Source organism: Amphiura filiformis, chromosome 6, assembly GCF_039555335.1.
Source record: "Amphiura filiformis chromosome 6, Afil_fr2py, whole genome shotgun sequence".
Taxonomy (NCBI): domain Eukaryota; kingdom Metazoa; phylum Echinodermata; class Ophiuroidea; order Amphilepidida; family Amphiuridae; genus Amphiura; species Amphiura filiformis.
Window position 1 is genome coordinate 72,189,744 of NC_092633.1, and position 103,921 is coordinate 72,293,664.

Sequence of the window (103,921 nt, forward strand, 5' to 3'; positions counted from 1 at the left end):
AATTCGGTGTACTTGTCAGGTTAACAGCAATTGTGATATAATGTCATATTAAGACATCAAGTCCCCATAACTCATTGAGGTATATATCACTTTACATTGTTATTTCGGCTTAAATTGGACTGAAAACTTTCCTGACAGTTTTTAATTCAGCCTTTTGAGTATAACAAAATAACAAGAACAAGAATAACAAAATTGAAATTAAAAAAAAATTATACATTATGGCTTAAGAATGTCAGTGTGCATGTTGATCAGTGTAATGCTGGACTGATCCTTGTTGTCTCAAATATTCAAACAATAATTAGAGCGGTATCATCTTCATATGCGTTGATTTGGAATCATCAGTACCTGGAAGCGGTCAAACAAAACAAAAAACACTTATATTATGATACAAGCATTTTCTACATGAAGTGGATACATGTCATAAAATATCATTAATTGTTGCTACTACTAGTATGATACAAACATTATAATTCAAATTTGCAAGTCTAAACTACAAAATGAATGTTTGGAAATCTAGTCTAAGAACAACTGACTACCGTGCCTAGTCTATAAATATACCTCAGTGGTCATCTTGGGTATAGTTTCATTGATTCTTGTTAACTGTAGGGCAATAAAGAGGAAAATAATAAAAACGATTATGTTAAAAATTATATTTAAACTACTAAGAATCTACTTCATTTTTTTTTTTAAATAGCCACTACATTTGTAATAATAATATGCTAACTTTGTTTTCCCACTTGACGTGTTTGAGGAGAATTCTGTCAGGAGCATGCATGGATCCTCTTGTCTTGTTAATGACTGCCAATCCAAGTCACCATCTCCCCTGACAAGTCGGTCAGCATTGCCAATAAGACTCAAGATGACATTATTTGACGTAATAGGACAAAGGATCTCAGAAACCTGGAATTGTCATATCCCCTTGTGGGACTTCATCTGCAATCAGCCAGGAATATCGGTTACGTACAAGTGCCATGGATGTGATTATTTAAATCTACGGCTCCCTTATTTGCCAAATTTCTAAGGTCAGTCCAGTACTTTACTCATAATATTTCTATTACTGGAAACTCATAATGTACGCAACATTCACATTTGACCTAAATAGCACCCCTTCTCTTATTGGCTTCAAAAATACTTTTGGCCAAATCTGGAACACTTACTTCTTCTCAACCTTCTTCAATGTTGGTTTAATGCTGGAAAGAAAATAAAAATATATAATACATGTAGTATAAATTAAACTTAACCACTCTTGACTGAGAAACACTACATGAAATGTTTTATTATATTTTTAATTGGTTTAATTTACCCTATTTACTATTAGGTGTTTGCTTACTTCTATGTTGACAGTTGACAACTGAATATAAAGCATCAAGAGAAATCAACATTAAAAACTCCCCAACAATTTGACGACTGAATATAAGGTAAGTTGGAAGTTTTCCTCTCCGCAGCTACAAATAGTGGGACAAAAGTGACCAACATTTGCAAAGTACATCATCCTTTAGGCCTATTTCAGATTAAACTTAACTTTGTTTGTGCCACTGCTACCAAATTTCCTAATTCTTCAGAGTTACGAGCTGTGTGTCAGCGCATATGAGCCTGAACGCAGAATGTGATAAACATCACACTAAACTGGCTGATCACCTATCATGATAACAAAGCAGTTGACCCATAGGACAGCTATCGCATAGAGGGGGCAGAGACTTCACCTCCTCAACGCAATCAATGATCACCAGCGCATGCCCAAAACTCTTGAAGAATTACAAAATTAAGTTTTGGCATTACAATTTAATTCTTTGCAATAATGTGAGCAGAGTGACATTACATATTTGGCAATTTTTGCACCATGTTGTCTGTAAACCACTGATAAGACTCTGTGAAGTACTTACAATCTTCCTTTGGCTTCACTTGCTTTGTACTGAAGTTCCTCAATCTGAAAGAAACAACACAATATGTTGAATTATTTTATGTGAAGTTCCAATGAAATAGGTGGGAGATTGCAGATTCCGTCATGTATGGGTGATGCTCATGGATGGACCAACATCGGAGTGATGGTACTTGATCCTTCCTTCTAGTTGATTGGTCACCAACAGAAGTGGATCGTATACGTGACTGAGAAAATGGAATGTGATTGTGATTCGGGGGCACGCCGCATCAAAGAATCCATGTGGATAAGAAAGAGAGCTCCTAACACCATGAATAGAGATGAGGGGGCCCATTTTCTCAGTCACGTATACGATCCACTTCTGTGTAAACGGGGTCATAGATGCAATACATACCTCCATGTCTTGTCTGCGTACCACCACCTCCAGATCAAAACTCTCAGCCTCAGCCTCCATCAGGTGATTGTGTAATTGATGACATAACTCTTCCAATGATTGGTGATCTAAGGAATCCATCTCAAGATCAGCAACATTATTGCTGACATATTTGGTCTTCTCTGTTGCTCTTTCTTCTGCTTCTTTCTTGACTTCCTCACTGGCCTTTTTTAGCATCATAGCCTATTTGGAGAAAATAATTGTGGTTTAATTTGCGTGTATCATTTGCAGGGAACAGCTTGGTGTGCTGCTTCATTGTTCCACTTAAAATAATGCTATCTCCTGTGATAGAAACACATCTTGGTCTCAAAACAACACTTATTTGCTAATTAATGCACATCACCATCTCCCGTGTAGACTGCTAACACGGTCAAAGTTATACAGGGGGGAATCAGAAAGTATGCCAACAATTTTTGGAATTTTTAGCCCAAATAGTGGGATTTTCACTGATTTCTTGTTCTGAGGGAGCAACCGGGGCTAGTGGGGCCAGTGGCATGTCCGGGGGGCTTTGGGTGCTGAAGCCCCCCGCACTTTGTTAAAAATCATGTTAAATAAGCCGGTTTTGGATGATTTTAGCCATTTAAGCCCCCCGCTTAACTCTGAAAGCCCCTCTGAGCCCCCAGCAGGAACAGATCCTGGACACGCCGAGGGGGGGGGGGTGAGATTTCAAGTTCCCAAATGCCCCCATGGCACACTAACTGCCCATCATATTCATTCTGTAGTCACAACTTGAATGGCATGCTACTAACCTTAATATTCATCCTCTTGCCAACTGATAGCTTGCTACCAAGGAGTCCAGGTTTCTTGCTATTGCCATTGGTCATATGTCCATTGGTTAGGCTGCTTTTTTCTGCTTCTTTGGCTTTCTGTTACAAATAACAAAATGAGGTATAGCACCAATCAATTATGGTTTACAAGGAAATTATCATTTGTGTCCCATTTGAAGATTTTTTTTCTTGTCTTCAAGTTCAATCATTTCAATTGTCTGAAATCTTTTCGAATAGGGTGTCCAAATGCAAACCACCCAAACCGGTGTGATATTCTACTCTACTATTTTTGTTACCGTGTTTGTTACCATGACCATCATCATCACCACCATCATCATCATTACTATTTTCATCACTACCATCACCATCAATGAAAGTGATTATCATCATTACCATCACCACCATTGTTGCCATCATCATCACCACCACTGTCACCATCATCATCATCATCTTTACCTCCAACATGACTGTCATCATAAGATTATTGAATTTATTGTCATCATCACACTTATTAGCCATCAGGCTTCCCGTTAGTGTGCGTCATTGCGCCCAGACGCGTATTTTACAAATTTGGACGCAAGTTCACATGGCTAATCAAGTATTTTGCATCCATGTCACATGCATGTGGACGCAGACAAAACTTCGAAATTTTATCATTAATTGATGATAAAAATATGAAATTTTAATTCTTTTATATTTTTAAGATAATAAAAGCCCCAAAATTTTGACCATCTGCTAAGAATTGAAGTAAATTCTGCAATATTTGTAAATGCAACGTCAGGAAATCGTGCTCTTTTTGCATGCTTTCCGAACGATCGCTGTTTGATGGCCTTAGTCCCGATCAGGGCCGGATTTACCATAGGGCCAGATGGGCCCGGGCCCCCAAAATTGCCCTGTGCAGTGTGCATCTTCCATATTAGTTAAAAAACACTGTTTTGGGCCAAAATAACCTACAAAAATCGCAAAAATGTTCGCGCTTCGGCGCACTGACATGTTATGTAGTCAAATTTAGCTTCAATTCGGGCTAAAATTGGCATTTTTTGCGCGCAAATGTCCTAGTAAAATTTAAAAACTTAGCCACATACCTTCCTCACAGTGCGTTTGGGGCCTCCAAATTTTGGCCTGGCCCAGGGCCCCCGAAAAGGTAAATCCGGCCCTGGTCCCGATTGATTTGTTTACAAGCAACTTGCTGGACTGAACACGTGCCGCTAACGTGCGGTTAATGTTTATTTAATTATTTATCACAACCTGACAATATTCAATTTTTAATATTTTAAGTTTATTTTCTCATAAATAATCTAGGTTTCCTTATACATAGTATTATTGTTACGATGAATAAAAGCAATTTTTAAAGACAAAATCCAAATGATAACCCTTTTTCGTATTATTTGTGGCAGCGCGTGTTTTAGCTTTGTAGCATCAACAACACGTTAATTTAAAAAAAGAAATGCGGAAGTAAAGTACGAACGAAAATTTGCTCAAGATTGACAGACTTTGCTCATGTGATTGCACCTGTTTTTGACCACGTTCGGACCAAAACTGACACAGAAATGAGAAAAATTATCATAGCGAATTGAGATGGAATATCACGGCAAAAATGCACTTTTATTTTTTTTTAACAATCAACATTTGATGAGGTGTACTAGACCCGGGGTACGTGTGTATCGTCATAATCGTGAATTTCAGATGGACGCACAAAAATCTGTCTGGACGCAAGTTTTTGCAACCTCGTCAGCAAACTTGCGTCATTACGGACGCACATTTTTAAAACCTTAACGGGAACCCTGTTAGCCATTCTTATTATCATCATATTTCATCATCATCTTCATCATCATCATCATCATCACCATCAATGTTATTGTCAATGATCATTTTCTGAACACAAGCATTGGATGAACCACTCAACTAAAAAGTAGCCCAGCTTTAATATAAATTTTATTCAGGTATTTCTCATTTCGAGTATATGTGAAGGATTTTGACTTCATGTATTCCCATTCCAAAGGCAGTCAACTATGAGAGTCAAATTTTAATTGAATGCATACTCTGATTACCAACCAGAAAGTATTACATTGAAGTTATTGGACACATATGTATTCAAAATGTTCTCTTAAATAAGTCAATTCCACGCTAGATATTTCATTAGCTGCATGTTTTCAGATAACGATCTTGACCTGATCCAGGAGTAGTATTTTTATGTAATCCATCCATAATCATTTGGATAGGTTTCCCTATGTCAGTAAACACCCTCAGGGCAAAGTGTGGTCTTCATTACATCCAATTAACGCACCAAGTGTAATCCGATAGAGGGCACTCTACTCATGTACACATTGTTGCTATAGCAACCAGACCACTCTCTTTATAAATACCACAAAGTAAGCATGGTCAATCTACAGATAGTTGCTACAGCGAAAGAAACTGGTTCCTGGCAAACATGTCACAAATAACCAAGGAGCATTTGATTGCAAATCTTTGACTAATATTTAGATATTTTGAATCTAAAAAGACATTTATTGAACTTATTATTTGCCAAGACATTGTATCCTTGTCTTTACTATTTGCTAACTTTTAATAGATGCTTTTATTTATAGGTGGGGCAATATTAGCATATACCTTATTAGTAATGGGTAATGTTCATCAAACAGATGTATAATAGGAAGATAAAATAATATAAACGAAATTGATGTAAACATTCTTATGATTCAGTTCAGATTTTGTATAGAAAACAAAAGACAAATAATCACTTTAATAGAACAAATTATTTTCAGCTCAACATAATTGTTGCTCTAATGTCTATCGTATGTAGGGCCTAGACATGCTGGTAGACATTGATGTACACCATGCATGTTTTCTAATTTTAAGCTTTTTACAGCTCCACTGGGACAATTCCATTAATATTTTCTCAAATATAAACAATTACAACATTGGACAAATATTATATTTTCACAGACAAAAATCAAATGGTTTGTACTAAGATTGCAGCACTTAAGCCTAGAAATAGCCAAGTATTTATCCACCTTGGTGATTTTGATACAGACATTTGTCTTGCTTTCCATCCCCATTTCCCCCCTCCCCAATATATTCAGAGGTGGCATACCAGACCCTGACGACTTAGTACCAAGTCTAAATAGAAACTATTACTTTATAAACTTACTGCTTCCAGAGCTTTTTGTTTACGGTCCCTCTCATCTTCCAGTTCTTTTTTCCTTCGGTCATCCTGTAACAAATAAAGCAAATAACCAAAAGAGCAATAATAAGTCACAGATGGATCATCCAACACAATTGAGATAAATGAGAAATAGCAGCAATAGCCGCAGATAGATCAATCGACGCAATAGAGGTTAAGCTGCATATCCTATCAACGACTGCTATACCTTATTTAGGACTTTCAAAAGAAGTACATGCATGTGCAACCATGACTGTTTCAAAATATCCCACCAAAGAATGGAAGGAACTCTGAGGTCGTGCATTGAATTGGTTTGAATGAGGAATACTACGGGAATCGGCGCCTTTTGTTAGAAGTCACACATGAGTAAAGTGGATAACCTCTATAGATAAATGGCAGTAAAAAGTTTTGATTTGATTTGCCCATGGAGGAAAGGAATATGTTCAAGAAGTGATATAATTACATGGTGGATTGCAAAAGACTTGACTTTAATAAAACTTTTGGCACAGGCTGTGTACGTGGTATATGGTATTTAATGTCTTTGGTGTTAAAAACACTAAATTCAGTTACATTTTAAAAATATTTGTAAACCACCGTCCAAAAGTGCAGTAGGGTGAATGCTCTTCCCTGTACTAACGATGCAACAGAAAATGGCTAACTCTGCTACAAGTTGCCAAATCTTCATCACATGACCAGTCTCTTTTTACATTTGTGTTCTAGGATGTTTTCATCATGGTCATCACTTACTTGTTCTTGTCGTTGTCTTTCTCTCTCAGCTCGTTTTAGTTTCTCTTCTTCAGCAGCTTCATCTCTGCGGTGCTTGTCTTCTTCTTGTTTCCTTTCTTGTAGTCTTCTTTCCTCCTCTTCTAGCCTAAGTCTCTCTTCTTCCTCTTCTTGTTGTCTTTCTTCTTCTTCTTGCAATCTTCTTTCTTCTTCCTCCTCTTCTTCTTGTAATCGTCTTTCTTCTTCTTCTTCCTCTTGTCGCAACCTTTCTTCCTCTTCTTCTTCTCGTAATCGTTCTTCCTCTTCTTCTAGTAGTCTTTCTTCTTCTAGTTGCCTCCTTTCTTCCTCCTGTAATGTTATAGTAGATAACAAATTAGAATTAAATATATAGTTTCAGTGTGAATATTTTAAGTAGAATAGTTAAAAACTGTTAAATTAATCCCAAGCACCTCACCTTCACCTGAGCATTAACCATGCTTAAAATTGTTTCATTCCACTATCACTCACATACAGTAGGCATGTAAACATAGAAGAGAAGGTATCATGAACTGTTCAACATACTCCATATAATCATTTTGTAACTGGGTCCTACTTGCTTGGTACTTGTTGTGAACAAGGAAAGTAGTAGGCTATGCATGTTTATAGCCCACTACAGATATATGAATTCTATTATTGGCTTCCTTGACTCAATTCCTATACACTGCAGTTTTTTAGTTAAAGGGCTAAAACTGGAAATATACAACTCCTGCCATCACACTTGCCTTAGTGTTTAAAAAAAAACCTGCACAGGACCCTCAGGACAATGGTGTTTAGATATTAAAACTCTTTTACCATTGACTTGTAAACACGTTTAACATATAAAAACCAATGCCAAATTCTAAGACTTCATGTGTTTAATACCTAAACACAAAACATCAAATCCCTAACCATATTTAGCATTTAAAACATGTTTAAAATTCCATTACGAAAAAGTTAGTGAAAAAAGTCAACTCTAAACACTGTTGTTTTGCAGTGTGAGTCTCATGGTGCCAACTTCTTAATTAGTGGTCTTTAGGGGTAGGCAAAAGAATAAATTGGATTTGGGGTCTTGGACTAAGAAGAAATAAGTCTTTTGAATACAGGTGTACTAAAAACATCCATATTTTGAGTTAGCCCATAATGAAGATCATAGTATCCTAGGATTTGTTCAGACTACTCAATAACTTTACAAAAAGTTTATAACAGTTTTGTGAAATTACCATCTAGGTAATTCTGATGAGCTGATATAGGCCATCAGCACAAAATGTGTGTTGGACCTCCTTCATCTGGTTTCAGTCATTCTGGAGGATTTTTGCCAAGATTATTTTACATATATACTGCAGATTCTCTCTTGGTTACTGCTCATAATATGCTATGCTTACCTGTCTTAGCCTCTCTTCCTCTTCTTGCTTTAATCTCTCCTCTTCTTCGCGTCTAAGTCTTTCTTCCTCTTCTTGCCTTTGTCTTTCCTCCTCTTCTTGTCTTTGTCTTTCTTCTTCTTCTCTTCTTAGTCTTTCTTCTTCTTCCTTCCTCTTGGCCTCTTCCTAGAAAAGTCACAATAAAATTTTAATCATTATCTATATTTTCTACATGAAATTATATTGATATTTCCAAGTCGAATCAAAGCACTAAAATTACACCCTTTCTACACCATTAAAATGATCTTTATACAGGAACTGTTGACATGTCCAATCATGTTGAAAATAGTCTTCTCTCCTTTTTCACCAGATGAAATAAAGCAGACAAGAAGGAGGATTCAGTGCAATATTTTTATAGGACCCTTACTTGGGATTTACATATTGTATATGCTGTATCCTTTTTGTTGACTCTGTGTCACCGCTTTCCAACCCAACCCTTGATTATGCTTATGAGCATACTAATTCCCAGAGGGGGCACTCATGTACATGTAACAGGCATGTACCTACCGGAAGTGGGGGCATAGCGGCATAAACTGTTGTTTAAAAAAAGGGGGTCATTGGGTATAACAAAAAAAAAGTGAGTTATTGAGTAAAAATTTGGAAAAAGGGTCATGGGGTAGTAATTGGAGCAAAATGCTACTTTTTGTTCAAATTGGCTAAAATAAGATAATTTTAAAGTTTTGGCATTATTTTAATTTTTTTTTATGGCATTTTGATTCAAAATTCAAGAAATGGTGATAAATGCAAGACAGGTAATTGACAGGTAATTGGGTAAACAAACCTAAAAAGGGAGGGGAGGGTCATCAGGTAGGGGGCCTAATGACAGTCACATACCCATTACCTCTGAGGTTGAGTGCCCCCTCCCCAGACTACTTACCTCTGCTTTACGTTTTGCTTCCACTTCTTCATTATTGTTCTCCTCTTTCAACCTTCTATTACGTCTTGAGATGTATGTGGAACTTGTGTCTGTTGTTGTCTCCTGAATTTGAATAAATATTAACAGTTTTCAAATTCTGTGCCTTACAATCTTATGCCTATGAAACATAAGAGTTTATGTATTAACAAATTGCAGATGTTACCATAATTACTATAATTAGTTTATTTAATTAAAATAAATGAAATAAAAGCTGGTCCCTTGTAACATAATGTTAATCAAATATTTTTTGGAACTTTTGTGAGCATTCACCATGGTCATCTCTGTGTTACCATGGTTATTCCCTTTGCTGTACTCTTCTATACATTGGTGCCCTTTTCAGGATGAGGTCACTCAATGGCCTAGCAATGACCCATGCTAAAACAGTTGGCTAACATGTCAGAATGAACCACTAATTGGGACTAAGTGAGAACAGAATGGTAACACTAAGGTTTCATGTCAGACCCAATTATACAACCAAAATACAGGCCATCAAAATACTACAAATACCACCTCCATGTAAATGCTCATTTCAATGTCTAATTTGCACCATTAGAATTATAAATTTGGTGGTTAATCCTTATTCTTGTTAATCTTGTAATTGTATATAAACTGTTTACTACTTTGGGACTAGCATCCCAATATCTTCCATTACTTATTTCTGACATGCATGTTTAGATTAGAGTTTATGATTACTAAAATAGTTACAATAAAAGTTAAAACAAAGATATTTCTTCTTTGATCATTGCAAAAGAAAAGGACCAATTATTAGGAATTTCCCAGCAGCAGGAATGATTTACACAGTTGCTTTGAGTGCAATTAATTCTCAGTAAATAACAGTTAAGTTCCATATCTGTTCCTTTCCAAGTGAAGTACAGTGCTGCACTTGATTGGGGAACATGCATTAGAAAAATAGATGACCCATAATTTGTGGGAATCCTAGTTTTAGGTTCTTATTTTTTTATTTCGGGTTATGATAATGGTTTGGGATGGTTTGGGATGGTTTTAAAGTCAAGATCAGGGCTATTAATTTTTTTAAACCTAAAACAAAGGATTGCCCAATTTAAACCAGTTCCAATCAATTTGTTTTTTATCTGCCCATCATGGCATCTTGACAGAAAAGTGTCGGGGAAATACAACTGAAGTTCAATACAAATCTCAATAAACAACACATTTTGTGTCAAATTTCTTTTGTAAACTTACCTCATTCTTTTCAGCTTCTGCCTTCTCCCTTTCTCGTCTTTCCCGCCTTTCTCGTCTTATTCTTTCTAAAGATGTTTCTTCTGCTGCTGGACCATTTGTTATACTTGACTCTTTAGGTGTTTCTGCAGAACTAAAAATACATGTCACAAGAAAACTTAATAGTCAGTACAATTTTTTACCTAATAATACTTTTCATTAATTACAGAATTAATACAATCTGCCTCTCTATACTCACAAACCACAAACACATGCTGGTAAGCTTTAAAAAATCCTTGAAAGCACCTGAATTCAAATTTCAGAATAACTATTCACCCTTTGCACCGATCCACCATCTTGCTTCCAAAACGAGGTTCTCCCTGCAAACGCATGCGCAAAAGTGCATTTTTATTTCTCAAGCTTTTGTGGCAACGCGCCAGAAGGCGTTTGCTTTTATGTTCCATTGTTCCTCTTTGTGGAGAAGAACCATGAACTTGGTTTTTTGAGTCATATGGCACAAAAAGTATTTTATATGTTACAATATATTATTGGAACAAGAATTTACAGGCGTAATATTTAAATGGTAATATTTTACTGAGTAAGGAGTCTATATAAAACACATTTATGCATTTGTACATGGAACATAATTTCACATAAAGTGCCAACCTACTGTAAGTATGGGTCTTGTCAATTGTGACACCATGTTTTCAAAATCAAAATAATATGCCAATTTTGGTCCTATCTTTCTTCCTGCCACTTAAAATGCATGGCAAATGACCTACTAATTGGCACTCAAGCCTATTGGATAACATTCCTTTATATCACGGATTTCACAAAAAATTGACTGATCTGTGGTAGATCACAAGGAAATCTCTTGTTTTGAACTGGTCTACTTGCTGGGGAGAGGGGCCCTCACTGAAAATGGGCGATGGAGGTGGAAGGCCCCTTTTTTTAATCCCCTTTTCTAACTCCCTCTCATTATCCTATTTTGACAGCCACCTATTAACCCATTAAAATGATGAACATATTTGAGGTCATCTCTCACTAAACAAACATGTTACTAAATTTTCATTTCCTCCACAAAATATCATATTTTCGAACAATTTTAGACCAATTTTTGATGATGATTGCATGGTAAATTTTGCACAATTTTACATTTCACCACCATTGTTATAACCATAAAATGTTCAAATTGCATTGAATAATCTGCTTTTCAAATGATGATGATACACTTCTCCATACTTCCCAAGTTGAGTACATCCAAAATGTCCATACTGGCACTGTTTGACTTATCTTGAATCACATTTATCAAAACTATCATATGTCAATGGCATTTGTCATTTCAAACAAAATTAAATAACCACACTGATCATAACAAATGCATTACAATGTTAACACCTATGCTCTAAAAGTGCTCACAAGATTTGTAGAATGTTATCAAGGTTACCCATCCAGAGTTAGACACAATAAAATAATAGCCAAAAGGTATTTGAATTTGATCTTTGGCCTACAAGATGAGGCCTTAATCAATGCGACATTGTGTTGTTGAATATGCTCATTCTTTTGTCTTAAACAAATGTGTGTGGTAGGCCTATGTGAACTTCAGAAGCCATTTTACGTTGAATAAAAACTTTGGATTTATGTTATCATCATGGGGGATATTCTAGTGCATAATGTTGAAAAAGAAATTGACAATTGGATACTGATTTTAAATTTGGAAAATTATTTCTTATGGCCAAATTCTTTGCATCCCTCAAAAATTATTTCTTAATGTAATGATGTAAATTCAGGCACATAACTTTGGGTGGCAGCCTGCCACCTCTGAAAAAAATATTTATGGTGAAATTGGTACAGAAAGAAAGACTGAAATCATCCTTTAAAGCCATAATGTGTGATTTGCATAAAGAATGGACTCCTGTTCAAATGTTACTTTTCACTGTTATTAAAGCATTTTGAATAAAGGTTTTAAGAACATTTTTGTGTTTGTGGGGTAGTAGGTAGTGTACAAATGATTTCTACCAACATTGCCAACTGGATAGCATTTAATATGTCTACATCCAAATGTCACCCTGCACCAATGTCTTGAAGACCATTCAGGTATTTAGCTTCCACAATTCATACCATATGTGTTAAAGGTGTAAGATACTTTTGTGACATTTGTTTTCTTCTTTGACGATGCAAAATGATTAGTTGATAACGATGATGATGACAATGATAATAATGATTATGAAAATGATGATGGTGATGAAGATGACGATGATGATGATGATTTTGAGTAAGAGGAAAATGGATTATAATATGACAATTTCAATCACAAGGAGGACAATTTCAATTACAAGGAGGAGGAGGAGGAAGGAAAGGACAAAATGTCACATTCACATGATTGCTAAGGAATGACAAAAATACTATATATCAACTAATTAATCCATTTTTTAAATTGATAAGCTTTCACTTCATCAATATTGTGAATTTGCACTTCCAAATAGAACTGCGGATTATGTTTACTTGTGTAACATTATCAATACCTCCTTTGCCCCATCAACAAAAAGGTCGCCTTTTACCTCCTTTGCCCCATGACAAAAAGGTTCCATTTTACCTCCTTTGCCCCAAAAAAGTCCATATAAATTAGATGAAAAATTAACAAAGGGAACACTTTTTCATGTTAAACAGTTCCAGATAGATGAATAAAGTCAAATTTTTTAAGGGGTTAAACTTGTTCACTTTTTGCATGTAATTGATTACTTTTGGGAAAAAGGTTCCACATTTAGGGAATCCGCACCCTGCCTAAAACAAATCCTGGCTACGTGTCTGCTCCTTTGATCATCTTTATACTTGAATAATAAAACTACTAATACTAATAGGGAAATACATAACAAACACACACATTTGTCGTTGACGTCTTCGTTCCTCACGCCGTTTCCTCATCTCTTCAATTTGTTGGTCGATGTCTTCAGTGTTGTTTTGGTTGGCCAATCTGTAGCATGCATATAAAACACACAGAAAACAAAACAACATGCACACACAAATTATACTTCAGACACACTTCAGTCCATGCAGGAATAAAGGGTTTTGGGTGGTAAAATTAATATGGGGTCTGGAGAAAATACCCCATAGCAAGGGTACGGAGAAAAAGCACCCTTGTATGGGTGGTCCACCTGTATTTGTTGGGTTTTTAATCTATGGATCATGCTGGAAATTATTCTTCATTGTAGGAGAATATGAGCACTATTTAATACTAAAAGACCAGTTCATTTCTTTTTTCACCCCACTCATGTGGTACCTGCCAGGGGGTGTCTGCACCCCTGATAAAGTAATGTATGGCACAAATCAAGCATTAATGGAACGAAAACACGCTTTTGATAATTTCCTATCTAGTTTTTATACATATATTTTTAAGGGCCATTTCCTTCCAAACAAATTTCACAAAAGGCCACATAAAATTAATATCTTAAAATAGTTTTTCTGGAGTTGTTGGTCCATAATGTTTTTTTTTCTTTTTCAATTTACAAGTGTAACTTTTGATTTTAAAGCTCCAGAAATTCAAGATGATAAAATATTAATTAAGCAGCATGAATCACTTGAAAGATGCTTTTGTAATAAAAAGTACCTCATTATTTCCAAGAATGCATCCTAGAAATCGCATAATCATACAGCTGCTAGCTGCCAATTTAGCATTGAAAAAACAGAAAAACTACTCCCTCCCTCATCACTTTTACAACACCTTCCGAACAAGAACCAACAAATTTATTTTATGTGGCCTTAAATTTGTTTTTCATCTGACTAAAGTTTTCTCTCATCATCCCTACACAAAAACCACAATCAAATGTCATCATAGTAATTAACATATATGGGCATTTTTACTGCTATGATTGGGTCTTTAACTGTTGAGTCAGAGTTTACTGATGTAGACACCAAACTATCATTACAAACATAACACTTCATCTTTTATCTATTTAGGTCTTATTAACATACCATTGCAGTTTGGCAGCAGTTGGTATGTTTGTGTGGTTTGAAGACAGCATGCATGGTGATGATGCTCTTTAGATGAACCCATTTTTAAACATTATTATGTTTTGATGGATCCAAGTTGTGATAATATTGGATCCAAAACATAATAATGATAAAATTGGATGCTTTACGCCCAATATTTATTGGTCTCGCTATGAGTTGTAAAATATTGAACTCGACTACGTCTCGTCCAATATTTTAAAACTCATAGCTCGACCAATAAATATGGGCTCAACCGATCCAATTTTATATCAAAATTGGGAAAATTTGATCATATTATATGGGTCTATGTTCCCGGGGTCTATGTTACTTTACTGGCATTGAAGTGGGTCTGATGTGCCAAAACAGAAAGTATCCAATGCTATAGAAACCAAATAAAAAGACTTGCTGCAACATTCATATTTCTTAAGTCTAGGAGGATGGTATAGGATATATCTGCATCCTTGGTCTGCATCTCCTTACACTTGCTTTATTAAACTTTGACCAGGGAAACTCTGAGTCACCAATTAAAGATCCATTTTCTTGTATACCATCAATTAATCCTCACATAACTATTAATAAAGCTCAACGTTTCCTTCTCTACAGCGATTTAGCCGCAGTTGTTGTATTAATTTCAAGCCCATCTCTGTATGGGGTACATGACCAATGGCTCTTAAATGACCTGTTAATGACATTGATACAACAACACTCAAATTCACGGTTCAGGTGCTATGATACTGCTATTGATGAAGTAATGCAAATGGTACCATAGCTCCAGACAATCAGTGAATATTCCTAAACCAAGTGCTAAACAGTATATTTGCAGTATCAAATAATGTTCCTCAAGTAGCATTATGTCATGAACTGACAGGAAGGAATAATTTTCCTTTTTTTAAACCAAAGATTTAAATTATCGTACTCCAATAATTGAGAATGAAAACCATGGTTTAAACCATGTTTTATAATGTTTTGTTACTGTTATTGTTTTGTTGATTTATATTGTTCTATATAACTTTGCTAAAGCAAATGTAATGAACAACGGGTTCCTTGCTACCAACGTCACAAGTTAGCTGCTGTAATGGTTAAAGCTTATAATGTAGAGACCAAAGTTTTCCATTTTACAGGTAAAGGAAACAGAATTTGGTGTTTTGGTGGAAAACCAGGTTATGTCATAACTTCTTGGAGAAGACTATGTCAGACTAATTAATGTAATTTTAAGCTTTGCTTTGCCTTAAGGGCTGGGGTATGAACGTTTGGACAGTATTTATTGTGGGACATTAGAGCACATCAGACATATCGAATTGCATTCTGAATACGAAGAATGGCCTTCTGATATCAAATAATTTTGATTTTTGAAATTCGCAATGTAATACACATTTAATATGGCAAATCATTAAAATTGATATTTTTGATATTTAACAGTACTCGAAGTAAACTTTATAAATCTGATGATTTCTACCTAAAGTGTATGTAGGTGGGATGAAAAGCCGACGATCAATTGAAAATTTTGACCTTTCGTATTGAAGATATGGATTTTTCCCAAAACACCAAAAAAATTAGGTCTTTTTGGGAAAAAATCCATATCTTCAATATGAAAGGTCAAAATTTTCAATTGATCGTCAACTTTTCCTCCTCAGCTACATACACTTTAAGACTATATCATTAAATTTATAAAATTTACTTGAGGACTGTTATATCTCAAAATGTGAAAAATATCAAATTTTAATAATTTGTTATAAAATTTGTATTATATCGTGAATTTCAAAAAATGAAAATTATTTGATATCAGAAAGACATTCTTTGTATTCAGAATGCAATTCGATAGGTCTGATGTGCTCAAAAAATGCTGTCGAAATGCTCAAAACACTCATTCCAGTTCCCTTAAGACACTCCAAGTTCATGCTAACAAGTTTATCTTTGTTGAGGGTTCAATTTTACTATTTAAAAATTGTTGGAAACAGGTATTGCAATTCACAAAACAGAATTTGCCTTTTAGAAAATGGAAAACTTTGGTCTCTATTATAATGTAGTTACAATCAGCGAAAAATAGTTGGCACACTTGCTCAAAACAATTAAAATGCATCTCATACCATGATAAGTGTGAAGGCGAGTGATACAGGTCTGTCAAGGATTTGAAGTTAAGCCAATGTTGGTGAGTCTATTACTTCCATGGTCTCATGGATCTGATGACAACTTGGTTTTGTCCAACATTGAATTGGAGGAATAGACAGTCGAAGTATGCCATAATTTGTCCATCACTATTAATGTTGTTACTTTGTGGTTTGTCTTTTACCCATCTGCCATTTTGGCATGATGTCTTCCTTGATTCTTTGTTAGGCTTCTGCGCTGTCATGCAGTCAATTGTTTGGTTATAGTTTTCACTACACAGCAAACTGCTCTTACAAGAACATGCCCAGTTTATAGCACAATACTTGGGGCAAGGGGCCTATGAGGATTGCCCACACTGCAAAGCCACTCCTATGCCGGGCTCTTTTCCAGGCCTGCTGTAAAAAGTGTTAGCAATTTAACACACAAATATAGTTTCAATATCTTAGAGATCTCATAATCTTCAAAGCAAACCTACCTTTCTGCTTCTCGTTTTTTCCTCCTTTCTTCTCTCCTTCTGGCTCTCTCCTCTGCTTCATAATCATCTGCCATGTTGAATCTTCAAAATATTAATTACCTACAAAGAAACAAGAGAAAAATTAATTACCTACAAAGGAATAAGAGAACAATTAAATATGAAGTGTTCAGATGCAACATGATACAAACCATTTTCCATAATCTAACAAAAAAACACCAATGTATATATTTGAAACTATCAAAAACAAAACACATTTTCTAATCATGTTTTTTCTGTTGATGAGTTATATCTGCTTATATCTCAAAATGAGAAAAATAAATATTGCTTTTTGAACCTATAAAACTATTTCTTAATGGTAGCACTCTTGTTTTCTTTTTTAAAAGTTTTGTAGTGTACTTTAGTGAATCCAGAATTTCTTTCTTTGAGCCATAATTGTTTCACATCTCTTTAACTTTGCCCTACTTTTATACATCACATGTTGCTATAGTAACTGCCTAACTAGAGTTAAAAGTACTTATCTATCACTCTATTTTATGGTCTATAAGTTTCTAATTGACCATTCACATTTTTGGAATGACCCCTAAATACTGACATTGGACTTGTGAACATATCCAGGGGACAATGTACTATGGGCACATAAATAATTACTGGCATATTTTGCTTTGTTGCTACTGAAAATATGACATTTCTACCCCATGCTGATGACAGTTTGAAAGACAAGTCTGCTATTTTAGGTCAAGTATGAAAATATCTGTAAGGGGATATTAATAAAAAATTGCAATGAGAGAAATTGGAAGATATTAAAATATCTTCCAATTGTTGTTGGTGATGGTTTATTGTACAGGGATGGTGTAAAATCTGTGAAGGGAGTGAATGGAGCCCGGGAATGGAGCACCCTTTGCTTCAAGTCAACTGTTCTGGAACAAATAAATGCAAAAACTATCCCCACTGCAATTGCTGGTTGAATTGAGCATGGGTCCCAGCCAGAATCCAAAATAACCCCTCCACCTAGGATCACAACCAAACAGTCAATAATTCTTTTACATAATGCAGAATATGTACAAAACATGTAAGCCTGCATATTAAAATGTGTTCTCTGGAGTCTGGAGGACTTTTCATAAATTGAAAAGTGGAGGTGTGATCCCAGCCAAACATGCAAGATCAAAATATAAACATACCATTAAGAAAATCTTACAGGCACTGTAAATAAAGCAGGATATGGCCATTTATTTATTTACCGTACTGCAAACATTGGATGTAGAATTGCTAATGATTCCTAAAGTGACAATAAGTGGTTTCTATCATTATATTATAAGGATGTTTTGACTGGTTAACAATTCAAAAATTTACTATTATTAGTCGCAAGGTAAGTAAACAAAATGCCACACATAACTACATGGCTTGCTGAATAGGCCGTCTCACATCATGTGGCCTACCAATAGCAGTAAACATTAATGTTTCTGTTTCCCTCGGACTGCACATATTTCACCTATGTGGAATTTGTATCTTTTAATCCCATTACAAAAATCTGATAAGTTCACAGTCTATTTACGCTGAAGTTTAAATACCAGATTTATAAAGAAGCTGCATCAGTCGTAACCTTTGCCCTTTTAAATGACTCACATGATAACATGATTTGATCAATGGAGTTTCATTTTCATTACATACTGTGATTTCAGGATTCAGATTTTAAGATTCTTGATTCACTTTATTGTGATAAACGACTCAATCTTGCTTGTTGTGCAAGGGTGTGCCCAGGAGGTGGCTGTGGCATTGGGGTTTCAAACAGGTTTTTTTTCAAATAGCTTCAAATTATCATAATCAGCCTATTTTTGGCAAATTTCGGCGTAGGCCATCGGAACAGTTAGGTACCTGATGTGTGCTAACATACCTTTCAATTACTCAACAAATCCACATATGGGCAAAAAGGCATCCGTTCACTAGTCATATATTATGTAATAATTAGTTCATAAATTTTTCAATATGAGTTTTGGGCCATAAAAATATGTGAGGGCCCTATAGATTTTCAGACTCAAAGGCCTATTCGGTGATTTGGATCATAAAAATAATCAAAATTCAGGTTTTGGCACCTTTGTTTATAGTGTCATAGATGTGCTAACATAGCCTGTTAGCTTTGTATTAAAGACAAAGTAAGACATTTTACATGAATCTGTAATTTCATGTATTTGAATGGGGCTTCAACTTTGTTAATACTGCTCACTCTCTGCTATATTCCTTGCTTTTTGACAAATGTTTCATTTCAAAAATTCCTAATAAGAATTTTAATTCCCAATTTGGACAATTGATATACAATTCTCTCTTTTTTTTCACTTCCACTGGGATGGGTGAATGGCTCTTGAAGATTTTGGCTTATAGGCTAATGAAAGTCAATTTTGAGTGTCCCCCACCCTCACTTCATTTTCTCACCTTCACTTGAATTCATTATTGTGATTTTCCAAAAATAACAATAAAAACTGGTTATATTTCAAAAAACCAAAAACAGCAATGAATAGGCATGCAATATCCATGCATTTTTAGTGGAAAAATCAAATCATCCATTTTGCTACCAAACTTGCTGCCTCTTTTAGTATACTTTTAAGGGGGAACTACACCCCTGGCCAATTTTGTGCCTATTTTTGCATTTTTCTCAAAAATTATGGCGCATAGGTGACAATTAAGATATGCATGTTGTAGGGGCAAGGACTACAACTATTGCTCTGAAAATTCAGCAACTCAAGGCAAGTAGTTATTGATTTATTGATCAAATACTGGTTTTCCCTCATTTTTGACTGCAACTCCACAACTGCTGTCTGTGCCGAAATAAAATTTCCAGTGCAGTAGTTGTAGTCCTTGCCCCTATGCGCTATACTTTTTGAGAAAAATGCAAAAATAGGCACAAAATTGGACAGGGGTGTAGTACCGCCTTAAATCTCACTTGGGCTAATCATCCATCTTGGAGTGAGTGAGCGGTATACATGGTATATCAACTTGCACGTTTTACAGTTGTGTCACAAAAATAATGAGCAATGAAAAGTTACCTCACTTGATTTAAGAAATTATGTGATGGGAAACTCAAGAGTGAATGTCAGTAGCCTTATTTCTAACCGCACTATCATCCCTCTACACTACACATTGAATGTAACACAACTTGTATCCCTCTATACAAGCCAAGTACTTACATAAAGTCTTATTTACTTTCACTTTTTCAATGACATGCAAGTGAATGACTGAATCAACACTATGACTTTTGTGTTCTTTGCATATGCAAGTAGGGATAATACCATGTGTAAGTTTGAGTAAAAACAAGAGAGTCAAAAGAATGATTGGGTCTGTATTAGACAAGTCAATATGTATTTTATGGCACTATATGTGACTGATAACAAGGACTTAACCAACATTGAATCCTCAGCGAGGTATCTGTGGACCAATGTGGACTTTCCTGTTTCTTCTCTTTAGTGCTAAGGATAAAGTTGGAAGGGGGACACTGACACGTAAAGGTGGCACAAGACTGTGCGGTGGTCAAAGGTACCTTTTCACACCATCCAGCCCCCTCCAGCAATTCTGAAGACCCTCAGTTGGTAGGTGATCATGCTATAGTTCCTTAGCTCCAATTGAGTAAAACTCTCAAAATTCTAGCTCTGTAGCCAAAATGTTGGTTGTTATAATTTGACCAAATTCAATTCACTATACCCAAAACATGCCCAAATTTCAGTTCAGAAGTCTCTTGATCCCAAAGTTTGGCGCAAAAATGAAAATGGACCAAAATGAAAGTTGAGTACCCCCCCCTCCCCCGAAGGGCTTGTGAGCTTTAAACTCAGAAACTAAGCATATTTTTCATGTTTTGGGCTTTTGGCATACGGTAACCCTAAATGCTACACCAATTACTTCTTTCTTGCTCCTGGGTGCTCTTGGAGTATCACTATTATCAGATAGGCAAGTTACCTCACCCCATGTTTTGGCATAAGCCTGTGCACTGTGCAGCTCCAGCCTAAAGTTACCCCATGAACACGCCAATGAATAAATGTTACTACTCATCATGCTATGCCTTGCTCCTTTACTTGAGAGCTCTTGGCATCACTTATCAGTTTGCAAGTTTGTTACCTCCTCATCTGATGGCATCATCATCATCACCTACATGTATGACATATGGTCATTAAGGGCTGGGGTATGAGCGTTTGGACAGTATTTATTTTGGGACATTAGAGCACATCAGACATATCAATTGCATTCTGAATACGAAGAATGTCATTCTGATATCAAATAATTTTGATTTTTGAAATTAGCAATTTAATACACATTTTATGGCAAATCATTAAAAATTGATATTTTGATATTTAACAGTACTTGAAGTAAACTTTATAAATCTGATGATTTATACTTAAAGTGTATGTAGGTGGGATGAAAAGCCGACGATCAATTGAAAATTTTGACCTTTCATTATTGAAGATATGGATTTTTTTCCCAAAACACCAAAAAAATTAGGTCTTTTGGGAAAAAATCCATATCTTCAATATGAAAGGTCAAAATTTTCAATTGACGTCGGCTTTTCCTTTTCCCTGCTACATACACTTTAAGAATATATCATTAGATTTATATAATTACCGAGGACTGTTATATATCAAAAATTTGAAAAATATCAATTTTTATAATTTGTCATAAAATTTGTATTATATTGTGATTTTAAAAAATGAAAATTATTTGATATCAGAAAGACATGCCAGTATTCAGAATGCAATTCGATAGGTCTGAGGTGCTCTCATGTCCCTACAAAAAATACTGTCGAAGCATAATAAACGCTCATTTTGGATCCCTTAAGGAGGGTATACGATGTATTGTTGGTCAAAGCAGCCAAGAAATGGATTTTCATTATCTTAATCAATTACTAAAAAATAACACTTTGATGTTTTGCAATAGTTCATTCTACAAATCATACACTTCTAGTGCCCGTTTCTATTCATCGTTATGTATTCTTCTCCGTGTATTATTTTCATGAACTACCCTTCACAGCCCAAATTATATAAACCTGCACGCTAAACAATGCATTATCTAAAACCTGCACGCTAAACAATAGATTCTAGATAATACGCACGCTCAAATACTAGAAATACTACTTTCACATAACCATATAGGGCCTAGTAGAGTTAGGTGGCGCTTTCGACACAGAGGTCACATAACTATAAAATTGTCTGTTCGATATATATACCATCAAAAAAATACGAATATACATTCTGTGGTGTTAAAATGGTATAGTTACAAGCGGTGTTCTATAATAGGGTACAATTACCGAATAGGGTGCAACTTCGCTAGACTTGAGTCCAGTCCTTGTTTACGGAGTTTAGGGTTAGGGTTTAGGGTTGGGGTAGGGCAGTCTTGTAATAAGACTAGTAGAGTTGCACCCTATTGGGCAATCGCTCGTGCAAAGATCATTGTCATAAATTATGATTAATGACCTCAAATAAATCTGTCATCAAATGAGAATAATCGAGCTTCTATTAATTAAAAAGGGCCAAAACAGGTGGATCATAATTATACAAGATGACACCATTGCAAAATGTTCAGCATTTTACAAATGAAATACATGTAGGCCTATATCTAAAATAACATAGCGGGCCGGAAACACACACTAGCGCATAATATCATGATCATGCTTTATAATACCATAGGCCTTCAAACACATGTGTTTGAAGGCCTATGATAATACTGAACAAATTGTTAAATCCCAATGTCGTGTGTTTTAATATAAGTAGATTTTAAAGTTCAAATTATAGAGCTATAAAGTCCAGTTGATATTCACCGTAGTACTAGTCGGACATCTAAATCGATCGTTTCCAGGTGAATCAGTGCTCTAAATGATCACAACATAAAGTCAATTGGTTACAAACCATGCGTGAATAAGTTACTAAAGTATGACGTATGGCATAATCGATACCATTGATAGCTAACTTGATTGGATTGATTTTCTTTACCAGTTAAATGCTACGTAGCTGGTCAATGTCCTAACGGTGTTTTTAAAATGTAAGATATTTTCCTAATATTAAAACTAATATAATGAATGCAGCAATTAATATTGCCTATTGTTTTAATAGGCCTACACTCAAAGTGTATGACGGATAATGTACTCGTGCAAATGCATTCGTCAAGATAATTGCACTTGCCATGGAGTTATTGCATTAGCTCTTGAGCCTATCGGCTCTCGAGCTAAATGCAATAACTCCACGGCGCGTGCTTGATTATCTTGACGAATGCATTGCACTCAGTTCATTATCCTTATCATATACTTTGAAAACTTGCTTGATTTATTGTTGCTAATGAGTTATGTATGTTTTACAAAAGTGTTGTTGTTTCAGCCCTTTCGAACCACAGAACCTTCAAAACTATATCTGTGATATTTGAATTCTTCTACACACTACACTTGCTATGAAATGATTAATGCAATTTTTGCCAAAGCTTATCACAAGATGCTGTGAACTACCAAATTGCGACAGTTGCTAACCTTAATTACCAATCTATACACAAAACCACACAATTAGAGGGGTGACCAAATGACCTTATATGTTGATTGTATGCCTTATGGCATCACCACATTGACTAATAAGGCAAAAACATGCCTGAGGAAACGCAAACAGAATACTCATTGATCATGGATTCCAATCCAGTGCCAGAATATGCGCATAATGAGACCCCAGAAATTGACCACATTCTCCACATTTTGGTGGTTTGTAATTCAATCTACACTCTCCAAGTGCATGGTCAGCAGGGATGGAGTGCATGAACCCATATGCACAAAGTACTTAAACAACTGTACTTTTGTTTGTGTTGACATTTGTTTTTGTTGTTGTTGTTGTTGACTTCGGTATTTTGTTAGCTTGTTTGAATAATTAGCCCTATTGTTTGCTCTTATGAGGCAATGATTCTACAGAGCAGTATTACTCATAGTAGCAATAAGCCAAAACAGGGTCATCCGCATAGGTTTGAAAATCCACAGACCCTTTCTTATTTTATGGGTCCAAACTCAAAATATGTTAAATTGACACAGCAGGAGTAAAAATACATGCACATCAACAGAAGAGTACCACTCCCAATTACTTTTTTTTCAGCCCCTTTGTGATGGAGAGCTGCAATTTTATATTGTTGTATATAGCACTAAAAGACCTAAAGACTGTTTGTTATGGATGTAGCTGTTTCAATGTGTTTGTTTCTGCAGGTTTCGGCTGGCGATTATAAAAAGGAGATGATGGATGTTAGAAACTGAACTGCATAAACACCAGATTTTCGATTTTATTATCATTTTAAAAAACAAAATACCTATCGGGAGTTTCGGGACTTTTACTAAAATGTGAATTTCTTTGAAAATTAACCATGTTTGCAAAAATTGTGAATACTGACAAACTTCCTATCTAAAAATAAAATACATTGTGTGCTCTATAGTGGTGATATTGGCTGTCATGACAACCAGGTCAAGTTTGCTTCAATTCACTGACCCATTTGGCTAGCCTAGAGATAAATGTTTGTTTCACATTTGCCCCATAGTGGTGGAAATAATCACAGAAATGATGCAGTAATATGCCTTTATTATATATTATACACATTCAAAACTAGATACAAAACTAGTTTATAAATTATATGAACAAATACTCAAATCTATACTATGACACAATAATCCACAAAGTCTATTTACTAAGATGATGCCTGTATGTCATGGTATTCAAAGTGCAGGTTAAAAACCTAATCTATCGCCACTCCCTCAGCAACATACACATGACAAGCACTCCTATAGATTGTAGAATTTAAAAGCATTTTAAAAGTAATATGAGATTTATGTATACAATGAGTATTTACTTATGCTCTTGTAGCTTTGACGTCTCAAAATGAAGTGTTAAGCATGTTGACTGTATTGGTCCTTCAGTTCAGAGCATTCAAGGCCTAGCATCTTACCAACATTTAGCCCGGGATTCAGCCCTTTAATATATCCAAGTTTGGAGTAACTAAAATTAGGATCGACAGATAAATTATTTTCACGTATTTCCTTACCTTTATTTCATGCAGTATATTTCATCCGTAAATCTTAGCGTTTTACTGATGCCAAAGTTATCTCGTAGGTTATTTATTGTCTACCATTCATCACACAACATTTGTATGGCTTCCTGGTGTCTTGTTCGGGTTACTCGAGATCGCCGTGGTATCGCAGCAATCACGACGCCCAATTGGCTCAACGAGTTCCTTGGCGATTGCGATTGACTTTGCTGTTACTTTTATCGCTGTTACTCCCTCTGCACAAATATCCAGGCAGGAAGTTGTGGTTTTCGCTAGCGTGACTTCAGGGGCTTTAGACTTTGTTGAAATAAAAAAAACTTTTTTTTTGGTCGTGCTCGTCCGCTGCGGTCCGCGTCCAGTCTCATTGGAACAAAGTCCCAGTTTAAAACTTTCATTCCCCACGCATTTATGATGTGTACTCAGCAAACACAAAAATGTTTTTAAAACGTTTTAAAAACATGTTATACTTTGGGTTTTGGTTCAAATAAAAACGTTTTAATAACATGTCGGGTTATATAAAGGTCATTGAAACGATTTAAAACGTTTTGTATGAAAACACACTATAACCAGTCCATAAATGTTTTCAATGATTTCGAAAACGTTTTGCGTTTGCTGAGATATACTGTAAAATCACGTAGTTTTTTTCGTCACTTACAATGATCAATATATGAGGGCTTATCTACCAGAAGAATAAACCCAAAAAAAAGGCCTCCTCCTTTTTCAGGTATTATTTTATATGCTAAATACAGGGCATAACATGAGTATTTACACCTATTTTTCGATTTAAAAAAATAAAAGCCCTTCATGCGCCTTTGTTTTGAAAACCCGGACGAGAAACATGTTTTTATTTTCACTCGGCCTAATATAAATGCGATTACGGCTTCCTTGATCTTCTAAAAGATCATTGATCAATATTAGGAAGTAGGCCTACAGGTCAGTTTTTTAGTTAAGGGGGTACAACACCCCTGGTCAATTTTTGCCTATTTTTGCATTTTTCTCAAAAATTATAGCACATTGGTGACAAGTAAGATATGTAGGCCTATATTATAGGGGCAAGGACTCCAACTACTGTACTGAAAATTCAGCACCTCAAAGTTAGTAGTTATTGATTTATTGATCAAATATTGGTTTTCCCTCATTTTTGACTGTAACTCCACAACTGTTGTCTGTGCTGAAATAAAATTTCCAGTGCAGTAGTTGTAGTCCTTGCCCCTATAATATACATATCTTACTTGTCCCCAATGCGCTAAAATTTTAAAGAAAAATGCAAAAATAGGCACAAATTTGGGTTCTGCCATCCCACTCGCCTTCAATATATTTATATTCTTATTAATTCTTACGGGTGTGTTTAGAAATTGGGGACAGGTTAGTGTTTAGAAATTTAAATGTTAAGCATTTAAACACTATTGCAGTGCACATTTTTATTCAGGCAATGCTCAATATGTATTCAATTTATTAAAATGAACAACAAAAGTATAACCATAAGGGTCTTGACACCCATTTAGTCCGAAATGTAGTCAATAAATATGATAAAATAGCATAAATTAGCCATTTAGCATGTTTAGGGGCTAAGCCTGTGATACCAGAAACGCAATTCGATTTTAAATGTTGTAGGGGGTTATTTTAAGTCAATTGGAATGCATTAACTTGTGCTTATTTGGGGTGTGTGTGTGTGTGTGTGGGGGGGGGTGAGAGGAACAATAAAATAGTAATTCAGTATGGTATAAATCACCATATTATTTACTCTGTTCAGCGATTCTTCCCGTTTGAGTGATCGCTTCCATTTACTCAGCTACAGCTTACACTCCCGCTAATAATAATAATAATAATAATAATAATAATAATAATAATAATAATAATAATAATAATAATAATAATAATAATAATAATATTTAATAATAATAATAATAAGGTATTCATTTCAAGCCGTCACAGTAGAACATTTCTTGCCTTCTTTTGTTGCTTTTAATGTCATAGAATGTGAAATCAAGTTAAACAGGTATATTCTTGACAAATTTGTTTATTTTTATTCATGTATCTCCGAGCAGTATCTTCAGAGAAAAAGAAACAATTTATGCCTACACACATTATAAAGCATAATAAACTTACTTGAAGTAAGTTTATTCGAATTAAGTGTTCGAATTAATGCGGGTCCTCGGGCCAAAAATCCGAGAAAAATCATTGCGGGCCTGTCGGTATAAGCTATCCTGCGGGCCTGCAGTGCCCGTACAATTGCGTCACCAAAGGTGGCAAGATAACTCGATGCTGACACGGCATTTGCAATTTTACAATGATTACCTGTTGTTGATTTGCGAATGGTGTTAACTAACCTTTTACAATAATGAATACCTGAGTGGAAGAAGGGCCCAACTCCATCAAAATTGTTTTTGAGATATTAAGAAAAAACTTAATATTTGGAAAAGTTTTATAGACAGAATGTTTTCATCTTCAGGGGACTTTTAATACATGAACATACAATATTACATACATTCGAAATTATATAAGATGTTTCCATGGCAACGGTACAGGTCTTAATACGAGCTGGAGTTGGGCCCTTCTTCATACTGCAAGTGCCATTTCCGTAAGCAGATGTGTTATAAATAGCTACAGAAATTAGGTAATTATCCATTAATTGCACAAGTAGAAGCATGTAATATGTTAGCAAGAAAGTTTATTGTAGTGAAAAGCAGATTTCATGGATGAACAAAATTTCTCTTTAATCCAATATGTTGTGGAAGAAGGGCCCAACTCCATGGAGTTGGGCCTTTCTTCCATGAAAACCATGATTAAGTGCACGTGGAAGACTATTTAGAGAGTGAATTTTGGCTCATCTTTCACACACAAGGAAGAACAGTCTGCTGGCAATAAAATGCTGGGTCTAACTCATTTTTGTAAAAAATTGGAGTTGGGCCCTTCTTCCACTCAGGTATTCAATTGAGTTCGGACCGTGGATATTGACGAGGGCCCGTCAATTTTTAATCCATGGGTCTGAATAGCCCTTGACGATCTTGGCTTATTTCGAACACTCGTGATAAAATTAATTAATTTATATTTAAAGAGTATTGACAGCTTTTACATTACTTAACCATATTTTCCGTTATCAATTTTATATAACATTTATACAAATTATGCACTTTTTTTCAAAAACAAATAATCGGCTGCACATTGTACTCGTTAAACATGTCGTCAAAAAATCGACATCTATCCAGTGGATTCCACTCATTCACAAGCAAGGCCGGATTTACCATGTTTAACATTGGGCCAGATGGGCTCAGGCCCAGGTTCCCCAAAATGTGGGACCCCCAAAATTACCTGTGCATCTTCCTTTTTAGACCTAAAATACCAAGTTTGGGGTCAAAATAGGGTAAAATTACACAATTTTGCAAAGCGCGCACTGGCCCTTATAAGCAAAATTCACCTTCATTTGGGGCTAAAACAGACTGATTTTTTTACCGCGCTTCACCCGCAATATCATAGTAAAATCGAAAAAAGTTTGGGGCCTCCAAATTTTTGCCGTTCTCAGGGCCCCTAAAAAGGTAAATCCGGCCCCGGAATCCGGCCCTGTTCACAGTTTTCCCCAACCATTCTACCCATATCTATCCGTCCATCCACCCTCCCACCCACTCTTTTCCATTCATTCACCATCCACCCCGTTATTCTTCAACCATAAATTGTTTTCGACAATCAGCCCTTAAGTTCATTAATTATAATGCAAAAGTTTGGCCCTTATTTTAATAAGGTAGACCTATATAAAGGGCACTGGCATATGGTTTTTCTGCTATAGGCCTATGTAAAAGAGTGAAAAACTCACTCCCCAAAAGAGTGATTCACTTATAAGACCACTCAAAAAAGAGTGAAATGTGTTTTTAACTTTAAAACCACTCAAAATAGAGTGAAAAACTCTAAAGAGTGAATTTCAACTCGTTCAAGGAGTTAAATGAAGGACAACACATTTTTCGAGTTGTCCTTCATTTAACTCCTTGAAAGAGTTAAAATTCACTCTTGTGGTTTTCACTCTATTTTGAGTGGTTTTAAAGTTAAAAAACACATTTCACTCTTTTTTGAGTGGTCTTATAGGTGAATCACTCTTTTGGGGAGTGAGTTTTCACTCTTTTACATTTAGAGAGTACTACGTGTAGCATTTTATCACACACATTACTTAATTTATAAAATATAAAATCTTACATGATTTGTAAACGGGTTTGTAAAACACACCATGGAAATAGGAGTGAATGCGGATTTATACACGTAACAATCAATAAGAACCAAAGTAAAAAAATTGTCTCAGGAGATATCGCGCAAAGCTCATAAAATTCAAATTTCGGCCCATAGTTTTTTTTTCCCGTTTTGATGATTTTTTTTCTTTTCTTTTTTTCTTTTACCAGTTTTACATTCAGAAAAAAAAATAAGAAAATTCGGCCGCTTAAAAAAAAGTGGCCCAAAATACAATAAAAAAATGCATACCCGCCCACTAGGCACCGCTTCGAGTAACTATCATACCAACTCCTCACTTGTAGAGTAGACTTTCCTTGCTCTGAACTTCCTCGCAAAAATAACCTTACAACGTGAACGCTGGAGGCAGTATTACAATTTAGCTAAACCAGAAAGAAAAAGGTGCAAACCGCGCAGCGATTTTCCCATTTTCTTCTGAGAGAATTTTTTCTTCTTGGCCTAATAATTTAAAAACAGTATAGTCTTGATGTCAATGTCGACTCTGGTAAAATATCAGCCGAGAGAATAGACCTCAGCTTAGATCATTTTCTTTCATTACCTAGCTATTATCATTTTATCAAACACACTTTATAGCGATTAACAAAACATGAGCGAATAAAACACAAGGTTGCATGGAGAACAATTTGGGGACAAATCTCTTAACTTATCTTCTCTTTTAACCATGCAATTTTGATATTCAGATAACGCTCGCCGTGCTGGGAGCCTCCGACCGAGCCCCTTGAGCCTTCTTTTCTTGATTTTGTTGCTCCATGTTGTTTCCTTAGTTTGCTCACACAGGTCCTGATTTGTCATTTTTTCTGACCATTTTATGTCTAGTAATTTTCTCAGTAGTGATCTTTGGAATCAGTTAATCTTCCAAAAACTCACTGTTGTAGAGAAAATTGCTTACGACGTAGATGATGAACACCCTCAGTTTCTTCTTGAGTGACTTTCTTGTTCTTGTGATGATTCAATTTGTTGTACGCTGCAAATGCTAAACCTGGTGATGTCCGACTCAGTATCTAGGAGGGTGCCGAGGTATTTACATTTCCTTCATTCTTCATATCCATATATTTTGATTTTATATTCTTCTGTTTTTCTTTTATTAACGTGCAGGTTGAACTGTTTCAGCTGGCTTGGGATGCTTACTTTGATGTTTTCAATTTTGTGTTCAGCATTTGATACGCATGTGGCTGATATATTGTTGATTGATGTCAAGATGTCTTGTTTCCTGGCATATCCTTGGTCTTTGAGGTGTTTTGGCAAAAGGTTTGCATAGGTGTATATTAGACATCATTTATAATAATAATACTAAAATGAATTACCTTATAGAATCTTATAGTATAAGGCGACGAAAAAAACATGTTCTATGGGCGGGCGGGACCTTTCGAAAGTAGGGTCTATCAGACGGGCGTTCTTTTTTTCTGCTCAAAAAATCACCAAAATCTGTAAATAAATTGCAATTTTTGTTACATGCATATAGCGATTCCCGTCAAACTCAATCCACTTTTGGCAAAAAACAACAGATTTTACATGCACACAGCAATTTTTTTTAAATGCCAGAACGGACAATCTGGGTCGGTTGTGCCCGTAGAACAGGGTTTTTTCCGTCGCCTAATAGAGAAAGTTTTCCTTCCTGACTTGCAAACAGATTATATCTGAACATGAATTACAACGATTTCATGTTCAAATCACACACATTTCTAAAAACGTTTTCATGAAACACATGTATAGTGAACTCAAGTGAGAAAAACCTCATGTGGCATTTTCATTTTCGTGGACAAACTTGATTTGGACTAATTTTTATCAAATTCATATCTTACTTACTGAACAATTCTAATTTTGGTTCTACCAGTTTATTGATCGCGAAAGCCCGAGTAAAAATATCGGTAAGCTAACAATCTGAGGGAGTACGGTGAGTACTGAAAAGATCAGATGTGAAAATCTATCAATTGTGCACAAATTAATACAAATGTACCTGAGTTTTATGCTAAATATAATAGGCTAATAGCCAGAGTTATAATGGCAAGTGAACTACGGAAAAGTCTTGGTGAAAACCAATTTACCTCTTGATTTTCTAAAACATGGGAAAACAAGTTCCCCAATTTCTAAAGATATAATAATAATAATAATAATAATAATAATAATAATAATAATAATAATAATAATAATAATAATAATAATAATAAATAAATAAATAATAAAGAACAATAAAGAACACCTTTTCTGAGTGCTTGTTGCAGAGATTTCAAACACGCTACAGATTTTTAGGAACAATGTGAATAGGGCCTATATTCCAGGTTATATGAGTACATTGAAGTACAGCATCAATATATTGCAAGTTTTACATACAAACACATATTATAAATATTTAAAAGTATACCGTAAAAACTCGATAGTTAGCATAATGTGCTTACTATCGAGCGCTTTGAAAACATGCAAATATGAAGAGCCCAATCCACAAAAGTGTAAAGGGTTTTGAGCAAAATCATCGATACACATATTATATATATACGAACAAGTAAACCTGCTAATTTGTGTCTCAACCCCATTAGCTCAGTTGGTAAAGCGCCGGACTTATACATAATGCTAACTATCGAGTTTTTACGGATATGCCAAATGAAGAAGGTAAAAACATCTCGTCTTTTATCGCCATCTTGTAAAATCCGGGATGCAAATAAATTGGGCGCAGTCTCAGGCACAATAGATCCCAAAAATATTTCGATGAGACTATTGGATTTTGTCAACTTATTAAAAGACAAACAATAAGCTAGCAGTCTATATATTCATCTTCCCAATCACACATTCAGATGATTCTCGTGCCCATAATACAACATTACAATCATTTGAGGCGCTAACTTTTGCATGATTTTACAAACACTCAGCATAAGAAGCCCACGAAAATAACACGGAAGTTTGCAACTCTGTCTGATAAGTAAAAATGTGAAATCAAAATAATGATGATTTGCAGATCTTCAACAACCAGTTGGCTACAATCTGTAATGCCGGACTGGTATAAGGTATCCTCATGAAACCTGTAAAATGATTAAAGAAATAAATTATATTTTAAATAAATTATATTTTAATTATATAAAGGCACACTGGCTGTTCAATACGATTAATAGTTTTCGACCTTTCTCTCAATACAAATAACTACGATAAAACTTAACGGTCAATTGTGAGGTGAGAGTTATAGAATGGACAAATCCCTGTAAGGGACCGTTCATAAATACTTTGGTGGGGGGACTGGGCAAAGTGTGTGGGGGACACAAAAAGTTTTGAGTTGCACAAAGGGGGGGAACCAAAAAGTTTTGGTTACTAAAGGAGGGGGTTCAAAAAAGTTTTAAACAAGAAAATACCAAAAGAACAAGAGCATACAAATTTTTTGCGCGCTACGCGCGCATATATACCAATTAAGCATCTTTTTACCCCGATTATGGCCAAAAATAGTGTAAAATACATTTTTTGCTCATTACCGATATCCCATAAAAGCCTTTTTGGAATATCAAAGACTTTACATGTATTCTACAGTCGCTACAAAAAAAGGGTATATGTATGTGTCCCACTGATAATACTGGGTCAAAATGATGCAACCATTTTTTTTTTGTCTTTGCCACGAAATTTATATTTTGCCCCCCTGACCAAGAAAGCTGGCTACGCCCCCTGATAAACAAGTCTTACGTATTAAAAATCTTGAGTATGTGCCCGGATGTTGCTCTCAATTTTCAGTGGCATAAAGACGGGGTGGGGCAGGTGCCCTGGGAGCCACTCTTAGGGGGCGCTGAATTGGCCAATTTAGCATCGATTCTGCGCACCTCTAAGCGATGAAAGTCAAAATTTTCGCGCGCGCATTTCAGGGCAAAGTCATTTGAAAGATCAATTTAAGACCGATATTCAACTTTATTATAAATTATATGCTCCGTGCGCAATAATTATTTCAAAAATCGGGATCGACACCTATCCTTAGCCCTGTGCGCCACAAGCCCTAGCTCCCGGCCCTAGCTACGCCATTGTCAATTTCCTTTCTTGTGTAACTTTTATTTATTTAATTATTGGTTATAAAAATTAGAATGCATAAATTGAAATTAAACTTCATACAAGTCACAGCATGTGAAAAACACCTTCAATTTTCATGTTTTTAGGAAACAAGCTATTATAAATAAATGTGTGAACAAACTTGTAGGCCTATAATTTGCACAAATGGAGTAGCCCCCTCCCCAGACTGTTTTTTAACCTCTTGGAAAGGGGGGGGGGTCAAAAAAGTTTTGTATGTCTAAAAGGGGGTCAAAAAGTTTTAGGTTCTCTGGAGGGGGTCAAAAAGTTTGACTCCAAAAATTTTCAAGTGCCCAGCCCCCCCCCACCAAAGTATTTATGAACGGTCCCTAAGCTCCTGTAAACTATATTATCATTATTTTAAAATTATTCCTTGAGGAGAAATGGGCTTATTTATATAATAATAAGCAAATCAATATTGCTCATACATCAAAAACACTTTTCACATTCACACGCAACTGTTTTATTTTTTTTATTTGTGTGTGTGTTGTTTATTTATAAGCGATCAGATATACAGGCTGTATCAAAATGATTAGTACCCCTATACAAGACTGATACATCAAAAGTATCAGAACACCCTACTTTATAGCTTGATGGTGTTATAAAAGGTAAACATTTTTACATTTTGGCCAGTTTAAGAGGATTCAATGCTGCATTTGGAAGAAGTAAATAAATATCAGCACTGATGGGTGTCAATCATTTTGATACAGCCTGTATACGTAGCATATTTATACCTACCCCCTTTTGGAATCCTTCGCGTGCAGTTATGACTCTGAAAACAGGTAAACATAAGAAATAATAATTATATAATCTAGAAATACAACATTCAGATCACTGTACTGTAAGTATTCTTAAAACAAAATTAATTGCTAAATTTATAGCAAATATCCTGATATATACTTGCTTGAGTTGTCAATAACGATTATAATGATTATCAAAAAATAATTAATGAGTTATAGGCACATGAATCAAGATACAGGGTAAGCATTTCTTCCACCTTTCTTTGAATGGTTTTTTTACATAAAAAAACTGTAGAAATTGATTTTCTTATAGCAATATCTAGATTATCAAAAAGCTTTTGATGTGTTTGCTGACATGCCGGGTTCATGCAAGGTGTGACAAACATACCTTCCCGGTTCCGAATACTGGTTATGGCTGCATGGAAGACAAAAATGACAGACAATGAGTGATGGACAAAAATGTTAACACTAAACACATCTAAAAACAATTTGTTTCCTATCCAACCTACGAGAATAAATCTGTTGTCTGCTGTTGCTTTTTTGTGATTTTGTAATTTGTTGATAATTTTTTTTTTCTCATAATAAAAATCCAATAAATATTGAAAGACAAAAAAAATTAATAAATAAAATAAAGACACATACGGTACCAAGGGACAAAAATGGTTTTACGCTGCCAGTAATGTAGTCTTTCCGGTTACCGGATACACAACGTTCTTTCATTGTTTCTATTTCTCTCTTTATTTATTTATTTCCTTCATTTTTTCTTCCTTTGTAAAAATCAATGTTGTTTAGGAAAGTGGAAAATATAAGAAAATATATACTGTCGCATAATACTCACTCGTGTGTTTTATAGCTTCCTAGTCGGGATCGCAACTCATTCAGCTGTAAAAGAAACGAATAGTATTAAAGCATGTTAATTTTATATTTCATATTATTATTGCATTGGGTATTTAGCATGAAAGTTCATCTGTGTTGGTAGACTTCATAATTAATGATTTAAACCTGTGATCTCAAGACAAAATTAAGACGTATCTCAAATTTTCGGGTTAAATTTAAATACAAAAATATATATAGGCCTATATATAAATAAATTCGTCCATGTAGACTATATAGGGTCTTGTGCAACCTGTAAAGTGTGCTGAGGCTTGTGGATCTATTGTGCCTGTGCGTAGATGTTTGATTTGTGACCTACCTCGTTATTAGTTTTCTTCACCTTCTCCGTGAGATCAAATATCGTTCCCACCGCTCCTCTTAATTTATCATGTAAATCTTCAGCAATTTCTCGTACTGCTTCTGTACTAGCAGCATCGATCACCAACGGAGGAACACGTTCACTCAGTACCACTTCTTTTTGGCGGGAGAGCTCCTCTTGGGTTTTGTACACGCATTTTGATGCAGGACGCTCAATCTGAATGAGAGAAGATGACAACAAAGACAACAGGATAGTAAGGAAATAAATTGACTTTGCGAGGAAGTTCCAAGCAAGGAAAGTCTACTTTAGTAGTGTTAAAATGAAGGCAGTGGTAAGTGCAATAGTTTCCATGAAGATGAGTACATTATACTGTGTGTATATTGCCAATTGTTCACAGGGCAGTATTGCACTTACTCAGTTGAAATGTTCAGAATAGGTCTGCATTCATTCCGTTTCTTTGATTTTTTCTGTTTTTTCAGTATGTGGGGATGATCATGGAGTGAATGTACGTTTGTCCCTATTTGATTGAATGTATTGCCCTCCCCCGACCAGTATCTTTATACTCACTTCAACAAATTGCAGCTGGAATCCAAAAGAATTCATTGCATTTTGTCTTTTTTCTCGCTCTAATCGTTTCTTCTCGATTTCTTCTTGCCTCTTCAGTCTTTCTTTCTCCTGCCTCTCTCTTCTTTCCTGTTCATATTGCACCATAAGTTCCATGTATTCAGCTTGCTCTTTACGACGCTTTTCCTAATGAAAAACAAAGACCAAAATCGATTTTATGATTTGAACTTTCAAAACATATAAAGATGAAACCATACATCATGTACATGTTCTCTAAATGTTAAATAATAGCCCTGGGGAATAAATGTGACAATCCTACAAAGTACTGTAAAGAAGTTTCCTGGTTACGTAATTGTAATACGTACATAAACCACCCTACCTTTCTTATCCTTAATAACTCGAGTTCCTCATCAATTTCAGCTAATCTTCTTTGTAGCTCTGCTCTGCTCAGTCTTATCATCTCTTGTTCTTCTTCTTTGAGCCTCTCTTGCTTCTCCTGTGACAAAACCAAATTGTATACGTGATTTGACGAAGCATTTTAAGGAAACATAGTAAAAGCACAACTATGTGCATTTTATGGAATTCAGATATTTAACAATGTAAGCCAATATTGTAATAAATGTTTCCAGTATTCTTGTTTAATACATACCCTTTCCTCGTTATCATTGTCACCGATTGCCTCAGATCTGAAATTATAAAAACACAACATTCTTTACTGTGTTTATGAAACTTTTTATCATGCACAGCATTGACGACGACACATTATTTACTGAGCACTGATGAATGAGCAAGGTCCCTAATATAACAATATCATAAAAGACGTTGACTATAAAATAAGGGGACCCCAAATAGATCCTTGCGGAACGCTAAAATATTTTTACTTGAGGGTAGTCGACACATGGTACATGTATTATTGTATCTACTTGAGCAGGGGCTACCTATGATTATATATCTCTAGAAAATGGACCATTTTGTAATGGTCGATCCTGATAAATCTTTATCGTGTATGCGTTGTATTATGTTTGCGTTCTTATGGCGTGGCGTGTTGAGGTTATTATTATAGTATGATCAGACACGATTATCAACTTGCTGTCGGTTGGTTCATGAAGTATTCTTGTTTAAAACCTTTCATCGAAGTGATACCAGATGTTAGCGGGAAACTGCTTGGCACCCTTGATTACTTGTGTTTGTATTTTGATGTCATGCCAAGCTGACAAATCATTCGGCAATATGTTGGACAATAAATTATATTCTGTTTCAGTTTAAGACTTACTGCACATGGTTGTCACTCAGTGGTGGTAGCTCGTCTAGAATAATCTCAGCTGCTATATCATGTGAAGATGGGTATTCAGCCTCTAGTTCAGCGATCAAAGCAAGAGCCTGTTCTTGAGTTAACTCCACCGCAGGAAGATCCAATTCCTCAAATTCAAATTCAGCAGCTAATGCTTGGGCCTCCTCGTCGGTCAGTGCCGTCAATTCTACCTCTGGAAAATCCTCGTCAAAGTCGTCTACAGCGTGTACTTCTGAGATCTAAAATAATAGAACATTCCAAAATAAACTTGATGTGAATATAAATAAGATAATAATGTGTGTGTTTTTTGTCCTTGAAATAAAACCAGAGATGCGTGAACCGTATCTTGCGACAGTTGCTCCACTGTAATGTAATCTTTCCGGATAGGCCTACTGGGTGCCCATTGTAACACGAGGGCTTAAAACCAGAAATACTTATGTCCATTTGTATTCTCAATTACATGTTAGTCATTTCGGCAACAAATGGACGGTTTATTCTGTTCTCCATAATAAATGCAAGTGACTTTGTGGTATATGCATGGTAACTTGAACAGTTAGACGCAAGTGACCATGCATATACCCCAAAATCCAAAATCACTTGCATTTATTGTGGAGGGCAGAATTAAGCGTCCATTTGTTACCGAAATAAATAACATGAAATTGGGAATACAAATGGACCACCATTTGTGTTCTCAATTACTTATTTCGGCAACAAATGGATTGTTAATTCTGCCCTCCATAATAAATGTAAGTGACTTTGGGGTATGTGCATGGTCACTTGCGTCTAACTTAGGCCTACTGTTTAAATGACCATGAATATAACCCAAAGTCACTTGCATTTATTGTGGAGGGCAGAATTAACCGTCCATTTTGCCGAAATGAGTAACATGTGATTGAGAACACAAATTGACACCTTCTAGTTTTTATTGCTTGTGTTATGGTGACTAGCGGGATACCCGCGCTTCGCGCGGGTCCCCGCTAGATGAGTAAATGGGAGCGTTCACTATAACAGGAAAAATTACTGAACAGGTAGAATCATTGAAAAGGTACATTTTTATTTATCTAAATCTGTCTTTTCTAACATTTTCTTTTTTAGTTTCCTCTGCTTAGCTTGTGATTTTCCGTTTCCATGTTATTTATTTAACCCAGTTCGCAATATAAATATTAAAATATTATTATAAAAAAAGGGGGGTAAAAGTATGCCTCCAACTGGTAAAAACCCCATATTTATTTGTCTGCAATTGTAGAAATTATGACCCATTCGTATTATACCGTAAACGTTCGCCTAATGGCGCTATGGAGTGCATGGAAATGAGAGAGCGCCATCCCTGTAAAAGCCGACTATTATCACTGATCATTAAGGGTACGTGTAGTTAAAGGGTGAAACCTATCGACACATACAATTATGAACAAGATCGAACAAACTTGTTCATGATAATGCGGTAATCATTCATCTGGTACGCTGTGGCCCAGTGAGCAGAGCATTAGACTATAGTGCGAGGATGAAGAGAACTTGTGGAGAAGATTGATGATTCGAATCTCATGCAGTAATTTCTGACAGATTATGATGTCTGTCAATTTTTTTTTTTCTGATTTGAGGAAATTTTATTCTCTATTTTACCTTTAACATTGTTTATATAATTTTATTATTTTATCTTGTATGTGTCTTTTTTCATGCTTTGTTTTTATCGTTTCATTTCAATCAAATGTTGTAATGAACCTATTTGATTGTATAAGCATTTGTTATGTGTGTGAGACGAACTGTCGCGTGCGATAAGTCTTTCAATTCGCGCGAGTGTCCTTGCCTATGCATCAGTGGTCATAAGAGGTATATCATTTTATTCGAAGGGGGGTCCCAAATATAAGGGGTCATAAAGTCTTGGAAAGAATAATAGGAGGGGTCATAAAATGTTTTATGACCAAAATGTAGGGAGTCACACGATGACCACAGAAAGTGTGTTATTTTATTCAAAAAGACTGATTTCAATACAATTTTGGGGTTTGGGATCATAAAATATTTGTTGCCGAAATAGGGGATGCGCAATTTTATTGAAAAAAATTTTTGAAAAAAAAAAAAACAAAAAAAAAAAAAAAAATGATAGCCCTCTAAGAGGATTCAAAAGACTGCCCCAATAATCCCTAGCTATATTTGTTTGAAACTGTTCCACGGAGGATGTATCATAATAGGCTCAGTCTTCAAATGATATAAATAAAATTTGAATGAGTGAACGAACAAAATCATACAACGACCAACTGAATAGAGGCTGTGCATATGACGTATCATCCCGTAAATATGGCGGACTACTCAAATGCATTCAACAAAAGCATGATTGCATCTACCGCGACAGTTTGTCTCACACACAACAAAAATGCACTACGATCAAATAGGTTGATGACAACATTTGATTGAATGGACTGCACTGCGCCATGATTACGGGGAAGAAACCGGTTCAAATCCTTTGTTTGGAGCCAATCGATAAACGCAAGGCCTCTATAGCTATCATTGAATACTGGCTAGGATTCCACAACACAATGAGGACATGTTATAAGGCGCTTTGGAAGGCACACAATACCCCAATGGCTTTCCATATTATGTGCACTCAACAACTAGGCTATTCAGTATCGAAGCCCGGTATCGAAGTTACGTAATGTTACTATGTCAACGGGATCACGCGCTTAAGTAATGAACCACGATCGAAACAATCAGTACAGAAAAAAAGGCATACCAAAATAGCGTGATCGTAATGATCGCCATACAAACAGTGCTTGGTTCCGATACCATCACGGAGTTACGGAACTACTTCGTGGTCTGATAGTTATATGATCAATGATCTGATCTACTTGGGTTCGATCCTTTTAATAAAAGAAAAAATAGCTGATCATTTATAATGCATAAATGAATAAAGTAATGTAGTTACACAATTTGAAACATTGAGGCCGTTCTATTTTTCAAAGGTCATTTAACTGTTAAATGTAGTGGAATATATCACGCATTGATAGGTAGCAGGTGGAGCCAATTTTGTCAGCGGTTTTTGTTGCCGTTTGTCTAAAAAAAATAAGAAAATTAAAAATAAATTTAAAAAAATTCACAATATTCATTCGTAAAATGGGGACAAAATCCAAAAACATTTCTTGACCCTTCTTCACATAAAAGTGGGAGCAGAAATCAAGATTCGAACAAGTACCATTCACCATTCAAGGCGCACCCTCTACCGACTGAGCTAACAGGTCAGACAATAGCAGGGTGTAATTTTCAACTGAATAATATGAAAAAAATATGAAGAAATTACAATGTTATAAAAAGATTTACCAAAATGAGTTAGGTATAACGTATGAATCGATTTACAAATTAAGTCAAATGGCATTTTGAGAAAGAATACCTGAAGAAACCCCAAAACATCTGCTGCTCTAGCAACTAACCTAATGACCTAAAGTATTGGGTCATGTCACGATATTTTTTTTCTGAGGCATTATGTCCAGGTTGCTCAATTTAACATACACGTATCCTTAATGCTGTTGAGATTTTACAAGGATGGCGCTCTCACATTTCTAAGAATCCAAAAGCGCCATTAGGCGAACGTTTACGGTATATGTATAGTGATTTCCAATACATAGTAGTCTTACTAAAATTGTTATAGAAAAAAGCGACCGATTTAGGTAGGCCTATAGAAATTGACAAAACGCTGAAATTGACAACATAAAAGTAAACGACCCATTGTTAAAGTAAGAGGGGAAAGTGTGATCCATATCGCTGGTACTTATCTATCCTTTCGTATAGATTATACCCCACCCTCCCACAGATTTTCACACACACATCGGCAAAATTTATATTAATTTTCCCTACCTCATCAAAAGGTGGCTCCAAGTCCGTTGCGTAACACAATTCTTCGTTAATTAACCTTGAAAATAAAAGTTTTAATTAGTTTGATGAATCTGTTGAGCATTACAATGATTACAATTGATCATAGATTTATATATGAAGAGCTTATTTCCAAACCGTGTCCGTGTTAAGGGAGTACTACACCTCTGGCCAATTTTGTGCCTATTTTTGCATTTTTCTCCAAAATTATAGCGCATTGGTGACAAGTAAGATATGTATATTTTAGGGGCAAGGACTACAACTACTGCACTGAAAATCCAGCAACTCAAGGCAAGTAGTTATTGATTTATTGATTAAATATTGGTTTCCCCTCATTTTTGACTGTAACTCCACAACTGCTGCCTGTGTTGAAATCAAATTTCCAGTGCAGTAGTTGTAATCCTTGCCCCTATAATATACATATCTTGTCACAAATGCACTATAAATTTTAAGAAAAATGCATAAATAGGCACAAAATTGGGCAGGGGTGTAGTACCCCCTTAAGTCCACAAACCCATGTTCCTGATTTACCTGTGCGATATTGCAATGGGTTGTGATGCTATAGGTATTATAATTTCAGTTGGATGCACCATTACAAAGCAACCAGTGCATGGATGCACAGTAACAATACTGCGTGAGTTGATTCCCAAATGAGAACAATAGTCTGCATATTGTGCAGCATTGCTATAGTAGACAATGGCTTGTTGATGGTACAACTCATTGTTGCTAATGTCAAACTTGTCAAAGTAATTGTGATTGTATCACACAAGTAAATGAGATACATGTGGTTATGGACTTAACACGGTTTGGAAATAAGCTCTTCATATATGCAACATGTATTAAATCGATAGTGAAATAATAGCTATGTGAATTCTCAAAATTATATGCCCACTTTCAAAGTGATCATTGCCCCCATTTGACATGACATTTAACACAATGGCAGATTTTGGGAAACAAATGTGTAACCTTCAGTGCCTCATATAATATCATGCTAGCATTGCGAGCCGAAAATTTGGCACAATTGACTTTTTACACTCTTTTGGGCGTAATTTTAAAAAGTTCTAACAAATTCTGCGCCAAAAATCTACCCTCCCCCCATTTTGTTTTCCACCATCCCTCTGAGGATACCCAAACTTTTTGGGTTACACATAATTATTGCATCACCACCACCACCACCACCACCACCACCCCTAAATGATCTTACCCTGAAATATAATTATGGGTACATGCTGATCAAGCTCGATATTGAACTACGGTATAGCATTTTATCTAAATGGGCCCGACATTGTATACTATCATTTCTTTTAGTTTTTACCAGTGATATGCCAAATAATATTTTTCTTACTTCTTACCTCATTTTGTAATATTTGTGCTGCGTAAAAATAACAATACCATGATGATGGGAAACAAAAAATGATGAAACGGCTCAAAGGAGTGTGCCGGACCTGAAAGAAATTTGAAGTTGCAGATGAATCTTGTTAATGAGATCATAAAGGAAAGTTAGTACAGGAATGGGGAAAGAAAGAAAGAAAGAAAGAAAGAAAGAAAGAAAGAAAGAAAGAAAGAAAGAAAGAAAGAAAGAAAGAAAGAAAGAAAGAAAGAAAGAAAGAAAGAAAGAAAGAAAGAAAGAAAGAAAGAAAGAAAGAAAGAAAGAAAGAAAGAAAGAAAGAAAGAAAGAAAGAAAGAAAGAAAGAAAGAAAGAAAGAAAGAAAGAAAGAAAGAAAGAAAGAAAGAAAGAAAGAAAGAAAGAAAGAAAGAAAGAAAGAAAGAAAGAAAGAAAGAAAGAAAGAAAGAAAGAAAGAAAGAAAGAAAGAAAGAAAGAAAGAAAGAAAGAAAGAAAGAAAGAAAGAAAGAAAGAAAGAAAGAAAGAAAGAAAGAAAGAAAGAAAGAAAGAAAGAAAAAAGAAAGAAAGAAAGAAAGAAAGAAAGAAAGAAAGAAAGAAAGAAAGAAAGAAAGAAAGAAAGAAAGAAAGAAAGAAAGAAAGAAAGAAAGAAAGAAAGAAAGAAAGAAAGAAAAGAAATGACTGACTGACTGAATGAATGAATGAATGAATGAATGAATGAATGAATGAATGAATGAATGAATGAATGAATGAACGAACGAACGAACGAACGAACGAATGGATTTTTGTGGTAATTTTTCTTACTTGGTTGGCACATTTTTGGTAATTTTTCTTACTTTGTGGTAATTTTTCTTACCGGGGATGGCAAGTAAGCAAAGAGGTTTTCAATGTGGTAATTTTTCTTACCGGTAATTTTTCTTACCAGGAACCCGCATAAAGGACCCAGGGTATCAACTAAGACGTGACGTCATGAATTTTAATGAATTAACCTCGATCAAATAAACTAAATAAAATAAAACGGCAGTAGCGTGAATCTCGGTCGGTACTCCCGAAATCTTGATCACGTAATGAATGAGGTATAAAATCGCAATGATTTGGGGACTAAATCGGATGGTACTTATTGCAGCACGAGCGAGGTTTGAAATTCGTACTGCATGACTGGCACTGGGAACGCAGTTAACCGGACCCCGGAACCGGACGTTATTTTGGTAAGATTAAGTCCTAAAATTTGCTTTTTTTTACTTGTGCCCGAGACAAATGGTGTTGCAACTGATTCTATGAGTCTCGATCACTAGTTCAGTGTAATTGAACGGACAAGAATAGTGTATTTTTCTCTGAAAATCGGAAGTTGGCAGTGTCACTGGCGTAGCATACATAATGCATACAGCATCTATAGGACCACTTTTTCCCGTTGATAAATTTTGTTTTTTTATGCCGAATTTGTTAATATTTGAGTGCTCTTGTGCTATATAATATGACTACGGAGTCTACGCTTGTAGTAGTATTCGCGTTTCGGCGATCTGTCGGTACATGCCCGGTCCTGCTCAGGGTTCGCAGGTTTTTGCCGCAGGTGGAAAAAACCGCGGTTTTAACCGCGGTTAAAACCACTTGGCAAAAACAGTTTTTGCCAGTTTTTGCCGGCAAAAAGGCAAAAACTAAAAAAGTGATCTATAGTTCATTTTTTTTCATCTCAAAACAAATTATTAAGTTACAAAAATTATTTCCTGAGTGTAACAAGGTCAGATTTTGTAATTATAAATAACATATTAAGAAATTAAAGGTATGGGTTTTCATTGCTCAAGTGCATTTAACCGATATGTGGCAAAAAATCAAATTTAAAACTTGTTCCTTTTAAGGACTTGATAAGACAAAAACTATTTAATGATTCACTAAAAGTTTTGTGATACTGTTTATGAGCTTTCTATGTTACTTTTTAATATTTGAGTGACTATATGTGAGTTTTTGCCAGTTTTTGCCATTTTTGCCGGTTTAAACCGGGCAAAAACTGGCAAAAACAGGTTTTTGCCAGTTTTTGCCACTTTGCCGGCAAAAACAGGTTTTTGCCGGCAAAAACCGAACCCTGGTCCTGCTGTATGATCATGATGGCGATATCTTGACATTATTATTAATTTAAGCTTAACTAAAAGTTAATCATGAAGTTGATGAACAAGTCAACTTGTGCTGCATCTCATGCAAGCGCTGCTTGGTCCATGGGTCTATAATTAGAATGCCAATGATACTACATAGGGTAGTAATACTTAGTCATGTACATGATGTACTGTCATGACTGTCACGTCACTGACTGTAGGTAGGTAACCTAGGCAAACCTTAGTTAACACATTTACTAGTCAGCGAATTCGCCGAGACCGGGCCCCAACACAATGCATATTTACATAGAAATTTGAATTTTATGCGAGAATAGGTGGGTGAAGGAAACCTACATAAATATGTTTTCTATACTTCACTTGCCCCATATGATTTTTTATGGTGATAATCAAGTCGCACATGGCATTTTAGAGGGATTTTGATAGCAGTTCCATTAAAAAAAGCTGCCATCGCCATGAGACTAAGATCTAGAAACACCCCGAAATGCCGTTTTGGGGAATTTTGCTAGCTGAATCTTTTTGATGAAAGTCAATCTTTGACAAGATGTAACTTTGCTACGGAAAGTGCTATGAAAAAAAGGTTTTCAGTTTTGGCTTAGTTTACTCAAGGGCTTTAATTTGATATATAAAACGATGCAATTTGATGGCAAATTTGAATTCACCTAGGATACCTACTGTAGGTGTACCGTAGCATGCTCACGACACGGTTTGATCATGCTACTGCTCAGTGACAGTGGCAGTGCATACAATTGAATCACAAGGTGCAAGGACACACAGGAGCATGCTTTAGAATTTCTGACACTGATCGGTACGCGACAAAGAGTGACTGCATGCCAATATAATCTTATTGCATGATGGATAAAATATACAATGATATACTAGCATGCCCAAACATGAGTCGCAATCCAGTTGAAGCAACTTTCACCCAACCCTCTTGCCAAGCTTGCAAGTTGCAGCGAAACCGCTGCAGTTGCTGCGAATGCGATTGCGTGTTGTAGCGCGCATGAACGATTAAAAAAACCTTAGCACTAAGTACCAATGTGTTTTATCACTTAACAATTGTTGAATGGCCATGATCGATCGCATGGTGCGAGAACTGATTTTAGCATGTACATTTCATGACTATGCATGAATGTACATCACGATGCATGATTGTACATTACGATAACAAGAATAAGATGCTATAGATGAGATGCAGAAACGTTCGTTCGTCTCCGCGCGCACAGTCGGCAAAGTCGGCGCGCACAGTCGGCAAGACCGGTATACCCCCAATTTTATCCCCATAAGATGATGGCGCGATTGTACGTGTGGTATAGGGAGTCCTGGTTCTCCTCTGGAAAGCGTACATCAAAAATGACCCGTCACAAGAATTAGAAATTGCACAATCGAGTTTGCTGTGTACTAAAGGTGTTATCGCCACATGATTTCTAATTCAACACTTCATTGGGAAAAAATACGACAATCGACATGTGGCTACACTCGTAATGAGATTTAGAAAATGCTGAAAAGGTCAATAGATCACGGCGAAATCACAGCGATATTTTAGTTACGATCGCCGACTTACAGGGTTATAGCCACGCCCGGTGGGCATAACCGGCGCCGACCGCACTAAAAAAAAAATTTTTATTTTTATTTTTTTTTCCCACAAATGTTTTATTCATCATATTAAATAAGAGTAAAAAACCAAAAGAATTTTGGGGGGTTATACCCCCTAGCCTATTCCCCGATCCCTTATGTTCGCTAAAAAGATTATTGTGCCCCGAGCCAGCCCTCTAATTGGATAATAAAATTAGCCGGCATTAATTCAACTTGGGCTAGCTATAACCCTGCCGACTTAGTGTAAACATACTTCCTGGTTTGTTCTACTTCCTGGTTCGGGTCAACTTCGGGAGGTAATTTTCGACTTTCCGATGAAAACAATAATCGTACGGTAAGCTTATTCGGAAAAAATAGCATGGGAATTTCATTTTGTTTTCTTTTTGATATGTGTTGTAAAGTGTTGAAAAGGGCCAGTTTATTTTGACATGTGGGATTTAGGGTCATGTCGACAATAATACGACACAATCGATATAACACCTTTACTGTGTACGTGTGTCATCAAGAAAAAAAACCTGAAAAAAATCCCTGGATCCGCCACAGCATTTTCCACCCTGGTGTGGCAGTGACGTCAATGCGCATTTCATTTTTATGTGCAGACTCTACAAATTGCTAGTGTTGGCTCAAAGTAGGGGAGATTGGGGTTAGTTGGAACGCGGGGTAAGTTGAAACATTGTATTTTTTTCTGACACAAAAAAATAATTTGGTAAAATACTGGCACCTAGTAATAGGTATTAGTAAGGGTCATCCACCAAATTAGTAACAGCACTGATGCCCCACCAGTGTTGGCTTGGGAAAGGAATATCTGTTTTTTGACTTACTGACTAATTTTTATACCCCTCAGAAAAGATGCGTTATCTCCATGTTGTTTGAAGATTCAGGGGATTATTTTTTGAGTATCATAAAGCACTAGTAGTACATGTAAGTCCCAGAATATTGTTAAATAAAAGTTTTATTGTATTTCTTATTTTGTGTACCGTAGAATGGGGTGAATAGGGACGCAGGGGTGAATAGGGACAAAAATGAGAAAAGTTTTTGAAATCTCATTTTTTCACATTTGGTTACACTTATTTTTTTTTTATTTCCACAGATTGAAAGAGCAATCAAACAGTGTTTAGAAAATGGTTCAGCAGATGTGAAAGAATAAATTTAGGATACAGGGTGTCCAAAATAAAATTATCCAAAAAAAGTTCTAAAAAACGGGGTGGTCAAAACTTTCCTGCTCCCACGACCACTATTTTAGAAAATGAGCTGGAAATTTACCAGGACCTAGCCTGTTAGGTCCTACAACTTTCTCTAAAAGATTATTTAGTAATTCTGACAGGAATTTTTATAACAATTTTTTAAAATATTTTTCAGGTAAATGTCATTTAATACGGGGTGAATAGGGACACCCTTGCCACAACCACCCTTACCCCACCACACACTACCCTACCACCCTACTCTGTTCCACCCATACCCCACTACCCTCATGAACCTACCACACCATCTTACCCCTGCCACTACCACCCTTAAATCACTATACCACACCCTGACCCCACTAAACCCACCATCCCCACCACACCACCCTACCCAGGCTACCACCCTCATCCACCCCAAATACTATCATGCCACTGCCAGAACTCACTACCCCACACCCTACCCCAGCACTGCACCATCCTACCCCACCCATCTACCCCACCACCCTATCCTGTACCCCACCACCCTATCCACTGCTCCCCCACCATCACCCTATCCACTACCTCTACCACCATGATACCTTTTCTTATACCCCACCACCCTGATCCCACTACCCCAACACCCTACCCTACCTACCTACTTCCCTACCACCCAGAACCCTACCCCAACCACCCTTACCCCACCACATCCTACCCTACCTCTTCTTGTACTGACGAGCCTGATCAACGTTGTCAAGAAATCAGATTTTAATCAGTTATGATGGTATGAATTACCCTGACATGTTTCTATTGTTTTTTAAAACTCACTTGGTGTCCCTTTTCCCTCCATGCAGGAGTAAAAATGCATGTACCCTCCTTCAAAGTTGTACTTTCCTCGTCAAGACCAGTGCTGTCCCTATTGACCCCAAAGTCGGGGTTCAATAGGGACACCAAACTTTCATTAAAAAAATATATACCCCCACGTATATTCAATTTTTATAATGGTGGATTAAAGGCATCATGGGTGGACATAATATGCCCTCAAAAGTTTGGCTCATGGGGCTACAGGAAAAAAACTACAATCTAGAGAGTGCCAAAAGTGTCCCTATTCACCCCATTCTACGGTAATGAACTTTGAAATGTAAAAATAGGCATCGGGGTTTGTTGAAACTTTTGAGGTGGGGTTAGTTGACACGTGAAAATCGCATAGAAAAATATGGTTAAAATTTGACTTTTAAAAATTTGTAACATGTTTACCATTTCTTCAATATTGCTTTAATATGGTTAAAAAGTAATAATACAAGCAAAAAGTGCACACAGAAAGTACATTTTATTATATTTTAGGCTTCTCATATTTTGGTCCATGGTGACACTCGTCACCTTGTGTCCAAAGTATTGACCGCACTCCCACATATTTATTTATTCATTTTTTCACACTGATTGTATGTTAAAGGGTGCCTTCAAGGGAAGTATAACCCTAACAACACAATAATAATTATTTTGAAATTTTTACAAGCCATGTTTCAACTAACCCCACCCTATGTTTCAACTTACCCCAGGGTGGGGTTAGTTGAAACTACCAAATTTTCAAATTGCATTATATGAATAATCATAAGCAGGTCCAATAAAGTTTAAGGCTGTATTTGTAGCATGTATATGTTTATACTGTATGGTTAGTGTTTCTTGAAAGTAATCGGTTTGCGTTAAAAAGACGATTTTGTGAAAAATGTTTCAACTAACCCCAATCTCCCCTACTGGCATTCACACGCAAGCGTTTTTGACGCCTCATAGATGTGCGCGCGAAACAGCTGCCTCGACTGGCGCATCAGTGTGTGGAAAATGCTTGAGTGTTAACAACTTCAAAAGTCCGACACTGCACTAGCCGCGCTATAGTCAAATTCTCGATCATGAGAGGATGTACCTTCTGTGTTAGCGAACTTTCCATAGAATAACATGATCGCGCGACCTGCATGACCGAACCTTGACCTTGCCTAGCAACGACCGTGTGATGGTCAATTCTCAGAAGTTGTGTTTGCGCCGTAAGCGCCGGCATTTGCGTAGTACGCTTGACGCAAATAACTGTGCGTACCCAAGTTGGCTCTCATGATCGAGAATTACCGTATTGTTTGTAATAAACGCCTGGGCGTTGCATTTTTCAAAAGGAGGCGTTTATTGGAAGTGAATTGTCAGTGATAAAAGCTTAAAAATCGTGTTCAATTTCCCGATGGTGCTCCTATTAAAAGGAGGGATTTACACTATACATGATGGCGGCGCCCACGGAAAATGATATTTTCGTGGGGAATACAACAAAATTACACCTGTAAGTGCATGGAATCAGTGAAATTCTACCATAATTAGGCAATGAAATGGATGGGAGTTGAGTCATAATAGGTTTTGTCCATTCAATTTAGCGATCGTGACTGACATGACTGATGCAAGTTTTAAGCTTACCTACACGATATGTCATGGAAATGTTCGCATTTTGTCAATTTTTCACAAAAAAATTGGAGGGGGGCGTTTATTAGAGGGGGAGCGTTTATTACAAACAATACGGTAATTATTTTGGCTCTAGTCGGAAATTTAATTTAGAAAAAAACACCGTCCAGTGTTTTTTAAATTCGGACTAGCACAGTGTTGAAAATTCTAGTTCTCACACAAATTAAGTATCGGTACCGGTACCTTAGGGATTTACACACATACACGTATGTACTATGCATTGACCTTAACCAAAGTAAAACTGCGATTTGGGGTCAAATGTCAAACTCCAATTTGGGGTCAACTCAAAGGTCATAAAGGGGTCACTTTTTGGTCATTTGCGAAATACCTTGAAATATGAATATAAACCAAAAAAATGTATGGCAAGAATTTTCGCACCACGTACGTCGAAGTTCCATTTTCAATGTGCGAACTGTATTTTGGTCAACAAAAATGACTGCTACATGTAGGCAAGTCTACTAAATGACCTCAAAAGGTCAAGTCATCTGAGGAAAAAAATGGCTGATTTAAGAACCAGCCCCTTTCGATGAATTGACTAGCTTTAACGATGTGTATACAACGTAGAGGTAAATTAGGGTACCGTAATATCAAATATGGAGAAAGTATGCTAAAAATGATATAGATGGTTCAACGAATCAGAATACGACCCTGGTATCCAAAATTGTGTAAATGAGTTGAAGGAGCTGGTTACATGAAAATACATGAACATATACTGTGCTTTGATCTAGGGAATACTATTCCAAGATCTTTGGGAATATACACACATGAATTTTTTTTATATTCTGACTAGCGCAATGGTTTTCAGTCGATCATTAATTAAGGGGTCACTTCCGGTCATTTATGAAATATCTTGAAAATGCTATATTGTCGCACAAATTAAGTACCGTAGTACAAAGGCAGGGAATTACGCACATACATAAATTGACCTCAGATGGTGCATCAAAGTTAAATTCCAATTTGGGGTCAAAGGTCATTAAGTGGTCACTTCCGGTCATTTACAAAATAACTTGAAAATGCTAGTTTTTGCACAAAGTAAGTTCCACAGTACAGAGTAGGGACTTACACGCATGCATTGTTTTGTTTTTTAGATTCTGAGTACCATAGAGTAGGGATTGCACGCATGCAGTGACCTTAGCTGGTGTGCCAAAGTTAAACTCCAATTCGGGGTCAAAGGTCATTAAGGGTCACTTCCCAGGGTCCAAAATTAAGCAGCCAAGTGCAAGAATCCTTTTGGATTCTCCCAGTGGAATTTTGCAAGAATCCGTGGATTTTCGCCATATAACTATGATAAATTTAAATATTTACGAGAATCCTTTAAGATTCTTGCAATCTTTCGAGAATGGATTCTCGGATTCTCGCAAAATTTGACCCTGCTTCCGGTCATTTACAAAATATCTAGAAAATGCAAGTTCTCACCCAAATTAAGTAGGCCTACTGTAAAACAGAGTAGGGACTTACATGTATATATTGGTTTTTAGCTGCGGGTAGCAGCTCTATAAGTCACCATGTCTCTACGTTAGTCCGTCCGTTTGTCCGCTAGTCTGTCCGTTAGTAACAAACGTTAAAAAATACTGTTACGTCAACATCGTTTATCGCATGGCTATGGTACTTGGTGAGGGGGAGGGTTTATACCGGCCCCATACTGGCAAAGAGTTTCACGAAATATGCTATTTAGGTCATTAAAGGGGCATTACACGATTTTCAACAATTTAGTAACAAACGCTAAAAAATGATGTTACGTCAACATCGTTTGTCGCATGGCTATGGTACTTGGTGAGGGGGAGGGCCTATACCGGCCCCATACTGGAAAAGAGTTTCGTCCCAAAATATGCTAATTAGGTCATTAAAGGGGCATTACACGATTTTCAACAATTTTCTGCATTTTGAAATTTAGATTTTTGGATGCAAATACTCTTCTGGCATTATTTGCATCAACATTGTTTGTCGCATGGCTATGGTACTTGGTGAGGGAGAGGGCCTATAGGGCAATTAAGGGAAATTTGGGAAAATGAGGGGAATTGGGGAAATTAAGGGCAATTTTGGGGAAACTAAGGGAAATTCAGTTGAATTAATTGAAATTGTGGGCAATTAAGGGGAATTGGGGAAAATTGAGGGGAAATTTGGGAAAATTTAAGAGAATTAAGGAAATTCAGGTGAATTAAGGAAATTGACAAGAATTAAGGAAATTCGGGAAAATAGAGGGAAGTTAAGGGACATTTGGGAAAATGAGGGAAATTGAGGGAAAATTGGGAACATTGAGGGAAGTCAAGGAAATTGAAGATAATTAAGGGAATTTGAGGGAAATTCAGGTGAATTAAGGAAATTGACAAGAATTAAGGAAATTTGGGAAATTGAGGGGAATGGGGAAATTAAGGGCAATTTTGGGAAAATTAAGGGAAATTGAGGGAAATTCAGTTGAATTATTTGAAATTGTTGGCAATTAAGGGAAATTGGGGAAAATTGAGGGGAAATTTGGGAAAATTTAAGAGAATTAAGGGAAATTCAGGTGAATTAAGGGAAATTGACAAGAATTAAGGGAAATTTGGGGAAATTGAGGGGAATGGAGGAAATTAAGGGCAATTTTGGGGAAATTGAGGGAAATTCAGGTGAATTAATTGATATTGTGGGCAATTAAGGGAAATTGGGGAAAATTGAGGGGAATTAAGGGACATGGGAAAATTGAGGGAAGTTAAGGGAACTTTGGGAAATTGAGGGAAGTTAAGGGAAATTGAAGAGAATTAAGGAAATTCAGGTGAATTGAGGAAATTCAGGTGAATTAAGGAAATTGACAAGAATTAAGGGAAGTTAGGGATTTAACCCTTTTGATGTCAAGGCGCTTTTTCCCTGAAAATTGTGTAGACATCAAAAGTGTCCAAATCGGTTTCGAACACTTTTGATGTCAAGACGCTTTTTTCCTGAAAATCGTTTGGTCATCAAAAGTGTCCGAAATCGGTTTCCGAACACTTTTGATGTCAATACGCTTTTTCCCGAAAATCGTTTGGACATCAAAAGTGTCGAAATTGGTTTCGAACACTTTTGATGTCAAGACGCTTTTTCTCCGAAAATCGTTTGGACATCAAAAGTGTCTGAAATCGGTTTCAGAACACTTTTGATGTCAAGACGCTTTTTCCGAAAATCGTTTGGACATCAAAAGTGTCCGAAATCGGTTTCGAACACTTTCAATGTCAAGACGCTTTTTGACCGAAAATCGTTTGGACATCAAAAGTGTCCGGAATCGGTGTCCGAACACTTTTGGCTGCCTGATTTTATAGCAACATTGCTTGGTAGACTGTTGAAGTCCAGATATTGCCGGGACTAAGCTGCCTCAGGGAAGCAAATATTGATCTTCTGTACAACAGAAACACCAACATTAGTCCTGTAGCAGGCAGCTGGTAAAGCAACATTAGCTGTTCCTGTCCTACGACCTGCTTTTATTTATTTATTTATTTATTCATTTATTTATTTATTATGCTTCATCACTGGCTCATATACAATTACAAAGACAAATATATTATATATAAATATTGCACATACTAATCAAGGCAAAGTAAATAGAATAAAATGCCAGTGAAAAGAATGGGACAAACAGGTACAGCCAATCCCACCTTTCGATTTTTGAAAACAATTTATGGGAAGAAGAAGAAAAAACCAAAAAAAACAGAGCCCATCCCAAATTATATAAGCCTGCAATTTGAGCATCTACAGTAAGAGCTCCAAGAGCATGTATTCAAAGAACAAAAATTTTGAGTAAAATGAGAATTCAAAAATTCAACCACCCTGGATTTGAAGGAAGAAAAGGAACTGGCTGTCCATGTAGACAAAGGCAGCTGGTTCCAAAGCTGCACAATGCGATTAAAATAAAAAGTCATGTGCGCTTTGGTTTTGCAGCGTTGAATTTTAAGTTTAAATGGATCGGAAGATGATCTAGTGGTGGGATGGTCGTGCCCATTCCCTTGGCTGAATTTAATATAATTATTGATACTAATATCATAGTGAAAAAAAAAAAAAAACCCCGAGAGATCACTTTTGTCTCTCCTGAGAGTAAGGGAAGTAAGTTCAAATTGGTAAGCCTCTCCTTATAATCCTGATCAGGATAATGTAAAATGAATTTGGTATCTCGTCTTTGAACACCTTCCAACATCTGGATGTTGTGTTTGGATGTACCGCTCCAAAGACAGCTACCATACTCAAGATCATTCCTGATCAGGGAACTATAAAGAGTTCTGGTAACTTTTTCTGGGGCATTGCATTGGCCTGTGTGTATGAGTCTAGCTGGAGCAAACTTTGATTGAGCAAGTTAGCCCTGTGCTGAATAAAGTTTTGATTAGCATTTGCATTCATCGTGAGACACTTGTGATTATGATTTATGTAGTTTACTAGCTAAACTTGCAGAAAAGGCATCATTTACTAGTAATATACCATGCTAAGGTGAGTTCTGTTTAAATTTCATAGAGGGATTTACACCCATGCGTGGACGTTTTGTTTACAATCATAATGTATGCATGGCATGGATATCAATGCAATGTCATGACTGACATGTTTATTTTATGTTTGTTTGTTTGCATGCATGTATACATGACTATATAGACCTTGGATTGATGATGAACTTCGAAAATTTGCAGTTGCGAGTGGAGCAGAAGGTAGAGAAACACACAGAGGATCATCCAGAATGTCATTGAGGTTGTTGGGAGTGGAGTGCTGCCTGTTCTAATGTGGGGTATGGTGCCATGGTAATCACAATGCTATCTTCAGTAGATAGCAGATATCAGGTACACAATTATTCTGCTTGAAAATAAATTTTAACCACAATGCTATCTTCAGTAGATAGCAGATATCAGGTACACAATGATTCTGCTTGAAAATAAATTTTAACCACAATGCTATCTTCAGTAGATAGCAGATATTAGGTACACAATGATTCTGCTTGAAAATAAATTTATTTATGTGTTGGCTCAAAGTACTGGCATTCACACGCAAGCGTTTTTGACGCCTCATAGATGTGAGCATGAAACAGCTGCCTCGTCACTGGCGCATCAGTGTGTGGAAAATGCTTGAGTGTTAACAACTTCAAAAGTCCGACACTGCGCTAGCCGCTATAGTCAAAACAACAAATTCTCGATCATGAGAGGATGTACCTTCTGTGTTAGCGCATGGAAGAAGAATAGAGCACGAAGTGCGATGGAATTGCAACTCCGATCGTCGATGTGAGGTCAGTGACGTCAACACTTGCAACATGTAGACGGAGATGGCAGCAGCATTTTTCTGTCATTAGCATAAGTCTCCACAGCACTACGCAGTACTATCGTAGGTGGCAGCAGCATTTTTCTGCAGTTTTCAGTAGGCTATCCGCACAGGGTAATACACACTAGTATAGAAGTTGCAACGGCCTGGTTAGCGTACTTTTCATAGAATAACATGATCGCGCGACCTGCATGACCGAACCTTGACCTTGCCTAGCAGCGACCGTGTGATTGGTCAATTCTCAGAAGTTGTGTTTGCGCTGTAAGCACCGGCATTTGCGTAGTACGCTCGACGCAAATAACTGTGCGTACCCAAGATGGCCCTCATGATCGAGAATTAATTATTTTGGCTATAGTCGGAAATTTAATTTAGAAAAAAAACACCGTCCAGTGTTTTTTTAAATTTGGACTAACACAAATTAAGTATCGGTACCGGTACCGTAGGGATTTACACACATACACGTATGTACTATGCATTGACCTTAACCAAAGTAAAACTGCGATTTGGGGTCAAATGTCAAATTCCAATTTGGGGTCAACTCAAAGGTCATAAAGGGGTCACTTCTGGCCATTTGCGAAATACCTTGAAATATGAATATAAACCAAAAAATGTATGGCAAGAATTTTCGCACCACGTACGTCGAAGTTCCATTTTCAATGTGCGAACTGTATTTTGGGCAACAAAAATGACTGCTAGGCAAGTCTACTAAATGACCTCAAAAGGTCAAGTCATCTGAGGAAAAAAATGGGTGATTTAAGGGTTTTCCGTCGTCACCCGATTCGACTCTACTATTATGCCTCTTTTCAACGCGTGCATACTCCGCGTCGTGCTCGGCATTGCGTTGCAGACATCGCAGAGAACGATACGTGTTGTGCGTGTCAATGCTATTTTTGCGCACCGGTGATAACCAGGGCCACAAAATAAAGAAAACAATGTTTGCTGAGCGCAAGAAAGGTGGCTGCTTAAATATAACATGTAGGCCTACAAAACAAATATAGCTTCCACTGATAATGGACCTGAACCCTCCCCCAAAGTAGGCTTACGACAGTAGGGTCCAATAGATGATATGAAGTTAAAGGCCTACCCAACAAACACAGAATCAAGTTTTATTTTAAACATTAGGCCTAAAGGAGTGTTGGATAAATTGGTTAATTCGTTTTAATAATATTTTGGCCTAAATGTTGAGTAACCACTACCGGTATATTATAGGCCTATTATTAAAGGTTATACGTTTGCAGAATGTTTCATAATGAATCGCACCACACGGCAAGTTTATAATCCAACATTTAAATCTTTAAAGCATTTTGTGTTATTGGGTAAAGACCTAGGGCTACTACGTGCACTGAATTCATAATGCATGCGATATAGACAACACCATCAAACTATTCAATTTCAAAAAAATGTGTTACATTTACAAAAATAATATCATAGCCAAAACTAAAAGCCAAACCATAGGCCAAACGTTTTTCTACAGCTATAGGCAACCCAGTGTTTAACTTTGCTTTAATTGAACTGCTATGTGATATGAATCCACCTCGAGATAATTCCGTATTATAATATAGTTTTTCTGACCAAAAAAGTTTTCCTCACAGTAAACGAAACTAAGCATAATAAGTACGGTAGGCCTATGCCTATAATGATTGTAGGCCTGGCCTTTTGTAGTCAAACACTTCCGGCCATGGTGTCAAATGCTTCGCTTTAACATGTTTAATAAATCCTCTTTTTGGTCGATCGAGTCAGGTGAACATGGTGAAAGCTGAAAATTCCACACTTTGTGTAACTTGATAACTCTTTGGTCCAATGCAGATTGCAGAATGGCAGTCTTTCGAATACCTGTTTATGACCAAAATACACAAAATTAGTAAGAATATTAAGGCATGAAGTCTTAATAATCGACATCATTAGAATAATTGTTCCTATTATGGTAACTTCTTAGGTACCGGTAACTTTTTTTTACAGTGAAAACTTTCCAGCGTAAACAGACAATTCCTTTTTTGTGGCCATATGCGTAAACGAACACTTATCCGGCATCAGATCGCGCATGTAAACCAGCGCGTTGGTACGCACCAAAATATCTATGTATGCAATTAACTACGCATGGTGTTGCAGAAAAAAATGCATTTTTGACCTATTTTGGTCAATTTACGCGAAAACATGTCCGGTACCCCCCAAATTGTTTTTTGCGCGATTTACAGAGCTTTTTCTTTTTCATCATAATACTAATCATGATGTGTCCGTCTGTCCGCGACTATCGGCGGCGAATGGCTCGCTAACGCGTGTTTCGCGTTGCGTTATCACCATACGCGCAGTGTGAGCATCGGAAAGCATTAGTGTGGTTAATCGTGCAGATGCATCTCATCGGATCAATAGGCCTAAATGGGTTTCCAGATTACAGCCAAGTAAGCATCACAGCTACAAAACTACTAAGTTGATTATTGGGCCTTGATCATTGAGAGACGTATATCATAGTAGTTTAAAAGGTCTGGGCAAGTAGGCCTATAATATGGGTAACGGGTGTTGGGTAATTAGAGATAGTCACAAGAACAACCCAACCCGAGAACCGCGAAATTACATATAAAATTTTAAAAAATTTATCGATACAATTTTTTTATACAACGCAAAAGGTGGCATATTTTGGGTAAATTGCTGATTTTGCCATTGAACTTATTGAAGTGTACAGAGATTTTTGGAAATGTACACCTCTTTTAAAACGGCTGTAGCTCAAAAGTGAGGTCTCATTTATTATCTACACATATTAATGTACAAAATATGTCAATTAAAAAAAATGTGGTCGATAAGTTTAGTTACGACGGTAAACCCTTAAGAACCGAGCCCCTTTCGATGAATTGACTAGCTTTCACGACGCGTCACTATGTATACAACGAGAGGTAAATTAGGTACTGTAATATCAAAATAATATGGAGAAAGTATGCTAAAAATGATAGATGGTTCAACGAAGCAAAATATGACCCTGGTATCCAAAATTGTGTAAATGAGTTGAAGGAGGTTACAAGGATACATGAACATAAACTGTGCTTCGAATCTAGGGAATACTATTCCAAGATCTTTGGGAATTACACACATGCATTTTTTTTATATTCGGACTAGCGCAATGGTTTTCAGTCGATCATTAATTAAGGGGTCACTTCCAGTCATTTATGAAATATCTTGAAAATGCTACTTCTCCCACAAATTAAGTAGTACAAAGGAGGGACTTACAAATGATGTACGCACATACATAAATTAACCTCAGATGGGATGAGGCATCAAAGTTAAATTCCAATTTGGGGTCAAAACATATTTGCACTAAATTACTGCGTCTCATCTCAGTTTTGTTTGTTTGTTTTTTCACTTTATTTATTGTCACAGATATCATAAAATTAGGATGGCAGACATGAAGAGATGTACCTGTGATCTGTGTGGCGACAAACAGGAGATTTGTATGTTTTATAGTAAGTGATTGAAACTTCTATGTAGTTTTCTATTCCTTCTTCATTGATTGGCAATGAATCGATGCCCATGGACTTTCTGCTGTTTTTTGTCACAGGGGTGAGGGGAACTTTTAAGACTGACATATGTGACCATCCACCACAACTGAGCCTGGATGTCTCCAGTGCCACTATTGAGATATGCTCCATTGATCTTAAACAGTAGGAAACAAAGGATTTATTGACTGTTTTATTGATTTTTCACTACTTAAATGTCAAGTACTATAGACATGATATACATCATTTTAAAGCTAATTTCAAGCAGAATATTTTAGTTGAATATCTCAAAAATGATGAGTGGCGACTTCATGGCTCAGTTGTGCTGGATGGTCACATATTATAAGTGGATAATGTTTTAAATATTGAATAATTGTAATGGGCAGCTTCAAAACTTGATTGCCGATTGAACCATGTTCCATTGTTAGAACAAAAGAAACAGGCACCAATCTGAATGGAACAGGGCGGAACATGCACTTGAGCTTTTAAACTGTCCCTAAGACAACAAAGGTATTGATATGTATGTGAAATGTGAATTGTCATAATTATTGCTGCAGCTCTAAATTAGTGCTCTTGTGCTGATTGTTACAAATCTAGAATCTTGGAAAAGTACTTTGAACAGTTGGCACACTTTGTAAACATTTAGTGCAGAATTATTTTATGATCATCGATATGACGTGAATTGAGTTTAGGAACATGATTCAGTTTAAATGGTAATTTTGACATGATTAAACCCTATAATAGGAAGATGCCATTCTCCAGTATGGGTGTTTTTAATCATTACCGTATTAGCAAGATTAAAAAGAATGTACAGTACCACAAGTAGAATGGGTTTCCTATCTCTCCAGTTTATTTATATGTTGAAGTAAGTTTTTGACACTGTATGCCTTCCTGCTGTCTATTTTTCCTGACCCAGATTACAAAAAAAATGAAGAATGAGCAGAGACCAGGCTACCCACCAGGATCCACTATGCAATACAACAAACAGGATCCAGTATGGTTTGTCTAGGTTTAATTTACAATGCAGTGCGTGGACTGTCCAAGCAGCACAGACAAAAACCATGTTGCACAATTTAGCAAGGACATAGAAAACCACCAACGATAGCAAGAAAAGTTAAGGGTTATTCTGCAAGGCGCTATATGCACAAATGCATCGCGTACATCATGCACACCAGCTGCTGGAAGAAGAAAGGTAGAGAAACACACAGAGGATCATCTAGAATGTCATTATGGTTGTTGGGAGTGGACTGCTGCCTGTTCTAATGTGGAGTATGGTGTCACGGTAATCACAATGCTATCTTCAGTAGATAGCAGATATCAGGTACACAATGATTCTGCTTGAAAATAAATTTTAACCAGCTTTCTAGCTCAATTTATGCTAAAAATAAGTTAATTAGATGCAGATAGTCTGAAATAGGAAACAATCAGATACATGTTGCTGTCAGCATTTGCATTCATCGTGAGACACTTTTGATTTTGATTTATGTAGTTTACTAGCTAAAATTGCAGAAAAGGCACCATTTACTAGTAATATACCAATGCTAATTAGGTGAGTTCTGACCCATAATGGGGGATTTTGTGCGTGTTTAAATTTTATAGAGAGATTTACACCCATGCGTGCACGTTTTGTTTAAAATCATAATGTATGCATGGCATGGATATCAATGCAATGTCTTGACCGACAATGCGCAGAAAACATCATGAACTTGTCGTGGACTCAAATGCGCTGGAGATCATGAAATGAACGCCAAGATCAGGTAAGCTTACCTTGTACATGTACAAGGTAGGTTAAGCTTAAGATTTCACCAAAAGACCCATGTAATTCAACATTTATAACTCATGCATTGGTCATGTTTTAACTGCTTCTGCGTGTCTGTCTAGCTGCCTGGCACTCTTGACTGCAAATTCATGAAAGCCTAAGCTTTTAATTTCATGTTTGTTTTTATGTTTGTTTGTTTGCATGCATGTATATACATGACTATAGACCTTGGATTGATGATGAACTTCAAAAATTTGCAGTGGTGAGTGGAGCAGAAGGTAGAGAAACACACAGAGGATCATCCAGAATGTCATTATGGTTATTGGGAGTGGACTGCTGCCTGTTCTAATGTGGGGTATGGTGCCATGGTAATCACAATGCTATCTTCAGTAGATAGCAGATATCAGGTACACAATTATTCTGCTTGAAAATAAATTTTAACCATAATGCTATCTTCAGTAGATAGCAGATATCAGGTACACAATGATTCTGCTTGAAAATAAATTTTAATCACAATGCTATCTTCAGTAGATATCAGATATAGCCTGATACGGACTCCGAGACTAGACGTAATCCGTATCACCCCTAAACCGAACCTAATAACGATTTTATCATACCGTACAAATAATCTCACATAACAAAAAAAATCAAACTGATCTTTTGGAAGCTGAAGATATTTGGTTTCAGGTATGACAAGTTTCTGAACTTTGGAAATCTGAGATTTGAGCCAAGATTTTTGAACTATTATATTATTAGTTATTAGTGAAGTTTGGGGGTGATACGGATTATATCTAGTCGAGAGTCTGTATCAGGCGAGGGCTATAGCCTGATACGGACTCGAGACTAGACCTAAACCGAACCTAATAAAGATTTTATCATACCGTACAAATAATCTCACATAACGAAAAAATATTCACTGGCGTAATTCTTGCCTGGAACAATTTTACACAAACCTGTCTACACGATAATCCTTGTAAAGTAAGCCTAACTCAGAATTATACTTGTAAGCATCCACGTGAAAGAAAATACGGATTTAGGGTGGTTTGGAAAAGCAAAACGAGGATCCGTGCGGATCCGCGATTAGGGTCTCAAAACACTCATTTTAGGGAAGAAGGGGTGTTTAAAAGAACTATCCTCGCTTAGGGTAGTTTTTTAAATTACCCAATTAACGGCCATTAGTATTGACATTATTTATCAAGTTATTCAGCACAAAAGAGTGGTTTCCAAGTGATTTTACACACCAGATTTAAAAAAATCAGAGCTGACTTCAATAGCGCCTTCAATAGCCGATCATTATCACTGAATGACACTCATACCGACACACGCAACGTCTATCCTTGTTTAGGGGCAAAATTCAAGCCAATTCCTCGCTTATGGTGTTTTGTTAATGTATCTCCCTGTTTATTGAAATTTTAAACCAATTCCTCGCTTAGCGTGGTTTTATTTGAGTAAAATCCTTGTTTAGGGTTAGTTTGGCAAAATTTTGACATCCTCGCTTAGGGTCATTTTTGAAAGTCAATTCATGCGGATGCTTACAACTTTTATACATGAGTGCCCCCCCCCCCCAACCAGCACGGTGATCTCCCACACCAACTCAACTCTGCGGCTGAGACCACTGAAACCCGCTTTTCGTTGCAAACTTTTGTTCAGAGAAGCTCTCTGTGTTATTTGGAGTGGCAAATCTCAGTGAAATCTGTGTTTTAAATATGGACACACCGGCTTTGTAGCCTATTATTGAGGCGCCATGACTGTTATCAAACAATCATTGCTGTGTGCATGGGTTGTCATGCAGAACCGTACATGCGGTATGTCCTTACTAACATGATACGGTGCCTCGACACGCACATGTGACATGCGCTCAGCAGGTATGATACCAGATTTATCATGTCAGTAAATTGGGGCGCTTATCCAATGAAAACACAGGAAATTACTTGATGGTATGATAAAGCTCTATATATTGCTGCCTGTAGTGTTCCAAATCGTATTTTGTTTCAGAGGTCATCTACAGAAGTTTGAAAAGTCATAATAAGTCTTTTCCTGTTTGTAGCTGGCACTTAATGTGTAATCGTGCAGAGTTAAAAAAAAAACTTGGCCTATTTAACATTAGTATAAAACAAGATTCAACTTAATCAAGGCAGTCCGGTGTGATTGACACTTTATATTCTTCCGTGTAATGTTCAATCCTGTTCTCTAGCATAATGCCAAGCAGCCCCAAAATGTGTCCAATGCTAGATTTAGTTGTCCTAATATTAGGACAACCACCTCATATTATAGTACATTCAACATTATAACCAGTTCTTTTTCCCTGTTTTTACAAACATTTTGTAGGTAGGATCCGTACACCATCTATTTCATATAATGCAGATGGAGCACCAGTTGACAAGAATCAATAACCAGTGAAGTTATAGAAGGAAGTCATAGGGGGCTACAACCATACATCAACAGTGGGTACTGGACATTTGCTATGGTACAGGTAGGTATACAAAATGTAGATGTATTTTTCCTGGGGGCCAAATTTGATGAGAAATTGTATTTGAAATCCTTGTTTGGGAGGTGTTTTTGCCAAAGAGGCCAAAACTTGTTTTGGGGCATTTTGAAAACATTTGGTCACACGTATGAACACTATTATGGTTAAGTGTCCCCCTCTCTGGGTCTCTCTTTTGGTTTTGATCAGGAGCGGTCATTTGTTTTAACCCTGTAGTGAAATTATTTGTGTTCATATGGTTACATCAATCTTTTGTTTATTAATACTTCAGTTATATATAGAGGCACAAAAATCCACATGTTTTGTAATTTGATCTTAATAGAAAATGTAACCAATTTTTATGTACAAATTTTCATAATGAAAATTTGTACATGAAAAGGTGCACAACTGTAATTTCGTGATGCAACCTGTATATGATCTACTTACGTCATGTCAAAAATAGTGAATTTGGATTGTAACCATTGCATTATTGCAGCCTCTCATCATAGGTTCTATAAAATTAAGTATTAAAAATGTCATTTTGCATTTTTTTTTTTTTTTTTACAGGAATGGCTGCACTGGGGATGCAAAGGAACTGTGTGGCAATTTACACTAATAAAGTATTGCAATGCTACAACACACCACGGCCCGGTATGGCAAACTCTGCCCACCTGTCAAGCTTAAGTTTAAAGAATATCATGATAGATGAATTCCACTGCAATAAATGAAAATAAGTCAAATCAAGTTGCAGCAATCTTGCACATTTATTTACAAGCATTTTAGAAAGCACTGTGTGCCACTGCTTTTATGGTGAATATCAAAATCAGATTATTTCCTCCTTCTGTTCTTAGATTGTGACTAGACTATCCAAATAGCATTGTGACAGATGCAGTAAAAAACAATATAACCAATCTTAAAAACAATATGATGCACTGCACCTCACCACATCTGCTGAAACAGTATAATTTATTAATAGGGCTGGGTAAGCACCATGTACAGCATACTAAGATACATTGATAAATTACTTGATATTAGCAGTAAATGAGAGCATTGATACAATAGCTGATATCAGTAGTAGATGTGAGCATTGATAAACTATCTGATATCAGCAGTAGATGTGAGCATTGATAAACTACCTGATATCAGTAGTAGATGTGAGCATTGATATACTAGCTGATATCAGCAGTAGATGTGAGCATTGATACAATAGCTGTTATAGTAGTAGATGTGAACATTGATAAACTACCTGATATCAGCAGTAGATGTGAGCATTGATATACTAGCTGATATCAGCAGTAGATGTGAGCATTGATACAATAGCTGTTATAGTAGTAGATGTGAACAATGATAAACTATCTGTTATCAGCAGTAGATGTGAGCATTGATAAACTATCTGATATCAGCAGTAGATATGAGCATTGAGACAATAGCTGTTATAGTAGTAGATGTGAACATTGATAAACTACCTGATATCAGCAGTAGATGTGAGCATTGATATACTAGCTGATATCAGCAGTAGATGTGAGCATTGATACAATAGCTGTTATAGTAGTAGATGTGAACATTGATAAACTACCTGATATCAGCAGTAGATGTGAGCATTGATATACTAGCTGATATCAGTAGTAGATGTGAGCATTGGTAAACTATCTGATATCAGCAGTAGATGTGAGCATTGATACAATAGCTGTTATAGTAGTAGATGTGAACAATGATAAACTATCTGTTATCAGCAGTAGATGTGAGCATTGATAAACTATCTGATATCAGCAGTAGATGTGAGCATTGAGACAATAGCTGTTATAGTAGTAGATGTGAACAATGATAAACTATCTGTTATCAGCAGTAGATATGAGCATTGATAAACTACCTGATATCAGCAGTAGATGTGAGCATTGATATACTAGCTGATATAAGTAGTACTTGTAAGCATTGGTAAACTATCTGATATCAGCAGTAGATGTGAGCATTGATACAATAGCTGTTATAGCAGTAGATGTGAACATTGATAAACTATCTGTTATCAGCAGTAGATATGAGCATTGATAAACTATTTGATATCAGCAGTAGATGTGAGCATTGATAAACTATCTGATATCAGCAGATGTGAGCATTGATACAATAGCTGTTATAGTAGTAGATGTGAGCATTGATAAACTATCTGATATCAGCAGTAGATGTGAGCATTGATACAATAGCTGTTATAGTAGTAGATGTGAACATTGATAAACTATCTGTTATCAGCAGTAGATGTGAGCATTGATAAACTACCTGATATCAACAGTAGATGTGAGCATTGATATACTAGCGTATATCAGTTGTAGATGTGAGCATTGATATGGCGCACTATCGCAGGTAGAGGATAGTAAAAACAAAAATTCCTATAATTTGCAGTGGCGTAACTAGGGGTGGGCAATGTGCCCTGGGCGCCACCCTTAGGGGGGCACCAAATTGACCAATTCAGCATCGATTTTGCACCCCTCTAAGTGATGAAAGTCAAAATTTTTGTGCGGATTTCAGCACAAGATCAATTGAAAGAACATTTTAAGACCGATATTCAACTTCTAGTAACCAAAATTAATTAGTGGTAGACCTTATTTTCGCGCGCTCCGTGCAATTGTTTCAAGAATTGGGGGGAGGCAGTTGTTCAAAATAGAAGCCAAAATGAACATCTCCTTATTCATATGTAGGGGGTGCCTTAGGGGACGTGCCCCCTCAGTATTTGTAATAAAAAATTCAAAATAAAGTCACCATTTTGACACTTGTTGTTATTATTACTTAAAGCCGTATGTGTGATTTGCTCCACAGTGATGCCCCCAATTTTTGTTGAATTTCTAATTTTGCATGATTGTAATGCCCAATGGTGTACTAAAAAACCATGGCTGAAGTGCTTTAATTACAGTAAAATTTAAGCTTTTATAATAAAACTGGAGATCTCCGGTTTTATTCAGAATACGCCGATCGAGTGGTGGCTAAATACATCGTGTGCATGTGTTATTAGTGAATCATTGATCTATTCCTCTAACGTCTTGACGTATAAACTGTGCATATGACTCTGTGATATCAATATTCGTGTTACGTTTTGTTTGTTCGTCCTAGCTGTGTGAAGCTACGCCATGATAATAATACGATAGGCAGCTAATACAGGCATTGTAGGTGGAATGAAAAAGCAATTTGTTTGGCTAAAAATTAAATGTGATCAGTGCAAACTAACATTCAAATAGGAATATATTCTTTATGCAAATCATGCATCATGGCTTTAAAACAAAAAGTGCATAGTGTCCAAAATAGAAGCCAAAATTGACACTTCTCTATCCATACACAGGGAAGAGGTTTCTGAGGGTAGTGATATAGAGTCCCAACTGGTGGCATTTTTCATTTTTTGACACTATTGTTGTTATCATTGCTTAAACACAAAAGTGTATGGGTGTCCAAAACGGGCACCTCTTGATCCATACACAGGAGGTGGATGTGCCCCTCAGTATTTGTAAAAAATATCAAAATCAAGTCCCAATTTGTGGACCAATTTGACTCTTGTTGTTATCATTACAACAAAATGTCCATGACTTGTGTGTCCAAAACAGAAACGCATGGAGGGGGAGTCTGAGGGGTAGTGATATAACACGATTAATTACTATAGCAATGGGTTTACATTTTTATGAAAGGAAGTCTCCAGCAATTATGACATTATGCCTTGTGTAGAAAAATAATTATCATAGTCAAGCACGAATGGTTTTATTTCTAACAAACTCATATTTACCATAAAAAAACAAATAAAAACTAGTTGTCTAGTGCAATGACGTCATGGTTATTTGTGCTCAATTTTCGCCAACCCTCATTGAATTACTGGGACAGCATGGCACCAGACAATTTTGGCGCCTGGGAATTTTGAATGTTTCAGAATATTGTGCGTTGAGACACGGCTGTTTTCGTTTTTATGGTCAATATGAGTTTGTTTAAAATAAAAACCATGTGTTTTGTGCTTCATAATAATTTTCCTAACATATAAGTTGTTATGAACCGAGTGTTAGCGTTATGATTATGATTGCTGAAGACTTCTTTTAAATGTATTGTTCTGCACTAGACATCACCCCACGCCACATAGATTATCAAAGAACAGGGATAAAGAATCGTAATTCTATAGAATTTTCACATCATGCTGATGACTTGCACCAGCTAGTTTAATGTCTTCAAAAAGAATGGTATCATTGCACACACACATACACAGGTGAAGAGGGCATCCTGCTTATAGTGCAGGGCGATACATTGAAAGATAGTGTAAACTCATTCCTATGGTTATTAATCCTGTTTCATCACTACTTCTATGGCATATTTCCGGCGCACTCGTGTGTATAATATTTAATGTTTAGAGGGAAATTAATATGCAGGGGAATGGTGTGACTATCCTATTGTTAACCTGACCGGTTGTTAAATTTTAGAAAGCAGTTGCAAATAAATGATTAATTCCCAATTTCAATGTAATTTTAAACAAGCAAGCTTACAAAAAAATGTAAGGGGATGAGGCTGTGCCCGTTATTATCTGCATGTTCTATAATGAAGTATATATAAATATGTCATGTGTCTAATAAATTATACAGCATTTCCAAAGTGAAAGCATTTTGTCCATCTTGTCTGTGAACTGGCCATGGATATTTTAAAAAAAACCTCAGTTATTTATTGGGAACTATTATGCCAAACCCATAACCTTCTGCACACTTTACAGATTGCCCTTTTAGTGTGGCTCCAATCATTCCATACACCATGTAACAACTTTGGTAGTTGCACCTGTTAGGCTGCGATCACATAGAAGTATACTATTCGGGTATACGGTGCACGTTTTGCAGGTGCACGCGTATACCTCAAATTTTTCATAGTACCAGGTCACATAAGGCTACGATCGCATAGAAGTATACTATTCGGATATCACGATGCACGCTTTTGCAGGTGCACACATATAGCTTAAATCGAGCAAGGTAATTTCATAGTACCGGGTCACGTAAGAGCTATTCGAAAAGGCTGTATACCTGCGTATAGTATAGTATAGTATAGTGGGAATCGTGCATGTTCGATTTTAGTGCAGCGTATACCATCCTTATTTTAAAAACCTAAACCATATGTGGGTCAATTCATGTTTTTAATAGATGCACTATCTAATTCTGCACATTATGACACCTCATTGAATGCAATGTGACCTCAAGAAGTAAAGTTACAAGCATTTGATAAGACGAAGAAAATGGGTAAACTGACATACTCGCTATTCGCTATACGAAATACGCTCATTCGATCAGGCTGAGTTCACATAGTATACTCCTATAGTATACCGTATACTTCTATGTGAACTCAGCCTTATAGTGCAATAGATTCCTGTAAACCATCATGCAAATCATGTTAAATTTGCTGTGCAGGGTCAGGAAGTATATAGAACTGAGCATGTATCAAAATGATTGGTATACCCATCAGCTATGTTGTCATGAAACACTCTCTTCTTCCAAATTCAACATTAGACCCTCTTGAAATGATTACAATTCATAGTTTCATGACCTTTTATTACATAAATCTACAAATAAGATGGATGTTATACTGCAATTTGATGGGCAGTACCAGGGCATCTATTTTTCTGTTATTCACCCCCAAAGGGAGGGAATAATTTTACCCCTTTGGAGAAGAATTTTGTGTTTTGAAAAAGAAAAAGGATTCAAGGAAGATAAAATGATCTAATTTGGGGGGAAAGTCTATAACTGAAGCATGTATTATTATGTTTTATCAGGGCTGTCAACTCTCACGCATTGGCCAAGGTAGTATAATCTCACGCCTAGGTAGTAAATCGCCTAGGTAGTAAATCTGACGCCAAAAGCTGGAAAATGAGTAACATCTCACGCATCGTCATGAATAATTTGTTGCCCCTACCATCCCCCCCCCCTTTTTTTCACATTCCCGAGCGCCGTGGCTCAAATATTCATGGTACAAAATGAACATTGAGTCGGCAAATCCCTGCACGCCTCTGTCTCACGCCAAGCAATTCCAAAAAAGGTGACAGCCCTGGTTTTATGGCCATTTTGGGATGAAATAGGTGGTTGGGTCACTGGCTGGCAGTGACTGCCATGTAGGGTAGGTGAATTCATCAAGTGTCATTTAGGCTGCGATCACATAGAAGTATACTATTCGGGTATAAGGTGCACGTTTTGCAGGTGCACGCGTATAGCTTAAATCAAACAAGGAAATTTCATAGTACCGGGTCACATAAGAGGGCACTATTCGAAAAGGCAGTATACCTGTGTATAGTATAGTGGGAATCGTGCATGTTCGATTTTAGTGCAGCGTATACCGTACTAATTTTAAAACTAAACCATATGTGGGTAAATTCATTTTTTAATAGATGCACTATCTAATTCTGCACATTATGACACCTCATTGAATGCAATGTGACCTCAAGAAGTAAAGTTACAGGCATTTGATTAGAGCGAAGAAAATTGGTAAACTGACAAATACGCTCATTCGATCAGGCTGAGTTCACATAGTATACTCCTATATGAACTCAGCCTGATCAAATGAGCGTATACCGTATACTTCTATGTGATCGCAGCCTTATGGAAGAGTTATAATGGGTACAGCAGTCCCTTCCCTTGGCTTTTCCCCATTCCCCATTATTTCGAGGGAAATCATGCTTTAGCATAAAAACAGGGAAGAGTTGGGCCAGTAATTCTTCCCTGCCTGGGGACTAGTGGAATACTGCACACAAAGATTAAGGCAGCTGGTCTAGGGAAGCATTTGGGATTCTAAAGGAGACGGAACTACCAATTAGCTGAATACCAGTATAAGTTCGTCTTCCTTTTAAACCTCACCTTCAGATCCAAATCCTTGATTATCCTTCCCTAGATGCAATAGTTCAGTGACAATTTTGAACACCAGCTGTAAGCCAAGAAAGACACTTAAGGGATGGGGTATGAACGTTTGGACAGTATTTATTGTGGGACATTAGAGCACATCAGACGTATCGAATTACATTCTGAATACGAAGAATGTCCTTCTGATATCAAATAATTTTGATATTTTTGATATTTAACAGTACTCGAAGTAAGCTTAATCAATCTGATGATTTAAACTTAAAGTGTATGTAGGTGGGATGAAAAGCCGACGAACAATTCAAAATTTTGACTTTCAGTATTGAAGATATGGATTTTTTTCCAAAAACACCAAAAAAAAAATTAGGTCTTTTGGGGGGAAAAAAAATCCATATCTTCAATATGAAAGGTCAAAATTTTCAATTGATCACCGGCTTTTCCTCCCAGCTACATACACTTTACAAATATATCATTAGATTTATAAAATTTACTTCGAGAATTGTTATATATCAAAAATGTGAAAAATATCAAATTTTAATAATTTGTCATATTATTTGTATTATATCGTCAATCTCAAAGAACTACACATATTCGATACCCGAAAGACTTTCGTCGTACTCCGAATGCAATTCGATATTTCTGATGTGCTCTCATTATTTCTCACAAAAAAATACCGTTGAAACGCTCAAAACAGATCCCTTAAAGCATCATTCTGCAAAATGTATTATATTATTGTAATGTTGTATGGGGAAATTGTGGTGTTACTGTTTCAAAGAAACTTCAAGTTATTCAAAACAGGGCTGCAAGAACTATCTGTGGTGCACAATGGGACACACCTAGCATAGAGGTCCGTGCTGAACTTAATTGGAAACCATTAATTGACAGACAAAACTCAAATTGTTTAATTTTAACCTACAAAATCTTAAATCATCTTGCACCTCCTTATTTGAGTCATATTTTCAGTCACGTAAACAATAGGTATAATTTTCGTCAAAGCCAAAGCAATGTAACTATTCCCCTGCCAAGAACAGAGTACAAAAAGCGCAGTCTGTCATATAGAGGTGCTGTAAGCTGGAATGAACTAGAAAATAATATCCAAAACTCTCCAACATTGTATACTTTCAAAAATAATCTTAAAAATCATAAAGCCATGCCTGTAAGCATGGTATGTATGTAAGTATCATTTTGGCTTGACAATTAATAATTTTGAGTTTGTAATATGTTTAAGTCTAGATAATAAGCTTTTGTAATTGTTATTTTGTACATGTATGTTTGTTTGTTTATGCACGGCCCCAAGGAAGAACAACTTTTGTTGAATTGGGCTTTCCGTGTTGAAATAAAGTCTAATATAAAGCATCTTGGCAGTTATTATGAGTGCGATGGCTGAAAGATGGTTTGCTCCATTCCACATCGGGCCGGAATGGCGAGTGGAATGAAGAGATGCTTGGAATTTATTATTGACTAAATCCTTTTTGACTGGTTAAGCTCTCATGCTTAATTTAGAGATGGAAAAGTTTTCTATTAAAAAAACAAGATTGTTTTGAAAATACAATGGAGAAAGTGCTGAAACTTGTTTCTTTGTTATTAGTAAACCATGCATGCAATTGAAACGGTCTTAATTAACTTTTATGGCATAACAAACTTCGACAAATAATAAGACAGGCAGAAACTAATTGGTTTTATATATTCAAACTGTTTAATTAACAAACAAGAACATCTTAGAAATAAAAACCTAATATCACATCACCAAACCAACCAAAATTGATTCATGCACTTATCATTATACTTAGTTATTTATTAACTACAACTACAAAATAATTTCAAATGATACTTAGCAACAAGTATATGGATTAACTAATACCATTAATCCTGAAATAGTTGATAACCTCTTTCACAAACCATGTTTTTGTTGTCAAAAGTAGGTTCAGCAGAAATTGAAATTAGCAAAGTTTATAGCCCAATTCATGTACAACTGATTACCATAGCTGCAATCCCGGAAAAAAATGTGTTCGAACACCCACTGTAATTCCCATGTTCTTCTTAGCATAGTGCGCACGCTATATGAGTCACTGGAAAATAAGAATTATAATAGTGTTGTCTCAACGTTCATCTTAAGCATGCCCCCTCCCCTTTCCCCACCAAACAATGTTGGGAGAAGATATGGTGAAGATGAGCATATTGGACATGCCAACATTGTAATGGGGTAGAAGGGGACCATTTCCAATATGGCCTTTAAAGTGTTCGAACAAATATTTCTAAGATTGTGGGTGACTGATTGACCACTCAAGTCAGAGCCATGTCCTTGGTAGTCATTATCAGAATCATGGGGGAAATTCTTTACATGAACCTAGACCTGACCACCTTTATTGAGTCAATATGGTCTAAGAACCATTATTTCTGAGAAGAAAACAGCTCCTATTCCTTTTGTGCTGCAGAACGATGAGTGATGGTGAAAAGTAGCATATCAGGAAGGGGGGATACTCATCATAGTACTTGCATTAACTTTTATTTCTCTTTCTTAAATTATATATCCATAAATGCAAATTTTAACAGGTGGTTCCTTCTCTTCAGAACTTCCATAATCTTGTTAAGATTAAAGGATTTTTTTTCTGTGATTTCTTTTATTTCCAAAATGGAAAAAATTAATGTTATACTTTGCTCCATTGCGAGTTTAAAGTGACACATGCTTTTGTGCTGCAGGTATGTTCACAGGCTGCCTTTGTACGCCTGTGTATGTGCTTCATACTTCTGTTACGCTAACACTCGGTTCTAAAACTGTGACCAGCCAGTGAAATAGGCACATATGTTACCTTCAACTACTGATGAGGCAGTTTTCCCCAGTTATTAGGTTTCATGTGGCCCAACTCTTTATACAAATTACACAAATATTAGCAATCAACAAGTGCAATGGTTGAAATGTAATGAGGTGGAAGATGGATTGTTCCACTTCACAAGTTTTATGGTATATGTGAAACAGAACAATACATCCCTTTCCCCGAGCATTTGTATTTCCACCATTTAAGACAGAACTTTACTTTATATCACTCATTCAGAAGTCCAATGATTTTCACATTTTACATGCCTTCCCATTTAAAGAGCAAATCTGCTAATCGACCAATGAATAGCTTAGAATTTATAAGTGATATAAACAGTGCTACCACATAAATATATTAGTTGTGAATCTTAGCATTCCTAGCAGTTCACTACTACAACACTTGAATAGAAAAGAAACAGAAATGACCTGCCAAATATGTCATTTTGCTTTCATACAAAGGGTGAAAACTTGTTTGATAGCTGATCAAATTCAATAAAATCAAGTCTGTGCTACAAAAATGGAGTACTTACTTGAGTACATCCACAAAACATCTACTAAACACTAACCTTGTTAATACCAACCAAGTTAATTGTTTCTTTGAATTATTGTCTGTTTTGTCACAATTTCAATTAAAGAGCATTTTGTGATCCCCCACTTTTTCTCAAAAAAAGTTGTGATTTTTATACCTCGAATATCCGGAAACCTGTGGATTCATGTTTGTGTGCCAAAAAATCATTCGCTTAGCATAAGTATTGTCAGATTTGTATTTATGTTCTGTCAACAGAACAAATTACATCACAGTAGCATATGGAGCAATATAATATAAACTGAGCTCAAAAAGAAACTTATAATTTTTCACAAGGTCATATCTTGAAATCCTGTCTATCAAATTCTACCAAAATCACACACAGGTTTACTTCAATACTCTACTCTTAACACATGTCAGTAACCACACAGTTATCCAACTGACACAACAGCAAAATGCACTGACATGGAACAGCTTCCTGGAACACATTCACAGCCCAGCCCTGTTTCATGAAAAAAGTGTATGAAAAGCAGAAAGCAGCACCGTTTTATCATCTGTGCAAGGATCTTGTGTGCATTCTCACAGATTTTTTGTGCTGGGTGCCAAATGTTGGGCTGTGAAAGTGGAGGAAGTCCAGAAAGCTGTCCCATGACAGTGCATTTTGCTGTTGTGTCAGTTGGACAACTGCTTGGTTACTGACATGTGTTTTGAGTAGAGTATTAAAGTAATCCTGTGTGTAATTTTGGTTCATTTTGATTGACAGTATTTTAAGATATGACCTTGTGATCCACAAGCTGTAAAAAATTATAAGTTTCTTTTTGAGCTCAGTTTTATAATTATGCATAAATCGCACACATTAAATCGGAATCCACTGGAATTAAGGTAATAAACTTTTTTTCATGGATATCTACTCAAACATACCATAAAAAGTGGATGCTAGAATCACAAAATACTCCTTAAAATGCATGTTACTATTACGTGAAAAAAGCACTACAAAGTATCTGCTTAAAACTAATGTTGTCATATATAACAACCAAAATGAAATTGATTAATTTTATTTAGCCTTGATAATGCCAATGCAATCGCAGTATGTCCAATTCTTAGTCAGTGGCTTAGCTTGTTACCGTTGATTGCACAAATTTCATTGGTTTCTGCACGCTGTCTATAACATGGTAGACGGTAACAGCCATGTCGCCATGGAAAACGCTTGTCGAGGCATGAGTATGTAGCGCGTTCTAGAGCATAATACACAAACAAGATCGCAGTACGAGACGGTTAACAAGTTTCTTTCATTTCAGAAAAAGGGGGGTTTTCATGATGGTAACTTAATTTTGTTAAAAACAGTGTTTATTAAAATGATATTTATGACTAAGAATGAGAATAAACGATATGAATTTTTGTTTTTACTATCCTCTACTGTGTGATAGACAACATACAGGTCCAATATTTGATCAAATATTGGACCTGCATGTCATACGGTTGAGGATAATATGTAAAAACAAAAATTTGTATTGTTTATTCTCCAATGAACCAATGCAATTCCTGCATTACATCTGTGAAACCTAGATACCAAAGATGTAAAATACAAGTTCATTTAATATCAAGAAAAAAGTGTTGCTTAAATAACAGCCATGCAAAGCAAAAACAAAATGTTGGATGCAAACATACATTCAGCTTTTCCCAGTTGATGTCACAAAGTCAAAACTGCTGTGACATTATCACACGCATGCCCTGGTTTATATAAATTTCTTCCATCAACTGGGAAAAAAGGTCATACAAAGTCATACAGCATCTTGTTAAAAGTTTCACATTTCAATCAAAACTTTAAACATTATAATTACATTGTTATCAAAATGTTAATAGACGTAGAATTGTCTTGGTTCATACAACTTTCTTGCATTAATAACTGTTAGTCAGATGTCAATGCTTAAAATTTACATGTCACCACCTAAGCTGACTGAATCGCTGTCATTGTCGCCACTACCATCATTACCATGTACCAGTACTCTCATCTTGTTCCTCATGCACTTTCGGCAAGTATTTTACTTTGAGCCATCGTCACATGTATGTGTTGAATGTTGGTCTCACTACCCTATCACTTTCCTCCCATTCTTCAATGCAGCAACCACACCGTTCCTATTTCAAATCAGAAACAAACATTTGTTATTACATTTTTCGGTGTGCCAAATACTTCAAAATGAGATGGAATTTAATCCCATATCATACAATGGCTTGTGCAGCGTATTTTTACAACCCATTAATGATTCCTCTGAACAGCCATCATGATCACTCCATATTCCTTTGAATGTACTTTTTTATTTATACTTATTGTAATTAACAACCCTGCAGTTGTACACTGGATGCAATACTTCCTCCACCAATTGCACACATGTAGCTTTAAGTGTTGACAACATCAACTTAACAGGTACAGGGCGTTATTTTTGGTAGTCTGAATGTGAAATGCACTGCACCAGTCCAACACACAGCTAGTCCAAATTTAAAATAAACTCAACCAGTGAAACCCAATGGGCTAGTCCAACACACCACTAGTCTGAATCTGGAAAACGCTCTTTCAGTCCAACACTGTGCTGGTCCGAATCTGAGAATAACTGCGCTAGTCAAAAACTAGTCAGACTAGTGGCATATTTTTCAGAATTAAATATCTGACTAGAACAGTGTCAGACTGTTGCAGTGGTTTTCATTTTCTGACTAGAGCATGCTTTTTTTCGGACTAGCGCAGTGTTTATCATTTTCAAACGGATGCACATATGAGTATAGGGAATTTGTGAAGTCGGACTAGTTTTTGTATGTCATTTTGAATCAGTCTCCTTGTGCTTTGATCTATGTCACTCGTTGAATTTTAATTTTAAAATATGGTATATGTACTAGATAACGATGAATTTCATACAGCATACTCAAGTTACTAGGGTGGGTACACCTTCTGCCTATGTTGGAGCTTTGTATCTTTGACAGAAATCAGCAGGGATCTGTATTGTTACAGAATATTTCAAACTTACTTGCATTTGTATTTTTCACATGGTAACAGCAGCCCCTGACATGCTCAAATTGTTCCGATGTCACCATCACAGAAACAACTTCCAATACTAGATGCACAGGTCAGATTAAGTTTATTACGCATTGGGTGTTGGCCATGTTCATGCTGCAATGCAATTAAATGCCCCTTGAAGATGTATCATGGTCCACTCCTAAAAAAAAAAAAGTCATTTCCAAAAGACTAGTTATAGTCACATTTATTTTCAAATACTAAATCATAGTCAATTTTGTGCTCAACTCAATATAACATATAAGGTGCATACTGCGCAGATGCTTTTGTCTGTGCAACTACATTATGTGCTTGTGAGTCTTAAATAACTACCACTAGTCTTTGTCTTGTCTTGTATCTTTATTGGACTCAACAAAGGCAATCTGGAATGATATAACGGTGAAAGAAACAATGAACAACTGTAACATGCTGTACTGTACAATAACATACAATCCTCTATGCCCCCAAGTCCTTGAGAGTATATTTTAGGTACCTGGACATTAAACACATTATGTATATTGAGAAATTGAGAAACAACTAAGTATTAACAGTCTTGAGGTGCATGGAATACCTGACAGATGGGGCTGCGGAATGCAGGCTTGGTGTGTGTATATATGTTTCCTTTAGGCCCGGAGAGTTGTAGGGTATATAGCAATCGTGATAGTGCGACTTTGGATGCTGTGTGTCACAGGTAGAAGAGGGTGGGGGATCCAGGGACAATGCTGATCCGGGGGTGTTTGGTGATGGTGGATATGCTTGAGTTGTGGGTGTGTCTGGAGTAGGTGGGGAAGCGTTGTCCTTCGGTGGCATAGTCACCATGCCCGGGTCACTGGGTGCAGATGCTGGGGGGGGGGTCTGTGAGATACAACTGGTGGTGTAGGTGGGCAGATGAAATGATGGGGCTGGCAAGATACTGCAGGTGTGCACCGCCACAATAACTTAAGGTTACTTGGCGAGAGCCATCTACGCGAACCACATATGTGTACATCCATATCAAACGATGACTTGTCGGTTGTTGTTAGTGCCTCATTTCACATGATAGTTAGGAGTAAATACCAGACTCATCTCAAGTGGAGGTCACTTCAAATCATCCCCAAGTGACATGGTTATGTAATGTTCTCTGTATTAATAATAAGCCATGTGACTTGGGATGATATAAAGTGACCCCCACTTGAAATGAGTCTGGTATTTATTCCCAGTTATTATGTGAAATGAGACACATGTAGCAGCCGACAAGTGCATCCTTTTGATATGGATGTACACATATTGGTCAAACTGACCTATGCCTGGAAAGCCGCTCTGCAATTTTCATGTGTGGGAATGAAATCACGTATGGGTCGACCAAACAAACACTGTGCTGGGGAAAGTTTAGTCCCCTTATCTGTATTTCTGTATTGTAGCTTAATTGCCCATTGAAAGGAGTCAGTGTCTAGTCTCCATTGGGGCTTGTGTTGTCAGTAAGAAGGAGTTTAACTGTTTTAACTGCAACTTCAGCTCTGCAGTTGCATGGTGCCGGACTCCTCAATTTTTGAGAAAGGTCTTGGTGGCAGTAGATGAGAACTCCAGGCCAACATCAGAGGACAGCTCATCACTTATTCCATATGTGCCAAATGTACACCTGAGGCTGGAGATTAGGGCATTTGATCCAACAGCTGCCCATTCCACAATTGGCCAATTACTGTAGCGATCCACAATGACCAAGTAATTGTTGCCAGCAAGGTGGAAATAGTCTGCGCATATCGGCTGGAACTGGAATGGGTACACTGAGCAGAGTGTGGGGCAGGTATGTTGCATCATGACGGAAGCTGGAAAACTGAAAATCTGCGTAATCTGTAACATTGAAAATTGAACTCCCTATACCTTACACAGTAAAGCATTATTGAAATCTGCAAAAATTGCAGAAAAATGACAACTCACAGACAAGTGTTTGAATAACTTCCCAAGAGTTATATAACTGAAATGATATATCAAATGAAAGAGGAGACTAGAAGCTTTGCACAGACACCAGCCTGACCTCTGACCCCAATGGAAAAGGGGTCAACGAACTCTTTGAAAATGACCAAATTTCACAAATTTGAAAATGTTTATGCATATTGCAATCCCAAGAACCCGCCAGTTTGGAAAGGTTACCGCTACATTCTCTGCATAGACTTCACATTTAATGAAAGAGGTGACAATAAGGTTTACATTGGTACCACTCCTATGATAGGAAGCATCCTAATTCAAAAATGTTACAGCATTGCAAAGCTGGAAAACTGAAAATCTGCGTAATCTGTAAAATTGAAAATTGAACTCCCTATACCTTACACAGTAAAGCATTATTGAAATCTGCAGAAAAGGCAGAAAAATGACAACTCACAGACAAGCGTTTGAATAACTTCCCAAGAGTTATATAACTGAAATGATATATCAAATGAAAGAAGAGACTGGAAGCTTTGCACAGACAACAGCCTGACCTCTGACCCCAATGGAAAATGGGTCAACGAGCTCTTTGAAAATGACCAAATTTCACAAATCTTTACGCATATTTGCAATCCCGCTATTGTACATGCCGTTTTCTTAAACCCACCAGTTTGGAAAGGTTACCGCCAAATTCTCTGCATAGACTTCGCATTTAATGAAAGAGGTGACAATAAGGTTTACATTGGTACCACCCTTACCAAACTTGAATGCATTCATGTTGTATTTGGAATGCATTCGGCAGCATTGTGGTAGAATGCATTATGAATTCAAACAACCACAACCTATATAACCACAACCATAAGGTCACAAGCTTAGTTTTTGTTGTCGAATGCATTCGAATGCAAAATAGCATTCGAGTTGCCCTCAATATGCACGAAATATTTAAATGAGTTCGAATGCATTCGCTGAATGCATTCTGAATGCATTCGCTGAATGCAGCGAATGCATTCTGAATGCATTCGGATGCAAATGCTAATACATTGTTTCCTGTTGCATTCGTTTTCAAACGAATGCATTCGAAATCAATCGAATGCATTCGAAACAATGTAATGCAATTGGAGCAATGGGCATGCATGTCTGATGATTCTTTTATGCTGCAGCTACTTGTTTTTCCAATGAGGTTTTGCATAAATGATGGGAACTTTCATGGGTCAATCTTACCTTGTTTCATGTGGTTGTTTGACGCTTTAAAAACACTCAAGATCTACTATATTTGTTGATCGTACGGGTGGTGATCCTCCGAGCCTTAATGGGATTCCCGCACACTGTGTGGCAATCCTCCACTGTGGGAGGTTTAATTGCCAAACACTGTATGGTGATCCTCCGAGCCCTCGTCCGTCGCACACTGTGTGGCAATCACACATGGAGGCTGTACGTACATTATCTACAAAATGTATTAGTAAGGGCTGTGCAATAATTACGAGCCCCCAGGGGTAAAATTCCAAACAGCGCTCCAAAAATTGCTTGCTCCCCCCTCTCGTCCTGCCAAAAATTGCTTGCCCCCCCCCCCTCGGCCTGCCAAAAAATCTTTGCCCCTCCTTGCACATCATGCCAAATTTTGGGATCCCAATTTGCCAACCTTATTAATGGTCGAGCACAGCTAGCAGGAAAATTTGCATATTTAAGGGAAGGGGTATGAACGTTTGGACAGTATTTATTGTGGGACATTAAAGCACGTACATCAGACATATCGAATTGCGTTCTGAATACGAAGAATGTCCTTCTGATATCAAATAATTTTGATTTTTTGAAATTCGCAATGTAATACACATTTTATGGCAAATCATTAAAAATTGATATTTAACAGTACTGAAAGTAAACTTTATAAATCTGATGATTTATACTTAACGATGTATGTAGGTGGGATGAAAAGCCGACGATCAATTGAAAATTTTGACCTTTTGTATTGAAGATATGGATTTTTTTCCCAAAACACCAAAAAAAAAATTAGGTTTTTAGGAAAAAATCCATATCTTCAATATGAAAGGTCAAAATTTTCAATTGATTGTCGGCTTTTCCTCCCAGCTACATACACTTTAAGAATATATCATTAGATTTATAAATTTACTTCGAGGACTGTTATATATCAAAATTTGAAAAATATCAAATTTGTATAATTTGTCATAAAATTTGTATTATATCGTGATTTTCAAAAATGAAAATTATTTGATATCAGAAAGACATGCTTCATATTCAGAATGCAATTCGATACGTCTGAGGTGCTCTCATGTTACATAAAAAATACTGTCGAAACGCTCAAAATGCTCATTCCAGATCCCTTAAGCGTTTCCAAGCGTTTTATTCAAAAGGCACCCCATAAATGTGTGCCAAAAATTGCTCCCCCTTTTCTTGTCCTCCCCCTCTTGCTTTCGTACCCCCTCTTTCAGCTCCCCAAAACTTTCTTGTCCCCCCCCCATTTTACCCTCCCACCAGGGCTCATTGCACAGCCCCAAAGAACTATAAAGTGTACAAATTCTCACTTACTTGCTTGTACTACGTGTGTAGACTACGTACGTTATGTATACGTATGTACGTACATATGTACTCTATGTACAGCATACGTCAGAGATACATACATACACCTGGATTACATCTGGCATAATATTACAAAACTGTAAATTTCAACAGGAACCCATAGCTATATGCCACAATGACCATTTATATAAGCTTATAAGCTTACCTTAATTGTTAGATTCATGAATATTCTCCTCTTGGAGTACTGTTGCAATTAATACCATTTCCTATACTAATACTGCACATTGATCTAAATATAGTCACAGAGCCTTGGTGTGTATTTTATTCACAAAAACCAAACATTTCCTGTGGTAATATCACAATACCAGCAGCTCACATCCATACAACCAGGAAGCTAGTGGAGACTATAACTGCCAGTATCAACTGCCACTTTTGTAGCATAATTTGAAAAAAACATGTGATGATCATGTGATCATCATTTGTGGTTGGATTAGAATGCAACCAAATGCAACACGAATGCAAAGATTTTTGTTGAAAAAAGTCTAAGTCCTTAGTTGTCAGATCCGAATGCAAAAATACCACAAAATGTATATATTGCATTCGAAAGGATTAACAAAATTTGTGGTCTGTTGCATTCGAATGCATTCAAATGCAAAATACCACAAAATGCCACATCACTACCACAATGGTAAGATACGAATGCATTCCGAATGCATACTGAATGCAATAATTGCATTCGGGTTTGGTAAGGGCACTCCTATATGATAGGAAGCATCCTAATTCAAATGTTACAGCATTGCAAAGCTGGAAAACTGAAAATCTGCGTAATCTGTAAAATTGAAAATTGAACTCCCTATACCTTACACAGTAAAGCATTATTGAAATCTGCAAAAATTGCAGAAAAATGACAACTCACAGACAAGTGTTTGAACAACTTCCCAAGAGTTATATAACTGAAATGATATATCAAATGAAAGAGGAGACTAGAAGCTTTGCACAGACACCAGCCTGACCTCTGACCCCAATGGAAAAGGGGTCAACGAACTCTTTGAAAATGACCAAATTTCACAAATTTGAAAATGTTTATGCATATTGCAATCCCGCAACCCGCCAGTTTGGAAAGGTTACCGCTACATTCTCTGCATAGACTTCACATTTAATGAAAGAGGTGACAATAAGGTTTACATTGGTACCACTCCTATGATAGGAAGCATCCTAATTCAAATGTTACAGCATTGCAAAGCTGGAAAACTGAAAATCTGCGTAATCTGTAAAATTGAAAATTGAACTCCCTATACCTTACACAGTAAAGCATTATTGAAATCTGCAGAAAAGGCAGAAAAATGACAACTCACAGACAAGTGTTTGAATAACTTCCCAAGAGTTATATAACTGAAATGATATATCAAATGAAAGAAGAGACTGGAAGCTTTGCACAGACAACAGCCTGACCTCTGACCCCAATGGAAAATGGGTCAACGAGCTCTTTGAAAATGACCAAATTTCACAAATCTTTACGCATATTTGCAATCCCGCTATTGTACATGCCGTTTTCTTAAACCCACCAGTTTGGAAAGGTTACCGCCAAATTCTCTGCATAGACTTCACATTTAATGAAAGAGGTGACAATAAGGTTTACATTGGTACCACTCCTATGATAGGAAGCATCCTAATTCAAATGTTACAGCATTGCAAAGCTGGAAAACTGAAAATCTGCGTAATCTGTAAAATTGAAAATTGAACTCCCTATACCTTACACAGTAAAGCATTATTGAAATCGGCAAAAAATGCAGAAAATGACAACTCACAGACAAGTGTTTGAATAACTTCCCAAGAGTTATATAACTGAAATGATATATCAAATGAAAGTGGAGACTAGAAGCTTTGCACAGACACCAGCCTGACCTCTGACCCCAATGGAAAAGGGGTCAACGAACTCTTTGAAAATGACCAAATTTCACAAATTTGAAAATGTTTATGCATATTGCAATCCCAAGAACCCGCCAGTTTGGAAAGGTTACCGCTACATTCTCTGCATAGACTTCACATTTAATGAAAGAGGTGACAATAAGGTTTACATTGGTACCACTCATATGATAGGAAGCATCCTAATTCAAATGTTACAGCATTGCAAAGCTGGAAAACTGAAAATCTGCGTAATCTGTAAAATTGAAAATTGAACTCCCTATACTTTACACAGTAAAGCATTATTGAAATCTGCAGAAAAGGCAGAAAAATGACAACTCACAGACAAGTGTTTGAATAACTTCCCAAGAGTTATATAACTGAAATGATATATCAAATGAAAGAAGAGACTGGAAGCTTTGCACAGACAACAGCCTGACCTCTGACCCCAATGGAAAATGGGTCAACGAGCTCTTTGAAAATGACCAAATTTCACAAATTTACAAATCTTTACGCATATTTGCAATCCCGCTTATTGTACATGCCGTTTTCTTAAACCCACCAGTTTGGAAAGGTTACCGCTAAATTCTCTGCATAAACTTCACATTTAATGAAAGAGGTGACAATAAGGTTTACATTGGTACCACTCCTATGATAGGAAGCATCCTAATTCAAATGTTACAGCATTGCAAAGCTGGAAAACTGAAAATCTCGTAATCTGTAAAATTGAAAATTGAACACCCTATACCTTACACAGTAAAGCATTATTGAAATCTGTAAAAATGCAGAAAAATGACAACTCACAGACAAGTGTTTGAATAACTTCCCAAGAGTTATATAACTGAAATGATATATCAAATGAAAGAGGAGACTGGAAGCTTTGCACAGACACCAGCCTGACCTCTGACCCCAATGGAAAATGGGTCAACGAACTCTTTGAAAATGACCAAATTTCACAAATTTACAAATCTTTACGCATATTTGCAATCCCGCTATAGTACATGCCGTTTTCTTAAACCCGCCAGTTTGGAAAGGTTACCGCCAAATTCTCTGCATAAACTTCACATTTAATGAAAGAGGTGACAATAAGGTTTACATTGGTACCACTCCTATGATAGGAAGCATCCTAATTCAAATGTTACAGCATTGCAAAGCTGGAAAACTGAAAATCATGTAATCTGTAAAATTGAAAATTGAACTCCCTATACCTTACACAGTAAAGCATTATTGAAATCTGCAGAAAAGGCAGAAAAATGACAACTCACAGACAAGTGTTTGAATAACTTCCCAAGAGTTATATAACTGAAATGATATATCAAATGAAAGAAGAGAGTGGAAGCTTTGCACAGACAACAGCCTGACCTCTGACCCCAATGGAAAATGGGTCAACGAGCTCTTTGAAAATGACCAAATTTCACAAATTTACAAATCTTTACGCATATTTGCAATCCCGCTATTGTACATGCCGTTTTCTTAAACCCACCAGTTTGGAAAGGTTACCGCCAAATTCTCTGCATAGACTTCACATTTAATGAAAGAGGTGACAATAAGGTTTACATTGGTACCACTCCTATGGTAGGAGGCATCCTAATTCAAATGTTACAGCATTGCAAAGCTGGAAAACTGAAAATCTGGCGTAATCTGTAAAATTGAAAATTGAACTCCCTATACCTTACACAGTAAAGCATTATTGAAATCTGCAAAAATGCAGAAAATGACAACTCACAGACAAGTGTTTGAATAACTTCCCAAGAGTTATATAACTGAAATGATATATCAAATGAAAGAAGAGACTGGAAGCTTTGCACAGACACCAGCCTGACCTCTGACCCCAATGGAAAATGGGTCAACGAGCTCTTTGAAAATGACCAAATTTCACAAATTTGAAAACCTTGACGCATTGCAATCCAGCTGTTGTAGTACATGCCGTTTTCTTAAAACCACCAGTTTGGAAAGGTTACCGCCAAATTCTCTAAATAGACTTCACATCTAATGAAAGAGGCGACAATAAGGTTTACATTGGTACCACTCCCAAGGTAGCAGGCATCCTAATTCAAATGTTACAGCATTGCAAAGCTGGAAAACTGAAAATCTGCATAATCTGTAAAATTGAAAATTGAACTCCCTATACCTTACACAGTAAAGCATTATTGAAATCTGCAAAAAATGCAGAAAAATGATAACTCACAGACAAGTGTTTGAATAACTTCCCAAGAGTTATATAACTGGAATGATATATCAAATGAAAGAGGAGGCTGGAAGCTTTGCACAGACACCAGCCTGACCTCTGACCCTAATGGAAAAGCGGTCAACAAACTCTTTGAAAATGACCAAATTTCATAAATTCAAAATATTTATGCATACTGCAATCCTGCTATTGTACATGCCGTTTTCATAAACCTGCCAATTTGGAAAGGTTACCACCAATTTCTCTTCATAGACTTAATGTTCAATAAAAGAGGCGACAATAAGTTTTCCAAGAACAAGCAAATGCTCTTGATGGTGGTTCTAGAAGCATACAAATTAATATCGCATCTGCACATGAAGATACATAGAAGCTTTGCATATTTTTTTTTGGTATTTTTTGTATTACATGAACAAACAGTGGGTAACAATTTATCATTCAGTAGACATGAATTTAATATAACTAAACAAATAAATATCATTCCAAAAATAATCAAGTTATACCAATGCTTTAACAGTTTTCTGTCATGCAACTACCACCATGCCATATAATACAACGTGCCATGCCAACATGCATAATTGCAGTCTCTATAGCATACGCAAGCAACATGGTTAAAATACTCTGCAAGTATTCAGACCCACTGATTGCCGGTGTTGATTAATACGGCTGTAAATGTATGAAAACTGAACGATACAGGAATATGTATTTTTGTTAAATTTTATTAATGTCTACTGTATGAAAAGCAAATTTGGTCATATATTGGCCATATAACGATCTTTGTTTGATCTTTGGATCAATCGTTGATGTTGGTTCGATGCTTGTTATCAACTAACCACTAATTAATGAGAATTAATGCTAAATTGATATTGGTCAATATCAATTCATACTAAGATTCATTTGTTATAACATTAACAATAGTCAATAAATTGATTTCATAAGGATCAACCAAGCATCGATGGTTGATCGAAAGATCACACTATTTTGTTTCTATACCTTAATACTTGCCATAATACTGTACACATTAGATAATCATCTAAAGTTGAAAGCAGAAATTACTTGGAATAGTTTGTTGACAACACTCAAAATTCTTGGGAGCAGCAAATCATGTTGAAGTTACTGAAATTGTCTATCCGTCACTATGTTTAGCTGTTGACTGCACGGGAGTCTGATAATGCAAATGATATTGATTTGCAATTGATAGTGATTGAAGACAGCCAGGTTGCACATCAATTGGGAAATTTCAAACAGTCTCTTTCAATGTGGTGCTGGCTTCATCTGCTAATGGTCCTGATACTGAAATAAATTAAATAAAACAAGTAGAATAGTAAATCACAAAATATGTTGAATATATGTATATGACAGGAGCAAAATGTACATCATGTCCGATGCTGTATAACATGTTTTTCCATTTGAAATCATCCCATGTAAAGAGGTTGAGGATTGCCTAATTATTTCCTCCCATTGTTAAATTTTTAGCTAATAAATATATATAATTGGTGACTTTTCTCTCAATTTGCAAAGTGTAATTTTTTTCATACCCCGGTACCAACTTATGACATACGACCATATCGCTATTCTTCATACGCCTTGACATATAAACAGTGTGCATATCACTATTCGTCTTAAGTCTTGTTTGTACATAGGATGGGCAAGCTAATACACGCATTGTAGGCACTGGAATGAAATCACAATTTTCTTTGTTTACCCTCATTTGTTTGGCTAGAAATTAAAAGGGGGCGTTATGATCAGTGATAAGTAACATTTAACAGGAATCTATTCTTTATGCAAATCACACATCATTGCTTTAACTTGATCACATCACAAATATGAACCTTCATTTAACTTCTTGGTGTGAGGAACAATACAATGACCATATAAAATTATTGTATGTAACCCATGATGGTGTACACTGTTACTGCACCAGTAAAAATCCAAAACCACAGGGAGAGTAGACAAGTTAAACAAAAATACAACCATGCCTAAATGTGTATTACAAGGCCAGGAAAAAGTGTCACAAAGAATGGACCAAAACGACATTCAAAAGTGACTGAATAGTTCGATATCAGGAGCAGTTCTTACCATATGGGTTATTTAGTTACTTTGGAAGTGACACAAATTGTGGTGTACTGGCTCACTGACTAAGCCATAATTCCCTTATGCACCTGTCAATTACATCCGCAGCTACCCGGGGATGGTCCGAGACTTGACATCATGTGACCCGGATTTGACTCAAAATTTGCCCGGGGTGTTGGCCAGGACTGGTATAAGAATGGACGTCGACCAAAACCCTGGGAAACTGGGCGGACACTTTAGCCGGTTGAGAGCCGCGATTGTGTGGTAACTTACCCAGGGTTTTCCAACCAGTAAAATGGGCTGTGAACATTGCCGTGGTTTGCTGAAAGGATGCCCGCATTTATGGACCAGGGAATTCTATGCACTTGGCCGTATTTGAGCCGGGTTTACCGAGGATATATATTAACAATCCACTGGCTTGCCACACTGTTAATGTTCGTAATCCGATTCCAAAAACAAAATCATGGGTGTTGTTTTCAAATTCTGCAGTAGGCCCATATGCTCTTTAGCAGGCTCTAAGCCATACCGCCCTGTCTTCTTGACATGCATGTGCAAACGTAGGCCTGCTATACGCTAATTTTTGCCAAATGTATTATTTTTTTCTAATTTATTTTACGTTATTTTTTAAAGTTTTAAACCACCTCACCGAAAGTAAAGCTTTAAATGCTCAGGCCTACACTTAAAAACTAAACTGACCGTGATAATAAATGCATATGCAATACTTTTGTGAATCTGTGATCGACTGCTCCAGCCATCACACATGGCCATATAGAAGACTATATGGGTATTTCTCTGAAAAGGTGTACTATTGGAAGATAGGCAAATATGAATTTGAAAATGATTATAAAAATGTTTCCTTTACATATCTGTAAGGATGTAAGTCTCTAGTGCATGAAAACAATATTTGGCGCAATCTTTAGGCGCCTCTATATTATAGAGGCGAATCTGCAGGTTGTGCCAGGTGAGCATCATCTCCGTCACATTTAGGCCAAAAAGGAAAAAAGGACAAAAAAATTGTTAAAACTCTTAATTATGAGTTTTATGGATAACTTGTAAGTTGCTTGATTCATGTTTGCTTTTTCACTTTAAAAAAAATATGATTTTGTACTTTCGTCATTTAGTTGGGACAATGAGAGGCAGGCTGTACGGAAAATGTCATGTCTGTTAGTATTTTTTTATACAAACCTAAGTATATTCATAATTTTGCTAGAAATAACTAAATTTCTATTGACATAGTAAACACATACAATATCAATTACATTTCCAAATAGTAAATTCCATGTTGTCTGGGTCAAAGGTCAAATAAAGGTCAACAACAATTGTGATGGAGATGACAATGCTGTGATGGAGATGATAGTGATGTGACGCAGATGATATTTCTACACAAATTCATATAGAGAATCATCTCCGTCACAGACATTTGATTTCAGTAATGTTTTCACACTACTTGAAAATGAAATTCATACAGATGAGAAGGTTTAGAATTGGTAAGCATTTTCTGATAAACTAAACTGGACTTCGCTGTATCTCAAGATACAATGATGTGATGGAGATGATGGTGATGTGACGGAGATGATATTTCTACACGAATTCCTATAGAGAATCATCTCCGCCACGGCAAATTGTGACGCCAACTGATGAAGCGGAGATGATGGTTCAGACATTGACCTCTTCACCTCCAGCCGCTTTTGATGCCAATGTGACGGCAATGATGCAAAACCAAGGGACAGCAATGTTTTGACACAAATTTTGAATTATTCCATAAAATTGACTTTAGAAGTGGTTTTAAGCATTTAAACCTTCTTAGACATGATATTTACCCCAGTCAGTGGTAATTTTCACTCCCCACACTTGCTCACAAAAATACTACAAAATCACTAAAATTCGGTGCGTGACATTGGGACATGGGGTTTTCAGGGGGGTCGTCAGATATTGAAGAATTTTTTGACTCCAAGAAATAAATTTTTCCCCACTTGGATGTTCTTAACTATTTTTATACATACAAAAGTCCATGACTAAGCCAAAAAAGAAAAAAAAAATCCGCTTTTAAAACTTTTATGAGCGCCGAAAGTCGCGGGACTTAAAAGTTCCCCTTTTCAGAGAATCACCCATATACTGGCCAGGTAGTGTACAATGTTCTTTTTTTTTTTTAGAGTTGTATTTTTCTTCTTTAAAAAAAATAATTATAAATAGGTGTATGATATAAAATGGAATTCAATATCTTGTGTTGATATACAGATTTTCCAAACGTTAATCGTTTAGGCCTATGTCTTAGTCCTTTTTAGAGGTTCTGCAACAAGGTGAGTAACTGACATATTTGCAATGGAACACACAAGTAGGTCTGCTTTTGAAGCATTAAGGATCCATCCAGAGCTCTGCAGTCCATTGAAGACATAATTTTGAACTCGCATGACAAGATTGCACAATATTTATACCATAAGATTTAGTCCTATATTGGATCCGATGCACAGGGCACATCGTCATCATCCCTATATCTTCGTGTTAAAAATTGCTGTGATAGTACAGCGAATCCTCTCGTTTTTTTAACAGCTACGCATTGCGATTTTGTTCGAGATAGGCTGATCATATGAGATATCACAGCGTTTCTATATTCTACACATTATTACGATTTGTGCATGCTCTAGTACCACTGCTAGTACCCCATATGATGTTTCTATTACAAGAAAAAATTTGTTTCAGTACACTCACTCGAAAAGCAGTACACTAATTAGCGGGCCTTGCAGCTTGCTGTGGATATCTTTTACTGCATTTTTAACGTAAAAATTTGAAACCAATGTAAAAATTGAGATATATTTAATTTTGAGAATGACAATTATACTTTATAGGTATAAAGGAACGCTGTTTAGCCCATTTAGTTAAGTTCCAAGTCCTATAACACAATGCATATGTAAACTTTCTTTATCTGTGTCAATAATAGAATATTGATTTCAACGGAGTATTGAGCTGTATGGACAAAAATATTTATAATACAGGGTGTTAATAGACACTGTGCAGGGCCAGGAATTTGGGCTGAGGAATACCCAGAGTTTGCATCGGTTTGTATCAGATTTTTGCCCGGGGGGCAGGGAGTGGCTCAAGATTTATGCCCGGGAGGACCCGGGACTGACCAGGTGTTTACCTGGGACTTGAACTTTTAAACCCAAAATCCCCGGTTGCATTTGATATTTGCATTACCTGTTTCAAATTAGAACATGATTTGTTCCATTATCGAATTTACCATTTTCATCAAACTTGTGAAGGGGAAGAACCCACTTGAGGTAGACTTTGTGTGAACCAAGAGCTATTTGGGAACAACCATGAATTAACTCTCAACTACATTGAAACTTTTTGCAAGGACACAATTTCAGCTTTAAAGTAGCTCCTGGTTATATTAAGAGGACCTCCTGGCAAATGTGCTATTCCAGTTCAAATTCATACACTCCCTGCGAAAGATTTGACCTTGATATCCCACACATTACGGGCATGAAAACTGGTCTGGAAACCATGTTTTTTACCATTTTCTGTGAATTTGATTCAGATATAGGCTGAAAAACACTGGATACAATAACAAAAAAATACTGAAATCAGCTAAAATGCTGAAATTGTTCATGCCTGCACAAATCACACACCTTGTGTAGAAGAGTAAGGTCGTGTCTTGCATCTAGGCGCCTGCATTTCAACTGGACTAACCCAATATATGCCCTTTAAGGGGAGTGAATAATAATACCAGTGCAGTACTACTGCTGGTGGGTCCTGTACAGTAGCAGCATTGGTACTGTGAATGTACTCTTTGTGCACCAGTCATGTAGGAATCATGCACATTGCCGGGCACCCAGGTATAGGAAAAACAACACTAATTTCTGATGTTGCACCATTACAGAGCATCAATGTGTAGGAAAAACAACATTTATAGATAAGAGGTTAAGGCACCAGAAGCAAATTTGTTCGATCTTTGGAGTGACCGTTGATGCTGCTTTGATGCTTGTAATTAATGCACTATCAACTGATTAATCAGAATTACTGGTAAATTTGTATTGGTCAATATATCATTACATACACAGATTCATTGTGTAATCACAATTAACAATAGTCAATTAATTGATTTTATAGATGATAAAGGTCAACCAAGCATCAATGGTCGATAGAAAGATCAAACAAATTTTGGTCTATTGCCTAAGTGACTGATATGATTTTGTTGTAGTGAAAATGACAAAAATCAATACATACACCATTTAAATTTTTCACCAGGACTGCTGAAGTAATGAAGTCTTCATGGGTAGGTCGGTTGGCATTAAAAAAAAAAAGTATTATTTATTATTTTTACACGCACATTTTAAGCTGTAAATTGCGTAAGATAAAGGCCTTGGAACTCTTTTTTTAATTTTAAGTTTATTTAAATTTTAAAAAGTCTAGGGTCGGGCCTATTTTAGGGTCGGCCAGGTTATAAATCTAACAGGTTTTTTAGGCCGTACCTATCATAGACTTAAATGACACTGTTCCTGAAGCGATGTTTCAGATCATCTTGTTCTACTCCAACATACACCAATTCTTTCCTGATGGTTTCAGCATGCTTTGGAATTTTGCTGCAATCAGAGAACAATGTAAATGACAAAACATCATTTGAAATGTGTCTTTTTGTAACTATTGGTTACATTTTGAGCATATTCAGACAGCTTCGAAAGTTACAGCCCTCAAACATGAGTTTACCAGCCTTGCAGCTTTGGAATTTTGCTGCAATCAGAGAACAATTGTGTTGTAACTATTGGTTACAAATGACATAAGATAGGAATCCATCTGGATGGGTCAAGGAATCCTCAATTTCAACTCGGGGCATAGTCATGGTTTTGAGACCACCTTGGGCCTATAATTTTAACCATGCCACTCATAGCAGTCAATATTTGTATAATACCTCTGGACCACAAGTTAATCCCAGACAGTCAATTGTAGCTGAAATGCTGAATTTTATCAATAACAAGACAATTCTTAAATTTGTGACAGCAGGTCAAAAGTTACTTACACTTTAAAACTTACACTAACTAGATGGGTTAAATCGCTGTTACATTTGAATGGTTGCAGCTTGGTAGTTCCTTCTCCAGCTATCGTGTCAACGGCTCTAGTAGAACTAAAGAGGAAACTCACACAGACTGCAAATACAATGGAATTATGTAAATTAGCTACCTTATTTGCTTATTTCGCACCAAAATTCACTGCATAAAATTTTACAGAAATTATGCTAATATATAGGCGCTCTTTTTAAAAGTCAAAGTTCATTGAATTTACAACCGTATGACAAAGCAGACGAAAATAGTAACTTTTTGCACAAGATTTGCAATTTAAAGAGAATTGGCCATTGCTCATTCTAGTGACTCTAGTATATGGACAATATACATGCAAGTGTGCTTTTTCATTTAATGACATAAAATTTGAAAAATATTGTAAGGAACACTTAAGGTTTGACTTTTAAAACCTACATTTTGGGCAAAAAAATGTGTTTGGATAGGTAGTTTTCAACAGATTTTCCACATTCGCCTTGTTATAACATTGAATTGTGTTATCTGTTGACCAAGTGACTAAAAGTGTTTTAGGGGGAAGTGTTAGCTTTGGTTTGATATTTTTAAAAATCTGATTGGATGAAGGGAACATGTGAGGTTTCGAAAAAAAAACCCAATCAAATTTTTAGCTAGAAGCTTCACAGCTCCTACATTGCTATGTACTCAACGTGTAGTGTAATCAAAGACTGTGGTGGAGACATTCGCTGCTTGTTGTTCTCTTGTTGTTCTCTGCTTGGAACAAAAATGTGTGCTCAGGTGTATTGAGGTGGAAACTGTCAAAGCATGATGGTTTATAAGAGAATCATTTTGTATACAAACCTTTCCCTATGTCACTTTACACTTTAGGCTACCGCTTTAACCACTTCCAAAAAATAGGGACAGTGGTGCCAGATAGGTCGTCCAAAAATATGGGTAATGCACACCATGCATAATAAATATTCATGTGAATCCTTTTTTTTCCAATTTTGGGAAACACTTTTCTTTTTCATTTTCAGCCAATTTTTAAAGTTGACCTAAAATGACCCTTGACCTCAGTATTTGATCTTGAACACAACCATTACATGAAAGTTCCCATAATGCAGCTTTGGTTCATGTTTGGTTGCAATTTGAGTTAGTTTACATATTTCGCACCAAAGTTGACCGCATAAAGTTCCCTCTCTTCCAATGCAGGTCTCTCCACCAATGCACATCACTTTGCACTAAGTTTAAACCACTTCCAAAAAATAGCCTCAATAACTCTCACAGACTGCAAACAAATGAAATTAACCTCCAAACCATAACCATAACATTGGCCCCTAACATCTACATCTGTGGGGCTGTAGCTGTTAAAATGCATAGGGATTTAGGGTTTAGGGTTAGGGTTTAGAGCTAGGGTTTAAATAACAAGAAACCGGGCCAGAAACCTCCAAAATGGTTGCATTATATAATACAGTTTCATCAGCAGTATATCGCGGTGAAACTCAATTATCACCTGCAGAGAAAAAGTTTCAGGCCGGGTCAAAGGTCATGTTTTCCCGGGGAACTAGCCTTGGCCAATGGCGTGATCCGTTGGTGCCCGTTGGGATTCAATCACATGTGACGGCATCGCTTGCTCGGCACAATGCTCGTGAACAGGAGCATCATTCTGTAAAAAAGCATTAGAGGAGATTGGTGAACATTATTTTTCTCCCACCCACCACACCCATTAATGGTGGAGGAGAAAACATTTTCATTGCAAGATATTATGCTTATTCAAAACAAAATTAGAAATATTTGCAATTAGCGAGTATAAGAATTATCATGGTCATTATTGAGGCTTCGTGATAAGGTCGGCGTGTGGTTATTACTAGGAATTGTAGCAATGCCATCCAAGTAGAAATATTCACCAAAATTGATGGCAATGCTACTCGATACTTGTTGCAGAATTGACGTGTGTGAAAGGCAGTTTTTCTGTCCAAATTTTTGATTTTTAATGTAATAGTGTAGTTCTCAGATTAAAATTAACCAGCTTATTTCAAAAACAATTATGGCTTCAGAATTCTCTTGGAGTACGCCATGTATTTTGAAAAACAAAGGTTTCAGCCATTCAATGTTTGCTTTTTTATTGAGATCATGTTTTGATCAATATCTTTATATTTTGAAGGCCTCAGCTTTGCAAAGACCGCGGCATTTTAGTGAGCAACCGGCTCTATAGGTAATCACGAATGGAGCTCACCATGTATTTTCATACCGGGTAAAGTTGTCTCCTTAATATTTATCTTTGCTTTTTATGAGTCAACTTACATGTACTCCAGGTTTGTCCCAGGCGGAGTTCGGTCATGAGGTATATTCACACCAACAAAGTTGTCTCTTGCTTGCTTGCTAGCAATGCTTTGCCCCTTTTTGCTACTTTTAGGTAACCACCAGAAAAGTAAAGTTCCAGCAATCGCTTGTTCAAATTTGGGCTGCTCTTGTAAATGGCTGATTCCAGTTTTCTTTTTTCAAAAAACAATTTGGTAAATAAATTCACTGACCTTTTCTAATGTCTTATGTCGACAGAAGTCGCAAAAAAGTTGTCAACGTGTTGTTTTATTCTGTCTGGGATAATTCACAGAAATCCAGGTGTCCATTTATACTGCTCTAGGTCTGGAGCAGCAGTAATGGATGTAACAATGGCACCTCAGCCTCTTGCCCTAAATTGCTAACTCTTGCTAGAGGTTAAGGGTTAAGGGTTGGGGGTTAAGGATTGGGGTTAAGGGTCAGGATTAAGGGTTGGGGTTAAGGGTCAGGATTAAGGGTTGGGGTTAAGGGTCAGGATTAAGGGTTGGGGTTAAGGGTTGAGGTTAAGGAATGGGAGTTAAGGGTCAGCATTAAGGGTTGGGGTTAAGGCTTGGGATTAAGGGTTGGTGTTAAGGGTTGGGATATAAGGGTCAGGATGCAGGGTTGCTGTTAAGGGTTGGGGTTTTTGGGTTAAAAGGGTTGTGGTTAGAGGTTATGGCATAAGGGTTGGGGCTAAGGGTTGGGGCTAAGGGTCGGGGTTAACGGTTGGTGTAAGGGTTGTGTTAAGGGTTAAGGTTTTGGGGTTAAAAGGGATGTGGTTAAGGGTTGAGGTTAAGGGTTGGGATATAAGGGTCAGGATTTAGGGTTGTTAAGGGTTGGGGTTAAGGGTTGGGAGTTAAGTTTGGGATATTTATAAAGGGTCAGGATTAAGGGTTGGGATTAAGGGTTGGGATATAAGGGTCAGGATTAAGGGTTGGGGTTAAGGGTGGGGTTAAGGGTTAAGGGTTGGGGTTAAGGGTTGGGGTTAAGGGTTGTGGGTTAAGGGTTGGGGACTTGGGGTTAAGGGTTGGGGGTTAAGAGTTGTGGGTTAAGGGTTGGGATATAAGGGTTGGGGTTAAGGGTTGGGATTAAGGGTTGGGTTAAGAGTTGAGGTTAAGGGTTGGGATTAAGGGTTGGGGTTAAGGGTTGTGGGTTAAGGATTGGGGTTAAGAGTTGGGTGTTAAGAGTTGTGGGTTTGGGTTCAGTGTTAGGGGCTAGGTTGGGGTTATATATTATATCTGTATTTTATAGATAATAAGGATCTACCAAACATCAATGGTCTATCAAAAGATTAAAACTAATTTGGTTCTATTGCCTAAATGGCTAATATGATTTTGTTGTAGTGTAGAATAACAAGAATCACTGTATACATGCAGTTGCACCATTTAATTTTTTCACCAGGACTGCTGAAGTAATGAAGTCTTCGTCCCTTCCATCTCCAAGACTTACCTTTCATATACTTCCATGCAATGTCTCAGTTCATCTTGTTTTACTCCGACACATATTCCAATTCAAGGTCTTTTCTGATGGTTTCAGCATGCTTTGGAAATTTGCTGCAATCAGAGAACAATTGATTGTAAATGACAAAACATGACATTGCTGTGACCAACAGTTGAAATTTGACTTGTTGTAAAATATTAGTCTACTCTATTAGGTACATATAAGTTACTGTCTCTGGGCCACAATTTAATATTTTGGATACAAAGACCTCCACAGTAAGTTGATTTAACCAATTTTATATGAAGTTATGCAAAAATATGCCAATTAGCTACTAAATTTGCATATTTTGCACCCAAAATCTACTGCATAACATTTCCTGTCAACTCACTGGCACATTACTATGTGCCTTACCAGTTCTAAAATAACCCTCCCATGGATGGAAGTATGCAAAATTATGCAAATAGGTTACCGTACCAAATTTGCATATTTCATACCCAAATGTACTGCATAACATTTTCTTTCCACCAATGCACCTCTCCACCAAGGTACATTACTATACGGTATGCCTTAATACCAGTTCTGAGAAATAGCCCTAATGGAATTATACAATGCAAATAAGCTACCTAATTTGCATATTTCATACATAAATGTACTGCATAACATTTCCTGCCCACCAATTATCTTCACCAAGCCACATCATTATGTCTGTGTGTAGAATTGTTGAGAAGCCTAGCCACGACTTTGCTCACCGATGAGTTTCACATTCGAGGCTAGAGACCATTGCATTCAAAATCTAGTCGAATTAAGCTGTTCAAAGCATACAGCCAATTACGACGGGCAATCGATCAAAATGTTGCTAAATTGCACTTTTGAACAACAAAAGTTTTGACTGTTCAAAAGGGCAATCTTTACTCAAAAGATACAATTGATTCATCAAAATATTAACTTTCATCCATATGTCAACATTAACAGAAGAAATAAAACCTGTGGCAAAAATGTTACCGCTGACCACCCGAAAAGCGTAACAACATACTCTAGCATCGATTATGAGTGTGTGCAAATTCAAGCGAGAGTTCTCAAGTAAGTGTGTGTGACCCTGGGTGACCCCGAAATGACCTTCCCAAACTTTGACTCTAAATGTTGACCCACCAAGTTTCATGCCCATATGACAGTTTTTAGTAATGTGACCTCAGATGACCCCTGTCTGACCTTGGATGACCCTCAAATTACCTTCCGAAACTTTGACTCTAAATGTTGACTGTACCCACCAAGTTTCATGCCCATATGACAGTTTTAGTAATTTGACCTCAGATGACCCTTGGATGACCCCAAAATAACCTTCTGAAAATTTTACTCCAAATGTTGACTACCCACCAAGTTTCATGCCCATACGACAGTTTTTAGTAATGTGACCTCAGATGACCCCTGTCTGACCTTGGATGACCCCCAAATGACCTTCCAAAAATTTGGCTTTAAGTGTTGACTGTACCCACCAAGTTTTATGCCCATATGACAGTTTTTAGTAATTTGACCTCAGTTGACCTCGGATGACCCCGAAATAACCTTCTGAAAATTTTACTCTGAATGTTGACTGTACCCACCAAGTTTCGTGCCCATACAACAGTTTTTAGTAATTTAATGTGTACTCAGGAATGTTTATTACCATAAATAGTTGATATATTTTGGAAAGTTTTGACTAAAAATTTTTTTTTTCGTCCCTTCCGGAACGTAAAAATATCACCTCAAAATGTGGCCGGACGGAAAGTCCACTGAAATATTTTTTAGTTCTGAAATTGTCTATACAGAAGACCATTATAATACCATAAACAAAAAAAACCTATATTTTTTAAAATATGTAGTACAACATCAAATTTAACAATTCCGTCCCGCCACACCGAGAGGGCGCTTACGTGTGTATTTTATTGCCTGCATTCAAATTGACTGGCAATTTGTACTTTTTTTTTGCCTATTCATAATCTTTGGTTAGTAGCCTATTAAACCAGATGAAATTCACTCCTGTGACAATTTCTAAATTTTAGGTTGAGTGATGACCATTTTTGGCTCTGGCCCAACAAAATTAGGGTTAGGGTTCGAGTTTTAATTTGTTAATGGGCAGGTGGGGTTGTGTTGTTTTAATGTTTGACAGGCCTTATGTCTAGTTGCAACATATCAAAAATTTGGAACCCTATCTTGCTTAAGCATGTCTAACCCTAGGGTGTCAAAATTTTGCACATAATTCTATGGAAAAAAATTTAGATGCCATTTTGAGGGTAAAGCTATAGGCTTAGGTTTTAGAACTTCCACCGGGAACAATGTATTGAAGCGCTAATTGAGATTTAAATTTTAGAAAAAATCAGGACAATGGCTTCCTGACTGAGGCTGCAAGTTCCTGTAAGATATATGATATCATGGCATTTGAGCCCCCAAAATGTTCAGGAGTGTAACAAAACTAGGGTTAGGGTTAGAGTTTAGATTTGTTAATGGGCGGGTGGGGTCTTGTTGTTTATAATGTTTGACAGACGTTATGTCTAGGTGCAACATATCAAAAATTTGGAACCATATCTTGATTTAGCATGTCTAACCCTAGGGTGTCAAAATTTTGTACATAATTCTATGGAAAAAATTAAGACGCCATTTTGAGGTACCGGGGTAAAGCTTAAGTTTTAAAACTTCCAACTGGGAACAATATTGAAAAGCTAATTGAGATTTACATTTTAGAAAAAAAATAAGGTCAATGGCTTCCTGTAAGATGATATCATATGGCATTTGAGCCCCAAAATGGTCAGGAGTGTAACAAAATTAGAGTTAGGGTTAGAGTTTAGATTTGTTAACGGACAGGTGGAGTCTTGTTGTTTTAATGTTTGACAGGCCTTATGTCTGGGGGCAACATATCAAAAATTTGGAACCCTATCTTGCTTTAGCATGTCTAACCCTAGGGTGTCAAAATTTTGTACATAATTTTATGGAAAAAATTAGAGTTAGGGTTAGAGTTTAGATTTGTTAACGGACAGGTGGAGTCTTGTTGTTTTAATGTTTGACAGGCCTTATGTCTGGGGCAACATATCAAAATTTGGAACCCTATCTTGATTTAGCATGTCTAACCCTAGGGTGTCAAAATTTTGTACATAATTTTATGGAAAAAATTAGAGTTAGGGTTAGAGTTTAGATTTGTTAACGGACAGGTGGAGTCTTGTTGTTTTAATGTTTGACAGGCCTTATGTCTGGGGGCAACATATCAAAATTTGGAACCCTATCTTGCTTTAGCATGTCTAACCCTAGGGTGTCAAAATTTAGTACATAATTTTATGGAAAAAATTAAGACGCCATTTTGAGGTAAAGCTTAAGTTTTAAAACTTCCAACTGGGAACAATATTGAAAAGCTAATTGAGATTTACATTTTAGAAAAAAAATAAGGTCAATGACTTCCTGTAAGATGATATCATATGGCATTTGAGCCCCAAAAATGGTCAGGAGTGTAACAAAATTAGGGTTAGGGTTAGAGTTTAGATTTGTTAATGGACAAGTGGAGTCTTGTTGTTTTAATGTTTGACCGGCCTTATGTCTGGGGGCAACATATCAAAAATTTGGAACCCTATCTTGCTTTAGCATGTCTAACCCTAGGGTGTCAAAATTTTGTACATAATTTTATGGAAAAAATTAGAGTTAGGGTTAGAGTTTAGATTTGTTAACGGACAGGTGGAGTCTTGTTGTTTTAATGTTTGACAGGCCTTATGTCTGGGGCAACATATCAAAAATTTGGAACCCTATCTTGATTTAGCATGTCTAACCCTAGGGTGTCAAAATTTTGTACATAATTTTATGGAAAAAATTAGAGTTAGGGTTAGAGTTTAGATTTGTTAACGGACAGGTGGAGTCTTGTTGTTTTAATGTTTGACAGGCCTTATGTCTGGGGGCAACATATCAAAAATTTGGAACCCTATCTTGCTTTAGCATGTCTAACCCTAGGGTGTCAAAATTTCGTACATAATTTTATGGAAAAATTAAGACGCCATTTTGAGGTAAAGCTTAAGTTTTAAAACTTCCAACTGGGAACAATATTGAAAAGCTAATTGAGATTTACATTTTAGAAAAAAAAATAAGGTCAATGACTTCCTGTAAGATGATATCATATGGCATTTGAGCCCCAAAAATGGTCAGGAGTGTAACAAAATTAGGGTTAGGGTTAGAGTTTAGATTTGTTAATGGACAAGTGGAGTCTTGTTGTTTTAATGTTTGACTGGCCTTATGTCTGGGGGCAACATATCAAAATTTGGAACCCTATCTTGCTTTAACATAGCTAACCCTAGGTGGTCAAATTTATGACTGCCTTGAGCACGCATGTTTATTATGACATGTCTGCCGAAAACAAAAAAAAAAAATTACGGTGAATTGACACTACAAAAACTCACATTTCTAAAGCGCTAAATTATCAGCAATACGACTTACACGTTATAACAAAATGGATATTTCACTATAAATGAACTTACCTCCATAAAATGGCGCATCACACGACTTTCCAGACGTTTTAAAGAGAAAGAAATGTACCACGTTAAATCGCATTGAAAATAACTGCCGGTCTACGTGTAAACTACGCCCATCCCTAACATGATTTCTACGTCATTGGGTACAGCTGTGCCCATACATATGCCCATATATGGCACGGAGAAAATCAAATATTGCCATTAAAACAAAATAATAAATCATTTTATTCTAGCATACGTAATGTAAAAAATATTTCTAGCACACTTATATGCACAATCTTTGATTTTAATCAATGATAAGAAATAATAATGTATAATTCCGGCGTTCGTTCCGGGCGTTCGCCGTTTATGTTCGAGCCAGCTAAATAATATTTAAATGATCATCACTTGTTCACAGGGCTGGACGAACCGATATGAAAATATAAAAAAAGGACGCCCTCGGATGAAATCTGTTGCCATCTGAATTTTTGTATAATTGGGCCAAAATGTTTTTAAATAACATTCTAATACCCAAACTTGTTTTTTTCAGCAGGGAATCACATAACATTCCTATTTCAACACTTTTCCTTGTAAAATATCCAAAAAATGTAAGCTTTTGAAGCCATAAAAGTACGGGTTTGGTTGGCAATATTAAGAAAAATTACCGCAAAAAATAGGAAAAAAATTCATAACTTATAAATTTCTTGTTTTTTAATGTCAAATTTATCCAAATAGTAACATTAAGAATTTTGCCTCGCACAGAAAAATTAAGGGTCATGAAAAATTGTTTTTGGTTGAAATAATGCAAAAAAAACAATGAATGAGTAAGAAAAATTACCACTTTTTGGGTCATTTGGTCCCGAATCAAGTAAAGTTGGGCTGTCCAGAAAATGGCAATTAAAAAAATATTCCACCTCCAAATTGTACAAAACTTCACAAAGATTTGCCAGATGATATTTTTTAACTCTTAAAGTAAAAAAATTCACCCAAACATTCCCCATAATTTTTTTTTTGGAATTCCATAATCATGCAATATAAGGCTCAAAAAATGAAGACGTAGGGGCTTATAAGTGTTAGTGCATGTTTTCAGTAGGTCCGTTTTTGATTAAGTTGCTTGTAAAGTGGGGGGAATGTGTTCAAAATGTGGAGAATTAACATCTTATGTCGTTTCTGTTGTATTTTTATGATAAATATCAAGATAAATGTGCTTTTTATACAAAAGTAAGAAAAATTACCAAAATTTGCCAACAAACCCTTGGTTGGTTGAACCCATTGACTTTTCATTAGCGACTGGTAAGAAAAATAACCGTTCGCCAACCAAGGTGTTGTTTTGGCTCCAGAGTAAGAGAAATTACCACGTCGCCAAGAATGAATGGATGAATAGATGGTTGGATGAATGATCAATCAATCGATTAATAAGTTAGGGAAAAGAAGGAGCGAAAAAGAAAGAAAAGAGGGGAAGAATGTGGAAAAAGAATCGAAAAAGACGCGTATAGTACAGGAGAAGGGTGCCGAGGATCACGAACTGTCTTAGTCACGTTTTACTCAAAACAAAATTAGTCATCTTATTGTTCATTGAGTTTGGCCATAGATTAGATGATCTATGGTTTAACAGACCGGTTCAAATGTGATAGTTCGAGATATTAAATTCACTGACAGTTCCTCAATGAATAAATCTGGATGTTTATGAGAGGCCTATTTATAAACAACAACGGTTGATATTGGAAATAGAATCTTTAAAATTAGACTATAAACTGTTTCACATATCCTTTAATATTTTTAACTCGAGGCTATATCAAAGCGAATCTATTTATATTATGTGACCTAAACCATCAGCATGACCTCCATCTCATCTCTCATAATGACGCACGCCCTCCTCCATATATGGCATTGTGAAAGTGATACAGCCGATGACTGTTTGACCTCCAAGAACTTGACTACATCATCTTCAGTAGAGGGATGTGTCATCTTTTATCATTCCGATGTTATAAACATTAAACACGTAACGGCAAAATATTGCGAAATTGTATTACCCTTCTATAAACGCTGTAATATTTGTCAACATACATGTATTATTATAATAAATTACGACGATAGCGCCAATATAATGCTCCATCCGCAAGTATCCCGGTTATGGGATGGTACTAACCGCGCCATTTAAATATTTTATTATTCATCATTATCTGACCTCTTCAAAATGCATTAACATAATTCAATATTAATGTTACCCCCATCCGAGTTTATAAGTAGGTAATAATAGTTTCAATTAAATGCATGCTTTTTAAGTAAATAAAGAAGTAACAAATCATCAGTAAATAAAAAAATCACAATATCAGTTTTATAAGTTATACATAATGTTAACAAGATGGCGTAATAAGAAGATAAAGAAAATCAACTTTGTTCAGAGTGTGTTTCCATCACTCTGGTGCACGTTTATATCAGCTCTTTGTTAGCTACACAGTAACACAACATTTTTTTATAATAACAAACAAAAATCATCTCTTACCTTGATTTTACTAACGATATTCAGTGGTAGTAATATATGATATGTTTAAAATCCTTATAAGAATAAGAGAGAAATCAATTCCACACAGTTTGGTAGCGTAAGTAGATGTATGATTTTATGCTAGCGTCGTAACTTCTTGCTCCACACGTAATTTGCTCTTCAGTCTGTCTCATCACCACGCATCAAGATGGTGAGATGTCTCAGATTGCTTGGCATGATGCTAAATACGTCACATGACATACGGAGCTGAGCTGGCCGCGAGACGGAGTTTTGAGTACAGACATTTTGTGTTTGAGTGCAATCGTTTCAATTTTAGCGATCACAAAATATTTGTCCTTATTGTGCGTGATTATCTTGGTTATCCAAGTTATCCCTGGTTTTATATATCATGATGTCCGCACAATCTATATCCTTGTTATCCGTGACCCTGGAATTGTTTGTTTGTTTGTTGTTGTTGTGTGTTTTTTTTTTTTGGGGGGTCGATAAACATGATAAAGAAAACTGAAAGCATCTTTTTAGTCTGGTAGTCCAATTAATCATGATTTCGTCACCCTGCTCCTTTCATATTCCTTTCGCACGAGATAGAAACTTACATCACAATGCGAAAAACTATTCTTAAAAAGTTTCAATGAAACCTTAAGGGATCTGGAATGAGCGTTTTGAGCGTTTCGACAGTATTTTTTGTGAGACGTGAGAGCACATCAGACATATCGAATTGCATTCTGAATACGAAGAAAGTCTTTCTGATATCAAATATTAATTTTAATTTTTTGAAATTCACTATATAATACAATTTTCTGACAAATTATTAAAATTTGATATTTTTCACATTTTTGATATTATAACAGTCCTCGAAATAAATTTTATAAATCTAATGCCATATTCTTAAAGTGTATGTAGCTGGGAGGAAAAGCCGACGATCAATTGAAAATTTTGACCTTTCATATTGAAGATATGGATTTTTTTCCCAAAAGACTTTTTTTTTTGGTGTTTTTGGGAAAAAATCCATATCTTTAATACGAAAGGTCAAAATTTTCAATTGATCGTCGGCTTTTCATCCCACCTACATACACTTTAAGTATAAATCATCAGATTTATAAAGTTTACTTCGAGCATTGCTAAATATCAACAATATCAATTTTTAATCATTTGCCATAAAATGTGTATTGCATTGCGAATTTCAAAATATCAAAATTATTTCATATCAGAAGGACATTCTGCGTATTCAGAATGCAATTTGATATGTCTGATGTGTTCTAATGTCCCACAATAAATACTGTCCAAACGTTCATACCCCACCCCTTAAAAACCTTATTACCTGTTCCTTGATTTCTTTTTGGCCATAGACGTCAGTCACGAGTCATGAGTCCTTCCCTGCTGGTGAATTGGTAGCTATTGGTCACAGGTTTGGTCACCTACAGTCCTACATGTAGCTTATTTGGATTTTTGCCATATGTATATCGTGTCTTGTGGTAAAGCTTGCCAATAAAACTTTCTAGATTGTCATGATTGTGATGTGCCTTGAGTAATTTAATTTGATTATTTATTTTTGTTTACAATTAAAATCTATTTCATGAGACATTTTAGGAAATATTTAGTAATATACGTTGTCTTAAACAGCTTGATTTTTGTTTTGATTTGCAGGGACGGGCTTCTCCAAAGGCGTTCCCGGTTCCAGAAAGCTGCCCAGGCTAGTGCTTTTCATCTT

At 36.4% G+C, this 103,921-nt stretch overlaps 2 protein-coding genes and 1 long non-coding RNA gene across 7 annotated transcripts; 1 reads left to right on the forward strand and 2 right to left on the reverse strand.

The window, feature by feature from the left end:
• Positions 1-217: 217 nt before the first annotated feature.
• On the reverse strand, positions 218-25,307 carry LOC140155980 (uncharacterized). Of its 3 annotated transcripts, XM_072179023.1 has the most exons (14): positions 25,096-25,307; positions 17,065-17,163; positions 13,378-13,467; positions 10,518-10,647; positions 9,279-9,380; positions 8,366-8,527; positions 6,990-7,313; positions 6,231-6,293; positions 3,062-3,178; positions 2,274-2,495; positions 1,884-1,927; positions 1,158-1,190; positions 559-600; positions 218-345 (listed from the first exon to the last, which is right to left on the reverse strand). In XM_072179023.1, exons 2-13 carry the CDS (start codon positions 17,136-17,138, stop codon positions 597-599), a joined length of 1,365 nt encoding a protein of 454 aa, XP_072035124.1. In that variant the 5' UTR covers positions 17,139-17,163; positions 25,096-25,307; the 3' UTR covers positions 218-345; positions 559-596. The 3 variants fall into 3 exon arrangements, with proteins under 3 accessions (XP_072035124.1, XP_072035123.1, XP_072035125.1); XM_072179022.1 differs by lacking the exon at positions 559-600; XM_072179024.1 differs by lacking the exons at positions 559-600; positions 13,378-13,467 and having other exon boundaries at positions 25,096-25,301.
• Positions 25,308-29,798: 4,491 nt separating this feature from the next.
• Positions 29,799-103,551, reverse strand: LOC140155987 (uncharacterized). 2 transcript variants are annotated; one of them, XM_072179038.1, is made up of 12 exons: positions 103,532-103,551; positions 42,361-42,453; positions 40,994-41,048; positions 37,133-37,389; positions 36,509-36,545; positions 36,239-36,355; positions 35,863-36,045; positions 35,296-35,511; positions 34,942-34,985; positions 34,492-34,518; positions 34,102-34,135; positions 29,799-32,345 (listed from the first exon to the last, which is right to left on the reverse strand). In XM_072179038.1, exons 2-12 carry the CDS (start codon positions 42,363-42,365, stop codon positions 32,337-32,339), a joined length of 984 nt encoding a protein of 327 aa, XP_072035139.1. In that variant the 5' UTR covers positions 42,366-42,453; positions 103,532-103,551; the 3' UTR covers positions 29,799-32,336. The 2 variants fall into 2 exon arrangements, with proteins under 2 accessions (XP_072035139.1, XP_072035138.1); XM_072179037.1 differs by lacking the exon at positions 103,532-103,551 and adding an exon at positions 102,214-102,431.
• On the forward strand, positions 54,263-66,655 carry LOC140155981 (uncharacterized). 2 transcript variants are annotated; one of them, XR_011859446.1, is made up of 6 exons: positions 54,263-54,473; positions 58,315-58,397; positions 59,347-59,751; positions 60,415-60,596; positions 62,518-62,662; positions 63,221-66,655. It is a non-coding gene; the product is annotated as an uncharacterized lncRNA (long non-coding RNA). The 2 variants fall into 2 exon arrangements; XR_011859447.1 differs by lacking the exon at positions 54,263-54,473 and adding an exon at positions 54,509-54,542.
• Positions 103,552-103,921: the final 370 nt, after the last annotated feature.

Excerpts from the sequence above, each read along its gene's own strand:
- LOC140155980 (XM_072179022.1), bottom strand. The coding sequence starts at position 17,138 with ATGGCAGATGATTATGAAGCAGAGGAGAGAGCCAGAAGGAGAGAAGAA. Across the intron at positions 9,381-10,517 it reads CAGAAGCTGAAAAGAATGAG|GAGACAACAACAGACACAAG; the intron begins GTAAGTTTACAA and ends ATTCAAATTCAG. Across the intron at positions 7,314-8,365 it reads AGGAAGAGAGGCTAAGACAG|GAGGAAGAAAGGAGGCAACT; the intron begins GTAAGCATAGCA and ends ATAACATTACAG.
- LOC140155987 (XM_072179038.1), bottom strand. Across the intron at positions 34,986-35,295 it reads TGAAGAAAACTAATAACGAG|CTGAATGAGTTGCGATCCCG; the intron begins GTAGGTCACAAA and ends TTTCTTTTACAG. Across the intron at positions 34,136-34,491 it reads CAGTATTCGGAACCGGGAAG|AGTCATAACTGCACGCGAAG; the intron begins GTATGTTTGTCA and ends ACCTGTTTTCAG.